A 120,863-nucleotide genomic window follows, 5' to 3' on the forward strand; every position below is an offset into this window, starting at 1 on the left:
ATACATGCCTTAATATATGTCCTCTTTGTAATGGTCAAGGAGTTAATGATTTCTTTGGAGTCTTCCAGCACGATAGATAACATCATCCAAGGAGTGACTGGGAGGGGTCATCATGTAGGCTTTCCAAGACCCGACTCCAGATACCTTGATGCCAAGATCCCTGTCTCCAGGGCATAAGTGACTTAACAGGACACCTGAGCCTTTGTCCTCATTTTGATTGACGGGTGCTGGGATGCCTAAGACAGGTACACCAGACCATGATCCTCAATAAAAACCCCAACCCCAAGCAAAGGGGGGGGGGGTCTCTTCTTTCCTTTCTGAGTCTCCCAGACACTCTGTCTGATATGCTTTATCACTTACACTATTTAATAAACTTTGGTCTTACTTCCTCTCAGTTCACATTTGATCTCTGTCCTGCACAAAACCATGGACCCTCTTGGCTGGTCCCGCGGGACTCCCTCCGGGTCCTCGGACAGGCCAGCCTGCATCACTATGACAGGACACAGAATACAAGAGTATATACTTTGACTTGATAGAAGGAAGAACTTTCAGTCACAGCTATCTGCAAAAGTAACTTACTGTTCCGTTAGGCAATACATTTCCCTTCCTTGGAAAAGTTCCAACCCTGGGTTTATCTGAGTCCACCTCCTTGCAAACTTCCAACTTCCCCTGAGGGCATCTAATCAAACAGGTTGAAAGAGCATTCCTAGCTTCTTTTTTATATATATATAGATAGATTTTATTGATTTATTTGACAGAGTCACAGCAAGAGAGGGAACACAGCAGGGGGAGTGGGAGAGGGAGAAGCAGGCTTCCCGTGGAGCAGGGAGCCCGATGCGAGGCTCGATCCCAGGACCCCGAGATCATGACCTGAGGCGAAGGTGGACGCTTGACGACTGAGCCACCGAGGCGCCCCAAAAGAGCATTCCTAGCTTCTAAAAGCAGAAAAGCACTGCCAAAGGCTTTTCCGGAGCTCCCCCGGGGAAGCTGCTCTCCCCCCCGTTGCTCAGCACGGATTCTTTATCTCTAGCCCCATTGTACAGATGAGCAAGCCCGGTTTTGGAGAAAGGACTCGACCAAGGTCACCGAGCTAGGAAGGAGCGGGCTGAATCAGGCTTGCAACCAGGGTAAACCTGTTTTCCTTGCATTGCGCCACCGAACCTCAGGGGACAATTTTCCAGCGGCTCCACACCCTCGACAGTAAAAGAGGCACCTTTCTCCACGAGTTCGAACCCTTCTGTAATGTCAGCCACAGGGCGGGCCGCAGCCCGGGGCCCCGCTAGGAAAAGTCCCGCGGCTTTTCTGGTCTGTATTCACCAGTTCGGACTGAGCCTCACGACAACTGCTCTCTCTGACCTGATCCCCAAACAGGTACTTTAAAAAGAAAACCAATTTTCGAGCGATGAGAGCTTCCCACCCAGGGCTCGGCTTTAGCTTAATGCAAAAAAAAAAAAAAAAAAAAAAAGATGGGGTGGGCACTTGCGAAAAGCGGGTGCCCGGGGGGTGGCGGGTAGGTCCCTTCCCCTCACGTTTCCTACTCTGCCACCTGGAGGCACTGGTTCTGTGCCCTCACGAGGACGGGGTGAGAAGACCTCGGCCAAGCAAGCAGTCCGTCGGTCCAAGTGGCGATCGACCAGTCCAAGTGGTGGCGGGTCCCACGGCCGAGCGCGCAGGAGCCAAGCCTACCCAACCTCAGCTTCAGCCCTCCACAGCCCCGATCGAATCTCCGGACACTACGGGAAGAAGGAACGCGAGGCTTCTGCGCACGCGCGGGCAGCGCCAGGGCGGGGCTCGAGCGGGCGGAGCCAGCCGTGCAGCTGAGCGAGGGCCGCGAGAAGAGAGGGGCGCGTGAGTTCCGGTTGTGGGCGGGTCCGGGGCGGGTCCGGGAGGGGCGGGGCCTGGCCGCCGCGCGCAGCCCCGCCCCCTCGGCCGCCGTCTCTCTCCGGGAGGCGGCAACCGCTCCTGTTCCGACTTTCCCGGTTGGCCGGGCCGGCTGCGCCTCGTTTCTCTGGTGGCCATGGGGGACCCCAGCAAGCAGGACATCCTGACCATCTTCAAGCGTCTCCGCTCGGTGCCCACCAACAAGGTAACGGCCTTCGGGCGTGTTCAGCCTTGCTGGGCATCCGTGCCGAACCCCGCGGGCGGCCCCCGCTGCGGCAGTGGCCGCGGCCGCGGGAGGAGGAGCCGGCCCAGCCTGTGACACGTCGCACTTGCGGCCGCGGCGCCTGGGCCTCGTCTGGGTCTGGGCCGCGCGCCGCCCCCAGCCTCAGCAAGGAGGAGGGGAGGGGGCGCACACCGGGGTCCTGGGCGGGGCGGGCACCTGGGGGTCCCGGGGGCGGGAGGCGGCAGCCTCGGGGGGTCCCGGGGGCCGGGGGCACACACTTGTGGTTCCTGACACCGGGCGGGGGAGCACACACGGGGGCTGCTTTTGGGGGTGGCGGCGTGGACCCCGTGAGTTCCTCAGACAGCTGGAGGCGAGCTCGGGGACCCCCCCCCGAGAGAGGACTGGGGTGCACCCACAGGGGCTCCTGTGAGCGGGGCCGACACCGCAGGCCACCTGTGACCCAGCTGGGAAGCACGCACCGGCCCAGAGACTCCGGCTGGCAGCGCTGGGCGCTTGGGAAAGCTCGACTGGCCCCCTCGACACCCTGGAGCTGACCTCCGAAGTTCCCGTGGGGTGCCTGTGGGAGCCTGGTTGGTCCCCTGTGCCCTTTGATGGTAGCCTCAGTTTCCCTGTCTGATAAAGCGACTAAGTGGTCTCTGCAGTGGCTTCCAGCTCTTTTCTCTTGCTAAGAAGGCCCACCACAGACCCTTTCTCCGTTTTCCCTTTGGGTCTCTTCTGGAGGTTGGGGTTTTCCTTTTTTTTGGTCTCCAGAGGTGGTTCTCCTCTGTGACTTTTACAACTTTCGCAACTGGCTGGAGATGTTGTGATGACACATCGGGCTAAAGTGACACCCCACTGAGGATCACAGGTCAGGCTGGAACCTGGAGAGTGCAAAGGGCTGTCAGTGTGTCAGCGTGGACTCTCCCTTCCCTTCTTGTGACAGGAGTTTGTCTGGTCCCCGCCGTCACCTCCAAAGTGAACAGCTGTTAATGGTCATGGTCATGAGTCATGATGTCATGGCATAGAAAGATCCTGAGTTTTATAAAATTAGATGCCTTTAAGTCTTGGTGGAAGGGAGCCCATATTTTTACAGACTATAAGAGGAGTGAGAAAGGAAAGAGTTTATTGGAGGTGATGTCTGATGAGTGGAGGAAAGTCAGGAGGAGAAAGGCTTCAGAAATTCTCTAATGCTAATTTCTTTGCTGTTTTCTTGATTTTCAAGTTAAGATTAACCTGCTTGTAGGGAGTGGTTGCTGCATAGCTAGACAAGATTAGGATCTGCAGTTAGCAGTGTAGAAGTTGTACTTTTTTGTCTGCTTTATCTCAAAACCAGTGTGTATTCTCTTTGAATTCATCAAAGGAAAGGTGCCCTCTTTTAAATAAGAAGTCATTGTCTTTATGACACTTCTGAGGGACTTGTGTGGGCTTGCTGGTGACTCTGTTACCTTGGGCAGTTCACTTGACCACTTTGTACGTTCTTTCCTCCTCTGCAAATGGAGGCTTGAGCAGGCTCTAACTCAGAGTGTTATTGGGAGGATTAAATGAAAAATCCAAGAGAAGCACTTCAGAGCAGTTCCTGCACGTGCTAGCCGTCAATGACGTCAGCCATTTTTTGTTACGATCTTTACTACGAACAACGCCCCTGTGGAAAATTTTATACTCTGTAAAAGCATGTGGCAAAAATACTTTTCCAGTAATGTTCCACAGTCTCGTGCTACATTTCTTGATTAAGAATTTTCATTTGATTGTTAGTAAGAAACCATTACCTAAGTAGAGATGAATCTAGTTTTAATAATATGGAAGAGTTTGGGAAACTCTTGGGGAACAGGAAGCATTTTTCAGAAGGGGCTATAAAAAGAGCTGTAAGATACACAGGGAAGGTACTTCAAGAGGAACAACTGGGTTTACTTTTAGACTATGTTATCTGGTTTCTTCATCTCAAAGGTGATGAATATTTACTTGGATCAAGGTTTTAACCCAGAAGCGTCAGTGTTCTAGTTTCAGAAATCCTCCCTTCTCTCTATATGTTCCTTAGTTTTATCGCTTGATTGCTTGAGTTACTCTGTCAACAAGTATCCGTTGAGCAGCTGTAGTCAGCTGGGCACTCAGAGCAGTGGGGCACTCCGATGGAGAGGGAGACCTCAGGGAGCTGCGAGTCTAGTGGGCGGAAGACGGATGACGGCCAACTCGGCCAGCCAAGCCATGTGAGAGGCAGTGTGGCGAGAGGTGAAGAGTGAGCTCTGGGGCATACTGCCTGGGGTCCAGTCCCCAAGATACCACTCCTCACCGGTGATGCTTAACTTCGTAAGGCCTTAGTTTTCTCTAAAATAGAGATGAGAGGGACGCCTGGGTGGCTCAGTCAGTTGAGCGTCTGCCTTCTGCTCAGGTCGTGATCCCAGGGTGCTGGGATCGGGTCCCGCATCGGGCTCCTTGCTCTGTGGGGAGCCTGCTTTTCCCTTAGACTGCCGCTCCCCCTGCTCGTGCTCGCTCGCTCGCTCTCTGACAAATAAATAAGATCTTTAAAAAATTGTTTAAATATAAAATGGGGATGAGAACTGCACTACATAATTTGCAGAGAATACAAAATGTGTGAGATGAAAATGCGGGGGCCCTTGTTTAAAAAGTGTCGAGAATGTCAAGATGAGACAGCAGAGCATTAAGCAACCAGGGGCTTTTCCAAGTGTGGGGCCCCGGGCAGCCGCACAGTTGGCACACATGCCCAGCAGCTGGCCTAGATGGGGGCAATAAGAATACCTCCTTATAGGGGTGTTCTGATGGTCCAGTTGGTCAGTAGCAATGCCTGACAGGGAATAAACACTCAACATGAGCTGTTGTTTCTCTAGTACTTACTCTCATCATTAGGCAAAGCAAATTGTTAAGCAGAGGCATTTCCTTTTCTTTTCTTTCCTTTTTTTTTTTTTTTTTTGGCGGGGGGAGGGGCAGAGGGAGAGAGAGAATCTTAAGCAGCGTGGAACCCGCCGGTGGGGCTTGATCCCAGGACCCTGAGACCATGACCTGGAGCCAAAATCAACAGTCAGGCGCTCAACTGACTGAGCCACCCAGGTGCCCAAAGGCATTTATTTTTCATCACCATAGGAAGTGATATTCTGCTTAGAACACCATATCTCAGCTTCAGTTTGGGGTTGTATATCAAAACAAAGTGCAGTCCCCACTCTTAAAGCACAGTGTCCTACTCCAGCATTCGTGAGAGCCAGACTTGTATTTCCTATTGCCTCCTGAGCTCAGGCCCCACAGTTGCCGATTTCCGCCACCCCTGCGGACTGCCCCAGTACCTGTACTTGGGTGTAGTGGGTGCTTTGCTTGGGCCGGGCTCAGTGCTCAGCGCTCAGCGCTCAGCTCAGGCGCACAGGAGAGGGCCCCTGGCCTTGTGGAGCTGCATTCTGGCAATCCCTCACCTTAGCTGTGGATCAGGAGGGTGCTGAGGCCAGCAGGTTTAGAAGGCTCTCTGCTCTCTTCTCACCCTTGCCACCAGACCACCTCAGGAGGGATGCTCAAGTCTTGCCTGTTCTGGGCTGTGCACCATCTCTGTTGTCACCCCTCTCCACAGGGCCGTTTCCTACACGGCCTTTTGCCACTAATTGCCATTGAAGATGCAGTTCCTGGGCACCTGGGTGGCTCAGTTGGTTAAGCGTCCGCCTTCAGCTCAGGTCATGATCCCGGGGTCCCGGGATCGAGCCCCGCATCGGGCTCCCTGCTCCGCGGGGAGCCTGCTTCTCCCTCTGCCTCTCTCTCTCTCTCTCTGTCTCTCATGAATAAATAAATAAAATCTTTAAGATGCAGTTCCTGAGATTTCAGTTGCCTCTTGGACCCTTTTTTTGGGAAAACCTTTTGTATCCTGTCAACTTACAACGAATTGTCTTGCCTGCTAGACTGTGGGCTCCATACATGGGCTCTACGCGGGCTGACCCTTCCCGAGCCACTTTTGTGCATGCCAGATACTTACTTGGTAGTAAGTGCACAACTATTAGTTGACAGAGTGGGGGGTTACAGATGGCTTCTTGCCGAGGGACAGCACATGGGCAGGGTTGGTCACACTGTCTGGTGTCCCTTGGAAGGGGATTCCTTGCTTTACGTGCATAGGGCATCTTCATTTCTCTGTCCTTCTCTCCCACTGCTCAGTGAGCTCCAGAAAAGCCAGCACATGGCCTGGCAGGGGGTAGGGACTCAGCAAGTGTTTGTGGAATCTGTGAGGCCAGATAGTTCTGAATAGCTCAGTGCCTGCCATAGTGTCTGGTATACAGCAGGCAATCAAAAAACACTGAATTGAATTGGATGGAAGTGAATGGACTGGCACCTTCCATGTCAGTTGTCTCTCCAACCCCACTGTTCATGCATGCTTAATGTGAGCCTGTCACAGTGAGGGGCTTTGGACAATCTGCTCATGTTTTCACTTTGGTGTTGCCCTCAAAAGGCCAGAAGCCAGATCTTTCTCGATGACTAGAGTTGGAACAGCCTTCACATAGGTGGCTCTGTCTATAAAGTGTATCTAAAATAAGGGGCTCTTTTTCTGGAAAAAAATGAAATGTTCTCTTATTAGTGGAATTTTCTGACTTTATTAATTATAAATGGTGATTTCCATGACAAACTCTGTATATCTTAAAGTCATTTTATGCTCCTGTTGCCAGATGCTATCAGATGAAGAACGTTTGGCTTCAGTCAGTGTTGAGGGAGGAAGGCCCTGGGTCTCACGAGGTTGCTGTCAACGCTGTCAGCTGGGGCTGCCCTCTCTGAAGCCTGGGGCTCCCGCTCCCAAGCTCGCTTATGTGGAGCTCAGCCGGCCTCCACTCCCCTTCACTCGGCTGTTGGACCCCTGGCCTCAATTCCTCACCACTTGAGGCTCTCTACTGGGCTGCTTGTGAGTCCTCCAGACATGGCGGCTAGCTTCCCCCAGAGCCGGTGATCCAAGGGAGAGAGAGAGCAAGAGACAGAAAGGATGCCACAGCGTCTTTTGTAACCTAATCTCGGAAATGACCTACTGGCACTTCTGTCTCATTATTGGTCACAGACCACCCCGCACAAGCGAGGGTGGCTCCCGCACCAGCTGTCGCGTCTGGCTGGGGGCAGGAGGAGTATGTGTGAGGGCTGCCACTGGTCAGAGGGCCGCAAGGCCTTGAGTGTTCCCAGCAGGGGGACATCCTGGCTGGTGTGCGCGGGCCTGGTAAGAGCCCTGTTGATGCTTAATGAATATGATACAATTATGCATAATATAATAATAAAAGAAAGTTAAGGTTTAAAAAAAATCTAGCTGAGTTTTTTTTTTTTAAGATTCTATTTGAGAGAGAGAAAGAGAGCATGGGCAGGGGGGAGGGGCAGACGGAGAGGGAGAAGCAGACTCCCCACTGAGCAGGGAGCCTGATGTGGGGCTCAGTCCCAGGACCCTGAGATCATGACCTGAGCCGAAGGCAGACGCTTAACCACCTGAGCCACCCAGGCGCCCCTAGGTGAGCGATTTTGTAATAACCAGTTTAAAAGTGTAAAGGTGAAGTCACTTTCAAGCTAAACTCTATAGTGTATCCTGTGAAATGCCCCTTTCGGCTAATATGAATTAATTAATAACTGAATTTTGACATTTTCTTTCAGGTGTGTTTCGATTGTGGTGCCAAGAATCCCAGCTGGGCAAGTGTAACCTATGGGGTGTTTCTTTGCATCGACTGCTCAGGGTCACACCGGTCACTCGGCGTTCACTTGAGTTTTATTCGGTAAGTGTGTCTTCTCTTACCGCGGGTGGGAGTGATCCTGTTGTTTCACAGGTCTTTTCCCCCTTTTTCCTTCATGTTTGCTTTGACATCAAGTAGAAGGAGAGGCTGGCTATGAGTTGTAGAGATTTAAATCTTTATAATTAGGTGAACAGGGAAAATGAATTATTTTCTCTTCAGTTACTATTCTGTAGAGCTCGGTGTCAGGGACCTGAGGCCACAGTGCTGACGACGGAGTCTAGAATGGAGGATTTGAGACATTCTTCTTCTCCCTTTATCACCTTCTAATAACCAGCAGCTCAGAGGAATCTTACTGTGACATGCTCGTGATAGAAGGGGATTGGGGTGCTGTGGGTCCGTCACACGCCCCATCAGGAGGAGAGCTGATGTAAAGAGCGAGATGCCCTCATTATAGCAGGGGGATGCGTCCAGCACATTCCTGCAGCCCTGGCTCCCGGGGTCACTGATCTCACAAAGCCTGAGTGGGTGACTTTTGTATGAATTTTAGTGGCAATTTCAAATGCTTGTAGAAAGAAAGTCTTTCTTTTTTTATCTGCAGACGTGGGCTGCATTGGCTTCTTCTGGCAAGTACATATCTTCTACTCAAACAGTCTGGTAGTAGCCTTGATGGGGCTTTGGTGTGTACCCCCTTGAACACACCCTACCGTCCAGTCGGGGGGCCGAAGTGCCCTTGTGTAAAGTAAAATAAATGGAAATAATAAAAGGTTCCCTAGGAAGGCTCAGGACCTGGAAGCTGAGCAAGGCCTGCACTTGAGCCCCCATGGGCCTTGGCCAGACCATGTTCTGCAGGGCACCCCTGAGCAGCCCTGGCTCAGGTCTCCATTACTGCTCACCCCTCTAACCAGTTCATCTGTTCCCCTGCCGCTTCTTTTTCCAGGGAAGGAACCAACAGAGGCAGGCAGGCTCTTTGGAATTGTGGCGAGCAGTTTTATTTTGTATTATGACTTAAGGAATATTGATACAATGTGGTTACTCTGAAGAGCATTAGTTCCGGGGATGCCTGGGTGGCTCAGCTCAGGTCATCATCCTAGGGTCCTGGGATCAAGCCCCCACATCGGGCTCCCTGCTCAATGGGGAGTCTGCTTCTCCCTCTGCCTGCCACTCCCCTTGCTTGTGCTTTCTCTCTCTCTCTCTGTCAAATAAATAAATAAAATCTTTAAAAAAAGGCATTAATTCCTCTAAGATAAAATCAGTTATAATTTTTTTTTTAAAGATTTTTATTTATTTATTGAGAGCGAGAATGGTAGAGTGAGAGCACGAGAGGGAAGAGGGTCAGAGGGAGAAGCAGACTCCCTGCCGAGCAGGGAGCCCGATGCGGGACTCGATCCCGGGACTCCAGGATCATGACCTGAGCCGAAGGCAGTCGCTTAACCAACTGAGCCACCCAGGCGCCCTAAAATCAATTATAATTTTGATGAGATATTTCAGATGATGGCATAAAAACTGTAGTAAAAGTAATAGCTTAATTTTCTTTTTTAATATATTAACTTAAAAAAACCTTTCCTGTTGTACTTTCATGAGTTCTTTTTTCAGAAATCAGTCCATAGAGGCATGATGGGCTAAATATTTATAGCTGTATAACTGCGTAAGTAAGTAATTAGAAAAGGGAGTTCTTTTGCATGTTCTTCCTGGTTTCAGAGTATCTATCCATTTCTTGTCTTTTCTTTTTTCTTTTTTAAAGATTTTTAGATTTTTTTATTTATTTGACAGAGAGAGAGACAGCGAGAGAGGGACCACAAGCAGGGGGAGGGGGAGGGGGAGCGGGAGAAGCAGGCTGCCCGCGGAGCAGGGAGCCCGAGGCGGGGCTCGATCCCGGGGCCCCGGGACCATGACCTGAGCGGAAGGCAGACGCTTGATTGAGCCACACAGGCGCCCCGTCTTTCCTTTTCTCGTAGAGACTGGTCCCAGAACATTTTGAATACACTCTCCTGTTCTTGTCTTTTTTTTTTAAATGTTGAGGTATTGACTTGCCAAGGCAAGTTTCTTTTTAATGTCCTCGGCCCCTGACCAGCCCCCGATCGGTTGTTACCAGTGAACATATGACAGTTTATAACTGGCTGCCTTCCTGTGTTCTTCCTCTCTTCCTCTCAGCTGAATCCCGCCCATTATAGTCTGGCCTTCCCTTTGCCTCACCACCAAAGCACACCTCCAGTTTAAACCATTCCAGGAAATCTGACGTGTTCCCGGGTGAGGGAAGGACCGACCGGAAGCCTAATGAGGCTAGACAGCAGAGTCTGCTTGGGCTGCTGTAGTTTTAATGACTAGCCTTTAAAAAGTCAGATAAATATAACCATGAATCACAATGTTTATAAGTGATTCAGAAATGGTTGTTAAAAAATCCTGTGTAACTGGAGGGCAGCAGTCTAGGAGTTGGGCAAGAGTAGGTCAAGGATGATAAGGGTAGGATTTTTGTTTTTTAAGAGGTGGAGGTTTGCTGTTGAGACATTTCTTATTGGTTAAAACAATTACAAACATTAGCTCAGTGGGAAAAAAAATCCAAGCAGTCCCAAAGCTCATAAAGTAAGAAGTGAAAAGTCCTTCCTCTCAAATCCCTTTCTCTTCTTCTTCCTCTCTCCCCGCGACCAGACACACACATACACACCCACACACACCCCCACGCTCACTGTTGTGCTCCCCAGGCATGAACAGATGAACATTTTGGCTTGGGTGGAATGTTTATTTAAATGGAGATTTCGGTTTTTTCAAGTCAACGGTTTTACAAAGGAAAAAATTTATGAACTGTTGCTTTTGCCAACTAACAAGGGAAAGGTGGGTTAGGCATCCACAGAAATGGCCAACCACCACTTGGAGCAGAGTGGACGTAACCAGACTGGCCCCAGCCCACCGCTGCCTGGGGCTTGCCCTCTGCACCGTGCTCCTCTCCCTCCAGCTCTGTTTCTTCTCAAGTTCACTTTCATGAGCTTAATGAAAGGTGAATGGAATCTAGTCCTCCCTGCAGTGGGCTGGGGGGGGGGGTGGGCAGGGACAGGCTTAAATAGAGCATGAACAAGAGGACAGACTGTCAAGTGCCACCCAGGACATGGAAACAGTACTGCATCTACTTCTGAGGAAGGTTAGTCCAAATTGAAGGAGGAGGTAACACTTGGAATCAACTTCAAAATTTCGGTGAGATTTTGATAATGAAAACAAGGCAGGGGAAAGGAGGTCAGCACTCACACTTTAAGGAAAGGTATAGAGACTGGAAAAAGGGACATGTGTAGTAGCTAATTTTTATATGCATAGGAAAATGAGGTGATAAAGGATTCCAAGGGCGAAGATTTGGCTGACATTTGAAGGGTCTTGACTGCCAGGCCGGAGCCTATCCTTAACTCCCGAGGCATTGAAGGGTGAACACGGGCAGTCTGGGCTGGGCCCCAGGCGCAGCAGGTGCCCACAGACACTGGCCTGGCTGTGCTCCTTCCCTCTGCTTGTCACCGTTTCCTTCCCTTGAAGGAAGGGCCAAGTCGTCTGGGTGCCTGCCCAGTGGATGCGCGAGGAGAAGGTCTTGTGATGTGAGTGTAGGAAGGCGACATCTCCCATGGCCTTCTATTGAGCAGTCAGGACAGTTAAACAGCTGCCTGCCTGGAAGCTGTTCTCGGGTTTGTCTGCGAGGAAACATCTAGATTAACTGTGATAACAGGGTAAAATTCCATTTAAAACTTTTCTTTTCTTTTTTAATTTTTTTATTAGATTTTATTTATTTATTTGAGAGAGAGAGACAGAGGTAGTGCGAGAGAGCATGAGTGGGGAGGAGAGGGAGAAGCAGGCTCCCCACAGAGCAAGGAGCCCGATGCGGGACTCGATTGCAGGACCCCGGGATCATGACCTGAGCTGAAGGCAGATGCTTAACCAACTGAGCCACCCAGGTGCCCCTAAAACTTTTCATTACATGATAACTTTGTCGTGATTATTTGGTGAGATTCCTTCTGATTTCTAAAATCTAAATGTTCTACTTAACGAAAAAATACTGACTTTGGCAGCCACTAGTGAAGCTAATTCATACAGGGTTTTTGTTTTTGTTTTTTTAAGATTTATTTATTTATTTATTTATTTGAGACAGCAAGTGAGCACGAGGTGGGGAGGGGCAGAGGGAGAAGCAGAGTGAGAGCAGGGAGCCCCATGTGGGGCTCGATCCTAGGACCCTGAGATCGTGCCCTGAGCCACGCAGGTGTCCCTAATTCACGCAGCGTTAAGGAGGTCCTGTCTTGACTCGTAAGGATTGTAGAGGTCGGGTGAAACCTGTTTTCTCATTTACCACGTTGGTTAACTAGAGCTACTTTGTTAAAAGGGCACGAATTCTTCAACTTTTCTTACTTCCTCTGCCTTACGTTTTTCTTAGCATTGTCACAGACTATTTATTACCTTTCACACATGTCTTAGTCTAAATTAAAGGTAAGAAATAACCTGCAGTAAGTCACCTCCTCGTATCGGGCACTCATGAGTAATGAAGCTTCCTCTTAAGACTGACTGTTGTCACAGTCCACCAGCATCAAAACCTTTTCTTTTGAAAGTCCAATGTAATGAGAGAGAATCCCTGGAAGGCCAGGTCAGGAACAGTTAGTTGTAATCTTCATTTCTAAGGAGAATGTAGAGAAATATTTGGCTTTTTTTTTTTTTTTTTTAAAGATTGTTTAAGACCAAAAGTTTTAAGGCTGAATAGCCAACCTGAGGACTTGCAGCCCCAATTTTAGGACATAATTAAGGCAGCCCAAATTCAGATACCCGTTATATGCTTGTGGTAGGAGTGTGGCAAAAAAAAATACGGGACATCCCTGTCCTCTGGAGCTTGCTGCTTCTGACACAGTGTGATGGGGTTAACATGGTCATGGTGATCGTGATGCGGAGAATTTTAGCCATATGGGATTTCCCGTGAGCCAGGCACTTTCTAAATATTAGCTCATTTGATTCCTACAAGAATGAAATAGATCATATTATAATGATCACTGCTTTGCACATGAGGAAAGTAGGCACAGAGAAGTTCAGTAAGTTCTCCAAAGTCATACAGCGAGTCATGGCAGAGGTAAGATTTGTTCTCTCTCAGTTGGTCTCCAGAGACTGTGCTGGTAACTGCCACCCTATGACAGAGTGGGATGGGGCTGGTGTCTGACTTGGACTGAGGGAGAGCCATGGAAACGGGACTGAGCAAGATATATCAGAAAAAGGATTTCAGAACAGGGTATATAGTTTAGTCACATTGCTTGGTCCTCAAGTTCTTCAAGATTTTATTCTTGTCTTTGGGAAATCTGTTGCTTATGAAGGGTGGATTAAATTTTACTTTTTATGTATTGCTGTGAAGTGGATGTGTCCTATGGATGTGTGATAATAATATGTATTAGTATTATTATTAACCTTAAGGTAGCTATTGGCTTCAAAATAACATTGTAACATTTACAAAGGTTAAGCAATACAAAGAAGCATAGAAATTAGTACTCGGAGGCGCAGCATAAAAGGAGAACTTTCGTGAATCTGAAACCTCTTTCTACCTTCCTATTTTGTACAGGGTACTCTACCTATACCCATTAAAAAATGTCCACATTCTGGGCGCCTGGGTGGCTCAGTTGGTTAAGCAACTGCCTTCGGCTCAGGTTATGATCCCAGGGTCCTGGGATCGAGTCCCACATCAGGCTCCCCCTGCTCTGCGGGGAGCCTGCTTCTCCCTCTGCCTCTGCCTGCCATTCCCCCTGCTTGTTCTCTCTCTCTCTCTCTCTCTCTCTCTCTCTGTCAAATAAATAAATAAAATCTTAAAAAAAAATGTCCACACTCTTTTACAGTTAGTGTGGGACAAGCTGTTGTTGAATACGGGACAGCCTTGCTTTTTGCTTATACTATGGATTTGATATAAAGACTTCTAACGCAGTTGTACTATCATTTCTTGCTTTACAGTGATCACTCGGAGAACTTTCATTGTTGAGAAATACAGTTATTGCCTTTCCCTTGCCCTGATCTGGTCTCAGATTACAGATAAGTAGGGCATAAGGTGTGGTCGGGGAGAAGACACTTGGAGTTTTCCCTTTAAGAGTACTAAATCCTGAGTTTTCTCCCCTCCCTGATGGTGGTGACGTTGGGAGGTCCCTTCCACCCGATGATAAGGCTGTGATCATCCCGAAGGCTCCCGTTAGGGGTCACGCTGGACAAATGGATAGCTGATGTGAAAAATTCAAGCAGAGACACGTTACCGATGTTTAGATCGGAAGCCACTGAGGATGCGAGGCCAGGAGTCAGAGTGGTTCTGGCAGCCCCAGGGAGCTTGTCATGTCCCTGCGCCCTAGAAGAGAAGCTGTCTGGGCAGCACAAGGGGCAGCCCCAGGGAGCTTGTCATGTCCCTGCGCCCTAGAAGAGAAGCTGTCTGGGCAGCACAAGGTGCTGCTGGCCTGGCCTGACCCACCTGTGGTCAGGTGTGGAGGGTTGCGGGCAGCCGGCCCACTGGACACTTGGCCACTAGGAAGGACGAGGGGGGCTGGAGCTGCAGGCCCAGCATCCCATGTCGCTGTTAACACGAACCTAGAAGTCTTCAGGATCCGTAAAATCACGGAACTCTTGTCTTCCAAAGTGTAGTGGCTTGATTCTGGGGGAGAGATGTGTTAACGTTTGCGAATATTCTTTCCATTTAGATCTACAGAGCTAGACTCTAACTGGTCTTGGTTTCAGCTGCGATGCATGCAGATTGGAGGAAATGCTAACGCAGTAAGTTCATCTCAGATGTGCTGTTTCCCTTCTTGAATAAGTGTGTGTTAGGCTAGGAAAGAAGCTCGGTGTGTGCATGTATGAGCTTGTGGGGGGGGAGCCCTATCCGATAGCAAAGGCTGGAAGGGGTTGGCAGTGGATGGCCCTGGTGACTTGTTTATCCTCAAATCTGTGAAATACCCTGTCCACACAAAGCTCTGGGCTAGGTGTGGGGATATAGTGACGAACAAGACAAACGAGATCCCCATCCTTAACTTAGTAATTTCTGGGTAAAAAAATAACTTTTTAAGTGTCCAATTAGCTTAGTTTTACAAGAGCAGATTTCCTTAACCCCTCTTACAAACCTAAATAAGGATCCTCAAATGTGTAAAACTTCATTTACAAATTTCAGTATATCTGATTAATCAAATTGGGTTGCTCATACAGGTTTTTAGAACACCTAGCTGAATTAAAATATGAGTTCTGTAATTGATGTCTGTGTATATGGACCCTTAAGAGGTGCTTGAACAGTTTCCTCTAATTGTTTAAGCATTTGTTTTCCTGCCTTGCTTATGCTGCAGTCTCTGTTCATGAAGAGATAGTTCTGGGCAAGGTGAGGGTCAGCATAGCTCCACTAATTGGAATAACGAATTCCAATTAGTGGAATTCCAATTGAAATGAATTTCTCATGAACTAAAAGTAGTCCAGAGTGGAAAGTGTCCCCTAAAGTAACAAAATAAACCGGAATGACAGAGGTGCTTTAATGGAGGAATGAAGGGCCAACAATTTTATTTTGTAACGCTAGTCTCATGCCCAGTTTTACCGAAATACTAATGTTGCATGTGTGGAAGGCATTCCTTTTACAAGAAGAGGTTTATATTGAATTGTGTGGTTATATTTTATTTTATTTTTTTTTAAGATTTTACTTATTTATTTGACAGAGAGAGACACAGTGAGAGAGGGAACACCAGCAGGGGGAGTGGGAGAGGGAGAAGCAGGCTCTCTGCTGAGCAGGGAGCCCGATGTGGGACTCGATCTCAGGACCCTGGGATCATGACCTGAGCTGAAGGCAGACGCTTAACGACTGAGCCACCAGGCATCCCTAAATTGTGTGGTTTAAATTATTTTTGTAAAATAATGTAGTTTAATTTTGTTTTCACTAGTATTTTCTAGCATATTTCTAGCATATTGATATAATAGTATTTTCCTTCACAACATGAAGCAGTGTTTTCGGTCGTGTTAGATTTAATGCGGTATTGCTATTAATTCGTGTGTTTTCCTCTGTAGTCTTCTTTTTTCCATCAACACGGCTGTGCCACCAATGACACCAAGGCCAAGTACAACAGTCGTGCTGCTCAGCTCTATCGGGAGAGAATCAGGTCGCTGGCCTCCCAGGCAACACGGAAGCACGGCACTGACGTAAGGCACTGGCGGGTTGGATTGTCTCCTTCAGATGAACAGATGAACATTTGTTTCAGTAGAAAAAGTGGTTTGAACCATTTCGGACAGTAAAACCTTCTAACAGGATTCTCTTGCAAGGAAACAACCTGTAGCTGCTTCTCATTGTTCGTGGAAGTTACGCTCTGTGAGGTTGCTGTGAGCCCTGAATTTGGAAATGCTGAAGCGTCACTCCTAGGGGAAATAGAGGGCTAGGTTCCTACGAGCTTCTGGTCACGACATTTCCATCAACACAGCAATACATAACCTTATTTTACATGTGCTTCTGCTTAAGGACACCTTATTGAATATATTATATGATTAAGTATATAATACTTAATAGCATATTGATATGATAATATTTAATAGATAACAGACACCGTTTAATATGTTACTTTTTTTTAAGATTTTATTTATTTATTTGACAGAGAGAGACACAGCGAGAGAGGGAACACAAGCAGGGGGAGTGGGAGAGGGAGAAGCAGGCTCCCCGCAGAGCAGGGAGCCCGATGTGGGGCTTGATCCCAGGACCCTGAGACCACGACCCGAGCCGAAGGCAGACGCTTAACGACTGAGCCACCCAGGCGCCCCAATTTAATATATTATTAATATATAATTATTGACTCATTGACATTGAACTCACTGCCCACAGCACTATATATGACTCATACCTGAATGAAGCTTACCTAACACTGTATTTTTTCTATAAGGCACATCATAGCCTCTGTGTGCTTAGGAGCCCTAGGTAGGACTTCAGCACTAGGCTTACGGCCCCTTTTAAACAGTGAAAACACCAACAAAGCACAAAAATGTGAAAAATGTGGCACTAAATAGGCCACGAAAAGGACACTTGTTTACAGTGTGAGAGCTAATGTGAGAAGGCAGAGCATCACCTTGTTCGATCTCAGCTGGGAACGTGTACCTTGGGTGGCTCAAATTCTTTGCTGATCTGCATACATCTGTGAAGGACCGCAGACGTGTCTCAAGTACTGATTTGGGGGTCACGAGTAAATTGGGGCAATAGGTGGATTTGCAAATATGGAAACCACTGTTAATGAGGATTGAGCGTACTTTGGAACCTGCTCTTAGAAATTAAGTCCTCGATCTTTCCTTTTCAGAAACAGCTTGTGAATCTGGTACTTGACATCCTTAAGGTTTGGACGCAAAAGTGACTGGATTGATACATTACTAAAATGTGCTCAGGGGCCCTGCATAGGCCTGTTACTGACTGTATAATAGTGGAAAGAACCGATCTTTAGCAAACAGATCTCTAGAAAGGGAGTGAGACTATTAAATAAAACCTGTTAAAGCCAGGTGAAGGGCTAAGCAGAGCTTTATGTTTTTGTTCTAGCTCTGGCTGGATAGCTGTGTGGTTCCACCTTTGACCCCTCCACCGAAAGAGGAAGATTTTTTTGCCTCTCATGCTTCTCCTGAGGTATGTATTATGCTTTATACAATTTTAAAGTATGCTTACTCTTACATTCCTAAAGGGCGTATATTTAAATGTTTCACTTAGGAGACAGGCTAAGCTTCTGTAACAAACAACCCTGAAATACAGTCTCTTAATCAAGATAGAAATGAATTTCCATCAGCGGTTCTGAAGTTGGCTTTAACGTCCAGGGTTGAACGAGGGAGGGATTTATTTAGCTCTTCTCCACATGTCGGCTTCCATCTCATGGTCCAAAGTGTCTGCTCCAGCTCATGACCTTTCACCACAATGGAAAGGGGACAAGCATCTAGGAAAGCAAGTGCCCCATCCTTTTACTAAAAAAAAATGTAGAGGTAGTGCACATCACTTGTGCTCACATCCTAGTAGCCAGAATTTAGTTGTACATAGAAACCTAGCTGCCAGGGAGGCTGAGAAGTTATTATTCGTAGTCTGCCACAGTTTATCTGAGAACTCTGGAACTGACAAAGAATGAAGACTTTTTTTTTTTTAATATTTAATTAAGAGCATGCCAGCAGAGGTGGGGGGCAGAGGGAGAGAGAGAATCTCAACCAGACTCCCCACTGAGCGTGGAGCTGGATGCAGGGCTCAATCCCACACCACTAGGATCATGACCTGAGCCAAAATCAAGAGTCGGACGCTTAACTGACTGAGCCAGCCAGGTGCCCCTAAACCTAAATTTTAATAGGGGTTTGAATCTCATTGTCCCAGTTTAGCTGTGTACATAGAAGGTATCTCAAGGCTATTGTAAGAATGAAGTCAGGGGGTGCCTGAGCGGCTCGGTCAGTTAAGTATCTGAGTCCTGATCTCAGCTCAGGTCTTGGTCTCAGGGTTGTGAGTTCAATCCCTGCGTTGGGCTCCCTACTTAAATAAAAGAATGAAGTCAGTACTGATGCAAGGAATTAGGAGCTGGCACTGAGTGAGCCTCCAGTAAAAGCGGCCAGAACCATTGTCTTCATTATTGTGGTCTGATAGGAGCAACAATAATCATCCCAAAATCACTAAGACTGGGAAACATAAGCCCTCCACAGCCTAAAATATTTCCTGAGTGGTCCTTTAGGGAAATGTGTGCAGACCCCTGGCTTAGAGCCTCAGGTGTCTGTTCACTGCCCTCCCTCCTCCCAGTCCCACTGGGGAGGGGCACGTTTGCTTAACTGCTGTACAACCCATTCTTTAACCAATTTTCAAGTACAGACATGAAATTGCTGTCCCTTGATTTTTTTTGTTATTATAATGTGCACATACATGTTCATTTACATAGTACTTATTAGAAGTAGTTATCAACAAAGAAGGGAACAGAAAAGAAAAGATGAGGTATTCTGTCACAGTCTGCACATCTTGTTTGATAAGGAACAAGGTATAGAATATCCACAGGTAGTAGCTGGGAAGTATTCGGAATACAAACAACAGGCTAAAAGGAGGAGAGAGAGAGACACTTTGGTGTGGACGAGTGTTAGAATTAGCATTAACATGAACTCAGGTTGTTTTAGCGAGGCAGAGCTGGAACAATGTCAACAGCAAAATAATGACCATTTGGATTATAATCCAAAGAATAAAATACAAGTCTACACTAATATAAATAGATGATTGAATAAATAAATGAAGAGAAGGGACGATCTTCCTTAGAGAGAAATTCAGTCATGTATATATAGAGATAACTGCCCTTCAGGAGGTGGAGCTTCACCCCCTCCCCTTGAGGGCAACCAAACTTGGCGACTCATTTCCCAAGACTAGGGGATGGGAAGGGGAAAATGGTAATTTTACTGGAGAAAAGCCTGGTAGGCACTACCTGATTTATTAATGATTTGGTGACCGTAATTGAAGTATAATTAACACACAGTGTTATATTAGTTTCAGGTATACAATATAAAGATTCAACAACTCTGTACAATACCCAGTGCTCATCAAGATAAGTGTGCTCCTGGGGCACCTGGGTGATTCAGTCAATTAAGTGTCCGACTCTTAATTTCGGCTCGGGTCATGATCTCATGTGTCGGGAGACTGAGCCCTGCATCAGGCTCCGCACTCAGCAGGGAGGCTGCTTGAGGTCTGTCTGTCTGTCTCTCCCCCTCTGCCCCTCCCTCCGCATGTGCACTCTCTCTCTCTCTCTCTCTCTCTCTCTCTCTAAAATAAATACATAAATCTTAAAAAAAAAGGCATGTTTTAATATTATCTTTTGTTTCCGTTAATCCAGGTACTTAGAAGGTGACTATTAAATTATTAGCTTTTCCCCTGCTTTGAACTTTTTTGTGACTTTTCTTGCTTTGCTTACTGATGACTTTTTTCACCTTGCTGCAGGTGAGCGGCACAGGATGGGCATCAGCACAACCAGAAGCATCTTCTTTGTCACCAAGGAATGTGGAAACCACTCCAGCTAATAATGAAGGTAGTCTTCAGAACTGTCCTGTAATGCTCTCCTTTCATTCAGTGGCACACTACGAAACTATTAGAAAGTAAGATCCTTCAGGCTCCTGGGTGGTGCAGTCAGTTGAGCGTTAAAAAGAGTCAGTTGACTCTTTTTTTTTTTTTTAAAGATTTTATTTATTTATTTGAGAGAGAGAGCACAAGAGGGGAGAGCGGGAGAGGGAGAAGCAGACTCCCCGCTGAGCAGAGAGCCCGATGTGGGACTCAATCCCGGGACTCCAGGATCATGACCTGAGCCGAAGGCAGTCGCCTAACCAACTGAGCCACCCAGGCGCCTGAGCATCTGACTCTTGATTGCAGCTTAGGTCATGATCTCAGGGTTGTGAGATCGAGCCCCATGGTGGGCTCCATGTTCGGTGTGGAATCTGCTTAAGAATCTCTCTCCCTCTCCCTCTGCCCTTCCCACTCATGTTCTTTCTCTCTCTAAAATAAATAAGTCTAAGAAAGAAAATAAGATCCTTGTATTTAAAAGGAAACATGCCCCTTATAGATTATATAGTAGGGAAAAGATATTACTGAACAGGGAATATGATCTCATTTTTATAAAAAACGAACAAAAACATATACACACAGAAAACATCTGGTGGGGTGCATGGGTTGCTCAGTTGGTTAAGCGTCTGCCTTCGGCTCAGGTCATGATCTCAGGGTCCTGGGATCGAGTCCCACATCGGGCTCCCTGCTCAGCGCGGAGTCTGCTTCTCCCCGTCCCTCTGCCTCTCCTCCAGCTCGCTCTCTCTTTCTCTCAAATAAATAAAATCTTAAAAAAAATACATATAAGACATAAGAATGATTCCTATGTAAGACACAGAAAATTCCTGTTTATATTAAAAAAAAAAACATTCTGGAAGGTACATATCAAATTGTTAACTGGAGAATGAAATTACTGAATGAATTACTTTTACCTTCAACTTGATATAGTTGTGAAGTGAGTGAACTTTTGTAATGAATATATGTGACTTCCATACTCAGAAAGCAGGATTTCAATTTTAAAAGTGATCCTGTAGGGGCGCCTGGGTGTCTCAGTCGGTTAAGCGTCTGCCTTCGGCTCAGGTCATGATCCCAGGGTCCTGGGATCGAGCCCCGCATCGGGCTCCCTGCTCAGCGGGAAGCCTGCTTCTCCCTCTCCCTCTGCTGCTCCCCCTGCTTGTGCTCTCTCTCTCTCTCTGTCTCTCTCTCTCTCTCTCTCTGTATCTGTCTGTCTCAAATGAATAAATAAAATCTTAAAAATAAATAAATAAAAATAAAAATGATCCCCTAAATAGTTGATATCTAATGATTTGCATTCGGTGATTTTATTATAGGACTTTATTTATTTATTTATTTAGTTAAAAGATTTTTATTTATTATTTGAGAGAGAGAGAGAGAGAGCATGAGCAGGAGGAGTAGAGGGAGAAGGGGAGAGAGAATCTCAAGCAGAGCCGGATGCAGGGCTTGATCCCAGGACCCTGAGATCATGACCTGAGCCAAAACCAAGAGTTGAACGCTTAACCGACTGAGCCAAGCACATGCCCCAGGATTATATTTATTGTAAATATACTTATATAAGTTGCTTGGATTCTATTTTATTTTATTTTATTTTATTTTATTTATTTTATTTTTTTTAAGATTTTTTATTTATTTGAGAGAGAGACACAGCAAGAGAGGGAACACAAGCAGGGGGAGTGGGAGAGGGAGAAGCAGGCTCCCCGCAGAGCAGGGAGCCCGACACGGGGCTCGATCCCAGGACCCTGGGACCATGACCAGAGCCGAAGGCAGACGCTTAACGACTGAGCCACCCAGGCGCCCCAATTGCTTGCATTTTAAAAAGTCGCTTATGTGATATAAGGATTAGACCTCAACATTTTTTTGTTTTAGGATTGATTTTTTTTAATTTTTTTTAAAGGTTTTATTTATTTATTAGAGAGAGAGAGAGAGCACAAGCAGGGTGAGCAGCAGGCAGAGGGACAGGGAGAAGCAGACGCCCCACTGAGCAGGGAGCCCAATGCGGGGCTCGATCCCAGGACCCTGGGACCATGACCTGAGCCGAAGGCAGTCGCTTAACTGCCTGAGCCACCCAGGCGCCCCAAGATTGAAGATTTTTTGTCAGCCAGAAAGGTCGTGTAAATTAACAGCACCGTTTGACACGTGTGCAGGGAACCCCTGGGGTGTGGTGCCGGAGGTGTGGGCTAGTATAAACTGAGCCTGGAACTACTTTTGGGAACTTCGTGTAATAGGAAGGACCAAACACTCAACCAACTTTATAACTAAGATTCTTACTTGAGAAACTTTCTTGCAAGGGTTTTGCTTGAAGGTTGGGGAGTGACTGGTATTTATTGAGAAGACAGTCCTAGGAAAGTGATCATTCTGGTCTCTGTGAGAGTAGTGGGGTCAGGGAGCATGCTGGAAGGAAAAGTCACTTCATTTGTACTGAATTCTAGGTATAAGGGTAGGAATGTCTGAGATTCCATCAAACAGCAGATTTTAGGATGCCTGTTTTTAATATTACTGGTCTTAGGAGTTGACCTATCAGCAAACCAGGATGGGAACATTTTGCATCCTGGGGAATAGTGAATGGAGTTGGGACAAGTGTCTAGCATTTTGGAAAAAATAAAATAAAGCAGAATTCCTTCTTTACTCTTTACATCAACCTAAATTCAGTTAGATCAAAGATCTAAATATATATCATGAAAATGTGAGGTTACTAGAAGAAACATGGATGAAGCTTTTCTGTCATCCTGGAACGGGGAAGCCCTTCTATGCATATTCAAGCCTCATGAGAAGAAGAGATTAATGAATCTATTACAAATATAGCATTTCAGTTCTGAAGAAATGCTTTAAAGACGAGTGATAAACGCTTGCAATTCATATATAGGCAAAAAACTTGTTTCCTCAATATGCAAAGGACTCTGGCATGGCTGGGTTTTGTATGATTTGCAACCTGTGGTTGCATTTCATTTTTTGTGCATATCACCCTAAATGTTTGCTAAGAACACACCTCAAAGTGGCGTTTTGCTTTTCAGCTTCCTAGACCTGCACCACACTGCGGCCACACTGGTCCTTTGGTTCTTTCCTCTGTTTGCTTTGTTTTGCTTGCACTGTCTCCCCTCGTTGCCACGTGGCTACCTCTGTCCTGCTCGAGGGCCTCTCCTCAGAGAGACCACATCCATCCTATGGGCACTCCAGGTCCCTACCACATTCATGTGTCTGGTCTCCCTCGTAGTGCAGCACACCTTGGTTCTGGGAATGACTGTGCCCCATTAGCTCATTGGGCTGTGAGCAACTCCACGGAGAGGTGGTTTCTTAAGATAAGGAATCTGCCTGCACCATTGATCGGTTTGTCATTATCCGTAAGGACAGAAGAAATAAAATAATCCCAACACTCTCCTGACTAACAGAGAAAAGGTGGCCTTTGTACCTTCCAACAGTACAGATGACAATTAGAATATTGTTATTATTACAACTAATTAGCCTAAAAGGCCTTTTGAGGTTGAAGCTCACATGCCACGGAGGCCCATGCGCCCTCTGGAGTCCAGGTGTCTCGTTTGTTTTACTGAAAGGAAACTAAGGTAACTAAATACAGAACAAGATTTTGTTCTTGTACATATTTTATTTTTTTAAGATTTATTTATTTATTAGAGAACACGCGCGCACTTGCATGCATGTGGGAGGAGGGGCGGGGAGAGGGAGGATCCTCAAGCAGGCTCCCCACCGAGTGTGGAGCCCGATGCGGTGTGGCGTGCCATCTCACAACCCTGAGATCATGATCTGAGCCCAAGCCAAGAGCTGGATGCTCAGCCAACTGAGCCCCCATTATTCCTAGCTGGAGAGTTCCTCCTGAAGGTTTTATTGTTTAGAAATTCCACGTCTGCTTGCCCCTGCAGTGGAACTTCTCCTTCCCTCCCCACCAGAGTCTCTCAGCAGCAGCTCTCAGCCCTCCGGGGGGGACAGGGAGCAGTCTTGAGTCAACTTAAGGATTACATCATGAAAAGGAAAAGCAAAAGAATTTTGACCAATGGAATGTGGGTCCTGACATCCTCTGCTTACGTGTCCTTATTCCCTGGCGTTCCTCCAGTGCCCAGCAGTTCCTGGCCCGTGGTAGGTAATCAAGAAATGTGTAGTCAGTCCTTTTTCCACAAAATGCCATTGTTCCCACTCATCCTGCTTTGCCTTCTTAAGTGCCTTAACTAGAGTCTGCCTTTTTTATAGGGGCTCCTGGGTGGCTGAGTCAGTTAAGTGGCCGACTCTTGATTTTGGCTCAGGTTGTGATCTCGGGGTCCTGGGATTGAGCCGCACGTCCAGCTCCTTGCTCAGCAGGACGTCTGCTTGAGGATTCTCTCTTTCCGCCCCGCCCCCTGCTCGCGTGCGCTCACTCTCAAATAAATCTTTTTTTGAGAGAAAGAGAGAGAGAGCACGCAAGTGGGGAGGGGCAGAGGGAGAAGGTGAGAAAGAATCTTAAGCAGGCTCCACACTCAGCATGGAGCCCAACATGGGGCTTGATCTCACGACCCTGAGATCATGACCTGAGCCAAAATCGAGAGTCGGACACTTAACCCACTGAGCCACCCAGGTGCCCCAAATAAATAAATCTTTAAAAATAAATAAATAAATACATACACACACACACACACACACACACACACACACACACACACACACACACACACACATATATCTAAAAAGTAAGACCGATATGTTTTCTTCAAAACTCTGTGAGGCCTGCCCTGTTTTATTATTTATTTATTTATTTTTAAAAATATTTTCTTTATTTATTTGACACATAAGAGAGAGAGCACAAGCAGGCAGAGCGGCAGGCAGAGGGAGGGGGAGAAGCAGGCTCTCCGGCGAGCAGGGAGCCGGACGTGGGGCTCAGTCCCAGAACCCCTGGATCATGACCTGAGTCGAAGGCAGCGCTTAACCAACTGAGCCACCCAGGCGCCCCAGTTCTGCCCTGTTTTAAATAACAGCTTTTTGACATAATTCACACATCATAAAATTTACCCTTTTTTAAACTGTTGAATTCAGGGCACCTGGGTGGCTCAGTATGTTGGGCGACTGCCTTTGGCTCAGGTCATGATCCTGGAGTCCCGGGATTGAGTCCCGCGTGGGGCTCCCTGCTCAGCGGGGAGTCTGCTTCTCCCTCTTGACCCTCTTCCCTCACATGCTCTCTCTTACCATTCTCTCTCTCTCTCTCTCTCAATAAATAAATAAAAATCTTTAAAAAAAACTATTAAAAAAATAAAAAAAATTAACTGTTGAATTCAGTGGTTTTTGTATATTCACGAGGTTGTGCCGCCATCACTGTTTACTTCAGAACATTTTCAGCAGCCCCCAGAGAAAGCCTGGTACCCATGAACAGCCCCCATTCTGCCCTGCCTCCAGCCTCTGGCAACCGCCAGTCTGCTTCTGTCTCTTAAGGATTTGCCTGTTCTAGACATTTCATATCAGTGGAATCCTACGATATAGGGTCTTCTGTGACCAGCTTCTTGAGCTTAGCATCATGTTTTCCAGGTCCATCCATGTCGTAGCAGGTGTCAGCACATCATTCTGTTTTCTGACCAAGTAATATCCCATTGCCTGGATAGACTACATTTTGTTTATTCATTTTTTGTTAAAGATTGTATTTATTTACTTGACGAGAGAGAGAGAGAGAGAGCACAAGTAGGCAGAGCGTCAGGGAGAGGGAGAAGCAGGCTCCCTGCTCAGTGGGACTCGATCCCAGGACCCCGGGATCCTGACCTAAGCTGAAGGCAGATGCTCAACCGACGGAGCCACCCAGATGCCCCTTGTTTATTCATTTTTAAAGTAATAAAAATAAGGAATAAAATTAAGATAACAAATGATTTTTTTAATGAAGACATAATAGAGTTTCCTAACCAGAATCGTTTTTTAGGCAAACTAGAAAACAGGGCAGATTTTTCTGGCACCTGCAAATTTAGGTTTCTATCACTGATATGATTGGTATTAGAATTTACAAATGTTAACATATATTGGGTGTTTAATCCACATACGTACTAGGTATCTCAGAATAGTTCATTTTAAAACAACAGATCATAAGGTAGACTTTTGAATGATATTAATTAGAGAGACCACGAACATTTTTATCCTATAAAGCAACTGGATAAAAAGTCTACTATTTCAATGGACTTTTAAATCAAAATTCTTACAATGATAAAATAGAATATGGAGCTAGACAGAAAAACAGTCTTTGGCAAAATTGGGTAAGATAATGTGGACCAAGAAAGTAGAATTTATTACATATTCAAAAGCACATTTAATGAGTATATTTTCTGCATTAATATCATATATTTAACTTGCAGGTGGACCAGAACAAGGACCGAGCGTGGAAGGTCTTAATGCACCAACGAAGGGGGCTTTAGGTAATACGCCTACGACTCTATATTCTGATTTAAAGAGTGAGATTCATTAAGACAAAAAATGAATCCCATCTTTACATTCTGCCTAGATTTTGTGGACTAATACGGCATCATGACTGGTAATCTGTTAATAAGATTTTATTGAGCAAAAAAATGTTTTCCATTTTAGCCAGCTTGAGGCCCGTGAATTGCAGCAGCTGGTGTACCTGGTTTAGGTTGCTGCTAAGGCTGTTGGTTTGCTCATTTGCGTTGTGCTGGTTTATGTTCCCAGCATGAGCAGAGGGCAGAGCAGCCCTGTCATTTCCATTGACTCAAGAACTCCTAGTATTTTCTTCTCTTTCTGATTTTACAGTGATCTTTAATGTTTCATTATTAGGGAATTACATTCTGAAATTAGTGCATATTACATGGCATTAGTTGGAAAGCAAGTACTTTGGTGAAAAACAGTTAAGATATTAGAAATGTTCTGGATATTTTCATCCTGTGTTAATAGCCTTGTAGGAGGTTGGGGGCCAATTATGTGACTACTGCCACACGGGTCCAAAAGGAGGTGATGGAAAGAAAAACTTGCCTAGATATCTTTTTCATACTTGAAATGTAATGATGTTATATTCTCATTAGGGCTAAATTTGAATCGTCTGTTGTTTGTGGTTTTATGCTGCCTTTTCCTATTAAAGCACATTCTCATCTTTGTAAGAAAAAAGTTAAAATTTTATTCTTACTGAGTCTCTTAAACATAGACTATATAATCTATGATTAAAGTTTACCCAGAAAACAATGTTTAAGGAGCTCTGTCTTAAAGCATCATATATTTGTACAATTTATAAAGTACTGCTACTAAAATAATGGAATGCTTTATAATTCTTATTGATTAATATGATAAAATCTGTAAGTCAAGGTGAAAAAGCACATCACTGCTTTAGTTGTATACATAATACCTGGCTAACTTAATATTTTAAAGTAATTCTAAAAGTTTTTGACGAGCAGATCTTAATAAGAGAGTGTGTTCTAATATACATAAAAAGTGCTCCTGAAGAAAGCAGTGTATGGGTTCAGGCCAGGCTCTTTATTTCTCTTCACTGTGGTATGCAGAAGACGTTTTCTCTGAGTTTGGATACTACTTGGAAATACCAGGAAACTCCATTTAACCAAGGTCTTAATGTAAAATACACTCATATGCCTGAGTCTTCTGGGTGACAAACCTATGTGGAAAATGTTACAGTCTCTTAAATAATGATATGTGTATCTTAAGATTTTTTAAAAGATACACTAAAAATAGAAAAATTATGTATTTCTATTGGTCTGACTTTCTATTTTTTATTTTTTGGCAGAGGTGTCCTCTATCATAAAAAAGAAACCAAATCAAGCTAAAAGAGGAGTGAGTATCGTGTGTAAATACCTGGTGGCTCGGCTCTAAAACAGCTCACGCTCTCAAGAAAGCCACCTTTGTCACTTCCCATATTGTGTATAATACATGTGGCTTTGATAAAGAACCTGTGCTTTGTGCAATGAGGTGAATGTTAGACGTAGTGAAGATTTTCTAGAACGAGTATTCGACATTTTTCTGTTAACAGAATTAAAAAAAAAAAAATCAGTGGAGGCTCCATGGAAATTCCTGACGTGTGTGCATTTCTGTAAGCTATGCCTTCACTCGAGGCTTGGAGGGTTGTCGTCCGCTGAGCTTACGGAGAACACGATTCCCTGTAGAGCCCCTGTTCTGGAGGCAGGCACCAAGGCAGCCACTTTGTCACCTCGTGGCTGTGTGATCTTGGTCAAGTCACTTAACTTGCCTCAGCTTGAGCAGCTCCCCTGTGAACTGGGGCTAATAGCAATGCCAGCTTGACAGGGTCATGAGGACTAAGTGAGAGAATGAATGTAAAGTGCAGGTCACAGTGCCTGGCAGGTAACAAACCTTAGTCATGTTAGCTGTTGCTGCAAAAGCTTTCAAACAGTTTGGGTAGAATCTAATTTTATATATCTTCTAGCTTGGGGCCAAAAAAGGAAGTTTGGGGGCCCAGAAAGTGGCGAATACATGCTTTAACGAAATTGAAAAACAAGCCCAAGCTGTAGATAAGATGAAGGAACAGGAAGACCTTCTGGCCAGGGCGGCACCTAAGGAAGAATCAATGTAAGTTTAACTTAGTTCTAGTAGCATGTTTTTAGTGAATAAAACTGTTAATCAAACAATTCTGAGGTTTGCTTTCCAGATGCCATTTAATTTTTTGTTTTATTTATTTATTTATTTATTTTTGGTGCTGGGGAGGGGGGCTGCCTGGATTGGAGAAATTGGAATGATAATGTGGAGTCCCTTTAAGTCAGGCCAGTCATTTACACTTTATCTGAGAGGAGCACTGGAATGAGGGGGGTATATTTTGGAAAGTGAGTTTGGTAGTGAGATCAGACACAGAATGGGGCGGAAACTAGAAGCCAGGAGGCCAGTCAAGAGAATGGCTGTAAGTATACACTGAAGGCTCTTGAGAGGCTTTGTTTGTGCTGGAAACAGAAGAGCAGTATGGCTGTCTGGAGAGTGCATGTGCTGGGTATAAAAGATTGCCGGGAGAGAAGAAAGCAGGGTGAGCACAAGACAGGAGAGGCGGCTTGGGTTCCTAGTTCTTATGTGGGTTTATTTTACTTCTATGGTATTTTCTCACCTTTCCATGTGTATTCTATCAGTTTTGACTTGAATTACTATAGACTGCATCATGAAGAAAATAATGCTTATTTTATGAAGTTTAATGCTTTGAAGATTAACTTAGTTAATGCTATCAAAGTGCATCAGACAGTGCCTGGTGCAGAGTAAGTGCTCAATCAGTGTGCTTTCTTACTATTCATACTAACAGTTTGCCAAGGGGCTTTCTAGTTGCTAAGCCCCGAGAATTTGAAATTATTTCTCCTTGTCATTTAATTCAAAGAACATAGGGGGCAGCACTAAATTGTAGTTAGGCTAGATATGGTTTGAAACGCTTTCTGTAAAATGTACTTCCAGCGGTCACAGACCTCACTTTTAATTTCTCTAAGCTAGGTTCTTGACCCTGGGAAATGGGGCGGAAGGTCAAATCTGAGGCTCTAGACTTCCTCCAAAAAGTATACTCAAAGCTGTTATGTATTTTCTGAGTGATAAAATTGAGTACATTGCTAGAATCTGTTCTGTAGGAATAATAGTAAAGAGAGCAAACTGCCAGATCAAAACAAAACAAATCCTGCTTATGAAGGAAGAAAACAGCAGACAAGCATTTTTTTTTTCTATTTTCTATTGGCTATGTTTTTCTAGTTAGAAATATCATTGTCATTCCCTGTTAATACAGAGAAATGTATTTATATTATTATGGAATTTACACTGTGCCTTACGAGGAATTCATGACATTTTACACAATTTTATAAATTGGATAATAGCTTACAGTTCCTGATAAAATAGGTACAGCACTTTTCAGGACCCTGACATTTTGTTGCTATCTTCTTACTAATATAAAATACTCTTGTTATTGCTGATACAGGCACAGTTTTCTTTATAAAAAATTATAACATTGCTAGAAATCTGGGAGTCAGGGACAGTGTTGTATACCTCTTTTTACCCCTTTGGTGCATCATTTGTAACAGGCGTTTGATAAACAGATCATTAGGGTCTGACTTGTAGCACAGTTTTAAATGCTCTCAGAAGCCTCATATAGAGATCCTCTGAAGAATCCTTTTGCAATTAAGTAACTCCTTAATTTATCTATTTGTAAAGTCAAATATATTTAAGTGTGTGTGTGTGTGCGCGCGCGCGCGCGCGTGTGCATGCATATACTTAAACCAAGCAAACCAGTGAGACTAACCTTATACTTTTGCTTTGTAATGTGGAAGTATAAATAAAATATTAATCCAGGTAAGGAATTCTGCTTTTTACTATCCTGTATAACATAATTTCCATATATATTATGTTATTATGTAGCAGGTGGTATAAACCATTATCATATGATGATAGCCTGATATGAACTAGAACAGTAAGGTAGGATCAGCAGCAACAAGAAGTGGCTGTAAATTCATTCAAATTTTCTTGAGCATCTACTCAAAAAAGACCTTTGGGGGGGAAAAAAGCGAATTTGCCTTCCTAATTATCAGTTACGGAAAGAAGCATGAAGCTCACATTATAAGCGACATGTTTAATTTTGCTTAGTGTTTTAACTTGAGAACACAGAATTAAAGCTAAATTAAGGAGCATTTGGTTTTTCTGGCAGCGTTTCATCACTGCGATTAGCCTATAAGGATCTTGAAATTCAAATGAAAAAGGACGAGAAGGTGAACATGAGTGGCAAAAAAAAGATAGAATCAGAGAGACTTGGCATGGGATTTGGAAACTGCAGAAGGTATGTGGCTTCCAGGATTTAAACCGGGTTGCTGATCGTGAATGGCTTTTCCTTACTAACATCAGCTTGAAAAGTATTTTTTCTTGATTCCTTCCTTTCTTCAATTTTTTCCTTTCATAATCAACATAACATGAGAAATTCCAAATTTGAGTCTCAAAAAAAAAAGGAAATAGGCCTGACTTGTCGCTAAGCAGATGCCACAGACAGAACTGATATGTGTGACTGTATTTTGTGTAATTCGTTCCAGTGTTCACTAAGGCTTTTCAATGCTGATGCCAAAAAATATATGTACTGTTTTTATTGCTCATGTTTTTAACCCCACTAATACATTTTTGTTGTTGCTGAGAGTATAGATTAAAATGTTCAAGGGCATCTGGGTGGTTCAGTCGTTAAGCGTCTGCCTTCAGCTCAGGTCATGATCCCAGGGTCCTGGGGTCGAGCCCCACATCGGGCTCCCTGCTCAGTGGGGAGCCTGCTTCTCCCTCTCCCACTCCCTCTGCCACGCCCCCTGCTTGTGCTCTCTCTCTCTCTCTGTCAAATAAATAAATAAAATCTTTAAAAAAAATAAAAAATAGGAGTGCCTGGGTGGCTCAGTCTTTTAAGCGTCTGCCTTTGGCTCAGGTCATGATCCCAGGGTCTTGGGATCAAGCCCCATGTCGGGCTCCCTGCTCAGCGGGAAGTCTGCTTCTCCCTCTCCCACTCCCCCTGCTTGTGTGCCCTCTCTCGCTGTGTCTCTCTCTCTCTCAAATGAATAAAATCTTTTAAGTAAATAAATAAATGGTTCATTCTTCGGTGAACACAGGTGTCTTCATAAACGAATGTAATTTTTTCCCATTTTATTCTCTGTTTCCTCAAGTGGTATTTCACATTCCGTGACTTCAGATATGCAGACCATTGAACAGGAAACACCAATCATAGCAAAACCCAGAAAGAAGTACAGCGATGACAATGATGATTCCTATTTTACTTCCAGCTCAAGGTAATCTGCTAAAAATCTACCTTAAAGTGTTGTCTTGAAAGCAGTGATTAGTGTGGACTTACTCACTTATTTGCATTAGGAGCAAATACAAATGCATTTATTTCATTGCTTTTAAAAGCTTTAGCTGGAGTCAAGGGTGTCCTTTGGAAAAAAATTGGGTCACAAGTGGACCATGCTTGCTAATACTAAGATGTTTGAGAATAAAAATCATCAACCAAGAGTTAAAATGAGAGGTAGGAATTTATGTTTAACCAAATGTGAAATTGGAGAAATAAAGCAAGATCCCAGAGGTCCAGATCCTTTTGTTTCAGAATACCCGCTTCTGGAGTCTCCAGCTGGCAGGACGGAATATTAAGTAAACACTACTGTGTGTGCGTATCGATTCATGGAAAACGCTAGTGTGCTCTGAAGGCTCCCAGGGCAAGCTGACTTCCGGCGCGGCAGTGTTCACCATCAGGTGGGGACGAGTTGCCTGACTCCAGTGTGAAGCCAACCATGGTTGAGTGCCGTGGTTCAGGTTCAGGGGCCTGAGGGGCAGGGAGAACAAGTTTAAACCTGAACCGACTCCCTTTGTGAGGTTCTTCTGAGAACCTGACCAGCACAGGGAGAGACTGCTAAAAAGGCACCACGTAACACCTTGGTTGTTAAGTGGAGGTGGGCGCCAGCCGAGAGCACAGTGGTAAGAGTGTAGGCCCCAGTGCAGACGGCCTGGGTTCGAATCCTGACTGGGCCGCTTAATGACTGTGTGACCTTGGCCAAGTTACTCAGCCTCTCTGTGCTGCAGCTTCCTCATCTGTACGTTAGGGATCCTAGTATCTACCTCACAGTGTTGTGGGGTGGGTCCAAGAGTTCATGCGAATGGAGTGTTTGGAATAGGGCCTGACTATTATTCGTGTTATGTTTAGCTGCTATTATGATATAGAAATTCAGTTCAAGAGACATGTGACCCAGGCAAAATGTTTAATTACTGTTGTTAGATACTTAACCACATTGAGGGCCACCTTCAGGTTTGCAGTTTGGGAAAACCGAATGTGTGCCTATCAGTAACGGGCTCCATCGCTCACGTCTAGAAGGGCATTACTGTTGTCTGGCAGTTACATAGCCTTCAAGTGTTTTCATATATATAAAGTGGACATACACATCACATATATAGCCAGTACAAAAACATGTTAATATTAACTAGAAGCCGGTTGTGAGATATATTCTTCAAAGTTAATAGGTTAGTACTATCCTTAAAAAATTCTTCTCGCGGGCGCCTGGGTGGCTCAGTTGGTTAAGCGACTGCCTTCGGCTCAGGTCATGATCCTGGAGTCCCGGGATCAAGTCCCGCATCGGGCTCCCTGCTCAGCGGGGAGTCTGCTTCTCCCTCTGACCCTCTTCCCTCTCGTGCTCTCTGTCTCTCATTCTCTCTCTCTCAAATAAACAAATAAAATCTTTAAAAAAGAAAATTCTTCTCGCATAGCTTCCCATTATTTCAAGTCCAGATATTTTACCAAAAAAAGTGAGTAGTGTAGTGATGTTCCCTGTCAGTGCTATCAGAGACAGAGGGGGGTTTCTCTTTGCCTGCTGTCAGTAACCTGTATAACACCCCAGGTTTCGGTGTCCTTAGAGGTCACTACCAAAGCATGCCTTTTAAACGTATTTAAATACATTTTCTATGGGATAAAATTAAATTTCTAACTTGATTTGAGAGCTGCATGCACGTCAGATCATTTCAGATTCACTCTTCAATGAGCAAGTGGGTCTTGGTCAGAGGAGACTCTAGGTGATGCGGGTTCCACCCTGGCCCATTTGGCTTCTCCACACCTCTTTTATCATTTCACTGCTCATTAGCACCTCCTGCACATGAAAGCGTAGAAAAGTAAAGAAATTTCAAGTTAAATCAGCACTGCTGCTTGGCAGCCAAGTTGCAAAGATACGGATTCAAGTGAAGTGATCCATGGGATGGGCCCTGAGAAACTTCTGGAGAACATCACTGGCTCCAGGTCCCTGATCAGCTCCCGGGGGGCTTTATCTGCCTTTGTCAGGAGCCTCAGGATTCCTGTAGGTTCTCTTTCTCCAGAAGCTTAGTCAGAAGAGTTAGTCCTAAGGCCTTTCTTGCTATGAAACAATTATTTATGGTTTGAAACATGGGAGCAGGTGCTTTTATACAGACCACACACACTCAGTGGGCTCCCGCCAGAGACCGTGGCATGTCCTTGTCTCCTGCAGGTTGTGAATCAGGAGCACGAGTGCCTTTTCTAGCCCTGCTCGGGTTGTAACCACTGCTAGTACAACAAGGACACTGTTAGTTCTCTGGCAGCTGAGGGAAAGGAAACACAGCCTCTGGGAGAGCCAGCGTATTAGCTCCATGAAGAGCTTGCACTGCTTCCAAATTATTCATTAGCCCATTAGAACTTGAACATCATGAATTATGAAAGAGTGCTATTTCTATTACAAATAAGATCCACCATGTCTTTGGGCTTTTTTTTTAATTGAATTCCATTATATTCAGGATATAAACACTGTAATTATATACAGAGTACAGAATAATGACACTAGAACAATTTGCTCAGCCTCATGCAGCCAGCATGGCCTTCACTGGGATAGACAGTTGTCTACAGCTATAAATCACATTCATACATGCTGTTAGGGTACTTTTATTAAGGGGTTGTAAGGAACACCTTCAGAGTTGGATGCACAGAGTACGAGAGCAAAAATACAAGTGACAAGCACTTAGAACCAGGATCTAGAAATGAGAGCATTAGAAAGTCAGTAAAGGGACGCCTGGGTGGCTCAGTTGTTAAAGTGTCTGCCTTCGGCTCAGGTCATAATTCCAGAATCCTGGGATCGAGCCCTGCATCGGGCTCCCTGCTCCACGGGAAACCTGCTTCTCCCTCTCCCACTCCCCCTGCTTGTGTTCCCTCTCTTGCTGTGTCTCTGTCAAATAAATAAATAAAATCTTAAAAAAAAAAAAAAAAAACCTCCAATGCCCTTATATTCCAAGATAAGCATTTTGGCTTATACGGATGAAGACTATTTCCTTGGAGTGACAACTAAATCTGTAAAATCCTAAATCCCAACAGCTCAGAGTTGTGAGGAGTCTGGATGTTCCAACCACCTCCTGTCCAGTGCTTCCTGCCCTGCCCCCAGCATCCTCCAGGGGACAGTGTGGCCCCCCACCCACACTCCACTCCCTCTCCTCCTCAAGATGGCCATTCTGTCCAGGGGCAGCTCCATGAGGAATGATGCCTCTACTTACACACCTCACTGGGTTTCTGAACTCAAATCAGCCAGCCCCATGACCGCAAGGACTGAATATGTCTCCTTGCCCTGTGTCCTCATCTAGCAGAGTACCACCTCCTCATAGATGCTTACTAAGTATTTTTTTAAATTTCTCATTGACCTGGTCTTAATTCTTTTGCTTGGGCCCTTACAAATAAGTCTCTCAAATAATTAAAGGTAACTTTCCAGGCCAGTGGGCCTCCCACATTTTGGAAGCCCTCTTTCTCTGAACCACTTGAAGTCTCTTGTCCAAGTCTCCTCTCAAGAGGGGAGAGCCCAGGGCTCCAGGCTCACTCCCCCATCAGCCACGGAGAGAGCCTGGCCCATTCCTCACTGACACACAGATGCACTCTGAACCTGCGTCTTTCCTTCCTGAGGAGAGAGGACCAGGTGACAAGATTTGCTCTTAATAACGACCTTGCCAGAGAAGGCAGAAGCCACTTTTGGCAATTCTGCTTTCTTTTATTATCTGTGTAAAGTCACACCATCTGCTTCAAATAGCAAGTTTATCCCGTCTCACTTTCTTTTTTAAAACCAGGAAAAAGAATATGTTTATTATTAACATTTCCACCCCCCACGTCTTAGTTCATCTGGGCCCTTGGCCTATTTGTTCTCGAAGGTTCCTGCTGCCCCCTTGTATTTGTCTTTGATTACAGGCCCCTCTGACTGCCCAAGCTTTCCATCTTTGTAGGACTTCTTACGACATGGGAGCTTGGTGCTCACCACGTATCCCATGTGCTGCTTTTCTTACTCTGCAGAAAGCCTGGGTGACTTTTTTTGAAAGCCTCTACGTCCTCTTGCATCATCCTTCCTTTCTCAGGACCAAGCCTTGGAGTCTGCCGCTTCTGAACGTCTTGAACCCCACCTTTAAAAGGAGTGCATATCTGGCAGGGCTGTTTTCCATCCTAGGCTGTTGTGAATTCTGAGAAGCCATGGCACACCCCCTCACCCATCAGTCTCTGTCGTGTTTCAGAAAAACCCTGCTGCTCGTGGTCAAAGATTGCTCTGTCACCACACAGGACCAAAAGCTGCCATTGAGTTTTGCTCTCTGAGCAAGGCTCTGCTCGGTGATGCTTGGCTAATGAAAAGGTAAACCGATCTAGAAGGCCAGCATCTCCTCAGAGATGCTTACAGATCAAGTTCACTCCAAGCTTCAGGCTGCAAGATCATCTGCAGAGTGGTCCAGTGATCAGCCATCCATAGCTGTGCATCTGACTCAAGGAGGAGGCTAATTAGCATCATTTACATGAAGTGGGAATTGGGATTTATTGTTAGGGTTGATGGCTTATGCTGGGGCTAACATGGCAGGGACTGCCAACAAGGTGATGGTGTTTTGGATGGGGTTTTTGTTGTGACTACCTAATTAGGCAGAACTAGACGCAAAGAAAGGAAAATATGTAAGTAAAGACACTCAAAGATATCATGTGCTACCAGATGGGCTAGCTTATGCTGCAATGACAACTTTCCCCCCATCCTGAAGCTTAACACAATGATGGTATACTTGTTCAGCTGGGGCTACAGGTGATTGTCCAGATTAGATTACCTGGCCTTTGGGTGGCACCTTGATTTTCCTGATGGATGGAGTCTTCTGCCTGACGCCATAGCACCTGGAAAACACCACCTTGTCTTCCATGTGGCGTGGGAAGGGGGGATTGGGCGAGTTGAGCACGGGCACTTTGGAGGCCTTGGAAATGACCCCCTTCATGCCTGCTCCTGTCTCATTGGTCAGCTGTAGTCACATGGCTGCTCCCACCCTCAGGGGCCAGGGAGTACGGTGTGGAGGACATCAGTAAGGTCTCCCAAGTCACTGTCACTCTTTTTCGTACAGGTACTTGGACGAGCCGATGGAGTTCAGGAGCAGCTCTTTTTCCAGCTGGGATGACAGTTCGGATTCCTACTGGAAAAAAGAGGCCATCAAAGATACTGACGCTATCCTGAAAACCGCGGGCTGTTCAGACAGGTGTGAACACAAAGCGGTGAGGTTGTAAATAGTGAGGCCACGCGTCTCTAGGGAGTTCTCTTAGGACTAGAAAATGATTTTATTCAACTATTTCAAGAATATTCTTTGCATCCTTGTCTGTTTTCTGACCTTGCAATCTTACCTTTCCCAGATTCATACAGTAACTGGCCTTTTAGACTGGCTTTTTTGACTTTTCATGGTGCATTTGAGACTCATCATGACATTGTGTTCCTTCCTCTTTATTGTTGAGTCGTTTGTCCGTTCACCTGTCGAAGGACTACCTCCAGTTGTTGGTGATTATGAATGAAAGGCTTGATAGTCTCCTGTCCAAACCAGGGAGCTGTTGAGAGCGCAGGGGGACATGGCGAATACGTGGAGACGAGGTGCAGCCTGGGACTGTGCTAGGTGGCGGGAGTACTCTCATTCTGGGTCCCACATGATGTGAAGCGGCTTCTTACGTGCATTACACGTAAGAAGTGTAACTTCTTACACTGAGTGTAAGTAAGTGAGTAACTTACTCACTATTTACTGATGGGTCTGTGGCACTGAAGAGCGAAATGACTGGTCTGTTTAAATAAGAAAATTCCTTCGAGTGTTGGCTGGTTTAGATATTTACTCATGTTTGTATTCGAATTTTCAGGCTTTTTAATGTGGCCTGAAATCCTTTTACAAAATTACCACTGTCAGCTTTTTAAAGAGTAAAATGGCACTGGTATACATTATAAATGAGAAATGCATTTGCCTCACCTCAAATTAGTTTAACCTATTTGGTCTGGATTTTTTTGTTTGTTTTCATTTTGTGTGCTGAGAACACTTAAGATCCATACTTGTAGCAAATTTCAAGTATACGGCGCAGTATTATTTACCATAACCACCGTACTGTACTTCCATCCCCAGAACTTACTCATCTGGTAAGTGGAAGTTTGTGCCCTTTGAATATCTGCCCATTTCCCCTACCTCCAAGCCCATGGGAAACACTATTCTACTCTCTGTTTCTGTGAGTTTGACTTTTTTGTTTTTAAAGATTTTATTTGAGAGAGAGAGCACAAGCCTGGGGGGCAGAGGGAGAAGCAGACTCCCCACTGAGTAGGGAGCCCAGTGCAGGACTCAGTCCCAGGACCCCAAGGTCATGACCTGAGCCGAAGGCAGACATTTAACCAACTGAGCCATCCAGGTGCCCCAACTTTTTCTTTTAAATTCTGGATTCCACATATAAATGAAATTGTACAGTATTTTTCTTTCTCTGTCTGGTTTATTCCACTTAGCATAGTGTCCTCCAGGTTCATCCATGTTGCCACAAATGGCAGGATTTCCTTTTTTTTTTTTTTTATGGCTGAGTAATGTTCCATCGTATGTATGTTTTCTTTATCCATTCATCCGTCAGTAGACACTTAGATTGTTTCTGTGTCTTCGCTACTGTGACTAATGCTGCAGCGAGCATAGGAGTGCAGAGGTCTCAAGATACTGCTGTTGTTTGCTTCACACACATACCCGGAAGTGGGATTGCTGGATTAAGTGGCCGTTCTATTTTTAATGTTCTGAAGGACCTCCATGCTGTTTTCTCTGCGGCCGTGCTAACTTACATTCCCACCAACAGTGTACGGGGCTTCCCTTTTCTCCAGGTCCCGTCAGTATGCATCTTTTTGGGGAACTGCCATCCGAACAACTGTGAGGGGGTGTCTCATTGTGGTTTTGATTTGCATTCCCTGATGATGAGTGATGTGGAACATTTTCTCAGATACTCATTGACCATAAACTTCCTTCTTAGAACTGCTTTTCCTGTAGTTCATAAGTTTTGGTATGTTGTGTTTCCATTGTCATTTGTTTCAAGGTATTTTCTTACTGCCCTTTTGATTTCTTCTTTGATCCATTGGTTGTTCAGGAGTGTGTTGTGAATTTGTGAATTTTCCAGTTTCTTCCTCTGGTTGTTGATTTCTACTTTCAACCATTATGGTTGCAAAAGACACTTAATATGATTTGTCTTCTTAACTTATTAAGATCTAAGGTATGATTTAAATGTGTTTTGTGGGGCGCCTGGGTGGCTCAGTTGGTTAGGCGACTGCCTTCGGCTCAGGTCATGATCCTGGAGTCCCGGGATCGAGTCCCGCATCGGGCTCCCTGCTCAGCGGGGAGCCTGCTTCTCCCTCTGACCCTCCACCCTCTCAGGCTCTCTATCATTCTCTCTCTCAATAAATAAATAAAAATCTTTAAATGTGTTTTGTGACTTAACATATGATTTGTCCTGCAGAATGTTCTGTGTGTGCTTGAGAATGTGTGTCCTACTGCTATTGGATGGAATGTCCTGAATGTGTCTGTTTGTCCTTTTGGTCTAAGGTATTGTTCAAGTCCAATTTTTCTTGATTTTCTGTCTGGGTGAACTGTCCATTATTGAAAATGGGGGACTGAAGTCTTCTCTTGTGCTTTCAGTACTGTCTCATTCTCCCTTCAGATCTGTTACTACTTGCTTCATATGTTCAGGTGCTCCACTGTTGGGTGCATGTATATTTACAATTGTTATATCCTCCTGAAGAATTGACCTCTTTTTTGTTACATGATAACCTTTGTCTCTTGTTACAGTTTTTATTTATTTTGAATTTTATTTATTTATTTAGAGGCGGGGAGGAGCAGAGGGAGGGAATCTCCAGCAGACACCCCGCTGAGTGTGGAGCCTGACTTGGGGCTTGACCCCAGGATCCCAAGATCATGACCTGAACTGAAATCATGAGTCAGACACTCAACCCACTGCGCCACCCAGGCGCCCCTACGTTCGTGTTTTTATGTTATTAATTACCATTCATCAATTCAGCTTGCACAGCTCCTTTTAGCATTTCTGTGGCACCAGTCTGGTGGTTGGCAGGGCTTCTGTTTTTGTTTGTTTTTGTTTCAGCACTTGGGCTATGTCGTCCCCCTATCTCCTGGCCTGCTCGGTTTCTGCAGAGAAGTCTGCGGATGGCCTTACAGGGATTCCATTTTATGTGAAGAGTTTCTTTTCTCTCGCAACTTTCAAAATTCTTTGTTTTTTTCCTTATGCTCTGCTTTTTATCCCCATGACTTACTCATTTCGAAACTGGAGGCCTGCATCGCCCTCTCCCTTTCACCCATTTTGCTCATCCCTCTTACCACTCCGGTAACCATTGTTTGTTCTCGGTGGTTCTGGTTCTTTTTTTTTTTTTTTTCTTCATAGTTTTGGTTCTGATTCTGCTTTTTGTTTATTCTTTTTGTTTTTAGATTCCCTTTATGAGTGGAATCATATGATCTTTCTCTCTTCTTTGATTTTTGACAGTTTTATTATAATGTGTCTTGGTGAAGATCTCTTTGGGTTGAATCTCTTTGGGGACTTTTGAGCTTCATGTACCTGAATGTCCACATCTGTGGATTTGGAAAGTATTTAGTCATTCTTTAAATAAGCTTTTTGCCCCTTTCTCCCTCTCTTCTCTTGATGGAGTTGATTCTCCTGTATTGTATTATCTCTTTTCCCATAATGCATAAATTTTTTTCTTATGGCATCCCATAATTCACCTAGGCTTTCTTCCCTTTTTCGTTCTTGGTTTCTTTTTCTCTTCTGACTGGATAATTTTAAATGACTTGTCTTCAAGTTCACAGATTGATTACGTCTGCCGCTGATGTCCTCTGTTGTATTCCTCAGCTCCAGAGTTTCTGTTTAGTTCTTTTTTATGATTTCTATCTCCACGTTGAACTGCTAGTGTTGTTTGTGTATTGTTTCCCTGATTTCATTGAGTCGTGTGTGTACTTGTAGGTTGCTGAGCTTCCTTAAAATAATTATTTTGAAATGTGTCGGGCAATTCCTTGGGGTCATTTCTTAGAGAACTATTGCGTTCCCTTAGTGGCATCATGTTTCCTTGATTTTTCATGTTCCTTGGGGTCTTGGGTTGCTGTCTTTGCACTTGAAGAAGCAGTCACCTCTTTCTGTCTCTACGGACTGGCTTGAGGTGAGAAATGCCTTCAGCAGCAGACCTGCTAGGGATTCTGAAGCTTCCTCAGACTTCCTTGTGTGCCCACTCCACACTACTTACTCCTTTTGGGGGCTGAATTCTTAAGATGGTATGCCTTTTCTCGATCCTACAAGGCCAGGCCAGGTGCTTGAGCCTCCTGTTTGCTTTCCCTTGGTACTCTGAAATGCTCAAGTTTGTATACTTTGTCCCAGTCCCACAGAGTTGGGCTGACTTTCTGCACATGCCCAAAAGGCTTGTACTGCCGTCTCTGGGGGCCTATGCAGGGAGCCGGCAATGGGGGGTGGGGGTGTGTGCGGGGGTGAGGTGCACAGAGCACCGGAAGGCACCCATGGGCCAGTTGGGGGCCCCACAGGCAAAGCGTACCCGGCAGCTTGTGAGTGTGCTTCCTCATGGCGTCCACAAAGTGGTTAGCAGGACCTGCAAGCCTTTGATAAGTTCTGAGCCCTGGCTGCTGAGCTTCCAGCATCTCCCAGCCCCTAAGCCATGCGGATCACCTCAGTATTCCAGATGGGGTGGGAAAGAAGAGGCATCCTCTGCAGTGTTCCACACAGCTGGGAAATCAGGCACCCACTCACCACCCTCTCACCTTCCCCTGTGGGAGATATCACGGGCCAAGGCTGAGCTATGCCACTTTGGGGGAGAGGTGGCCCAGGCAAAGTGAAACTGTTCCTCTTACCCTCTTCAATGTGTCCGGTCTTGGATTGTTTGCTCCGACAGTGTGCTGGAACCTCTCTGCTGCACTTCTACGCTCCCATAAAGGCATTTTTGCCTGTAGACGATTGTCAGAATCGGTGCTCTGTAGGGGGATGATGGTAGGAAGCTTCTATTCCACTGTCTTGCTGATGTCATTCCTGTTTGGGGCTGTTTTTAATTGTAGATCTACTGCTCGCCGTAAGCCAGACTATGAGCCGGTTGAAAACACAGATGAGGCCCAGAAGAAGTTTGGGAACGTAAAAGCCATTTCATCAGACATGTACTTTGGAAGACAAACCCAAGCTGATGTAAGTGTCCAGAGAGTTTGTGTGTGGGCCCCGTAGAGCAGGAAGCGAGCGGGGACATGAGCGCCACAGGAGGATGTGATAGGCACAGAGCGAGATGGACTCAGGCTGCGAGAGGCCTCTGCCCTGGGGTGCTGGCGTCAGGACTCGAATCCGGGTCTTCCTTCCCGCTCCCCCTCGCGGCTCCAGCTGGACGAGCAGCTGGAAGGTAGGCACCAGGTCTCATGTTTCTCTGATTCCTTTCACGGTATTTTGAACAGACATCCATTTCATATCTTTGGAATAAACTTCAGGCAATTTTCAATACAGATGTAATTTACTTAATTTTTAAATTATTATTAATGAAATTAAATGAAGTAGACATGTTTTTGGAGGGTAGGTATATTTATCTTCAGGTTGTTGCCTCTTAGTGGAGTCTTGCTAAGCAGAAGGGTCTTATGGCAATGAGGGGGCCTAAGGTTTTGTTCTGCCGTCGGAGCGCTGCCAGGCTGGCGCAAAGCCTTGGAGGTCCGCGTCACGGACTGACGGGTCATTCTCTCCGCCTTCCCTTGCGCTCAGCAGCAGTCACGTGTCAGCTCCGGGCTGATGCTTTTTGCACAATTGCTCACGGTATTTGGAGCCTAATGTTTCCTCTTCCTTGTCTTCTCTAGTATGAAGCCAGGGCTCGGCTGGAGAGGCTCTCGGCAAGTTCCTCCATTAGCTCAGCCGATCTGTTTGATGAGCAGAGGAAGCAGACAGCAGGTACTGGGGGCAGGGGCGGGGCGGCTGACAAGCTTGCTGTCCTCTGTGTCTGCAGCACGAATTCATTTTCTCTGCACGGAACTTTGTACTTTTCCAAGATTATCAGCAACCATTATGTGATGCTCTTCCTCCTCCGTGAGTCAGAGCAGAAATTACTATTATTCCAGGCTTTGCATGTCAGGACACCAGGTCATGACATTTCACCAGCGTCCTGGGTCCTAGGTTGCCCGGCAAGTCATCTTCCCGAAACAGTATCTCCTAGTCCAGTGGGAACATGGTATGTGATCTCTGTGGTACCGGCAGCCTTGCAGGGGTCAGCCCTGGGCTCCTAGCGTCACTGCCCACTCCGTGCCTGAGACCTTGAGCATTTCATGGCACTTTTAGCCTCAGCTTCTCCTCTCCAAAGTGGGTGGATAGTACGTCCCTAACAAGGTTGCACTGAGGCTTCAGTGAGGTGCTGTGTGTAAAGTGTCACCTGGGTGTCTGGCATAGACCCCAGGGGAGGCAGAAACAGATAGAACAGGAGAATCCACCAGGCTCCGTCTTCCAGGGAAGGCAGAATGTGGCCTTGGGAACAGGCAGGTGGAGAGGAATTCCCTGTCTCCCCCATACCTCTTTGGGTCCAGACCCCATTGTAGAGAGTCTGGGAGCCCCGGGGAGTGCACCTCAGAGCCTGGGCCCATCATGGATATCCAGAGCCATGCCACTCTCCGCTTGTACCTCTGGGTCCCTGAGCCGTGTTGGATCCCACCCAGGCCTCCGCCAGGCCACAGGGCTAAGGGAAGGCTATGTGTCCCTCCTATGTCACAGCTAACATTCAAGGAGCAGTGTCCTCTGAGGTCATTTCAGGAACTCACTCAGCAGGGGAACCCAAAGGGAGGGGATCTCCAGAGCCAAGTGTTCCAGGCCCAGGACCACCTCCACGCCCTCATTGCCGGCCCTGGAGGAGCTGGGCGTGGGCATAGTTGACCAGCATGGATAGCCACCAAGAACAGCTGTTTCCTGTGTCCAGCGAGAAGTAGCCTCAAGAGAGATGGTCATAGGGCAGACCCGAGTGCCTGGAACCTTCCGTGATGGGATGTGGGGATGCTAGAAGATCCACCGTGGCCCTTGGGGTGTAGTGAGCAGCCAGGCTGCTGGTTGCTGTGGGAGGGAGCGTCCCAGCCCAGGGGGGTCCACTGACCCCAGAGACAGGTAGGGGTGCTTGGTGCTGTGCCCCAGCCTCACACAGTGGGGCCGTGAGGCTGGGGCTCTTTGTCAGGCCACTCTCCGAGCTGTTTTCTGCACTGAGTCCGGGTGGGGCAGGGTGGCTCCTGGACTTGTGTTCTCACTTCAAGGCTCTAAGTGTCCTGGCCTCTTGTTAGGGCAGCTTCCTCTTGGGCCTGCCCTGGCAGAGGGGTGCTGGCCCTGCACCCTTCGGAGGGGAGGGTCTCCGCAGCCCTGCCTCCACCGCCATGGGCCAGTGCTGGGTCACCTCACAGCCCTGGCAGGGGTCAGGTCAGCCCAGAGAACCCGACTATTGAAAATCGCCCCCACCCAGCTGTGTGTGTTTTTGTAATTCAAGTTGTTGGAAGTTTCACTCTGAAAACATTGTTAAAAAAAAAAATATTTGGAGATCAAATGAAAGCAGCCTTTCCAATTGTTGAAGGAAAATTGTGGCCAGCCTATGTTTACTTTTCTGTCCCCTTTCAGAGAACAAAAGTCCTTTAATTGTTTGGGCCTTGTGTGGGTCCCAGACAAACTCTGTCCGTGGGAGCTCACGGTCACGGTCAGGGTGCCCCCTCGTCTCCCCGACCTCCCGCCCTCTCTCCTCCGTCCAAGCCCATGGCTCAGACGCTGGTCACCCTCACTCTGCTTCTTCCATCAAGCCCATCATAAAAGTTGCTTTCAGTAACTGCCCTAAATGCAAGTGCATTGAACAACTCTTATTAAATATTTACTTTTTGTTTAGAGTGCATTTCAGCAAACAGCAAAAGCTGGTTTAAGAGACTCTTCTGTGTTCCTTATGTTAGGAGCTTTCCCATCTGTGAAATATCAGTGTCGTTGAATAGATCACGGTATACCTTTATAATTTCTTTGTTGGGGGCGGGGGTTAGTTCCAGATTTGAAAGACCTCCTGGTGAAGTAAAATGCTTCCTGAGGGTGTGGTTAACCCAGGAGCGCCAACATTTGTCGAGGGCGCTTCCCTTCCAGGGTATTGAAAGGGCCAGATGAGAAACGCGTGAGCGCCCACCTCCAGCCTGGCACAGCGTCGGTCCCCGTGGTCAGAGCAGGGTCAGCTGGGGGACGTGGGACTGCCATCAACGGCACCAGCTTGCAAGGCAGCCACTCGGGACGTGGAACGACAGAGCAGAGGCAGCCTTGGGGGCAGCATGGAGCAGAAGAAGCTCCAAACCTCGCCTGCCCCCTTGGGGTATTTCTTTCAAGAAAACGATGCTGATGACTTGCCTCTGAGCCTGTCTACCTGCGAGAGCCAGGGACGCTGTAGACCCCTCTCCCCTCGGCTCCGTGCGCCCTTCGGGTTCCCGCGCGTTTGCTTCTGTCCCCTCGGGGTGCCTTGGCCACCCTCCGCTTTCTTCCTCACTCAGGCCCGGGGCCCGGGCACGCGGCCTCTTCGGGGCCTGCAGCTCTCCGAGCACTGGTGGTTCTGTCCGGTCCACGGGCGGCCGTGTTTGTCCTGTGTCGCGGCCGTGCGGTGGCCTTGCCGACCCAGATTCGCTCGCGGACTGGAGTGTCCTTGACATCAGTGCGGGGCTGCTGTGCTGGTCACGAGAGGCGCCCCTGCGGCACTTCTGGTCCTTCTGAAACTGGGCACTCGCGTCCTCGGGGGCCTCCTTTTCCTCTCCGTTCGTCTCCATTCCGGGGAAATGGGTACATGATATTCTACTCCAACTTCATTGTTTGAGGAGACCGAGAACTGCCCTGCGCCCCCCCCCACCCCTCCTCTCCCGCCTCCGGCTGAGTTTGAGTGCACCCTGGTTGCCCGGGTTCCCGGTCCCGTCCGTGGTTGGAGTGCAGCCCTGCTACCCAGCCTTTGCCGGGCGGTGCTTGGCTCCCGCGCTCCTTTCCCGCTTCGGCCCCCGCTGCCCTGTGCTCTCGCCGGGCCCTCTGAGGACCATCTCCCCCGACGGGACCAGGAGCCCTCCCGGGACAGGACCTGTCCATTCTCATCTCGGCACGCCTGGCACAGAGAAAGCCCTCGGTGTCTGTGGAGTGAGTGGTCGGCAGTGAGGGAGCTCTGGGGTGGGGGGGAGCAATCAGTGGGTCCCTTGGGCCACGGGGCGCAGGAACCAGGGCCCCCACTGTGCTAGCGCCCCTTCCAGCACAGCTAGGAACATACGGTGTGCTGAGTGTGACGTTGCGCGGCCGGTGTTGGGGGGCAGCAGCGATGTGGCGCTCTTCCCGCCGAGCTGGGAGAGCCGGTGTGCGGCGCGTACTCTGCAGGGGCTCTGGGAGCTTGCGTTGAGGGGCAGCCCCGTGGGCCTGCGTCTCGAGCGGCTGTGTGGAGCAGACCCCCTGCCGACCCGCAGTGGGCGCGGGGAGGAGGTGTTTGCTCCGTGTCCCCTGGCCTTCCTGACCGATGCGGGGCATCCACACTGATCACTTAACCTGGCCCAGTTCAGCTGGCCCTCTGCCCCGGCCTGGACCCTGCAGGGCCTCTGCCTCTGGCTTGCCATCTTCCCAGCTGCTCGAGCCAGAAACCTGGGAGTCATCCTTCATTTCTCTCTTTCCCAGCAACACCCCCCCGCCCCCCCCGCCAAGCCAGTTGGTCCATAAGCCTCCTTGGGACACTCAGACGCATCCCCGCCACTTCCACCAGCTCAGGCTCAGCCACAGCCCCCGGTGCCAGGACTGCCTCTCACTGTGGCCGAGCTCTCTTCCTATTGTTGTCGGCTGATTGCCCTCCAGGAGGCAGCGAGCTCTGGAAAAGCGGGTCTGTGTTGACATCCTTAGCAAGAAGCCACCTGGGGGCGTTATGGGAACAGATAGCAGGGAAATGGGGCACCTGACCTAGACCCCGGGTTGGAACCTCTTCCTGAGGAAGCAGCTTGAGTTGTCGTTTCATGGAGCCCGTTGTGCGGCCGAGTGCACCCAGGTACTGTTGTCCTGGGCAGCCCTCCGAGGGGACGCAGCAGCCGGACCCTGCGGAGCAGGGAGACCTCACAGCCACAGGAGACCGCCAGTCTGTTCTCAGCAGTCTGGAGCCCGTCGGGCACACGGCCGCAGACCTGCAGGCGGAAGGTGGGAAGGGGCCTCCTTGCCGGAAACCTGACCCCTGCTCCGGGAGTTAGGCTGCTTACACTCCTGGGAGCTTAGATCGTTAGTGAGGATTAAGTAAGGAAGATGCATGTTAGCAGAGGCTAAATCAGACCTGAGTTTGTTCTCTCTCACATGTGATTCTGGGGGGCAGTTTGGGACATGCACTGTGTTCCCAGATGCCAAGGAGCCAGGCCCTTTTCCTCCTTATTGCTTATGACCTCTACTTTGTACTTCACCTCACGCCAATTATGGCTGCTCGAGCCCTAGGCATCACACCTGCATCCCAGCCAGCCAGAAGGAGGAAGAGGGCTGGAAAAGGGCAGGCCCCAGCCCTGGAAGGCACACACCCATTGACCAGAATGTCACCTGGACACACCTTGTTGCAAGGGTTAGAACTGGGGAGTTGTGTACAGAGGAAGGGGAGGAGGGGAAGATGCTGGGAAACTGGCTGTCATGTCAGGGCACCTGCGGACTGAACGTAGTCAGTGAGGGACCACGGTCGCACAGCTGTCCTGCCTTTGCGGTGCTCACCTCTTTACACATTTCTCCAGTTAGAAACTCATAGGTGGAGGTGCTTCTGCTGCCCCCCTGCCGACCTCTGGTCTGGACCCACCCAGCCCCTGTGGGGCCTTGCCAGGTGATGGCGCCGCTGGGACCCGGGCTCTGTGCGCTCAGGACCTGACACTGGCTCCTTGTTTGCTGTAAAGACCCATCTTTTAGGCTGGTAGCACCGCCTGGGGAGTGGCTATGCTGGGATTTGAACCCAACTGGGCTGGGCTGGGCTTCCGCTCTGTTATTGGCAAAGGCCCACAAACCTTTAAAACCTCAGCTGGAGCCAGGGAGGGGAAGAACCTGCACCTCAGGCCCCCTCCCTGCATGGTGGACATGGGAACAGTGCTGTGGGTAAACACAGTGCCCCTTCTGGGCAGCGTCTATGCGGAAGGATAAACACGTCCATTCTGTGTGTTCTTGGGAAGGGAACTGGCTTCCGTTGCTGAAGGGGCAGGTGGGTACACGTGGATTGTGTGGGAGGAGCTGGGGTTGGCTCCCCAGAGGATCTGCAGGGTTTGGGCCCACTCAAGGTCCCCGAGCCCCTCCAACCACTAGAGCCTGGTTGTCAGCTCTGGGGTTATCACCCCTTATTGTGATAACACTGATGCTCTTCACCCGTGTTGGTGGAAATACACTACTGTTTGGATTGGACAACCAACGTGGAAGCAGGGAAACCCAACCAAGGCTGGCCTCAGGAAGGAAGGTGGGGGGTCTGGCTCTACCCAGTGAGGGGCTCCAGCTCAGAGTCTGAAAACAGCCTCAGAGAGACACCTAGCGTCCGACTCACCTCCTTGGGGAACCTACCTTTTTCTCGAACTGCAGCAGGCGTCCTCTGCCTTCCCTGCAAGGCAGTGAGGGGGCCGGCCAGCCGCAGCGGTGCCTTAGCCCCAGCAGTAAGCCTGGAGCAAGCCGTCGGCTCCTCTCTCTTGAAGATACACGAGTCCAGGAAGGCTCTGATCGGCCAGGCCTGGGTCCTGTGCCCGCCCCTCTGGCTGGAGTCCAGGGGGCTCCCCAGAGGAAGGGAGGAGGGCTTGTACCAAAAGAGGGGGGGATGGATGCTGAGCACAGAAGTAGAGATGTCTGCCAGTCTGCCGTTCACCGGGTACTTACCTGTCAGATCTCGTGTTGAGCACCTGGGGGGGAGCCAGCAGCCCAGGGAGGGTGAGGAAGCTCTCCAAAGACACACAACTTAAAAGTGGCAGTGCCAGTATTTGAACCCCTGCTGGTCCCAACACCTGATACTACATCTTCTCTCATGTGGGGACTTGCAGCTGGTTCATGGTAGGGCCGGCCCTGAAACTGAGTCCTGACCCCACTGCAAGGTTCTTTTCCCTTAACCACGGCTGCTGCTTGTGGGCAGTGGGAGGGGAGGGCACCGCATGTCCCCTGAGGTCATCGAGGGCTCTGGGCCCTGGCTGTGCCGTCTTTCGGAGCTGTGGAGTGACAGTGGGGGTCTGCTCTGTGTGCAGGAAGCTACAACCTCACCAGCGTGCTGCCCACGGCGCCCGACATGGCCCAGTTTAAGCAGGGCGTGAGATCCGTTGCTGGAAAGCTCTCAGTCTTTGCTAATGGAGTCATGACTTCCATTCAGGTCAGTGATACTGGGGATGACGGGAACGGAGCGGGGTGGTGGCTCAAAGCTTTGAAAATGAAATTTGGACCACTCTTCAGCTGCTGACAAATTCGATTTCATGGTACTGATATGTTCACTACAGTGTAACCCAGGACGTCGTGAACACCAGAAATTGTGATTTTATTTTTGCTTACATTTTCTAGTTGATGACTCTAGGGGAACTGTTACAGGGATTGTCATGATCCTGATCTACTTCTTTCCTATATCGGGACAGAGAAATAGGAAGAAGGAAATAAAAATGACCCATTATCCCCTGTCATGAGGAAAACTTCTGTTAATGCTTTGGTATATTTTTAATTCTAGATTCCTATGCATATCTTTTTTTTTTAAAAGATTTTATTTATTTATTTGAGAGGGAGAGAATGAGAGACAGAGAGCACGAGAGGGAAGAGGGTCAGAGGGAGAAGCAGACTCCCCACTGAGCAGGGAGCCCGATGCGGGGCTCGATCCCGGGTCTCCGGGATCATGACCTGAGCCGAAGGTGGTCACTTAACCGACTGAGCCACCCAGGCGCCCCAGGATGCCATTATTAATGTAAAAACATGGCCACAGGCAGTGGCACCTAATGGATGTTGGCTCTGGTGCCTCCGGAGGGGCTTCCCAGGCTGGGGAGGCGGTGGGGTTGCCCCCACCACGGAGCGTCCCCTCAGCCCTGAGGCTCCTGCTCTTCTCACTGCCACTTAACCTTTGGTTAGAATTCAAAGGAGCTTTGGTGTGCCCGAGCTCAGCTGAGCCCTCATCAGTCCTTCTGAGCAGGTGACGTCCATAGCTTGTGGAAGGTGATCCCCATTTTATAGGTTCTCCCCCCTTTTATAGCTTCATTTTCTGGCTGCAGAGGCCAAGTTGCTTCAACACGAGATGGCTCAGCAGAGCCAGAATTTCAGGGTTCAGACTCCACAAGTGCGCCCCACCTTCCCATGACACCTGCCTCCCAGGGGCCCACCACTGGCTCTCACCCTGATAGTTTGCCCCCCTTCTCCCGACCCCCGGAGCTGCAGACGCACCGCAGAGGCCTGGGAGGCAGGATGCTCTGTGTCCGAGGTGCACGCAGGCCTCGGTGGCAGCTCAAGAAGCCGTGGTCGCGCCCCTTCCAGTTACTGTGTCTGGGGGGGGGGGGGGGGCGGCATGTCAGCCAGCCAGGCGGTGTTGTATGCTCGCTGCGAGGTCAGTTTTGGTAACGGCCAGCATTCCGTGTGCACGAGAAGGAGGAACCGACACCGAGTGTGAGTAAGCTCTCCTCTCGGTCCCCCCTCGGCAGGATCGCTACGGCTCCTAATACCCGCGGGCTGATACCTGTTTCTGGGAGAACCTCCTGTCTCCGCGAACCAGTGACCACATCACAGACTGCCGCTGAGACCAGCAGATTGGTTTTGCTGCTTTGTCACATGGTATATATGCATTACTGATTTTTAGCATTTCTTTGGAGAAATTCTCATTTTTGATGTAGTAGAAGCTTTATTGTAATTTCTGTTGTGCATTCCTTCCTGCACACGCCCCCCCCCCCCCCACTTTAGGCAGAGCCGTGCATATCCTTGCTTGATTTTCGTGGAATCTAGTTCCAGCAGCTGGGGGCCTGGAGACCAGGGCTTCTCCCCGCTCTGAGGACTGAGAGCCTTCCTTTGCGGGGAAGGGGGGGTCCCCGTGCTGTGTGACCTAGGGGCCAAGGGCTCCACGAGCAGCCAATGCTACAGGGACCTGGAGAAACAAAATCCACAGCACACATTTCATTCAAAAGGGAGCACAGAATAAAAACAAAAGACCAAAAATGTCTAATTTGACAGATTGCTTCATTTATATTTCCACATATTAAGGGGATTTCAAAATAATGTTGAAAGTCGTCTGTCCCTTTGTAAATGCTTATTTTATATGATCTATAAATTAAAAAATAATTTTCAGTGAGTACTTTTAACAAACCTAAGCTTCTGCATTGCCAAGGGAATTAATCTTTCCACAAGGTGTTTGAATTGGTGGGAAATGTGAGGTGAGAACCCCCTGAGTGTGTTTACAAACAGAGCGTACAGAATTTAAAATGGAGGGAAGAAGATAGACCCATGGAAAAGATTTCAGTGTATGGGAGGAGAGTAGTGTAACTGGGTAGTTTTGTCGATACTTTTTATCTTAATCTTGGTTTTCAAAAAATTACAGAATGTGTATAAATGAATAAAGACAAATAATTTGGCTGTGTTTTAGACAGCATTAGAATATATTGTTCAGCACGGTAAAATATATTTGAAATTTGGTGAACCAGAAATGTGGTTTCAACTGAATATTTTGTGAATTTTTCTTAAAAGATCAAATTTGTAGACTAAACATAATAAACCCTTGCAGCAGATTGTGTCGGCTGTTTTTTTGTTTTGCTTTGTTTTGTTTTTTTACAAAAACTTTTGTGATGAATCTGGTAAATCAGGGCTCTGGTGTAACGTGGGTGCACATATGAATCGGGATGTAAGTACAGATGGATCTTTTTGGGGGGTTTTTTGGTGTTTTTTTTTAAGATTTTATTTATTCATTTATTTGAGAGAGAGAGAAAGAGAGAGAGCACAAAAGGGAAGAGGGTCAGAGGGAGAAGCAGACTCCCTGCTGAGCAGGGAGCCCGATGCGGGACTCGATCCCGGGACAGGATCATGACCTGAGCCGGAGGCAGTCGCTTAACCGACTGAGCCACCCAGGCGCCCAAGATGGATCTGTTTTTAATGGATGTTGGGGCCTGCTCTGCAGCTGTCATTGACTGAGGTGTTGTCCCCAGGGCAGTGGCAGGCGGGGTATCCTTATTGAAGGGAGGGCATGCACAGTGGTGTCTTGCACACCCACGTGCTGCTCTGGTGAGATGCCACGGGGCGCGGCTGGAGGCCAGAAGTCCCAAGATCAAGGTGCCGGCAGGGATGGGTTCTGGAGAGGACCCGCCCCCTGTGGCTTGTGGAAGGCCACGCCCTCTTGTGCTCACGCAGCCTTTCCTCTCCTTGGAAGGGCACCAGTCCTCTGGGATCTGGGCCCCACCTCACTTAACCCTAATGACCTCCTTAGGGCCCATCTCCAGATACAGTCACGTTGGGAATTAAGGCTCGGACATAGGAGTCTTAAGGGGACACGGTTCAGTCCCTAACAGTGTCTGTAAGAAATCCCCACACTGGGTTAGCCCTGCTCCAGGCGGGAGCCCAGGTCATTCCATCTCCAGGGAACCCTCCCAGTAGGTGACACTCCCGTTTTACAGAGGGCGGGGTGAGTGCCCTGCGCAAGTGGCCGAGCTGTTCCCCCACCCCGGAACGTCCCCACAAGGAAGGGCCCGAGTCCCCCCCCCCCCTCCAGCCTGGCTCGTGCACCCTTTCCGAGCTTTCCTTACCCGGTTTGACGGCCCAACTGTCAAGGGTATTCAGAGGAGGCATCTCAGTGCCTTTGGCTGTGGGGCTCACCCCCCCACCCCCAGCATATGTGGGTGTGCAAGTGAGGTGCGTGTGCGCACACACGTGTGACTAGGATTTGTGTTCCTGGCCCATTTGTCCTTGGGCCTTGGTGTTTGTTTGCTTTCAGTATCCGTGTGAATGCTTCATATATAGTAAGGATATTAGTTAATAATTGTTCTAACAAAACATGTTTTGGATCTATGGATTGAAGGAAACGGTGCTACCCTGCTCGGCGCATCTGGTGGAAACCGGCCCAGACTGGGCTGAAGGGTGAAGCGGGGACTGCCTTGAGAAAGGTGTTTATTGTGCTGTAGTTCTTGGGAGCGCGGCCAGGAAGGACCAGATGATATTTCTGAGAAATTGAGAAAGCCAGGGGGCGGGGCTTGTTTTCACAGCCTTTAGCAGAACAAGTTCTCCTTGGAAATGCAGAATTTTTTGATCACCTTGAAGAGCGGTTGGGAAGTAGGTACACAGAGGTGAACAGAGCTCGAGAGAGGGCTTCCTCCCCGGGATGAGGCATCTACCTCCCCGGTGGAGTGGAGACCCAGGCCCCCAGCTGAGCTCGAGGCCTCCCCCCAAACCCCCACTGGCTCACACAAGTGAGCCCTGCACCCCTGCCCTGCCTACCATGCCCTTCTTGACCTTCTTGGTGCTCAGCCTGAAAACCCCGCCGTCAGATGTGACCCCTGCCCCCCCAAGAGTCCGGCGGCACCACCCCCAAGCCGCACCCGGAGTCTGACGCACCGCAGCCTGGGGTCCCGGCAGCCTGTCCCAGAGCACAAGCCGAGGTCCTCGCGCCTGCTCCCCCTTCCCAAGACCCCCTGCGCACCCCCTACTAACTCACTGTGCCCCTTTCTCCTGCCCCAGGGCCTTATCCTCCAGTCTCCTTCCCCAAGGGCAGTCTTTGCTCTAAAGTCACCTTCTCCATGACCCTGATCTCCCATTTTAAAAACTGCCGCCCAACCTGGGGCGCTTCTGATCCCCGTCCTGCACTATTTCTGCCCTTTGCCAGACCTCGCTCCCTCCTGTGCGGTTCCAGCGCATTGGCCTTGTCTTCCTAGCTCCCTTAGAACATAAGCATCCTGAGGGCAGGTTGCTGCACCCTCCGGGTCACTGGTTTCCCGGTGCCTAGAACAGAGCCTGGCACGTATTTTGAATGGAGGAATTTTGTTCTGCCAACTGCCCCCCACCCCCAGAGGATGATGTGCAGGATGACAGAAGACAGGCTGCCCGTGTTAACTCCTGTTGGTACTGTTTGAGGCCATTTCTGCCACCACCTCCCATTCTGGTGTGTTCCCAGCCCTTTCCCTGCCCCCACGCAGCTCGCAAGGCCCAGGACACATGGTGGGCCATGGCATTGGGGCAACATGAAGACACGGGCACCTTGGCATCGGGTGTGGGACCCGGGGTGACTATGACCTCCCAGCGTCAGATGAGAACCCACCCCAGCTGCTCCAGCACTTGGGACGTGGACGTGAGGCCGCTGGCCCCGCTCTCCCAGCCGCACTTCTGCTCTGTGGTCGCCGGCCCAGCTGCCCGTGTTAGCCTGTCCTGTGGCTAAGGAAGGCACAAGCGCTGCAGCCCCTGGGTGGCTCAGTCGTTAAGCGTCTGCCTTCGGCTCAGGTCATGATCCCAGGGTCCTGGGATCGAGCCCCGCATCGGGCTCCCTGCTCAGCGGGAAGCCTGCTTCTCCCTCCGCCACTCGCCCTGCTTGTGTTCCCTCTCTCGCTGTGTCTCTGTCAAATAAATAAATAAAATCTTAAAAAAAAAAAAAAAAAGGAAGGCACACGCGCTTTCTCCCTTCCTTCCAATCTCAGTCCTTTGTCCTCTGTAGCTCCTATCATTCTACTTGCCCAGCTCATTCGTCTCACCTAAAATAAGAGCAGCCTGGCGTAGACGGATGGATGGACAGGCGGGTGGAGACAGGGATGACGCGGGAGCAGACAGGAGGGCACTCCGGCCACACAGGCTGGTTTTGCAAACAGGCTTCCGGCCACTGATCTCCCTCCCTCCCGCTGTGCTGGTCCCTTGCCTGGACCTGACCACACGTCCCCGCAGCCTGGATTTTCTGGGGCGGCCCAGGTGAATATCCCAGCTGTGCCCTGAAGCCCTGATTCTCTCTGCCCCACCGCCTGCACCAGACATGACCTCAGTGTCCTACAGCCCAGTTCCTCCCTGGCACCCCCGACTCTCCTGTGGCCTGGTTAGCTGCACCCTCGTCTGTACCACACACCACAGGTGGGGGGAGCAGTGTCCCTCGGGGCTGTGCCCCCAGCAGATGCACACAGCCCAGGGCTCTGCTTAGGGAAGCCGTGGGTTTGCTCGGCACCCGGGGCTCCGCCTGAGTTTAGGCCAGTACTGCCAGGCATTCAAGTTTGGCTCTGGATGTTCTTGTGGAAGCCCCGGACACCCCTCCCTGGAACCCTTTGAATGCAGGCAGCCTCCACCAGCACCCGCCAGCACCCGCCAGCACCCACCGGCTGCTCAGGCCTCCTGTCGCTGCTCCCAGCTGCTTCCAGCTGCTCCGTGCAAACAGCCAGTGGGTCTGTAGAGCCTCCTTCCGGAGCGTCCCCAGCCCCAGGGCCCCCAGCTGGCCCGGAGGCCTCTGCAGCGCGGGCCCTTCCTCCAGCCCGGCCCCAGCCACCCAGGCCCCTGAGAGAGGCCTTGGAACCTCACATGGCTCCTGTCTTGCCAGCCGAGACCCTCCTGGCTCCTTTCGGCTCAGAGTCCCCTACTCCTCAGCGTGGCCCAAGGACCAAGGGTCTCAGACCCTGCGCCCCTCACGGCCCTGGGGTGGCAGGCTCTGGCTCTCCTCCAGGCCTTTCCCCAGGGGCCACCTGTGCGAGGAAGGAGCCCAAAGAGCGTGTGCCCCAGAGCCGGTCCTGGAGGTGCGGAGGCTGTGACAGGTGATGATGATCTCATCACTTCGTTTTTCAAACGCGGAGGAGAGCGGCGCCCACCACGTCGTTGGTGTCCCCAGGAACCACGGGAAATGCATGCACTCCCCTCGCGGGGTCCCCGGGGCACAGGAGGCCCTCGGGGGTGCGGGAGGCCCCTGCAGGCAGGGAAGGCATCAGCACCCCCTCCGGAGGAAGCGGCTGAGGCACAGAGGGGCCCACAGCATGCTCAGCTCATGAGTGGGGCTGAGGGGCGGCGGCCTGGGGCCTCCCGTTACAGGGGCTCCGGCAGCCTCACTCCCTGAGTGCCTCCTGCGTGCCCTCGTGCACACCCCAGGTCACTGTCACGCAGCGCCCAGCGGGCTCCCCGTGCCCGGTCCTGCCCCCCCGAATGCGTGCGCCGTGCGGACGTCTGTCCTGCTCACCCCTGGTGTCCCTCAGGCTTTGGAGGGGAGGGTCTGAGAGGCCCAAGCACGGCCCGGCGGCCCCCTCTCTGGCATCAGAGTAATAAGTGTAGGGAAGGAAGTTCTTTTTCCTTCTACTCTCCTAGGCTCTCTGGCTGGGACGCTGTAAAAGTAGACGGAAGTCAGACCACCAGGAGGAAACCAAACAGAAGTGTATTCGCGTGTGCGTGATGTGCACGTGGCAGGCATCGCAGATGAGCAGCTCCGAGGAGCGGGTGGGCCTTGGGCTCCCCAAGCACTTTAACCAGAGATTAGCACATCCCTGGAGAAGTGGCAAGACAAAGGAACAGGGATTTGGGCTTTCAAGGGCCACAGACCGTGGAACGGTGAATGTCTAGGGGAAGCTCCTGGAGGAAGGTCTGTTTGTGCAGGTGCATCTGGGAGCTGACTTTCTGTCTCCTTCATGGCTGTAAAACGTCCCCTGGGAGGGGACTCATGGCAGTCCCTGTTTCCGAAGTTTCTGCTTTTAGGCAGATAAGGGAAGCTCCAGGGAGGCATCTTCCTGCATCTGTCGATTCTCATGTGCCTCGGGCTCAAAATAATCCTTATGCCCAAGTGGTATCTTCTGGTCCCCTGCAGAAAAGTCGGAGGGAGGTGGGAGGGGGCCTGACACGTGGGGCTGCGTTCCTGGCTGCAGGCTGGGGGGCAGGGGGGAGTCCCCTTCCTGAAGCTCATTGCAGCTAGGGGACCAAAGTCCCTGCTTTCCTGCGGGCTCCTGCTGGAAGGCTGCCCTCCTCAGCCAGAGCCTTCCCATCTCCAGCAGCAGTGCAGAATCCTCGTGCTTGGAATCTCTCTGACTCCCCCTCCAAAGAAAGTTCTGTGCTGTGAAGGGCCCCTAAGCCTACCTGGATAATGTAGAAAAATTGCCCTCCCTATTTTCAGGCTCATAACCTTAATTACACCTGCAAAGTTCCTTTTGTTTTTACTACATATTCACAAATTCTGGGGACGCCTGGGTGGCTCAGTCAGTTAAGCATCTGCCTTTGGCTAGGGTCAGGATCACGGGGTCCTGGGATCGAGCCCTGCATCGGGCTCCCTGCTCAGCAGGGAGTCTGCTTCTCCCTCTGCCTCCCCCTCCCCAACTCATGTGTGCCCGCATGCTCTCTCTCTCGCTCTCTCTCAAATAAAATCTAAAACAAAACAAAACAAAACAGATTTACAAATTCCAGGGATTTGGGCATGGACATCTGCGAGATCCATTTTACCTTGCATAAAACCCCTGGTCCTCCCCCTTGGCTCCAGGATTGCTGCCCTCTAGGCAAGACATTATAACATCCTTCTCTGGTAATCTGAGCCACCCAAGAGAAAAGACTCCCAAATACTGGCATCAGCAGTTCTCCCAAAATAACAGTCCAGCTGGTCTACCTTACAGTGACTCCCACAACTCATGTGCCCCAGGCACGGGCCCAGAGTGCGAAAGCAATGTTCTGGTGCCCCTTCCTTAAATACGAGCAGACAGCTAGGGATCACCAGACACTTCAGGAAAGTATGTAATGTGAAGAATGAACACCAATTATAAACAGGGCAATGTGGAGGGAGGTGATCCTGCAGGAGACAAAAAAATTTTAACTATAATTAGAATCCTCAGAGAGATAGGAAATGATACTGCATCTCTTAAGCACTGGATTCTATCAAGCAAAACAATTGGAGAACAAGAAGGAGCTAAGCCTGGTGACATTCAGGGGCTGCTTGGGGCTTTTTAACTCCTGAGCAGGACTCAACTGGATCTTGGATTAAATCAAGCCCCTTGGCAGTGAGCCGGAAGCAGACCCTTCCTGTGACATTAGACAAGATGGATGGAGACCCCACCTGACCCAGGAGGGCCCCCACGCCCCCTGGTATCCCTAAGGAAGCCATGGCGACTACTCCAGCCTGGGAGTGTCCCTGCCAGAGGGGGGACAGCCTGACAGTAAATGGACTATCTGGATGTCTCTTTCTGAGAAAAAAAGATACAAAACTGTGAATACCAAATTAGGTATTGAAGTGAATATTAAGAGTAAAGAAATAAGAGTAAGAGCCAAAAACTTAACATAGTTTTATTAGAGGAGCTTAATGTGCCTCTATAATACTTTTTTCCTTTTTTTAAAAGATTTTATTTATTTATTTGACAGAGATACAGCGAGAGAGGGAACACAAGCAGGGGGAGTGGGAGAGGGAGAAGCAGGCTTCCCGCCGAGCAGGGAGCCCGATGCGGGGCTCGATCCCAGGACCCCGGGACCATGACCTGAGCCGAAGGTGGACACTTAACGACTGAGCCACCCAGGCCCCCACCCTTTTTTTTCCCCCAACCTATATACTCTCTGATTGCCTCTTTGTAAAATGACTATTTTGTAATATCCCTTGTTATTGAGAGAACAGAACGCTAATTTGGCCTAATCCCAGCATGGTTGAAGTTTTTTTTGTTTTTGTTTTTTTGTTTTTTCATTATTATAGATAGTTTTGATCAGGCATTGGTGACACTTTAGTTCTCTGCAAACACTTTGACCTGCCTGGTGTTTGGAAGAATATTCTGCCAACTAGGCTTGTGGCTCTGTACATTTCAAGCTTTGTTGAACGTTGTACATTGCACACTATTGAGAGTTGTACATTTCTCCCCCATTACCCACATATCCTCTGGGCCTGGCCTGGGGGACACCATTTTATCACCATAGGACACTATTTGGGTGGTTGTATTTGGGGGGGACAGAGTGGTCAGTACAAACCACAAAAATGCATCCCACTCAACCCAAACCACAGACACCCCGGACTCAACTTCTCTGTAGCTGCATTATCAAAACGCTCGCCCACACCAAAGCTCGCCCGATGCCCACACCCAGGGAGAGCTGCAGAGGCAGGTGTGGTCGGCGTGGAAAAAGATGGTGGTCTTCACCGATTGCAGTGGGAACTTCTCACTTCCTCAAATTTTACAGAAGAACATGCCCGTGTGCGTGCACTCTCAGGACACCCCCAACAGTGTGTTGCAAGGTTCGAGTTTTGTGGCTTTCGCATAAATGCCCCTCTGGCTCAGTGCTGTGTGAAGTCACTTGGTCAAGGAAGTTCAAGAAACTTTCCTGTAAAGTCGTGGGCTGGGGACTGGAAGCCAGCCCAACACCGCGTCTGAAGTCAGACTCTAGCAGATTGTAGGTAGGTGGGCAGCAGCCATGCTTGGGTCCACGATTCAGGCCCTCGTCAAGCTGCCTGCAGAGTCAGCCCCACTGGCCGAGCCTTGGAGCCTCTGTTGGCCCTCGGGCGGGTCTCAGAGGCAGAACAGGGTGCAGGGAGTTGAGGGCCAGGAGGGGAGGCTGTGGTCACCTTTAGAACTAAGTCACCGAAATGTCCCCACAGGACAGGGCTCAGAGGTTACACTAGTGACAGACCACCAGGAAGGACTGGGGACTCAGAGTCACAAAGTCATGAAGTCGTGTCCCAGGGGCCCAATACCCAACAGCTCTTGACAGGGACGTGCTAGTGTTGGGACGGTTGCTGAGATTCCTGAATTTCTCTCAGACCAGAGAAACCTACGGCTAGCCCCGAAGTGTGATGGGGAGCCTGCCTGGCAGGAGGCGGCCAGGGGACAGCCGTTTAGAGAGACATGTCCATAGGAACCTGGGGACTTTATCAGAGACCCAGAGGCCACCCAACTCCCAACTTCCCCTGTCAATGAGGTTCATTTAGGAAAAAAAGCAAGAGGCAAGGGGCTGTTGTGTGAGAACAAAGCCACGTTTCAGGGCTGAGGCGTTCGTGGTCCCTGGCGGCCCCGGGGCGGGCGCTGCGGCCTAGTCCCCGCCTGTCACACATCTCAACCCGAGTCTCTTCCCGCCGAGCGGGCTTGGCCACGGGCCGCCCAGGCACCGCCTGTCAAGTCCTCCAAGGCCCTGGCAGGCAGAAGACAAATTCAGGGACAAAGAGAGCTTCCCAGGGGTGGAGAAGGGCACACCACCTTGTTCCATTCATTGTGCAAGGCTGGGCATTACCCAAGAGGCCTCACCCTGTGACTTGCTTTCAGGAGCCAAGGGAGGGCCCAAGCCACCAGGGCATGGGGTCCAAGACTCCGGTGAGACTGGCCCCAACAAAAACAAATGCCACAGTCCCGAGGGGCTCCCTGGAGACTGGGCTGTCAGGCCGCGCTTCTTCCTGCCACAACCACCTGCCCCGCCAGGCACAGCGGAGAGCCCAGCCCCAGCTATGGGGGGTGGGGAGGCTGGGCCACAGATCAGAGAAGCTTCTGGTGCCCGTGGGAACACGGCCCGGCCTCTCTGGGTGGAGAATCCCAAATTCCTTCAGGGTTGGGCGTCAGGTGAATAGAGGAGCCAGGTTCCTGTTTGCAGAACCACAGGCCGTCGGGTGGGGGACTGAGGCTTGCTTCAGTGCTTCGTGCAGCAGGCTGAGACGCACAGAGCAGGGTCTGGGGGCTGGTGGGGGGCACAGCCTGGCACGCGGGTGTGCGCTGGCCGGGGCGGGCTGGGAGAGGTGAGGGAGCGACAGGGAAGACGACATGGGAGTCCCTGCACAGTGGCGTGTCACCTGGTGAATCTCCTGGAAAGCCGGCCTTATCCACCAAAGCTCTGGGGAGGGAGACTGTGGCAGAGGCCGAGGGTGGCCTCCCGGGCCGGATGAATGAGAACGGAGGCTGCGGGGCGGGGGAGTGAATCCAACACTGGGACACGACGGATGGGGATACGGGATGCGGGCCTCAGGAACAGCCGGAGGCAGGCGCTGCCGCGTGGGCGGCACATTCACCCCGAGTCTTCCCTCCCCCCAATCCCTTCACCGCACACCGGCTCCTGGAGCCGCAGGAGCCCGCGGCCAGCAGCTCCCCGCACACGCCGCCGAGCACCACCCTCTGCGCCGCCATGCTGGCTCTGGGCTGGCGCCGCCTCCCCGGAAACAGCTCTGATTGGCTTTGCTCTGGTCGGGACCCGCCCCCTGACCAATCAAGAGTGGCCTGAAGGTGGGGCCCTATAAGAACCGCGCTCCCGGAGCGCCTGGGTGGCTCAGTCAGTTAGGCGTCTGACTTCGGCTCAGTTTGTGATCTTGGGGTCCTGGGATGGAGCCTGCGTAGGGCTCTGCGCTCAGCGGGGAGTCTGCTCCTCCTTCTCCCTCTGCCTCTTCCTCCCCCCCGCCCCCCCTCATGCTCTCTTTCTCTCTCTGTCATATAAATAAATAAAATCTCAAAAAAGAAGAAGAAGGGGAAGAGGAAGTGGAAGAGGAAGAAGAAAAGAAGAAGAGGGAAGAAGAGTAAAGAAGAAGAGGGAAAAAGAATAAAGAAGTAGAAGGAGGAGCAGGACTGGGGCTCTAATGGGAACCACACAGCTGGCTAAGTGTGCTCTGGGAAGAAGGGAGAGGGTCAGGGCCGCAGAGTGGCTGGTGCCCTCCAGAGGGTGGGGGCACATTGCCTGAGCATCTACTCTGTGCAGGAACTTTGAACTCCCATAAGATATTCTCACCCTCGAGTCACAGATGAAGGAACCAAGGCTTTCGGACAGAGTGGGATGGGGTGTCAAGGCCTGGCCAACCCCGATGCACTACTGCTTGATCCTCACAAACCCCTTTTTTTTTTTTGCAGAACGCATGCCTTCTTGAAAGACTGCAAGGCCCCAAAGGAGAGAGATCACAGTGGATCTCTTCTCCCATCCCCAGAGCCAGGCGTTTCTCCAAGTTAGGCAGATCCCTGGTTGTCTATCCAGGGGTCCTCCAGGGAATCTGCACTGGTAGAGAAAAGAGCAACAAACATATTGTGACATAAATTCACCGATGCGTGATGCAAGGTTGAGAATGATGAGTCTTGGAAATCTCCCCGTGCTCTTAATAATCATTGTCCTAAAGGTTGCACGTGAGCCACAAGGACTGTCCTGGCCGGTTCACCTCAGCCGGATGCATTTGCATATTATTTGCCTGTTAGAGTTTACATGTGTTAAATTTGCATTTTCTTTATCACTATAGTATTGCATTATATCCCTCCAACTCAGAGCTGGAGTCCACGGCTCAAAGTGGCTCCCTCAGGCATAAATGTGAGGGTGCAATGAGACATATGAATTCTAGAACTCCTAATGAGTGAACATGAACACGGTAGCAGAAGGATGCGAACGCAGGCAAAACTGATTAATTTTGATGCCAAAGGCAGAGGAGATGTCCAAACTATAGAGACACCATGCAACGCTCCCTTCCTTCTAGCAAGAAAAGAGAAACTGATCTGAGAAGGTAGAAAAATTTTGGGGCTCAATTGTGACCCCACCCAAATTCGGAAGTTGAACTCCTAACCACTGGTACCTCCGAGCGTGCTTGTATTTGGATAGAGGGTCTTCAGAGAGGCAGTCGACTTAAACCAAGGTTGCTGGGGTGTGCCTTAATCCAGAAGAGGTTAGGACACAGACACACCCAAAGGTCAAGGAGAAGACAGCCGTCTACAAGCCAAGGAGAGAGGAGGCCTCAGAAGAAGCCAACCTTGGTTTTGGACTTCTGGCCTCCAGAACTGAGGGAGCATAAATTTCTGTTGCTTCAGTGCCCAGCCCATGGTATTTTGTCACGGTGGCCCCAAGACACGAGTACACTGCCCGAGACGGACGGCCAGAAATCACATTCAGAAAGCATGACACGCTGCAGGCAAAATTCCTTAACCCAAAGACATGGTTGGAGGTCACAGAGTGTCAGCTACGCCCTGCGTGGAAAGGCAAGGAAGACCACATGAGGGACTAGTAGACATTTTTATCTTTTGGATGAAACCACTGGCGTCTCGGCCTCTTGGCCTCTGACAGTTTGTGGATGAGCGCAAAGTGCTCGCTGGCTTCCGTGTGTCACCGAGAACCCAGGCTCCGGAGAAGAGATGGTGTGTGTGTGTGTGTGTGTGTGTGTGCGCGCGCGTGTGCGCACGTGGGTATTAACCACCCCTTTTGTTTCAACAACAGACAAGCCACATTGACCTCAGTCTTGAGGGAGCACCAAATACAATTGGAATGAGAGGTTGTGCACGAAGGTCTTTCCATTTCTCCGTTACTCACAGAGACCTGTGGGGGCTCCGCAGAGCCCTCCTTGCCTTGCTTTGGTGGGGAGGAGATGGGGAAAGATAAGAAGCAAACCAAATTGCAGCCAGCAACGATGTGTCTTTTTAGCAGGCTGAAATGCGCCCCCCCCCCACGCAGGACTGGGTTTCCACATGCACGTGGAAGCCTTGCGAGGGAACTCTGGAAACACCGGATGTGATCGTTTTTTTTTTTCCTTCCTGACACTGTTAATTCCAGTAAAAGCCATTTCCCTGATTTCAAATGATTTGCAAGCATGACATTTCTTAGAAGTATCTTGTTTTGCCTGAATGTGTTCCGTGGCCAAATATCACAATTTTCACGGAGATAAGCTGTGGGAACTTCTAGAAGATAGGAGGGTGGTGCAAACAGCTCAGTCGCTGACAGTTTCGCTCTTTCCCAGTCCGCTCCAGTAAAACCAAAATAATAGTAATTCTAGCTAGCATTTAGCAAAGACGCCCTTCCTGCGTGTCACGCACGGTTTGAAGCACCTCATATTTCCACACTCATATAATCCGTGAATGAGTGTTGGAGGTAGGTACTTTTACCCAGATTCCCAGATGAGGCAAAGTCGTTTTCCAAATTATTGCTGTGACTCTTTTCAAGGAAGTTTTTGAACTGAAGAATTCCACGACTACGGACATAACCATAGGATGAATTTTCACAAACGACGCCCTCTATGAGCAGCAGCAGAAACCCCCCTGAGTTCCCCCCCCAGTCACCCCCATGGGGTCTTCTCGAACCCCCATCAGCATTGTCTGCTTTGCACTTTCTGCGTGCCTGGCTTTACTCACTCACTCTGATGTCGGCAAACTCTGTCCTTGCTGGTGCTGGGTCACTGTGACTTGCTCCTTCCCAGTGTTGTCTGTGGTTCCAAGGTGTGAATACACCACATTCTTTCGTGGTAGAGACCCATTCTCTCGTTGATAGACTTTTGGGTGCTTCTGATTTGGGGTTATTATGAATGAAGCTGCCATGAACTATGGTCCCAGATCTGGGGGGAACATGGGTGTGATTTCTGTTGCACGTACCCGGGGGTGGGATGTGCTAGGTCAGTGGGCGTGTGTCTTTGGTGAATGTTGCCAAAATGTGTTCCAAAGCAGCCAATGCACACTCATGGGTGGTGCATGGTGGCTGTCTCTTCCCCAGAACCCTGCTGGTGGGTGTGCGGTGCTATGACCTAGCCGTGTGCTTTTAATTCTCACTTCCTTGCCGACTAACACATTTGTGCATCCCTGCGCTGTTTACTGGCCACATCTGGATCCCCTTCTGTGAGGTCATTGGTTCATCCCCACGCCCCCCACCCCCCACCTCCGCTTCATCACATTGCTTTGTAGGACTTCCCTATAGATTCGGGATGCAGACCTTTGCCATACATTTCTGCTGCAGACGTCCTTTCTCACTCTGTGGGTGACCTTTTTCTCTCTCTTCTCGAACAGAATTTCTTAAATTTAACGCAGCCCAATTTATCAATCATTTCCTTTGCATGAATGCTTTTTGTGTCCTTTTAAGATGCCTTTGTATAACCCAAGTAGTGAAGATATTCACTTACGTTCTCTCCTAGAAGGTTGTTTTACGTTTCTTGTTGTTTGGTTCTCAATCCACTGGGAAGTAGGTTTTTTGTTTTTTTTTTTAAGGTATTATTTATTTATTTGACAGATAGAGATACAGTGAGAGACGGAACACAAGCAGGGGGAGTGGGAGAGGGAGAAGCAGGCTTCCCACCGAGCGGGGAGCCCGATACGGGTCTCGATCCCAGGGCCCTGGGATCATGACCTGAGCCTAAGGCAGACGCTTAATGACTGAGCCACCCAGGCGTCCCGAGTCAACACCATTCATTAAAGGTGTGTGTTTCTGTTGCTATTGTTAGTTTTTGAACTCCTACATTTTCTTACTCTTACCTCAACACTCAACACAAGAGACACTCTTGTGTCTCTTAAAAATTTACTTAAAACTGAAGGCGCCCAGTGACAAGCAGGGGCTGGGCAGCTGGTACCACGGAGACCAGCCCCCTTTGCTGAGCCTGCGCTGTGTGGCTGGTACTGCCCGGGACCATACAGCTGCCTCCCGGGTAACAGCTCACCCTGCCCGCTGCATCCCCATTCTGCAGAGGAGAAGACTGAGGCTCAAGAGCCAGGGGACGTGCCCAAGGCACACGGCTTGTGCCCAGCAGCTCCAAGGCGGTCGTGAAGGAGAATGGTGGTGATAAGCCTGGGCACCTGGGGTGAGGTTCCAGTTCTCAGAGCACTGTGGATCAAGAAAGGGGCTGGTGACCCCAGGGCACTGGCCCTGGCTAAGAGAATGGAGCTCAGAGCCCATGGCGGGAGGCAGAGCCAGCAGAACAGGGCACATACCCCCGGGGGTTGAAGCGGAGACATTCCCGGGGTTTCCTGGAGGAGGCGTGGACAGGGCTTGTGGGATGAGTCTTCCTGGGACGTGATCCCCCGCACACTGAAGGCACTTTGGAAATGACAGGAGTCTGCCTCTTTGATTTCTTCCTCTCACTTGGAAAAACCCCACCTCAGGCCAGGAAAACCCAGCCCTGGGTCACAGAGACATAATTGGTATTTAATCTGCTGGTCTTATCCATCTGGAAAGGGGTGGAGCAGCGAGGGAATCTGCCAGATTTGGAGCCAGATGCCCAGATGATTTGGTTAGGGCCAAAGCTGTGCAGACAGAGAGCCCGACAAGTCCTGGGAGGGCCGATGGAGGGAGGCTGTGGGCTGCAGAACCACAAGCCCTTGTGGCTGGCGGGGTGGCCCCGTCCGCCCCCATGGTGCCTCCCTGGACAGGCCCCCAGGTAACCAGCGCTGCACCCTGAGTCCAGGAGGGAAGGATGAGCATTCTTCCTAGTTTCCCCATGAGGAGGTGGAGGCTCTGAGTGGCCCGTAGTCTCCTGGAGGATGAAGAGCTGGGGCATGCCCAAGGCGGGGAGACCAGGGGGTGGGTGGTGGGGAGTCCGCACTGGCCGCCAGCCCCTGTCCCGCCCTCCTTCCCCGGCCTAGCGGGACCGGAGGGCCCTGGCATTTCTGCCCCTCTTCTCTCCCACTGCCCCCCAGAGGGAGACCCAGGGATAGATTCAAGTCCAGGGAGTTGGCCTCTCAAAGCTGCCTGAGGGAGTATATGGGGGGCGCCTGTCACCCCCTCCCACGTATGTCCATGACTCAGGGGACAACTTAAAGTCTTCCCTTGGTTCCCGAATGACTGATGCACCCTTGGCTGTGCTGTCCTTTGTCCTGCTTTGCTGAGGAACAATTTTTTAAGTTGATTAGGGGACATTCCTATCTCCTGATTGTTTTGTTTTGTTCGGAAAGAAGGTCAAAGCAGCTTGGACTGGGGCAGTCAGGGAGAAAGACACGCCCCAGGGGCCTCTTCATTCTGCCCTTTGGTGGGAGACAGCAATAGCCCTGCTGAGGCCTCCCATGGACACTGATGGGGTCCCCAGACAGCAGGAATGGGGCAGTTGGTGGGTGTGGCTGGCAGGCCCCCCACTCTCCACTCACTCTGCCCTTGCCCTATTGTTTTGGGGGTGGGGGGTTCTACTTCATCGGAGGAATTTCTTAAAGTAAAATGTTGGACATTGGGGGGTTGGTCTCGCTCCTTCCTGCTGGGTCTGGGCGCAGCTGCACAAACCCAGACGAGCCTGGCCCTCGGCTTTCTCACTAAGCCCTGGGGTCCTGGGGACCCTCTTTGGCTGCAGCCTGGGTCTCTGTCCGTCATCTGCAAAACACGCTATTCAGTCCCGCTTTCAAGGCTGCGGCAAGAGGCAAAGCGAGCTGGCTGTCAGGCTCCCTCCCTGTGTGTGCTCATGGTTTCCCCTCCTGGAGACTCATCTGTTTGATGAACAGATGCCCAGAAGGCGTTGGAGCCACGCCAGCCTCCTGTGGATGCTCTGTGGCCAAGAGCCATAGATGAATGGCAGGAACTCTGGCCGGTGGGAGAGCAGAACTCATGAGATTACAGTTCACAGTGATGATGCACCGGCTCTCCGGGCGCCAGGCTGAGGCCATCGGTCCCTGGCCGGCTGCGGGCTTTCCCCCGCCAGCCCACAAGAGGCCCAGCTGGGTCTGTGTCCAGCCCTCGGCAGAGGCAGCCGGGCACCTGGAGAGACCACCCAGCATGACAGGACATGCTGGGGACACTGTCATCCCAAAGAGAGAGGACAGGCTGGGTGGTGCACGGGCAGGAATGGGGGTACCCAGGACTCATTGCTCTCGGCCTCATACCAGCCTCCTCTTGGGGGACCCCGAGACCATGACTGTGCGGACATGTGCTATCTATGACAGCACCTGAGCTTTACAAGGAGCTCCCATTCGATCTTGAGAGCAGCCCTAGGAGGCGCCCAGTAAGGAACCAGAGGAACAATATGAGCTTTGCCAGGTACCCGATTGCTAGCCCAAGCCAGGAGCTTCCCGCACACCCAGAACATGCCGTGGGGCAGCCCCCAAGCTGATTTCCGCTTCGAGATGTGAAGTGATAGCCGAGGTCCCGCAGAGGAGCTCAGGAAGAACCAGCGAACATTCCTCTCGCTGCGCCCCGCCCCAGCTGACCTGAGACCTGTTGGCTGGAAAGAGCCACTTTATTTATTTATTTTTTAAAAAATACTTTACTTATTTATTTGACAGAGAGAGAGAGAGAGAGACACAGCGAGAGAGGGAACACAAGCAGGGGGAGTGGGAGAGGGAGAAGCAGGCTTCCCGCTGAGCAGGGAGCCCGATGCGGGGCTCGCTCGATGTGGGGCTCGATCCCAGGGCCTGAGCCGAAGGCAGACGCTTAATGACTAAGCCACCCAGGCGCCCGTGGAAGGAGCCACTTTAAACTCCATGGGAAGGCTCAGGGTCAGAGTCAGCGCTCCCCACCCCTCCCTCCTCCCCCCCACCAAAGAATTCAATTGTCTGGGGCAGTTGGCACCCCACAGCTGCCCTGGCTTGTTCTCCCCACAGCCTTTCCAACAGGCAGGGCAAGGAACCAAATTCCATCTTCAAGAGGAGAAAACTCAGGTCCAGAGAGGGCAATGGGCTTGGCCAGAACCACACAGCGTCAGCGGCAGGACTTGGACCCAAGCCTCCTGAGGTTGAGGACAGAGTGGGCCCAGCCAGGCCAGAGACTGGGCAGTGATGCAGGGGTCTCCCTCCCTGGTCCAGGGCACAGTAAGAGCCAGCCCCTGGGCCCATGAGGCTGGCGAGGGTGTCTGGGCAGCTCTCAGGATAGCCCCAGAGCGGCCCCTGCACGTCCCTGCCCCTGCACGTCCCTGCCCCTGCAAGTCCCTGCCCCTGCACGCTGCCAGTCTCTGAAGCCAGGGGAGCTGGCTGTGACCGAGGGAGCTGCATGGGGGTGCATGGGCCATGGGAGCCCAGAGCAGGGGTCCGACCTTCACAGCTTTGTGAAAACATATCTAGGTTTAGATTATTTTTAGTTACTCTGCTCAGTATATGTTGTGAATCCTCTATTTGTAGATTCATGACTTGCACCGTTTCTGGAAAATTCCCAGCCATGATCTCCTCATTTGCCACCTGCCCTCCAAGCCTGCCTTCTGGGACTCCTTCTTATTCTCTGTGGTGTTCCTTAGCCTCCTTCACACGTTTGATCTCCTTGCCTCTCTGAGCTGCCCAACGAGCAGTGTTTCTTCATCCCTGTCTCCCAGCCATTTCTTCATCTTGTCCCAGTGGTTGACGAAGCCCCTTTCTGCTGAGGATTTAATTTTTAAGATTGTTTTTAATATCTTCACGTTCCATTTGGTTTAATTTTAAATCTCCCTGACCACTGCAGATAGTCTCTTGTCCCCCGATCACTATTTAATTTCATCTTTTATATATATATATTTTAAAGATTTTATTTACTCCTTTGACAGAGACCGAGACAGCGAGAGAGGGAACACAAGCAGGGGGAGTGGGAGAGGGAGAAGCAGGCTTCCCGCGGAGCAGGGAGCCCGATGTGGGGCTCGATGCCAGGACCCTGGGACCATGACCTGAGCCGAAGGCAGACGCTTAACGACTGAGCCACCCAGGCGCCCCTCATCTTTTATATTTTTAAATATTCGGAACTTGGTTGTTTTATGTTCTGTATCTGATGTCTGCTCTCTGTAGTCCTCGGTGGGGGCAGGGAGTTATGTCTATATTTCCAGCATGTTTTACTTCAGCTGACTCTCATTCATAATGGCTCATTTCCATGTGCACGTGTGTGTGTGTTTTGTAAACTCATATGTTGTTGAACTTAACCTGGAAATCCAGAGGGCCCAAACCAGGGATGCCTTCCCCCTAAGAGGCTTTGCACTTGCTTCTGCCAGGAGCCAGGATCCTGGGTCATTACTAACCTGGGGCTGTTAGGAGTTAGTTGGACAGTTAGGTAGTCAGGGTCAGGGTCCCCAACAAGAAAAGATGGAGTCAGGACAGCTAAGGTAAAACAGCACGGCCATCCCGTTCTGCAGCTTAGACAGGACCCGCCCTCACATTCTGCTTTGCAGCCTCTGCAGAAGTGACTTCTGCAAAATGTCCTAAAATAAGATAGTTAACCACAAGGCCTTTGTCAATATCACAGGCAAGGGGCAGTTAGGAACTAAGTCCCCAGATACCAGCCACAAAAAACCATCAGCGCATAGACATGAACCTAATAGATAGATACGTGACCAAAGCCCTGTTTGGCATGACTCAGCACAGCCTGGTTGCTTAAGATAGTTCCGCAAGAGAGCTCATAAAACCCCTCAACTTAGAAACTCTGCGGGCAACTGTCTTGGGTCCCCCTCCCTCTCCAGGAGTTTTATACTATTGCCCAATGAACTTTGCCTTGCTGCCCACCACTCTTCATCCGGCCCACCTCTTCATTCTTCGAAGCGGCGTTGACCAAGGACCGCGGGCACTAAAGGCAGAAAAGTCCTGCAACAGGACCCTGGTGCCTTTCGAGGATCCTAGCTTCCTGTGGGGGGAACGGGTTTCCTTGCCCCTTGCACGCCACGTGGCCCAAGGCTGCTTCTCCAGGGTGTCCTCAGGCCCCCGCCACTCTCGCTCTCCACCGCACCCCTGCTCCGGGGCTGGTTCCGGCCTTGGCTCTTCTCCTGATTTGAGAATTCCAACTGGCAGGTGCTTCCCACATATACTTTGCTCTTTCCCACCTCTGGGCTTTTGCTCAGGCTGTTCTTTCTGCCTGGAACACATTTTCTTTCTTTTTTAAGATTTTATTTATTTATTTGAAAGAGAGAGAGTGAACTTGCAGGGGGGGAGCAGGGGGAGGACAAGCAGACTCCATGCTCTGTGCGGAGCCCGATGCGGGAGTCGATCCCACGACCCTGAGATCATGACCTGAGCTGAAATCAAGAGTCAGACGCTTAACCGACTGAGCCACCCAGGCGCCCCCTGGAACACATTTTCTAGCTGCTTTTCCTCTTCTTTCTCATCAGAAAGCTTTCCCCACAGGCCTTGCTGGGACAGACACCTCCTCTGGTCTTCTGTGGCCCCTGGACCCGCCCCCTACCCCTGTCCGCTGCTTCCCCCGTGCCCCTCCCTAAACAGTGAGCCTCAGGCAGCACAGAGCCTGCTTGCAGGGTGCTCAGCAAGGGTTTGCTGAGGGAGTGCATGAGTCGGCCTATGGTAGTACCCCAAGCTGCTGCTGACTGAAATGTCTGAGTGTCCGGCCACACTAAGGGAGCCCTGGAGTCCGTAGTCAATGCCCGGGAGTGGGGCGGAGGGGTGGGTCACGACCCACGTGGTGGGAGGCCTGGCTCCGTCCAGTAGTAGGTGCTCCTGCTTGGAGCTCATGCACTCCCATCAGGTGGCCGTGCCCTGGGAGCATGGCTCCCACGTGTGTCCATCCCAGCAGGCCTGAGGCCCAAGCTACGGCTGTCACCCCCCCTTCCCTCTGGTCTCTGGGCACCAGAGGAGGCACCTGGGGATTGACAGTGTCTGGCCCCAACAGCAAAAGGCCTCAGCCTGTCCGTACCTGGGGACAGACTAGGAGCCAGAGTCAGTCTCTGGGGCTACCTCCTCCCGAGGCCACCGTCTGACCCTGTCCCTCACTTACTCCTCTGTCACACTCTCCGGTCCCCTGTGCCCCTCCTGGCTACCCTGTGCTCTCCAGACCGGGCCAGGGCTCCCCCTCCCCTCCAGCCTCGGGGGACACTCCCAGGCCCCAGGCTGCTAGGCCTGAGGGAGGCACACGGCTGCAAGTGCTGTCCTCTTGGCTCAGCTGAGACCAGCTGAAATCTCCCCCAAAGCAAATTTCCTAGGAAACTGGGGGCAAACAAAGGCCAAACAACAGAAAGAACAGAGGTCCCAAGAGGGGGAGGCCAGGCGAGCCCCCTGCCAGGGCGTCCCCAGGGCTGAGCCTGAGCCCGGCTCCAAATGCCTGGCCCCCTCCCACCAGCAGGGGCCTCCTGCCCAGGCTCCAGGGAGTATCTCAGTTGGGGCCCCAGAGGCCCTCTCTGTTCCCCTGGGGATCCTGGCAGGGGAGGTGAGGAGAGTAAACCCCCCGGAAGAATAAAGTGTCCTCTGAGAGGTCAGCAGGGAGGCCCGGGACAGAGGGCACTCTGACCGCCCCCCCCAGTCTGAGGGTCCCCCCTGCCCCAGACCCTCACAGTTGTTCAATCTCCTGCCACACTCCTGGGTCTACGGGGCCCTCCCAGGGCGAGAGGGTGCTCCGAGCAGCCCCCAAGAGTGTCCAGACCATGGGTGCGCTGGCCTGGAGGTGCAAACGGGGAACCAGCCCCAGGGCCCCCCGAAGCACCCCGGGCCTGCGGGAACCTCTGGCCGTACCGCAGCTGAAAGCCAGTCAAGAGCCCAGACCCGGGGCTTGGCACAGTGGAGCTGCACATAAGATGTCAATGTTTGCCAGGGACCGAGAAGGTCAGGCGGAACCCAGAAGCCTTGGGCAGGGTCTTTCTGACTACACAGAAGAAGCTGGACCCCAGGGGAGATCATGGCACCTGGTGAGAGAAAAGCCCCGGGAGCTCTCTTTTCTCCTGCCCGGGGGGCATTTGAGGCCCCACGCTTGGGGTGTTTCTGCCTCCCCGGCGATTTGGTCTTGAAGGAGTTCAGAACATGCCACCCCCAGCTATGCGTATCGATTCTGCCGATCTGAGGGGGCAGCCAGGGCGCAGGGGTGCGGGAGAACTTGGCTCCGGGGCCCCAGATCAGGTGCGGCCGACGCCGGGAAGACAGCGCACTGACACCTCAAACACTCTCCCCAGAGAACTGAAAAGTCATCCAGGTTCATATAGGGCAAATGTGGGACAAAGGTTGGTGGGCACATGCGGGTGGACCGGAGGGGTGAGGTCGGTCATTGTTGTGGGCTCAGTCACCTGGGGAACTTGCTGGCTCAGGGGGAGGCGGGGAGCCCTATGGCTTGAGGGAGTGGTTTCGGTCCTGTCACTGGCTGCTTTGCCTGCCGGTCTTCTGCCTGAGTTAAGAGATACTCCGGAAAGAAGAACTTTATCAGTTAGAAAGTTCAAGGTCAGAATGGCAGCAGCTGAAGAGATCACACTTTCAAAGGCCCTCGAGAAGCAGGGGTGCAGCAAGGGCTCTCCGCCCTCCCCCTTTCTACCTAAAAGCCGGTCATCACATTTCCCAAGAAAAAAGGTGCCCTCCCTGCACCAAGAAGAGAACATTCTTATCACCAGAGCCCAGGGGTCGATGCCAAATCGGATGTGTGCCAACAAACCTGCTAAAACAAGCCTCGAGTTTCTCTGGACGCTTCCTGGTCACTGCCCCACAATCTACTGGCCCAGCCAAGCCCCTTGGTCTGGTCACATCCCTACAAGGTGTCGTTCTTTGTTTTGGAAAGCATATAAGCTTTGGGGCCTAAGGCCTCTTAGATCTTTCTTTTTTCTTTTGAAGACTGCTGTGTACACCTAGAAACATTATAGAAACCTGTACGCTTCTCTCCTGCTAATCTCTCATGTCGGCTAAATCTCAGGCCAGCCGCAGAACCTGAGGGGAGCAGGAAGTTTTCCCTCCCCTGCTGTTTGGAATCTCCCATAGATGCTACCAGCCAATGAATCCCATTTGTGTCTAAGTGAGTGAGATGGGTTGCTGATTCAAGGCCTCCCAACCCTAAAACAAAACAAGCGAACACAAAAGCCTTGCTGGGACTACATCAGAATAAAAACTTCTGCCCAATGAAGGAATCAATCGACAAAACTAAGGGCAACCTATTGAATGGGAGAAGATATTTGCAGATGACATATCTGACAAAGGGTTAGTCTGCACAGTATATAAAGAACTGATACAACTCAACATCCAAAACGCAAATAATCCAATTTAAAATGGGCACAAGGTATGAAGAGACCTTTCTCCAAAGAACACATCCAGATGGCCAACAGACACATGAGAAAATGCTCCACACCACTCATCATTGGGAAATACAAATCAAAACTACAATGAGATATCACCTCACACCTGCCACAGTGGCTAAAATAAAAAACACAAGAAACAAGAGGTCGGCGAGGATGTGGGAAAAAGGAACCCTTGTGGGGCGCCCGGGTGGCTCAGTCGTTGGGCGTCTGCCTTCGGCTCAGGTCATGATCCTGGAGTCCCTGGATCGAGTCCCACATCGGGCTCCCTGCTCGGCAGGGAGTCTGCTTCTCCCTCTGACCCTCTTCCCTCTCGTGCTCTCTATCTCTCATTCTCTCTCTCAAATAAATAAATAAAATCTTTAATAAAAAAAAAAGAAACAAAACAAATGAGCAAAGGAAAAAAAAGAGAGAGAGAGAGACAAACCCAGAAACAGACTCTTAGCTATAGAGAGCACCCTGCTGGGCACCAGAGGGCAGGTTGGGGAGGGGGGAAGCGGGCGATGGGGATGAAGAATACACTTCTCATGATGAGCACTGCATAATGTATAGAATTGTTGAAGCACTAAAAAAAGAAAAACTAAAACAAAAGCCTTCCTCCTTGCCCTCTGGCTTCTGACTACCCCTTGCCTCCCTTCTGCATTCGAACTGCCCACAGGAGGGGTGTACACCCCTGTCTCCCCCGCGTCCCTCTGGCCTCTCCTCCCCGAGTCCCACATCGGAGGACCACCTTCCTGGCCCCCTGCAGGGTCTGGTGCCGCGACACCCTCCCTCCCCGAGGCCTCTCCCCTGGCCCCACTCCAGTCACCCGAGGGCATTCTCCCCCCTGCTCTGGGCCACTCCTGGACTCTTGCTGGGCTCTGGGGCTCTTTCTGGGCCTTTCATTTCTTCTGGTCACTATCACCACTTCCGGGACAATCACAGCCATCAAATCCCTGCCACCAGCTGGCTCTGCTGACCTCCCGTTCACAGGTGCCCCGTGGACGTCCCTCAGAGGAGTCACACCTCAGGCGCGACACGTCAAAACTTAACTCACGGTCCTTCGGGGAGCAGCCCCTCCTGCCTCTGTGTCCTTGTATGGGCTGTCGCCTCTGCCAGGCACTCCCTTGCCACGCGGAGCTGCTATGGACGAAAGGCCTTTCATGCTTCAGGACTCAGCTCTGGAGCAGAGATGGTCAGTGTCCCCTGGAGGTGATGGAGTCCAGCATCGCTAACATCAGTCATCCCTGGCGACGCCTCCCTCCAGGCTGGAAGAGCCAGGTGCCGGGAGGGGCGCTGCCAGGAGCCCTGCAGGCCAGTGTCTTCATCTGTACAATGGGGACTGTAACCTCCAACTCACCCGCTTCCCCGGGCTGACCTGAAGGCTGTCATTTCAAGTGGGGAGTGTGGTTAGGGTTCTCTTTCTTAGACACGAGCAAGGGGATTGAAATTAAACCACTTACAGGGAGAAAGGTACTTTGGGCTGACTTTTGGGGGGAAACCTCACTTCATTCATTCATTCATTCAACACTGCTGGGCTTGAATCAAACCCAGGCCCTCCCTCCAGAAGCCCTTGTTCGGGGGGGCGCCGAGAGAGGAGAAAGCCGACCGACCGTGTCTCTGTTGTGCCACCAGAGCCGGGATGGGGGCAGGGAGAGGTGAGGTAAGGCAGAGAGCAAAGCTGCTGGGCCCCGAGAAGGATGTGGAGGCTGACCCACTGCTGTCCCCACGTTGGGAGGCAAAGCTGGAACACAAACCCAATTTCCTCTAAGACCTGCCAAGGCTGGGTGGGCGCCTCCCCAGAACAGTCCACAATTGCCATTCATCTCCCGGGGTCAGGAGCCTGCAGGACCTTGTGGGATTTCGTTTCTCAGAGTGGGGCTCCTGGACCAGCAGCAGCCCCTGGGAACTGGTGAGAATGCAGATTCTCAGGCCCTGCCCCAGACCTACTGCATCTGAAACTCCAGGGGTGGGGCCCCAGCCATCTGTGTTTTAACAAGCCCACTGGAGGGTTCTGGTGCACTCCCCTGGTTCGAAAGCCACTGTCGTTGAGTCCAGAGGACCACCGGAGGGGATAGGAGCAGATGTGCAGTATGTATGTGCTGGGGGTTCTGACCATGTGAGCTCGGGCAGTAGCTCCGACAATGCACGGGGCATTACCAGCATTGCCCTCCGACGCTCGACAGGGTCACATGGTTAGCCCACGGCAGAATCAGCCCTCAAATCAGATGGCTGTGACCAGGAAGCCTGGCCTCAGACCAAGCCTTAACCATCAGACCGAACTGTGCAGGAACACGCACACAGCCCCGGCCGGGCTGCAAACAGCTTCCTCATGCCTGCTTGTTCTGTCTCCTCCAAGTGCTCCGGCCAGGAAGGCAGCTCTCCTGGGTGGGTCAACCAATGATTCACAGCGCTGATGAGCGACCTAGAAAGAGGGGGGAGGGCAGACAGACTTGGGGCCACATTCCACGTCTGGTGCACTGAACTTGGGCGGGTCAGGTGACCTCTCCGGGATTCAGTTTCTTCATCTGTAAACCAGGATGGTAATCCCACAGAAGCTGGCGGGGAGATGGAGATCATATAGGAAAGAACCACTGCTGGGGCGCCTGGGTGGCTCAGTCGGTTAAGCACCTGCCTTTGGCTCAGGTCATGATCCCAGGATTGTGGGATCGAGCCCTGCATTGGGCTCCCTGCTCGGTGGGGAGTCTGCTTCTCCCTTTGTCTCTTCCCCCTCCCCCCACTCATTTTCTCTCTCTTTCTCAAAAATAAGTAAATAAAATCTTAAAAAAACAAAAAAAGAAAGAACCATTTCCACTTTCTTCCGAAGTTCAACCAAAGTGACACAAAAGCCATGGCTCCTCAGGGACAGAACTCCCAGGAAAGAAGGGGGTGGTACCACTCGGGAAGCCAAGAGGCAGAGAATGAGACTAACTCCTCAACAGACCCCCAGAAAGATGAACGCCAAGCTGATGTGGGCCAAGTCCCGGGGCTGCAGAATCCCGCTAGACTCGGCTCAGAAAATAGGGGTGCTTGAAAAGGGGGTAGATGGGGATTTCTGCTTCTAGCTCTGTTGGAGAAGTTTGCAACAGACTGATGATGCCGCCGAGATCTGGGATCTGGGAAAGCCAGGTACAGTGCGTGGCCAACCCCAACCACAGCACTGAAAACATTCTGAAGGCATTCAAAGCTACCAAAGGAACCACAGCTGAGGGGACCCAATCCTGGAGAAGGGGAACGACCTTCTAGAGCAGATGTTCCCTCTGGCCATCTGCTCACTTGGGAGTGGGGCAGGAAGCTGGGTAAACGGTCTGGGCAGAGCGCGGCAGCGAAGGCCGCTTTTGACCATCTTGTGAACCTCGACAGCAAAATTCAGAGCCTCGAGAGCCAGGATCCCAGAGAGAAGGGAAGGGCAGAGAATGGAGCCCCACGTCCTCCCTGTTTCCCCCAGAGAGTTGTAGATCTCTGAAGGCGTACAGGACAGTAGGTGAAGAAGGCAAGCAGAAGCCTCTGACCAGCAGAGCGGAGGCGGGGTAGGTGCGGGGAGGGAAGCCGGGGTCTCCACACTGGCCGCCATATTGGGGAACGGAGGAGCTCAGCCCTTTGCCAGAGCAAGGACACTTGTCCCTCCTGCCCCACAGGAGCTGGCCTAGGATCCTAGGCCGTTCTCATTCCTTTCCTCTCTGAACGAGGGTTTTCCTTTGCAGTGATCTTGTTCACTTCATACCCTCATGCCCCGGAAGTTTTGAAGTCAGATGCTTGTCTCTTAGCCTTTGGACTAATTACTTCCCATGACAGGTGGAGTAGAAAAATAAGAAATAAAAATAATGAATAACCATTTGGAAGACAGAAAGGACATAAACAAGAAGGTGATTTTAATAGAGATTATTGAGGGGTCCCTGGCTGGCTCAGTCAGAGGAGTACATGACTCTTGGTCTCAGGGTGTTGAGTTCAAACCCCACATTGGGTGTAGAGATTACTTAAATAAATAAACTTAAAAAATTGAGATTATTGAATTCTATTCTCTGAAAACAGAACACACCTTTCTCGCAGGCACCAATGGGACATTCGCAAAAAATCTATTCATACTAGCAGATGACAAAAGAAGACTTGACAAATGCCCTCAAGGAGATGGAGGACAGATGATATTTCTCTGAGCGTGATGTGGAAAGACGCAATAATACGGTATATTAGTCTGCTAGGGCCACCATACAAAGCACCATAGACTAGGGGGGCTTAACCAACAGAAATTTATTTTCTCACAATCCTGGAGGCCAGAAGTCCAAGAACAAGGTGTTGGCAGGGTTGGTTTCTTCTGAGGCCTCTCTCCTTGGCTTGTGGATGGTCATTCTCTCCCTGTGTCCCACATGATCATCCCTCTATGTCTGTCTTAATCTCTTTATACAAGGATGCCAGTCGTGTGGGATCAGGGCCCACCCACATGAGCTCGTTTTACCTTACTCACCTCGATAAAGGGCCTGCCTCCAAACGCAGTCACATTCTGAGCTCCTGGGGGTTAAGACCTCAACACGTGAATTTTGAGGGGAGGGGCACAATTCAGCCTGTACCGTAAAATAAACAACCCCGCCTCCTGGCAAAGGCCCTCCATCCAGAAAATTCTAAAGCCTCTTAAACAATACTTGGGGGGAAAAGGAAATCAAAATCCAAACTGCAGTCAATGGGAGAAAGACAATTATCATATAAGCTCATTCATGTGTGGAATTTAAGAAATGAAACAGAGGATCATGGGGAGAGGGAGGGGAAAATAAAACAAGACAGAGTCAGAGAGGGAGACAAACTGTAAGAGACTCTTAATCATAGGAGACACACTGAGGGCTGCTGGAGGGGAGGGGGTAACTGGGTGATGGACGTTAAGGAGGGCACGCGACATTATATAAGCACTGGGTGTTATATAAGACTGATGAATCACTGAACTCTACCTCTGAAACTAATAATACACTATATGTTATTAACTGAATTTAAATTAAAAAGAAAAATCCAAACTGCAGAACATTTAGAAAAGACTAATAGAAGCACATGTCAGAAACTTCGGGAAAAGGGGTAAAGCAGTACTCTCTCTATTTTAAAGGACGAGAACCTATTTACGTTAACAAACAAGAGAGAAAGAATGAACATTTAATCACGGCACAGAGAGGTTATGGAACATGCCCAAGAACATGGATATTTAAATTGCAGCACTGTTTGTAATAGCCACCCCATTCCTGCACACACACACACACACACACACACACACACACAGATTAAAAAAGCCTGCAGCAACAGGCGACCACCTAAATAACCATAAAATAGTTAAGCCAGGAGACACTACACAGCAACATATAGGAACAAACAGGCAGCCACCTTGCCCAGTTCCAGGGGAGAAATAAAATCATGAATTAGCTTTTTTCCTATGCATCTAGAAAGGTGTCAGCTGCGTCCCATCACTGGGACAATCGAGAAGAGAGACCTCCAAATCATTTCCCGTAGATCTCTCAGTGAACCTGGTGGAGAGAGACTTTGCTGGTTGTTTTGCCATGAAAAACCTCCAAGGTACGTTGGTAAGGGAACAAGCAAGATACACAACCGTGCATCCAAACCACTACCGAGTACCTGGGTGTGTTTTGAGGATAGATATGCCTCTATATACAAAGAATATCTCGAGAAGAGCACAGAGAATCAGCTGAGGGAAATGGGTGAATGAGCATGAATGAGCTTATATGATAATTGTCTTTCTCCCATGCAGAGGGAAATTAGGGAACTGCGGATTGGGGTGAGAAGGGGGCTCACTTCTCCCCCCACACCCTTTTTTGTAGTTTGGACCATATGCAAATATTACCTACCCTGATAAATTTTGGGTTTTTTTTTTTTTAAGATTGATTGATTGATTTGGGAGAGAGAGAGCACGAGGGGAGGGAGGGGCAGAGGGAGAGAGTCCTGAAGCAGACTCTCCACTGAACATAGAGCCCAGCAGGGGCTTGATCCCACGACCCAGGAGATCATGACCAGAGCCCAAACCAAGAGTCGGACACTCAACTGACTGAGCCACCCAGGCGCCCCTGGTTTTGTTTTTTATAGGACTTTTTTTTTTAAGATTAAAAAACATTTTTTTAAGTGATATCTGCATCCAACATGGGGCCTGAACCCACAACCCCAAGATCAAGAGTCACATGCTCTACTGACTGAGCCAGCCAGGTGCCCCTTGTTTTTTGTAGTACTTTTTTAAAAATTTTTATTGTTATGTTAATCACCATACATCATTAGTTTTTGATGTAGTGCTCCATGATTCACCGCCTGTGCACAACACCCAGTGCTCCACGCAGAACACGCCCTCTCCAATACCCATCACCAGCGTAACCCATCCCCCCAAACCCCTCCCCTCTAGAAACCTCAGAGAGTCCATCGTCTCTCATGGTTCGTCTCCCCCTCCGATTTCCCCCCTTCATTCTTCCCCTCCTGCTATCTTCTTTTTTTTTTTTAACATATATTGCATTATTTGTTTCAGAAGTACTGATCTGTGATTCAACAGTCTTGCACAATTCACAGCACTCACCATAGCACATACCCTCCCCAATGTCTGTCACCCAGCCACCCCATCCCTCCCACCCCCCTGTAGTACTTTTTAAATTAACAGACTTTATGTTGTAAGGCAGTTTCCATTTACGGAAGATTGAGCAGACAGTAATGTTCTTAATCAAGTTGAGGAAGTTGCCCGTTATGCTAGTTTGCTGAGTGGGTGTGGGGTTTTGTCAAATGCTTTTCTCTGCAACTAGTGATATGGTTTATATGATTTTTCTCCTTTAGCCTTTGATGTAATTGATTGCATTAATTGACTCTTGGATGTTGAACCAGCCTTGCATACCTGGAATAAATTCCGCTTGGTCCTGGTATATAATTCTTTTCATGCATAATGTTGCATTTAATTTGCCAATATTCTGTTGAGGGTTTTTGCATCTATGTTCATGAGAGATATTGATCTTCTGTTCCCCTTCCTTGTAAGGTCTTTGTCAGGTTTGGGTATTAGGGTAATGCTGGGGTCATAGGATATTAGGAAGTGTTTCCTTTGTTTCTGTTCTCTCGAAGGGATTATAGATCATTGGTGGAATTTCTTTTTCAAACGTTTGGTAGAATTCACCAGTGAAACCATCTGGGCCTGGTGCTTTCTGTTTGGGAAGGTTACGGAGGAGAAATGTTCTATAATCTTATAATTAAATCTTCCTGAGGCCTGTTGTTTTTGGTAGGCCACAGTCCATGGGCTATGACCTTCAGAGGAGTTTCTTAGCCATTTTTTTCCCTTCTCTTATGTAAGACCAGAAAGCCAGAGCACGTGGAGTTGGTTAATTTCCCTTTCCCTGGAGGGATAAGGTTCTGGTACAGTCCTATCTTTAAGGGTTGGCTTTGCTACCAAAGGAGTTCAAAATACCCCTCTCCCTCTTCCCAAATACACTGCTTTGGCATATTGATTATGCTGGATTAAAGGCACTTGAAAAGTGGATGCCAACTGGGTACACTCTGATCTTCCCCTTTTCCTTCTTTTTTTTTTTTTTTAAAGATTTTATTTATTTATTTGACAGAGAGAGACACAGCGAGAGAGGGAACACAAGCAGGGGGAGTGGGAGAGGGAGAAGCAGGTCTCCCGCCGAGCGGGGGAGCCCGATGCGGGGCTCGATCCCAGGACCCCGGGAACGTGACCTGAGCCGAAGGCAGACGCTTAACGACTGAGCCACCCAGGCGCCTCCCCTTTCCCTTCTGAAAACAGGAAATAAAATGCCCATGTCAAAGGTGCCTTCTCTGTACCAGGAGGAAGTAACAGAAAGTTAAGGCCAAGAGAAATTTGCACAGACCTTGTTAGAATAACTCTTACCTTCCTTTAGTCTTCCCACAGATTTTAGTTACTTTTCCACAATTGCTACTCTGTATTCAACCTTGTATCTTGGGCCTCATCATTCTTGGGGTCTTCATTTGTCTTGTGAGAGCACCCAAGTACTTGTAAATAAAATTTGCATGCTTTTCTGCTGTTAATCTGTTTTTGTTTTTGCTCCTGATTTTTAAAAAGATTTATGTATTTATTTTAGAAGGGGGGAGGGGCAGAGGGTGAGGGAGAGAGAGTCTGAAGCAGATCCTGAGCTGAACATGAAGCCCGATGTGGGGCTCGAGCTCATGGCACTAAGATCACGACCCGAGCCAAAACCAAGAGTCCAACGCTTAACTGACGGAGCCACCCAGGTGTCCCTGTTTTTGTTTTTGTTTTTTAAGCAGGCTCCATGCCCAGCATGGAGCCCAGTGTGGGGTTTGAACTCACGATCCTGAGATCAAGACCTGAGCTGAGATCAAGAGTTGGACGTTTGACCGACTAAGGAGCCACCCAGGTGCCCCAGTCTGTCTTACGTTAGTCCCAGCTGGAAACCCTGAGAGGGTAGAGGAAAATGTGTACTACTTCGGCATTACAGAGAATAGAAAGAATAACAGAATGCCTGTGATGTGTGTCAAAATAGTTGGTTTTCCCCTTTCCCTGCCCAAAGCTCAGCATGAAAGTGTGGGGGTTTCCTTGAGCTTTTATCTCTCGAGCTGGTCTATCCTGAGCCTCTAGCAACTGTCAAGTACAGCTCAAGTGTTCCTGCCAGAACCAGCTCCAGCTTCAGGCTTTTGCTCCTCGGCAGCTGTGATTCTCTGTATCTGCCTCTCTCCAGTCTTTGGGCCACCGGTTTGCCCTGTGACCCCAATTCTCTAATGGATCTGAGAAAAGTTGTTGATTTTCAGTTTGCTCAGCTTCTTTTGTTGTTATTGTGAGGATGGGAATGATGACCTCCAAGCTCTTTACGTGTTGCCCTGGAAATTGAACATTCTCATTTTTTTTTTAAGAGGGGAAAAAAAAACAACAACCCTACCACTCTGATGGTAAATACTTGGTGACTCTCTTGATGTGCCTTTGAACCCTGGTGCTGCTCGGGGCTCTGTCCAGATATCCATCACTACACTCCAGCCCAGATCTGTCCTTGGAGCTCAAGCTCCAAAGCCCATCTGCCTTTGACCTCCCACCTGGACAGCACAGGTGCCTCAATGCATCTCAAACACACGCCCGACTTGAATTCACCATGATTCTCCCCCAAACCAGCCACACCCAGGTTCCCTATCTCAAGTGACAGGTATCCAGGGACCCAAGCCACAAACCTAGCTTCCTTCCAGAGGCCTGCCTCTCCTTGACCCACAGCCCTTGGGCCCTGTGGCGTCTGCAGCTGTGGCCCGTTTGCCCACAGCCATCCCAGGCACCTGCTGTACAGTGGTCTCAGCATCCTTTCTCTGGGTTCTCTGAGTGGCCTCCTCGTTGGCCCCTGTCAGCACCCTCTATGCCTTCCCACTGCTACCAGGGACATCTTCCCCTAAAACATCCACTCATGCCCCGCCCCGGCATGCAAATGACCATGGACCCCCAGGTGTGTGCAGGATAAACTCTAACCCATTTCTCCTGGGTCACAACACTGGGTTAGATGACCCTGGTACCTGCTCTGTTCTCTGACTAGAAGCCCTTCCCTGTCCCCAGCATCTTCCTCTTCCAAAACTGCCTGCTTCCTTTCCAGAACAGACCATGTGCTCTTTGCTCACCCATGTGTTAGACTTAAACAGGCAGGTAGAATATTCCAGGTAAGGAAGGCAACACCTGCCCCTCCATCCGCCTCCCATCCTGGTAGGCTCAGCTCAGACATCATCTCCTCCAGAAGCCTCCCAGACTTGAGTGAGCATCATTGGTATGCCAGCAAACGAACCACTCGCTCTCCAGGAAGGAAGCCCTGATTTATAGTGTTTGCCAATGTTCGGAGTGTAAATACTCCTGCCACGGCCAACTTCACACTACCAGTGTGACATCTGTGAACGCGAGTTGGGAAGAGATGCTCACCATTGGCTGTCTCCAGCCGATGGGAGTTGGCTCTAGCACATAACTGGTGGATGAGCCTCTCTGGGCTCACACCCCACCTGTATTCTCCTCCATCCAAGTACTGATCACAAGGCAATGCTAAAAAACAAACAAACGTCTGGTGGCCCAACAGCACAGAGTAGCTCTATTCCCCTCCCGATGCCTCCCTGGCTGTATGACCTGAGCTCAATGACCCAGCCTTGTTAAGCCTCTGGTTTGTCATCTATGAAATGGTCAAAATCATATGTTCTCCCTAAGCTTGCACAGAAATTAAATAGATGTAGGGGTGCCTAGGTGGCTCAATCGGTTAAGCGTCAGGCTCTTGGTTTCTGATCCCGTGGTGATCTCCGGGTGATGGAATTGAGCCTCGTGTTGGGCTCCATGCTCAGCTCAAAGTCTGCTTGAGTTTCTCTCTCCCTCCCCCTTTACCCTTACCCCTGCATGCACACATGCATGTTGCACATGCTCTCTTTCTCTCTCAAATAAACAATCTTAAAAAAAAAAAAAAAGAAAGAAATTAAAGAGAAGTAAAAACTGTAAAACCCTGTTAAGAAGCTAGGGGGTCGGTCAAGGAGAGGGGAAGGCCATTGTAAGGCTGAGGGCCAACAAGAGCACAGAGAGAACAGCATGAAGGAAAGGCTGTGTCCCCTTTGTTGGAGTAGCCTGTGACTCCAGGGCAGGAAGGCAGAGGGCAGATCCGGAAAGGTAGGCTTTGGAGGGCAGTCTAAAGGGGCAGGACCTCATCCTCAGCCCTGGGAAGTTCAAAAAGAAAAACTGGATCAAGTATCCTAGAAGCAGAACAGCAGTCAGGGGCTGCTGGGAGTGGACACGGAGCTGGCCGGGAAACACCCTTCTGGAGTCTGGGGCTGGATGTAGGGACAGAGGAGAGGGGTGGAGGTAGGGGTGTTTGTTTTCAGCCCCAGAGATGGGTTGACAGCCTTGGGTATCTTAGTTATCAAGCTCAGGAGGCAAGAAGCTCGTTAAGCATCCTGGGAAATTTCCTGATATAGCCAAGGATGGGGAAGAGCCCCATCCTGGGGGAGAGGCTTTGGTGAAAGAAACCAAGGTCCATTGCATTTGCCTGGAAAAAAGACAACTTCAACTTCATCAAAGGACCCTGCTTCCGGGCCTCCATGGCTCTCTGCTAATTCTGTTTGGCAAGACTCAAAAGCCCTGTGTGAGCTGGGGTCTTGCTGCTCAAAGAGTGGGTCTGGGACCACCAGTAGCTGTAGCGGGGAGCCTCTCAGAGTCTGCCTTGCAACCTGTCCCCCGGGATCCGCATGCATGGTGAGTACTGGCTTCAGTCCCAGGCCCCTGTCCATCTTGCATTTCCAGGACCTCAAACATTGCGGACACCTCAGAAAGGCCTGAGTGTGGGACTGATGATGGGCTGAGGGCTGCCGTAGGGGGTGAAGGGAGCAGGCGTGTTTGAGGGAGCGAGGAGGTGAGATCGTCCAGACTGGGCAGTTGGCTGCTTCACGCAGGGGTGGTGGGGTGGCGGAGAGGGGAGAGAGGAGAGGGGGCCCAAGAGGGTTGATGCTGCCATTTCCAGAGGCTGAGCAGATGGTGGCTCTGCGTCCTGCAGCTCCTCTGTGGGCTGGACAAGGGCTCAGCTTTGGAAGGAGGCCAGGGTAGGATGGAGGCCAGCCCACAAGTGCGTGAGACGCCTGAAGGGGCCCGGAAAAGGGCCAGGGACTCCAGAATGGAAGGAATGGGTGGAGAACGAAGAGTCGTCCGGAGGATGGCCCGTCGGAGGGCAGGAGGCTAAGAGCACGGACAGTTTATGGTAAACAGCCTGATGCCACCAGGAAGTCAGAAACTCAGCCCGTAACCCCCCCCCCCCCCGCCCCGGTTCATTTGCGGATGGAGCTATTACAGTCAGGAGACCTTGGTCCCCAGAGGGGACAGCCACAGCTATGTGGACTTCCTTCCCCGAAGCTCTTCTATGTCATAAACGAAACTTCGAAATCCAATTCATCTGGAGGATTCCAACCTTGATTACAAACTTGATGAAGTAAATCTCTGGCAACAGTATAAACCACGATTGCAGATTTCTCATGGCGAGGTCCGAGAACAGCTCTGTCACAACCTTTATACTTAAAAACTCTTCTGAAATGTCAAGGCCATAGGCACCATTTCCACCCTTGCTTTTGTTTCTTCTTAGGGATTTTGCTGTACTTGTTTGCTTTCTCCCTAGAGCTTTGGTGATGACATTTGGATACCAGCTCATGTTTACAATAATCTCCCAGGACAAGCTGAGGTCATTGGATCTGGATGTTTGATTTGGGTCCTCCGGCGCTGGGACACAGGACTTAGCTGCCTCTCCTGGGAGGAGACTTGGCTCATTAGCCACTGTGGACCTCCGCTGTGAAGCCTCATTCTCCTGGACAACCGACGGTGACCCCCACGCTATGCACCTGAGGAAGTCTTGTCCACCCCAGAGTTTCCTGGGGTCCCCAGAACGTGCAAGTCCATTCTCCTTTCTTTGGTGTATTCTAGGCCTCCAGCCCAGAGCTCCAAGTTTATTCTTTTCTGATTACACAGGTAAAGCAAACACATCTCTCTAATTTGTTAACAGCAATAAAATTTTAAAAAACAACAAGATACACAGACCAATGCATCCCAACTTAAGCTCAATAGAAATTCAAACAAGTCATATGACAGTCATCTTTCTTACATTACAACTCTCTTGGGATGCCTTATATGAACCTTTCTCCTCTGAGGATCATTATAACCATGACCGTTCACAGAGTGAATATATTCCAGTTAACCGTAATTATTTCAACCGATAGTTTTTGATGCTCGTATTATTACAGCTTGGTTCATGTTGGGGGAGACTTTTGATGGTTCCATTGTCTCTCCTCTGCTCCCCTAATATTTCCGAGGGTGACTTTACTTTCTGGCCACACCAGGGTATCCTGGACCATTCTCATTTTCTCTTTATGTTCCAAAGAATCCTGGTTTCCTTTAGGGGAGAAGGTCTTAGAGGCAAAAGTCTGGGCACTGGGGTGTCCCTGAGACGTGGGGATGGTTCAGAAACTCCTGTGACTTTTAGGACACTCTGGTCAGAAACGGAGCCAGAAATGCTTCTGTGCTTTTAAGGTCATACGTGTACGTAAATTCTTGCAGTCTGTGGGTCTGTTAACAAAGGTTAACAATATTGTTGTGGTTAATCCGATATTGACAGGATTGACAGGCAGGTCAGTGTGACACTGGCAAGAGCCCTCAACCCCAAGGGGGACAGGAAGCAGACGAGAACGGGCTCCGGGGACCAGAAAGGGAAGGATCGCAACAGAGCAGAGATGAGTCTTTTGAGAAACCTGGCTGAAGGCAGGAGAGACTTGGGAGGTCACGAGGTAAGGGAGGGGGTTGTTTTGCTTTTTGATTTCTGGTCCTTTTTATTAAGATGGGTGAGGCTGCAGCCTGCTTAATGGGTGGAGCAAAAAGTGTCAGAAGTGAAAGGCTGAATCAAATAGGATTCTTCTATGTACAAGGAAAAAAGATCTAGCTCATCTGGTTAAACCAAACTGTAAAATGGGGAGGCCTGTGGGCCACGCAGGGCAGGCCATGGGCACACACAGGCTCCAGTGATGGCCCATTCCCCTGCCTGTGTCTCATGGCTCAGCCTCCCAAGGAGGCAGGCTCTATTCAGAGATGGGCCCTCCCCTCACGTGGTGGCCAGACACCACCAAGCTCTAGTCTACACTCCTCGTCCAGAAGCAAAACGTACTCAGAGCCCATGCAGAAGAAAGGGGACACATCTTTCTCCCAGACTTCTACAAAAGACTCAGGGTGGCCAGACTGGGCGTCTCTGGCAGCACTTTACACATGGGTAAACTGAGGCCAGAGCAGGGCTGACATGTGGGCTCCTCCATCCCCACCCACTTCCCCCATGCGCTCCCTTCAGTTTCCCCCAGTAGCCAGGCTGGAGCAGACCAAGGGGGGTTTGACTTCGGAGTCTGCCAAGGGCTTGGGGCCTGGCAAACTGAGCCACCCAGGCGCCCCTGAATCTCACATTTGAGTAAGGAGAGGGTAGGAGGGGGGAGCCTGGGTGGCTCAGTCGTTAAGCATCTGCCTTCAGCTCAGGTCATGATCCCAGGGTCCCGGGATCGAGCCCCGGATCGGGCTCCCTGCTCCTTGGGAAGCCTGCTTCTCCCTCTCCCACCCCCCACCCTTATGTTCCCTCTCTCGCTGTCTCTCTCTATCAAAATAAATAAATAAAATCTTTTTAAAAAGGGGGGGAGGGTAGGAGGGCAAAGGGGTCCCCAGGGCTGTAGAACATTGTTTGTTGTTTTTTAAAGATTTTATTTATTTAGGGGCACCTGGGTGGCTCAGTCGGTTAAGCGACTGCCTTCGGCTCAGGTCATGATCTCGGGAATCCCAGGATGGAGTCCTACATCGGGCTCCCTGCTCAGCGGGGAGTCTGCTTCTCCCTCTGCCCCTCCCCCCTCTTGTGCGCGCTCTCTCTCTCTCTCTCTCTCTCTCTCAAATAATAAAATCTCTTTTAAAAAAGATTTTATTTATTTGTTCATGAGAGAGAGAGAGAGGGAGGCAGCAGGCAGAGAGAGAAGCAGACTCTCCACTGAGCAGGGAGCCCGACACAGGGCTCAATCCCAAGACCCTGAGATCATGACCTGAGCTGAAGGCAGATGCTTAACCAACTGAGCCACCCAGGCGCCCCCCGCAGAACACTGTCATTTTTACTGTTGTCTTCTATTCTAGGCCAGTAATAGTGGTATCCTATCTAGGACAGTAATATAAAGTTTCCTTTTAAAATACATTTATTGAAATGAAAAAGCCAATACAAAGAAAAAGGGTTGTGAATATTACCGGTGGTGAAATCCTACGGGTTCATTCATTCTACACGTGTGCTGAGTGTCCAGTCACTCTGTTCCAGACACTGTTCCAGGAGGGAGACATAGCAGTGAACAAGTCAGCAGGAACCCCCGCTCTGTGGAACTCACAATCCCGTGCAGAGGACAGGCATTAAAATACACGTATAAGTGAAAAACATAAAGCATGTCACATGGTGGTAAGTGTATGGGGGAAAACCGAGGTGAGAAAGCAGTGAGTGGGGAGTGCAGGGTGCACATGCCAGATCTGAGACAGGGAGGTCAGGGAATACTCACTCAGAAGCCGACACTGAAGCTCGAACCTGAAGGAGGTGAGGGAGAGAACCACATAGGTGTCTGGGCAAGACTGTTCCAGGCGGAGAGCCTGTTCGAGCGAGAGGAAAGGCCCTGGAGGGGGCGAGCACCAGCAAGGAGGCCGGCGTGGCTGGGCGGGGGCCCCATCCAAGAAAGGGGTGAGGCCAGGGTGAGGCAGGGGCTTTTCTTCTGAGCTCAGTGAGAAGCCACTGGAAGGGTTTGGGCAGAGGAGGGATGTAGCCTGACCTTCTCCCATCATCCCTCGGGCTGCTGTTTGGACCAGGGAGTGGGGGAGGCAGAACTACAGGCCAGACCAGGTCCCTGGGGAGAGGCTAGTGGCTTGGACAGGGGGAGGGGTGAGAAGTGTCAGATTCTGGACATATTTTTATCTTTTTCAAGGCGGATCTGATAGCATTTGCCATTGGAGTGGGTGTGGGGAAGGTGTGGGGTGGGCGGAGAGGAGTCAGGGCTTGGGGCCCAAGCGGCAGGAAAGGGAGCTGTCCTTAACGGAGATGGGGGAGATGCAGGATGCGTGGGGGAGACCGGGCCGCTGGCTGGAGCCCTGTGAGGGAGCACAGTTAGAAATGTGCCTTCAGGGAGAGGTCCGGGCTGCGGGCCACATCTGGGCGTCACACGCAGATCGATGCCTCCCAAGCCACGGTTTGGATGACAGCATCAAGGGTAAAGAGTGGGGTAAGGAGCAGAAGATCAAGAGCGGAGCACAGCCTGTGGAAACTTCTAGAAGCTGGGAAGAGAAGTGGGTCGGTGGAGGGTGGGGGTGGCCACCGAGGAGAAGTGGTCAGGCGTGGCACCTGGGAAACCGGAAGAGTAAAGTGCTTCAGAGAACAGGGAGTGGGCAGCAGTGGCAGGTGCTGCTGGAGGGACCGGTGAGCCAAGGACCAGGCTCCATGTGGACCTAGGAACATGGGCATAGCTGGGGACCAAAAATGACAGATTTAGTGGGCTAGTGGGGGGAGGGGTTTGAGGGACAAAGGAGGGGAGAAACCAGAGAGACAGGACTTCTGCTACAAAGGGAAGGACAAAGGTAAGGCAGTAGGGAAGGGGAGCAGGTTAGGGGATCCTAAAGGGGTTTTGGTTTTAAGATTGGAGAAGTACCTAAAGGGGTTTTGGTTTCCTTCTTTTGGTTTTTAAGATAGGAGAAGTGTGTGGGTTGATGATGAGCAGGGCAGGGGAGAGAGGGCAGAGTTGCTGAGTCAGTGTGGGCTTGAAGGGTGGCAGCTTGTGGACAAGGGGAGGGTTCCTGCGGTCCCTTGGGTCCTGGGAGGGAAGGCAGCGCCTAAGTACCAGGTTGGGAGGCTGCAGATGGGTGGTGGGAGCCCATGGGAATTTTCTTCTGATTCATTCATTCCAAGGCACCTACTAAGTGCCAGGCTGTTCCAGGACTGGGATGGAGAGTTTTCATGTTCTCAAAGGTGGCCTGGGGACCAGTCATTGGCTGAGGGGGAGGAGGAGCCCCGAGGAGTGAGGACAACACAGCCGGCGGCCAGTGGACCCGCAGGAGAGTGAGCGGGGCCAGGACGCAAAAGCAACAAGGGCCCTCGGAAGTTGTGAAGGTTCAAGCAAATAAGTGAAATTCGGTAAAACACTGAGCCACGCCGCAGGCCCAGCGTTTAGCACCAGTCACAGCTGGGGCATGGGGTGGGGAGGTTCAGGAGTATATTCTAGGCTGTGGCATCAGGCAGGCCCGGGTTCCAATACTGACACTGCCCCTTCTCAGTTGCATGACCTTCAAGTGACTTAACCGGCCGAGCCTCGGTTTTCTCATCTGTTAAATGGGGAAATCGGATTATAGGCCCACACAGTAGGCGACAGGGAGGCCAGGGGAGTGCTCCGTACCTGTTGACGGCGGTCCAGCCCCGGCGCCGGGAGCAGCGGGGACGCGGGGGGCCGAGGAGCCGGGACCCAGCGGGGGCGGCGGGCGGGGCGGCGCTGACCACGCCCGGGCCGGAGGGGCGGCGCTCCCGCCGCCGGACTCGGGGCACTGCCTCCCGCCGCCGCGCCGCCCGCCGGCCCCGGGGGCCAGCTCGTCCGCCGCCGCCGCCGGAGCCGGAGGTACCGGGGACCGCGCGCAGGGGGCGGCGGGTGGGGGCTCCCGGGTGCGGCCCTGGGGGCGTCTCGGGAGCGAGTAGGGGCGCCGCGAGAAGGCGGGGGCGGGGGTGGGCTGCGGAGGGGGCGGGGAGGGCTGGGCCGCCGCCCGGGCCACCTGTTCCGGAGGGACATCTGCGTGCGCACCGACTGGGCGCGGCGGTCCGCGGCCAGCTGCGCCCCGAAGTTGAGCGCGGCGGCTGCACCGGCGCCTGGCCGGCGAGGGGAGGAGCAGCCCCGCCCGGGCCCGGGTCCCGCGCCGGCGGAGAGGGTCGTGGGGGCGGGAGGCCCGGGGGCGAGGCGCGCCCCTCCGGTCCGGGGCGCGGAATGGTCTCGGGAGGCCTGGCCGCCCCGCCGCGCTCGCTCCTGGCCCCCGAGGGGGTGCGGCTGGGAGAGCGCCGGGGAGCGGCCGGCTGGAGGGGAGACTGCCGGGGGCGGGAGGCGTTGGCCCCGGTCGAGGGGGGCGGGAGGGTGCCTTGGCTTCGGAAGTGCCGAGGCGGGGGGAGGGCCCTGCAGGTGGAGGGAAGGGCCTGTGTCGGAGCGCCCCTTCCCCTTCTCAGGGATCCCGACCCGCCGACGACCCGTCCTTCCGGCTCGCTTCGCTCCCTCCCTCCTAGCCAGATGGGAACCCCTGAGTGGGAGCTGTGATGTGCTTGGGAGGGGCTCTGGCAGGAGTCCCTGAGTCCACTGCCCTTCGCTGCTGGGGGGCGGGGGCGCTTGCCTCAGTTTCCTCATCTGACACCCTGGAATAGACGGTCCCACCTCCTGGGCAGACTCAGCTGAGCCTCTGGCTCTGAGAGGGTTAAAAGCCGTCTCCCCTGCATCCACCCCTCCCTCAGAAGGACACCCTTTGCGTCTCGTCTCCCCGAGATGCTGAGTGATTGCCTGCCCCTCGCAGGCCCCTTGGGGGCCGGCAGAAGCAGGGCTCAGGTTCGCCAGGACTCTACCCTCCACACCTACGTCTGCGCTCTGTGTTCCCGCACAGAGATCCCCTAAGGGGGACTCCCCCAGGTGGGCCCAAATACAAAAGAAAGGGAGAGGCGAGATGGAATCTTCTGACAGCTCGCTACCAGAGGACAGACTCCCAAACAAATTCTGAAAAATGTCTAGAGGACAAACTCCCAAATAGAAATTCTGAAAAATGTCTCCTTTCCTTGTTCCGACAGAAGCTCTTCTAGCTGCCTAGGTTAAAGGTCCAAACTGGGACAGGGGGCAGACTAAGAGAAGGTGGCTGCCCGGGACATTTGCGACAGGACTGGAAGTAGGGACAGATGAGAAAGGGAAACTTGAAATGTGGAAACAGCTCTTTCCTCCCCACCGCCTCCCTCCCCACCGGCCGCTGCCCCTCCTGGCCCTCCGTCCAGGCAGGTGGGCTGTAGGGCTCTACCAGCCACCTGCTCACCCAAGCTCTGCACCTGCTGTGCCTCTGGAATGCACTTCTCCCAACCTTCGGATCTCCTAGGTGAGCTCACAACTTCTGCTAAATGCCCTGTGTTTTCATTGTGCCACTCCTCTCCAGACTGGAAACTTCTAGAGGAAAGGAACCTTACCTGAAACCTCAGTGCTCAGCCCAGCACATAATCAGTGCTCCCTGAATGTTGCTTGGAATGAATTAACTGTAGGAAGTAGGGGGGAGATGCCATATTTGCACCACTCGGAGAATCCTATTGTTAAATTTCGCCATTTTTGCTGAACTTTTTAAAAAATACTTTTTAACATATTTGAATATATCTTGTCTATAGAAATTTTCAAATTCCTCACCTCTCTCAAACCTTTTTTTATATTTTTTCAATGTTTACCTGTGTTTTATCATGTTAGTTAAGGGAACACATTGGAAATTTAGGCTCTTTGGGATAACGTTACGTTGAACTTTTGCACGTATACATTGCCCGATTTTTCCTGGAAAGAGCATCACCTGGTTGTCACTGCATTTGAACCTCTAGAAGGGCTCTACCTACAGCCAGCTGGCTCTCCAGAGGGCCTGTACCGTTTTGTACTTCCTCAGGCTGCGAGTGTGCATTTCTTGTTATTTCCTAGAAATGAAATTGGTGAATCAAAGAGTATGAACGGGGGCGCCTGGGTGGCTCAGTCGTTAAGCGTCTGCCTTAGGCTCAGGTCGTGGTCCCAGGGTCCTGGGATTGAGCCCCGCGTCGGGTTCCCCGCTCTGCGGGAGGCCTGCTTCTCCCTCTCCCACTCCCCCTGCTTGTGTTCCTGCTCTCACTGTCTCTCTCTCTCTGTGTCAAATAAATAAAATCTTTAAAAAGAAAAAACAAAATCGCTTCTCGGCCTTTTGGCTAAGATCAAGTGTAAAAAAAAAAACAACAAAAAACAAAGAGTATGCACGTCTAGGATCTTTGTGTGGTTCCCACCCCCGGTTTTATTGAGCTATGACTGACACGCAGCACGGTGTAAGCTGAAGGTGCACAGAGTGATTTGGCGTATATATGTACCTTGTGAAATGACCACAAAATGTGAGTTTCTGATTCATTTGTTTGAGCTCATCAGCGAGGTATTTGCCTCTTGTCTGGTCTCTTGGTGGCAAAGACCTTCCAGATTATCGTTTGGCTTTTATTTTTGCTGCTGCTGGTGTGTGTTTTGGAAAGAGCCCATTTTTTCTTTTTACTTTACTTTGTGTGGGTGCTTTTCGATAAAGGAGACTTGGCTGCATTTATGAGCTGACAGGAAGGAGCCAGAAGACGGAGCGGCTGAGTCCCAGAGGAGAGGCAGGTCCCTAGGTTGAGGTCCCAGAGGATGCAGGAGGTGGGGGTGTCTGGCACTGGTCGAGGGAACTTCTGAGCTGGTGAGGACAGGAGGGAAAAGGGAAGGGCCCGGCTGACCCCTTATGAACTGGCTTTGATCTTCATGTAGAGGGAGGTGGAAAAGCTCAGTGGAGAGAAAAGGTTCTGGTCCTCAGGCCCCCAGCTCCCAGTGCTGTTTGCAAGCCTCATCCCCTGGAGTCCTCCCTGCTTCCCTGGGAGGTAGCAGGTGTTACCAGCCCCTCCCTCCCCCAACGGACAGACTCCCGAGGGAGGGGAAAGTGCCTTGTTCAGGTTCAGTCAGCTGATGAGTGGCAGGGATGCACGCAAAGTTGGCTCTTCTGGCATCAACCGCATGCCCTTGCGGATCTCCCTCCTCTTGGTGCCCCCATTTCTAGTAGACCTCAGGAAGCTGCACCCATCTTACTCAGTGAGTGAGAGTCCCTTCCTCTCCTGTCTTGTTTTCCCTCTGGACAGACCTCAGTGGATCCAGAAGCTTCCAGTGGAAGCTGCGTTGGCCACAGGACTAGAAGAGCCCCTTCCCTTCTGGCTGGTGCCCGCACACTCTGCCCTGTGCCCGCACTCTCCAGCAGGAACCCACCGCACTTTCTGGAAGTCAGACCTGTGCAAAGTCTGAATTGGCAGACGGGGAGCTAGGTGAACAGGCGCATGAGAGTGAAGCAGGAGAAGTGGTCTTCGCATTCACCCAACAGACTTGATTTGAAAGAGCAGAAACCCTCGTCCCAGATGCAGACACAGAGCCCAGAAAGGTCCCTGCCCCCACCAACTCTCCAGTTGTCTGAGGTCTTCATTTGCACCTTCCCATCGGGTCTCCAAGGCAGCCTCCTGAGTTGGGGGGTGGGCCATGGATTGAGCCCTTACTAGGTGCCAGACACTTTATTATTTAACCCCCTCTGCAGGGGCGCCTGGGTGGCACGCTCGGTTGAGCATCTGTCTGCCTTGGCTCAGGTCATGATCCTGCCAGCCTGGGATCGAGCCCCACATCCGGCTCTCCACTCGGCAAGGAGTCTGCCTCTCCTTCCCCCTCTGTCCCCCCACCCCCCACCCCCGCTCGTGCTCTCTCTCAAAATAAATAAATAAAATATTTAAAAATAATAAGAACCCCCTCTACCATCCAGTGCTATTCTTCGCATTTTACAGATGAGGAAACTGAGGCTCAGGGTTAAGTGCCTTTTCTTTATTGCGGTGAGTTTGAGCCTCCGGCTCCAGAGCAGTCCCAGGTGAACGTGGCTGGGCTACAGGGAGACTCCTTCCACTTGACAAGGAGCGTTGGAATCCCAGCTGTGCCTCGGTTCCCTCAACTCTTAAACTGTAGTTTATAAGAGCAGGGCTTATCGGGAGGATTAAATGAGTTACTCCACGAAAACCACTTTGACCAGTGTCTGTGCAGAGTAAGCCCTCAGGAAATGTATACTATTGTTACTATTAAGCAGGAGCTCCATGCCTGACGGGGAGCCTTTCAGAAATGTCAGCTCAAGCAGCTCACCCTTCCCCTCCCCATGCCTAGGGTAATGGGAAGGTGGGCGAGTCCTGACACTGGAAAGAATATGGACTTTTTTTTTTTTTTAAAGATTTTATTTATTTATTTGACAGAGAGAGACACAGCGAGAGAGGGAACACAAGCAGGGGGAGCGGGAGAGGGAGAAGCAGGCTTCTCTCAGAGCAGGGAGCCCGACGTGGGGCTCCATCCCAGGACCCTGGGATCATGACCTGAGCCAAAGGCAGATGCTTAACGACTGAGCCACCCAGGCGCCCCAAGAATATGAACTTTTTATTTTTATTTCATTTTTTTTAAGATTTTATTTATTTATTTGACAGAGAGACACAGCGAGAGAGGGAACACAAGCAGGGGGAGTGGGAGAGGGGGAAGCAGGCTTCCCGCGGAGCAGGGAGCCCGATGTGGGGCTCCATCCCAGGTCCTTGGGATCATGACCTGAGCCGAAGGCAGACGGTTAACAACTGAACCACCCAGGCACCCCCTTTATTTTTTTTAAGATTACTTATTTATTAGAGAGAGAGAGTGCACGTACTTCAGCGGGGGGAGGAGCAGAGGGAGGGAGAGAAGCAGGGTTCGATCCTAGGACCCTGAGACCATGACCTGAGCCAAAGTCAGATGCTTAACTGACTGAGCCACCCAGGTGCCCAGAGAACGTGGAGTTTTAAAAACCTTTCAGGAGACAAGATAATGATCCGTACCTACAACTTTAAATTCCGTTTCCTTTGACCCAAGAGGCTCATTTCTAAGAACCAGTCCTACAGAAGTAATTAAGGATGTGCTCAAAGATGTGAGTGCTAAGATATTCACCACGGTGTTGTCCGTAAAAGCAGAAAGATGGAAACCACAGTTCCAGGAGTCAGGACAGGAAATAGGCAAAGTGAAGGATGGAACTGCCATATGAGATTCACTGTTGCCCTGAAAAATTAGGGTACAGAGCTGTATTTATGGACATGAAATGAGGGCATAGTGTATGCTTTCAAGCAGGTTTATCCCGGTACAATTTACACATCGTCACACGCATACAGTTTGATGAGTTTTAGGAAATGTGTATGGTAGGGGCCTAGCATGTTTTTAAGTGAAAAATAAAGCAAGGTGTAGAACAGTACGTGTAATAGGATCTCCCTCTGTGCGCATGCGGCTCTGGGTAAACATCGCTCCGTGTCTGCAACCGCCCCGTCTGGCAGGTCCCCGGCAACATGGAAGCATGGGGAAGGGACCGAGAAGAATATATGTCACGTGCTTTAGTGACCTCACACCATCTTCGGGGCAGAGTAAAGCAGGTGTCCCTGCAGGGTGGTGACTGGACACACACACAACCCCTCGATTGTGGAAATATGGAGACAATATGCAAAGGCATGAAGCCAGGACTCTAATCACCCATCACCCACGCAGCAGGGAACAGCATTTTGGTGGACTCCGTAGCAAATGGCAGCTCTTCTCAACTCTTCTGGTTAGGAGGCTGCTGGGCAGGGGAGGGGATGCGGGACGTCTTGGGAAGTGGGAAGCACGTACTGCAGAAACATGGAAATCCCAGAGCCTGGTGGGTTTGAGCGATGGAGTTGGTTTTCCTTTCACGTTTTTACCATCATGTTCAAGGGCACCTGGAGCATCAGGATGGTTTTCCTTCGTGCCTCGGTCCTCACACACTGATGGTGCCCTCCCTAAGTTACTGTCATTTACACCTCGGGAGAGTGGGTGGCGTGTGGCTAAGTGCCCACGTTCCTCTGCTTCCAGTATCCTCCATGGCCAAATGCACCCTGGGCATTCCCAGTGGGACTCACCCGGGGCCCTGAGGGTCTGCCCATAGTCTAGGCTGTGGACGAGGCCCGGGGTTTGGGGTAAGTGCTGCTCACATGCCCACTCGTTTGGAAGGTAGCCACGAGTGACAATGTGTGTAGTGGGGATCCAGGCCACAGCCCACAGTGGGAGTTGTGTTGAAATCCAGGCAGCTTCCTGGAGGTGGCCTGCTCTGCTCACCTAGGTCAGGAGAGACTCAGGGAGGAAGGACCGTCCAAGGACTCGGAGCAGACATCCCTGGGTGCAAATCCTGCCTTCCATGCTTATTAGCCCTGCTGCAGTGGGAAGGTCGCCTTTCCTCTCTGGACCTTCATTTTCTCAAGTGTGAAATGGGGCTGTAGTGGTAGACGTGAAGACGTAAGAGTGATCAGTGCTTGGCAGGGTGCCTGACGTGTGGTGTGTTCTTGGCAAGGGGCAGCTCTTCCCACATATTATGGTTAAGAGGTTGCTGGGGAGGGGAGGCTGGAGGGATGTTTTAAGGGAAAGGAAAGAGCATATTGCAGAAATCTGGAATTCCCAGAGCCCGATGGCTTGAGCAATCTGGCAGAGGTCAGCCTCTGGAAGTTGTGGGCCTGGGGAGGGGCAGGAGCTGCAGGGGAAGGCCTGGGTGGCTGGGGGTGTGGAGACCTGCTTGGGGCCGAGGCAGGAAGCCAGGGAAGAGGTGGGGGGTGGTAGGCCTGAGGCAGAGGACAGAGTCTGAGCTGGGCTGTGGTCATGGGGGCTGACATGGGAAGGAGAGAGGTGTCAGAAAGATGTTCCAAGAGGGGCTCTCCCCCTAATTTCCCAGCCCTCCACCCCCCTCTCCTCTGGACTGTTCCAAGAGCCGCATAACTGCTTTCTTGTTGCCACACATGCCCCGTGGTTTAGTCTCAAAGGCAGCCAGATCCCCAAGATCTCTTTAAGACATACGGCACACTGGAGCCCTTTCCTCCTCAAAAGCTCCCAATGGCAGCCCTCCCAGTCAGAGAGACAAATTCTGCCAGGGCCCTTAAGGCTCCCTATGACCTGGTCTCCTCATTATCTCTCTGACTTCCTCTCCTGGTACCTTCTTCCTCCCACTTTACTTACTCGGCTATTCCAGCAACACCTCAGGCACACATGCCCCAGGACCTTTGCACTCACCGATTTCCCTCCTGGGACACACTTCCCCCAGCTAGCCCTAGGACTGGTCCTCTCACTTTCTTCAGCTCTCTGCACAAATGTCAACTTTTCAGAGAGGCCATCCTTACTGGTCTGTGTGAAGTAGCACCCCCACCCCTGGGCCTCCCAGTCCAAGCTCCTGGCTGCATTTTTCCACATAGCACATTGTCATCCACCTGATGTATTTCTTTACGTATTAATTTTCTCCCACTAGAATTTCAGCTCCAGGAAGCAAAAGAAGATCGGCTTTGTTCACTGCTGTCTATTTCCAGATCTTGGAGGGGGGCATGGCACATAATGGGTGTTCAAGCATTTGTTGAATGAACGATCAGGGGACTGTGTGTGATGCCTAGGACTTGATGGGTTTCTCTCCAAGATTTTTGTAATCAGGTTGTAATCAGGAACTCTCTTATCTGTGAATTGTCATCCTTCTGGCCTTATTATCTGACTGTGGCTCTTGGCCTGGCACCAAGGGGCAGGTAGCCCTGAAATACCCTGTCTGGAGAGGTCAGCGAGGGCCACCTCTGATGGAATGAACAGAACTAGTGCCGGAGAAACTAGATTTGGAAGGTCTTTCTAGAACGGTCCTTAGAGATTGTCTTTTCCAAGCTCTTTATTTTACAGATGAAGAGATTGAGGCTCAGAACTGACGAGAGAGAGGTCAGACACCAAGATCACAGAGCAGGTGTGTAGGAGGTGGCGGCCAGGTCCCTTGCTCAGGCCATATGCAGTTAGCAAGGACCGTTCAGACTAAGCATTCCCAGTATGGTCAGTGCCGTGTGTGCCTATCGTGCAGGGCAGGGTTGGTGCTCTCGTGTGTTGCCAATTAATCTGTAATCTGTAATACAGTAAAAAAGGAAAAAGTGAAGCAAGCTGGGAACTTTTGTTGCAAAGAGAGTGAACTCAGGACTCTTTAACTCAGGCTGGACCTTATAAAAACCTTTTCTGTGGGCATTTCATTTGCCAGCCATGATCTTATCTGATGAAGATTTCTCGCTGCTACCTGTGCCTGTGTGATTGCTGGGCACAGCAAATGACCAGCACAGAAATCTCCTCCATACCCAACCATCCCGGTAAGCGTGTGTGTGCACATGCCAAAGACAGCAAATGTGTAGGAGTCCGGATTCATGGTAGCTTGTGCTGCCTGAACTGCACATAAAGCTCAGGGGGGTTGACTACACCCTGCTCCTGAGAAGCCAACCCCAGGCAGCCTGGTCCTCAGTCCCTCCTCCAGTGCAGAGCTGGAGTGACCCTGGCAGGGAGCGATGGCCTCAGGGAAAGAGGAGAGGTCTGCGACTTGGGGGCAGATTTACCTGCGTGCAAATCCTGTCTCCTGTGCTTACTAGTCCTGCAGCTTGGGGAAGGTCACCTTTCCTCTCAGGGGGCCAGGAAAGAGTCGGGTATTTCAATATGAAAAGTCAAAGGTATGTGACCTTGTTTTGTACCCTCAGATGGTGAGGCGGGACATGTCAATTACACTTCCTAACCGTTGTAATCAGCACCCGCCTGTGGTTTGCAGTTTGCAAATGGCATTCTCCTGGGTTAGTTACCCTATCTGATCTTGGCTTTGTGGGCAGTTTAGGGATAATTTACTCATTTGTTCAGAAAATATACATTGGGCCTCTGCTATGTGCAAGGGCCTGTGCTGGCCGCAAGGGATGCAACAATGAGTAAAACAGCCTTCATCCCTGCCCACTGAGAGCCGATGTTTACACGGTATCAGTGTGTTTTTGTGTATTTAATCAGTCCCTTCAAAAAAGACCTTGGGTTGTTTTCATTCGGTGGCAATTGAAAACAACCTGTGACCTGTACGAATGACACTTATCTACAGATAAATTCACAGTGGTGTTACATGGTGAGAGGGTAAGCGGTTGTGTAATTTTGATAGACGTTCACTTGCCCTCCACCACTGGAGTCGAACCATTTAGCATGCCTAGCAGCCCTGCGCAGGGTGCCTGTCCCCTCACAGCCTGGCCAGGAGAATGTGCTGTCCAAGTTTTGGATTTTTGCCAATCGGACAGATGGGGGGTGCCATACTGAGTGTTTCGATGTGCATTTCTCTTACTGACAAAAAGATCCTCACTCTTGCTTACATATTAAGGGGCATGTTTTGCATGTGTATGAACTGGCTTTGGCCCCTTTTCTTTTGTGTCATTGGTTGTCTTCTTGATTCCTGGGAGCCCTTTAGAGGTTCGGAAAAATCGGACCTTTGGGATCCGAGCCGGACAAAACTTGCCCCAAGTTGTCCCTTCCATTTTGGCTTTGCTGTTGGGATTTTGGGGGAGGACATTGGAGCAGTCAGGCTTTTTCAAGGAGTCAAAAGTACTCTTCTTTTATGGCTTCTGGACGGATTTCGTACATAATTAAGAAAACTTTCCCAACTCTGAGGTTATAAAGGAATCCGCCGTGTTTTGTTCTAAATGTTTATGGGGTTTATTATTTTACATTTGGAGTTTATCCTGGGGCATGTTCTGACATGTGAACCCAGCCTCTATTCCAGTTGCCCAACACCTTAGAAGACTGATTTTACTGGGGCGCCTGGGTGGCTCAGGCGTTCAGCGTCTGCCTTCAGCTCAGGTCATGGTCCCAGGGTCCTGGGATCGAGCCCCGCATCGGGCTCCCTGCTTGGCGGGAAGCCTGCTTCTCCCTCTCCCACTCCCCCTGCTTGTGTTCCTGCTCTCGCTGTCCCTCTCTCTGTCAAATAAATAAATAAAATCTTTAAAAACAACAAAAAAAGAAGACCAATTTTACTTTACTAACTGGGGATCCTGCCTTCATTGGCCATGCAGGGACTTTATGATCGCTGTGATACTTTTAGTCCCATTGCCCTGTTTGTTCAGCCGCTAGGACTGCATTGTTTTTGTTTTCTGGTTTTTGTGTTTTCCAAAGGCTGCATTGTTTTAAGTATCAACTTCATAGGATGTTTTAATATCTGAAGAACTTCCAGTCCTTCCTCTTTTTTCCCTCCTTGTCGGAGTTTTCCTATAGGTCTTCGCTTGTTTATTTTGGCATATGAACTTCAGAATCAATTTGTCAAATTCCAAAATCACATATGTATTTTTGCTTTTGTTTCCTTTGCCAGAGAAGACGTATCGAGAAATAATGTTTCTACAGCTGAGGTCAAAGAAAGGACTGCCTGTGCTCTGTCCTAGGAATTTTATGGCTCCATGTCTAACAGCTCGGTCTTTAATCCATTTTGAGTTTATTTTTGCGTATGGTGTAAGAAAGTGGTCCAGTTTCATTCTTTTGCATGTAGCTGTCCAGGTTTCCCTAGACAAGAAAAGAGATTCTTTTCCCCATTGCATACTCTTGCCTCCTTTGTTGGAGATTAATCGACGGTATAAGCATGGGTTTGTTTCTGGACTGGTCTGCTCCATTGATTTATGTGTCTGTTTCATGTCAGTTTCCATAATGTTTTGATGACAACAGCTTTGTTGTATTTCTTGAAATCTGGGATTGTGGTACCGCCAAATTTGTTCTTCTTTCTCAAGATTGCTTTGGCTATTCGGGGTCTTTGGTGGTTCCATGCACATTTTTAAAAACATTTTATTTATTTATTTGTCAGGGAGAGAGGGAGAGAAGGCACAAGCAAGGGAGAGCGACGGGCAGAAGGAGAAGCAGGCGCCCCGCTGAGCAGGAACCCCGATGCGGGACTCGATCCCAGGACCCTGAGATCAAGACCGGAGCCGAAGGCAGACGCTTAACTGACTGAGCCACCCAGGCATCCCGGTTCCATACTCCTTTTAATACTGTTTGTTCTAGGTCTGTGAAAAATGCTATTGGTATTTTGATAAGGATTGCATTAAATATGTAAGTTGCTTTGGGTAGTATGGATGTTTGAACAGTATTGGTCCTTCCAGTCCATGAGCATGGAATATCTTTCCATTTGTGTCATCTTTCATTTTTTTCATCAATATTTTATAATCTTCAGAGTACCAGTCTTTTACCTCCTTGGTTAAGTTTACTCCTAGGTATTTTATTCCTTTTGGTGCAATTGTAAATGAGATTGTTTTAATGCCTCTTTCTGCTACTTCATTATTAGTGTGTACAAATGCAACAGATTTCTGTATATTAATTTCTGTATAGCCTGTGACTTTACTGAATTCATTTATTAGTTCTAGTAGTTTTTTGGTGGAATCTTTAGGGTTTTCTATATATAGTCTCATGTCATCTGCAAATAGAGTTTTGCTTCGTTCCTTACCCGTTTGGATGCCTTTTATTTCTTTTTCTTTTCTGATTGTTGTGGCTACGACTTCCAGTACCATGTTGAATGAAGGTGGTGAGAGTGGACATCCTTATCTTGTTCCTGATTGTAGAAGAAAAGCTGTCAGTTTTCCCCATTGAGTATGATGTCAGCTGTGGGTTTTTCATAATGGACTTTATTATGTTGAGATCTATTCCCTCTAAACCTATTTTGTTGAGAGTTTTTATCATGAATGGATGTTGTACTTTGTCAAATGCTTTTTCTGCATCTATTGAGATGATCATATGGTTTTTGTCCTTTCTCTTGTTAGTATGATGTCTCATGTTGATTAATTTGTGAATACTGACCACCCTTGCATCCTGGGAATAAATCCCACTTGATTGTGGTGAATTATTTTTTCCCTGTCACACCCCCCACAATGATTTTTTTAAATAGATTGTTAGATTTGGTTTGCTAATATTCTGTTGAGAATTATTGCACCTATGTTCATCACACACATGTTGTGGCATCTTTATCTGCTTTTGGTATCAGGGTAACGCTGACCTCATAGAATCAATTTGGAAGCTTTCCTTCTTCTGTTTTTTGGAATAGTTTAAGAAGAATGGGTATTGGGGTGCCTGGGTGGCTCAGTTGGTTAGGCGTCTGTCTTTGGCTCGGGTCATGATCCCAGAGTCCTGGGATCAAGCCCCACACTGGGCTCCCTGTTCAGGGGGGTCTGCTTCTCCCTCCCCCTCTGTGCTCTCTCTTTCTCTCTGAAGTAAATACATTTTTTTAAATCTTAAAGAAGAAGAAGAATAGATATTAACTCTTCTTTAAATATTTGGTAGAATTTGCCTGTGAAGCCATCTGGTCCTAGACTTCTGTTTTTTGAGGGTTTTTTGATTACTGATTCAATTTCATTACTGGTAATCTGTCTTTTCAAATTTTCTATTTCTTCCTGATTCAATTTTGGAAGGTTATATGTTTCTAGGAATTTGTCCATTTCTTCTAGGTTGTCCAATTTGTTGGCATATAATTTTCCATGGTGTTCTCATATAATCCTTTGTATTTCTGTGGTATCAATCATTTTCTCCCCCTTCATTTCTGATTTTATTTATTTGAGTCCTCTCTCTTTTTTTCTTGATGAATCTAGCTAAAAGTTTGTCAATTTTGTTTTCAATGTTTCATCAGCTCTTAAGAAGAAAGTCTAGGGGCGCCTGGGTGGCTCAGTCATTAAGTGTCTGCCTTTGGCTCTGGTCATGATCCCAAGGTCCTGGGATCGAGCCCCGCATCGGGCTCCCTGCTCGGCGGGAAGCCTGCTTCTCCCTCTCCCACTCCCCGTTCTTGTGTTCCCTCCCTCGCTCTCTCTCTCTCTGTCAAATAAAATAAATAAAAATCTAAAAAAAGTAAAAAATAGGGTAGAGTTGGGTTTTGCTTGGGATCTAAATCAAAAATCTTTTACTTCGTAAAGATAAGTGACTTAAGCCTATTTGTATATATTGATATCACAGGTGTCTTTGGTCTTTCCGTCGTATTGTGTGTATGTACCGAGATGTGTCTTCGCACACGTGGGAGGGCTATATTCTTTATTCTTTCACTGTGTTTAAGAAAAAAAAGAAAGTCCCTCTGATATTTGGGAAAGCTTGTATTTTTGTTCTGGTGGCTACATTTATATTTACACCTTTATATAATACTCTTAGTTTCTTCTTTCTTTAGACAGTATTGTTTCTCTTCTATGAACAATAAACTTAACTTGTTTCCCTTTCTCTTGCCACTGCCCCATTTCAGCTGACACTGTACTGAGTGATAAGTCATATCTTCTTTCTGCCCTAATCGCCCCAGCAGGTCTTGGTCAGGTGGTCCTCACGACAGTTGCCATTGCCTAGTTAGGCACGCGAAAACCTGAAGCAGTATCAGCAGCTTGGGAGAGCATTCTGGAGACAAGTGAAGCACTTTTGAGAAATGCTGCGTGGCCCACACGTGATGCTACAGGAGGTGACCCTGTGTGGGAAAACCCTTGAGATTGAGAGGCGCATGCTCTTCCGACCAGGTGCCCCTTGGTTAGGTGATTTTAAAAATCTGACTAAACCATTTTTTTTCCAAGACAAAAATTCTGCGTGATAAGAAAGCAGAGTGACATTGTTTCATTGGCAGCACTTTAAGTTTTTTTAGTGGGCACATCACATAGTGATGCATCTTACTAGATTCAGTAAAATAGGGCAGTGTTATCCTTCTTATTGCTGCCTTTGTACTTTAAATATGCTTAAACTTCTACTGTTGGATTTTTAGCTCTTACCTCTTGCCATTAAAGATGAGGTAAGCACAGAGCTCGTTCCACTTTCAACCTCCTTTCCCCTTGCCTACCAAGTTTTGGGTAGTTGTATCGTTTCCATGTTGTCTGGCTAGATAACATTTTCATTCCATCTGTCATCTTTATTCCTACCCTTTCATGGGGGAATATATTCAGCCCTCTTATTACAGTTGAATATATTCAGCTGAATATATTCAGTCCTCTTATTACAGTTCTTTCAAGCACCACTTGGTTGAATGAAGTTGATTCCTCGGTTTTCCTCAGAGGAGCAATCTTGCCGAAGTCATACTTCAAAGCTGTTGGCGTGTAATCTTTATATGTATTTCTTTTTTTAAAAAGATTCTGTGTATTCATTTGAGAGAGAACAAGCCAGAGAGAGGGGCAGAATAAGAGGGAGAAGCAGACTCCCCGAGCCCGATGCAGTGCTCGATCCCAGGACCCCAGGATCATGACCTGAGCTGAAGGCAGAAGCTTAACCAGTTGAGCCACCCAGGTGCCCTATAATCTTTATATTTAAAGAACAACATGGCTCTAGGTTAATCTTTGGCTCCAACTTTCTTTCCCTGATGACCCTGTAGGTGTTGCCCCACTATCTTCTCTCTTTAAATGCTGCTGTGGAGAAATCAGATAGCAGCCTGATTCTCCGTCCTTCGTTGATGGCTTGGGCTTTGCATGTAGCTATCCAAAGATTTATCATGGTACCTTTAAAGCCCAGTGATTTTACCGTCCTGTGTCTTGGGACTTACCATTCTGGGTCACTGTTCTCTAGTACATGGTGTGCCTTTTCAATTCATGAAATCGGGTCTTCCCCTATTTTGGGAAGGTTTTCCTAAATTATAACTGCAGAGCTTTATTCTATTCATTCGTTTCCGTTTCTTCTTTAGGAGGCCGGTTGTACATGTGTTGGGCCTCCTCTGCAATCTGTTCCATTTTGGTTTTTTGGTTCTTTGAATATCTCTTTGAGTATTTCTGCTGGATTTTGTTGACTTTTTCTTACTTTAATTTTTATATCTCTTCCTGTACTTTGTCTGGAGTCTGTTCTCCTGTGTATTGCTTGTCGTTCAGTCTTTGTTTCTGAAGTAGCCTTGTATTTTCCTTCTAGTTCTTTCCTGAGGTCTGTCAGTTCTCACATCACGTGTCACCCTCATGTCTTGCTGTCACTTTGCCTGACCATTTCTTCTTCTGCTCTTGTATTTTTGCTTTTTGGTCCGCCTTCATAACTGGAATTACTTTTTAAAGTTGTTTTTTTTTTTAATTCATGCTGTAATTTTGTATTAGGATTTTTATCTGTTTTATGGAAATTTTTTTTTTTAAAGATTTTATTTATTTGACTGAGAGAGACACAGCAAGAGAGGGAACACAAGCAGGGGGAGTGGGAGAGGGAGAAGCAGGCTCCCCGCTGATCAGGGAGCCTGATGTGGGGCTCGATCCCAAGACCCTGGGATCCTGACCTGAGCCGAAGGCAGACGCCTAACGAGTGAGGCACCCAGGCGCCCCTGTTTTATGGGAATATTTTTTGTGGTGAATTTTCCTTATACATAAGAGGACATTAGTATTCCTTTTCCTTTTCATTCTTGGAGCATCTTTGTATGGACACTATTTTTTTTATTCCTTTAACTGTTTTTTTTTTTTAAATATTCAAATTGGTTGAATTTTCCTGGATCAGCACTTAATAGGAGGTTTTGGTGGAAATTGGGAGAGAGGCCAGGGTAGTTCTCTCTGTTTCTCTGTTTTTATGGAAAAGGATTATTCCTTTAAAATACAACCTTTCTTGGGGTGCCTGGATGGCACAGTTGGTTAAGTGTCTGACTCTTGGTTTCAGGTCAGGTCCTGAGCTTGAGCCCTGTGTTGGGCTCTGGACTTAGCATGGAGTTGACTTGGGATTTTCTCTCCCTCTCCCTGCCCCTCCTGCTGTGCGTTTTCTTTATCTCTCTCTCAAATAAATAAATCTTTTAAAAAATAATAAAAAATAAAATAAAATATGACCCTTCTCTGGATCCACTGCCCTTTTGCCTCACAGAACTCAGCTGGCTTAAAGGGGCCACCTGCCTCTAAACTTGAACTCTCCTGGTTCATTCAGGCTACAGCTCACTCTCTGACTTACTCATCTTCCTTTTAGAAGCAGTGATTTCTGCAGTCTTCCACTTCTGGGCCCCTCTGCACCCTGTTCCTCCCCAGCTCACTGCTGTATCTGCTGGACTCAGGTGCTTTGGGCCTCACTTACATGTGAGTTGGGGTTTATGGGTTTCTCATGCCCCTAGTTTCACTAAAGCTGTAGCTTGTGGTTTATTTTCTCTTTCCCCTGTTGCTCTATATGACATCAGCAGAGGAGGAAAGATTCAGAACCAAGAATCTGCCCTATTCCTATTGGAAAAACAAGTCTCTAGCTCCCTTATTTTGTTGGTAATATCTCCCAAAGAGCAAGCCACTGCCTTCCTGGTTTCTGGCTTTAGAACATCTTACAGACTTTGGAGAAGAAACATTTTATAACCTCTGCTCTGAAAACATCCATTTTTACAAGGATCACCTTCTAGTAACTGTAACTCCTACTTCTTGAATAGAAATATTTATTTATTCCCTGAAAGATGGGAGGGGGTGCGGGGGCAGGACAGCAGACCCTTCAGGAAGGATTTTCAAGCTCTAGGTATTGATTCTTCCCACCAAGGAGGGTCTGAGTTCCTGATCCTGTTCTGTCTCCAGAAGTATCCCTGCTTTCAACTTGGTAGACTCTTCCCTCATCTCTGTCTCTCTTTTCGTGTGTGTGTGTGTGTGTGTGTGTGTGTGTGTGTGTGTGTGTGTGTTGGTTGGTTGACATGACAAGAAGTCCAGGATGGACCAGCTTCAGGCATAGCAGAATCCAGGTGTAAAGTTGATGTCATCATGCATCTCTTTCTCTCCATCTCTTGGTTTTGCTTGCCTCTGGGCCAGCTTCATTCTCAGGCAGGCTCTCCCCTCCTGGCTCCTGGCTCAATGTTAGCACCTCCCTTGGAAAGCACATGACCCTGCTTGGCTTGGATTTGGGGTACGTGCCCTCCCTGAGCTACTCACTGTGGCCAGGAGAACGTGGCACAGTCATTATTAGGCAGACTAGAATCGTGTGTGTACCCCAAGAACTAGAGTGGGGGGTCTGTGGGGCAGAGGTGGTTCCTCAAAGGAAATCAGGGTACTGTTATCAGAAGAAGGGGGAATGGATGCTGGGCAGGCAAAGCCAGCAGAGAGCCACCCCATCTCCACTGGTAAACCCCACTGCAAATGACATCTAACCATTTTCTCTTGCCATGCAGAGGCCCACCGAGGCACATTCTCCATGGAGCTGCCATTTCAGTGATATTCCAGGCAGTGTGTGTGACCCGAGGGTGGCTCTGAGATTTCAGGACGGGGGGACAAAGAAAGGGGGTGTTGTGGAATAAATGGTGGCCTCAAAGGAGATATGTCGTGTCCTACCCCCTGCAACATGTGACTGTGATCTCCTTTGGAAAAAGGGTCTTTGCAGGTGTTACTACATTAAGGGTCTTGAGATGAGGAAATGATCCTGGATTAGCCAGGTGTGGGCCATAGTCCAGTGACAAGTGTCCTTACAAGAGACAGAGGAGGAGAACACGCACAGAAGAAGGCCACATGAGCCCAGAGGCAGAGACTGGAGGAAGAGGCCACAAGCCCAGGAGGGCCTGGAGCCACCAGAAACTGGAAGGAGCAAGAAACGATTCTCCCCTAGAGCCCGAGAGGGAGTCAGGTCCTGCCAACACCCTGGTTTTAGACTTCTACTCTCCAGAGCTGTGAAAAAATAGGTGCCTCTTATGGTCATTGGTTTCAGTCGCTACAGGAAACCAATATGGGGAAGCTGATCAGAGTCGAGAGTCGGGTCCCTCTTCTGTTTCCTTGGTTTTGTGGTTTGCAACTTCTGCTGGGCTGTCTGCCTCCTGAAGCATCTCAAGGAAGACCTGGAGGTGGGGCACTCCTCGCATGGGGGCGGGGGCAGGAAGAGCTCCCTGAGGGCGTCAGCTCCAGCTTCCATGGCTGTGTGACCCTGGCCGAATCCCTTTCCCTCTCTGGGCCTCTGGGAGCCAGGCAGCACCAATCCCGGCAACAAGCGGTTCGGCATGGGCTGTGTCTGACCATCACCATGACTCTGCTCTGTTTGGCAGTCACAGTCCGCCAGCACCGGGCTGAGCTGGATGGACACAGGAGCCAAGGGAAGGTCAGAGGTGGAGTGCCCCTACTGTGGGCCATCAAGGAGTGACAGTCTTCGGGCAGAGGAGCCATTTCTAGGCACTTGGGCCCATACCGATGCTCCTGACGGCAGAGGGGGGCGGGGCCACAAAGTGGCGAGGGCCCAGCCAACGGGGGGTGGTCGGGCCTTTGGCCCTTTGACCCACCAGCTGTGTGCATCTCACCCTCACTTCCTGCCTGGGGGGGTGGGGGTCCTGAGGAGCTCCGAGGAGCTCAGAGCAGGGAAGTGGCCACAGTCAATAAGCTAACTGGAAACACCTCCCTGTTGCAGAGGGTGGGGGCAGTGGCAACATGCCAGCCACTGCTGACAAGGTCCAGGACTTGGGCCGCAGCTGCGAGGCCCATCCCGGGGGGCCAGGAGCATGCTTTGGACCTGAGGTCACACGGGTACTGGGCTGTGGCCAACTTGGCCCTGCGCACAGTTTCTATTCCTGGGTTTTGGGCTCCAGGACCAAATACGGCACTGCTTGGGACTGGCACTCTCCACTGGGGCAGGCGCGGGCTCAGGTGGCACATCCTGCCACCCCAACAGGCCCAGACCCCACCCCATCCCACGGAAGAGCCAGATCATCCCAACACTGTGGGGGCCCCTGGGCGGCTGGGACCTCGATCTGTCCAACTCTCTGTCCACTCCTCAGTGTGGTTCACATTGGGTTAAAAATACCCAGGACCAAAATAGCCTCTCCTTGCAGGGGAAAACCAGGGCAGGGGAACACAAGGTTCTTGATTTCTATTGGCTCTGCCGCTCACGACCCAGCTGGGGGATCCCAGGCTGCTCACCTGACCTCTGGCCCCGATGCTCATGGCTCCTTCGGTCACTCGCCGATTTGCTAACTCACTGACTTGCCCACTCTTTAATTCGCTCCTTCGTTAATCCACTCGCTAATCATTCATCGATTCGCGCGCTCATCGATTCGCTCCTTCATTGACTCGTTTGCTCCTTCACTTACTCACCCACACGCTGAGTCACTCGCTCACTCGATATTCACTGACTGCACACCCAGCGCCATCTATTTAGATGCTGAGCAAAACACAAAAAATACCCATCTTCGTGGAGTGATGTTCCACATAAATAACCCGCACAAATGAGTACAAGATGTCCTGTATGCTAGATGAAGCACCGGGGACAGTGAACTCCACAGGAGGCCATGAAGTGACGGGAGGTGGGACTTTCGGGGCTGGGAGGCCCCCCAGGAAGATGATTTCCGAGTGAGGACCAGAGGGAGGTGAGGGAGGGAGCCAGGTGAACAGCTGTGGGAAGAGCGTTCCAAGCAGAGGGAACAGCATACACACAGGACCCGGGAAGGCAATATGGGGGGGGGGGGGGGGGGGACGGGTTTGAGAAAGAGCGAGCCGGCGGGGCGTGGTTGGGTAGAGCAGATGATGAGGAGAGACGCGGGCTGTGAGGCCAGGGGTGGGGGACACACGCAGGGCCTAGTGAACCTGGGCCTCCCACATCACTGAGGGTCTCACAGACAAGTGACATGTCCTGGCTTGTGTCTTCGGGGTGTCCCTCTGGCCGCCGGGGGAGTGGGTCCGTGAGGGAGCAGATCAGGGAGAGGGCGAGTCAGTTTGTGTGGGCCCACTGTGTGCCAGGCACTGAGCTGGGCTCCGGCAGGGGGAAGGTGCGCAGGCCCGCGTGGTGCTTACAGCGGCCCGTCTGGCTAAGGCCCTCCGTCAGTGTCAGCTGGCCAGGAAGCCACCTTCACCTGGCTCTGTTGGACCCTTTGCCCCGTTTCAGCTGTCACCAGCGTCGTCCTTGTCTGTTTCCAGATGGTTCCCCCCCACGCGCTGAGAGCTCCCCCAGGGCAGAGCTGCAGCCTAGCTCTTCTCTTCTCCCAAGCACCCTCCCTGTGGGGCCGAGAGAGCCAGTGAATCGGTGAACAGGTGACCCTGTGTGGCTGGGGGACGAGGCCTCCGTGAGCCCGCCACCCTCCTCACTCTGTGTCTCCCCGTGTTTTGCAGATGGATTTGTGGGTGCGGAGAGTGTGTGGAAGGGCCGTGTTCCTGTTGGCAGAGAAGTCTGGCTGCTGAGCCAGGGCGTGTCTCCCAGAGGGCTGCCGGGCTGCCGGACCCCCACCTCGCCGCCATGGGCCGCCCAGGCTGGTCAGTTACCAGCCAGTGACGTCAGCGCGGTTCCCAGCCCTCCACTGGGAGGGCACGCCAAAGTCTCGAGTCCCAGCCTCCTGGCACCACTCTCAGGCCGTGAGACCTGTCTGTCCTGGGGAGCGGTTGACTCCGGCCCCCGTTAGCCCCCAGGCTGCGCGGTCCCTCCACCCCACTGTGTGTCCACATTCCCTGGCCTCTAAAGTAGAAATGATCCAACCACCCCTGGGGTTACGGAGAGCCAGAGGGGGTGTGCATGGGGGCACCGAGAATTTAGAAGACGCTGAGTAAACGCTGGCTGGGATTCTGTGACTAGTGAGAACAGACAGGTGAATGTGCACCGAGTCCCCAAAGTGCCAGGCACGTTCCCACATCCCCTGCACCGTTTCTGTCCCAGGCAGGATGGTACAGTGTTGAGAGAGTAGACTCTGGAGCCAGGTGGCCTGGCTTCAAGCCCGCACCCCGCCACTTGCCTGCCACGGGACCGTGTGTGAGTTACCAGACTTCTTGGTGCCTCGAGGTCCTCACCTGTGAGATGGGGGTGATGATCACCACTGCACAGGGCGGCCGTGGGGGTTCAGCGAGTTAAATGTGTATGACGTCCCAGTCAGGCCACCTGGCACATGTGTGGTGATGGTCAACCCTTTAGTGGGTTCCAGTGTTCTTGCCCTGGAGGTGTGAGCTGAGTGAGTTGCCCCAGGTCTTAGCTGGTTCAGGCAGACTTGAGGTCCCATGTCTCCCAGGTGCTCCCATAGCCCTGCCCTTGGGGACAGAGCCCAAGCCTATTTCCTCTCCCCAGCCACCTGCCGGGCCCCCAGGATGTTCTTGGTTGCTGGCCAGGTGGACATCACCAGGAGAAGGTGAGGGTCGAAGGAAAATAGTCCTAGGCTCCAGACCTGTGTCTATAAGAAGCACGGTCCAGGGCAGGGGCTGGGGAAGCCAGCCGCCCAGGAGAGAGACTCCATTGTGTCTGAGACAAGGGCTTTAGGACCCAGCATGCATCCCCATGTGCCTGGAGCCCACTCACCCTGCAGGCTTGCCTGCCAGGCCCTTAGCACGCCAGTGCCCAGGCCTGCCCAAGCCCCAGGCTTTTCTGCTGAAAGGTCCCAAGGCTACTTGGCAGTCTGCCCTCTTGGAGCAGCTCCAGGCCTGGCACAACTGTGGAACTGAATGGGGCTAAGGGGTCCGTGGGCTAGGCCTCGAATCACGGGCTGCCAGTGGCCTGAGGGGCCCAGGTGTCACGGGACAGAGAGGCCCGTGGGCCACGTGGTAGAGGCATCACTTCTGACAACCTCGCTTGTGCCAGACCCTGGCCTGGGCCCGCGATGGCCATATGTGGCAGGTAGCACTGGCTCAGGTGTCGGGAAGCGCCCAGGTGTGTCACAGAGAGCAAAAGGAACTCTGCCCAGACCGTGGCCCCTGGCCTGCCGTTGCCCTTTTGCAGGTGAGGAAGGAGGTGGGACTCAGAGCCAGCAGACCCGTGGGCTTTTGGAAGCCCGCATTGGCCGTAGCTGGTGCTTGTGGGAAGTGTTTTTCAGGCCAGAGATACCAGCAGTCTGCCCGAATGTGATGCTCGTCTCTTGCAGACCAGCCAGTTCGTGCTGTGGCCTCCTGGTGTCATCTGGGGAGAACATGTCCAGGCCCCCTGAGTGCCTGCTGCGGCTGCGCCGGGGAGCCCCGAGGCAGCGCATCTGCACCCTGTTCATCATCAGCTTCAAGTTCACGTTTTTCGTCTCCATCATGATCTACTGGCACATTGCGGGAGAGCCCAGGGGCCAAAGAGAGTTCTCTAACTTGCCTGCCGACGTCCCCTGCCCCCGACTGGGGTCCCCTACGCTGCTTTCCAGCACCCCGCCTCCAGGCAACATCTTCTTCCTGGAGACATCAGACCGGACCAACCCCAACTTCCTATTCATGTGCTCGGTGGAGTCGGCCGCCAGGGCCCACCCGGAGTCCCGGGTGGTGGTCCTGATGAAGGGGCTGCCCGGCGGGAACGCCTCCCTGCCTCGGCACCTGGGCCTCTCGCTCCTGGGCTGCTTCCCCAACGTCCACCTGCTCCCGCTTGACCTGGACGAGCTGTTCCGGGACACGCCACTGGCGGCCTGGTACGCGGCCCGGCAGCGCCGCTGGGAGCCCTACCTGCTGCCCGTGCTCTCCGACGCCTCCCGGATCGCGCTCCTGTGGAAGTTTGGTGGCATCTACCTGGACACGGACTTCATCGTCCTCAAGAACCTGCAGAATCTGACCAACACGCTGGGCACTCAGTCCCGCTATGTCCTCAACGGTGCCTTCCTGGCCTTCGAGCGCCACCACGAGTTCATGGCGCTGTGCATGCACGACTTCGTGGCCCACTACAACGGCTGGATCTGGGGCCACCAGGGCCCGCAGCTGCTCACGCGGGTCTTCAAGAAGTGGTGCTCCATCCGCAGCCTGGACGAGAGTCACGCCTGCCGCGGCGTCACCGCCCTGCCCTGCGAGGCCTTCTACCCTATCCCCTGGCAGGACTGGAAGAAGTACTTCCAGGAGGTCAGCCCCGAGGAGCTGCACCGGCTGCTCAAGGCCACCTACGCTGTCCACGTGTGGAACAAGAAGAGCCAGGGCACGCGCCTTGAAGCCACGTCCCGGGCGCTGCTGGCCCAGCTCCATGCCCGCTACTGCCCCACGACGCATGAGGCCATGAAGATGTACTTGTGAGGGGCCCGCTGGGCCACCCTCCCTGCACCACCAGGCGCCCTGACGGAGAAGGGCTCCTGGCCACCTTTCCTGGTGGGGGCGAGACGGGAGGGCCCGGGAGAGGGAGGCTGGAGTTGCCGCAGCCTAGGATTCGGGCAGGCTCGGGGGAGGGTGGGGAGCTGTTGGTCCCAGAGGTGTGCCTGGAGGATGCGCTGCAGGCCCCCGGATCCGCTCCCTTCAGGGTGAGGCTGGTGGGACACCCCCGGGCCAGTGTGCTTTCTCAGGGTGAAGGCAACAAGTGGGGGGGTTGGGGGGCCCCAGCCAGAATCGGCTGGAGTAAGCCAGGGGAGCCTCTGGGTCTTCTGGACAACACACCAGAGCCGTGCACGTCAAAGCGGCTTCCGGGATGTCACAGGGAGGCCAGGCTGGTGGGGGCCCGAGGTGCCCACAAAGAGAACATGGATGGAGAAGCCCCAGAACAGGGGTAGGAAGGAGAGGGGAGCTCCTGAGGAAAGGGGGGAGGCAGCAGGGGTGCACACCCAGCCTCGTGAGCCTGGGTTGGGGGGGCAGAGTGCTTTGCTCTTCTCTGCCTTTGGTTTCTTCTTCGGAGGAGCCGGCCTGGGGAGCCCTTTGGGGGAGGCTTGCCTGCTCACCCCATTCTCTCTCCTTTCCAGAGATGTTGCAGGGGTGCCATGCGCCAGCCGGCCACTCCAGGGCATGGCAGCATGGAGTTCTTTTGGCTCAGGAAAAGCATTTTAAGAAAACCACCCCCCACGCTGCCCACAATAAACACGGGATAATAAACATAATAAAAACAACTCCCTGACACCAAGTGCTTGGTGGTTGATAAAAGGAATCCACTCCCACAAGCCCGCATTAGTCCCATTCTGGAGACAGGGAAGCAGCTGGGGGGCCGTGTCCTGACATGCTTGAGGTCACTCAGCCCTGCCCGGAGAGCAGTCCAGGGACCCGGGGGGTGGGGGTGGGTTGGGGGGCCCAGCCGGACACCCCAGGAGCCCATTACCAGAGTAGGGGCATGCTGCCCCCAGGCCTAGAGGGGTAGGTGTCAGGGTCTGTGGGGTCCCTCCTGGCCCAGATCCTGGGAGAGACCGGAAGTGCCTTCCAGGCAGCCGCAGGGCTGGGTAGGAGGAAAATGCTCTCTGCCAGGTGTGGCCCCGGCTGGTTCGTGCTGAGGAAGCCCTCTCTGGGAGCTGGGCATTCTAGCCAGGCTGGAGAAGCACTTCCCTGAGGGACCAGGGGTGCTGCCAGGCACTCTGGGAGTCGGCAGGCTGCTCTTTGGCAGCCGAGGGGGAGATGTTCAGAGACCTCTGGATTCTGACCTTCTTGGGCAGCCTAGTTAGGAAGTGAGCTCCCCGGCTCTAGGGGTATTCAAGAACAGGTGATACTTTGATGACAGCAATGGATTCCATGTCAGTTATTTCTCCAACCACAACATCATTCACGCTTTTTAAAAAAATATTTATTTGAGAGAGGTTGTGAATGAGAGAGAGAGAGAGCGCACGGGCCGGGGGGAGGGGCCGAGGGAGAGGGAGAAGCAGGCTTCTCGCGGAGCAGGGAGCCCAACCCAGGCCTCCATCCCAGGACGCTGGGATCATGACCTGAGCCGAAGGCAGATGCTTAACCGACTTTGCCACCCAGGCGCCCTAACCATATATACTTAAGCAAGTAAGACAGATGCCCTCATAGGTTCAAGCCTTGTGTAATCGGTCACTTGGCCATGGCATGTGAGTGCCTACTAGGCACGAGCGTGCAGAGAGGACAGTGTCACCCGCTCGCCCTCAGCGCCGCTATGGTTCCCCATTGCCTGACTCGGGCTGGATTACAGGTCCGCCATGGTCCTGCCCTCTCCAGCCTTGGGCATTGCCCTCCACTCACGCTTAACTGCATAATTTTTTTTTCTTCCCCGGAGAGAGAGAGCCTGTACTTGCTTGGGGGCAGGCGGGGGGGTGCAGAGAGAGAATCTTAAGAATCTGAAGCAGACTCCATGCCCAGAGCAGAGCCTGACGCAGGGCTCAACCTCACGACCCTGAGATCATGACCTGAACCAAAACCAAGAGTTGGATGCTTCCCCAACTGAGCCACCCAGGCGCCTCTAAACTGCACATTCTTGACTCTTCTCCCTCTGCTAATGGCCACAAGTTGATACTCGTACACTGCTGTGCAATGCCCTTCCCAGCCATCTTCACCAACAGACTCCTGTTCCTTCCCATAAGGCTGACGTCCCCTCCCGGAAGCCTTCTCTGACTGCCCTTCCTCCAGCCCCACAGCTCCCAAGCATCTTGCTTGACTGTTGGGTTCTTGGCCTGTTCCCCCAAAGATCTTGTGGGGAGAGCCATGGCAAAGCCTTCTCAGGGCTATTCCTGGGTTTGGTCTCAGGCTCCCAGCGGGGCACATCCATGTCACTTTGGGGGGGGGGGGGGACTTCAAGGAGTTCCCAGCAGTCCATGCAGAGCTGAGGGACCAACTCTGGGAGCATCAGAAAGATCGCTGGGCCCTTGGCCACCCCTGACACCTTCTAACCCAGGGGCCCTGGCCAGGCTGGAGTAGCTGAAGCCCGTTCTGTCAGAATACAGCTTGGCCAAATGTTTACAGACCTTCTCAGAGGACCTCATTCTGGAAATGGGGCCCAGAAGGGAGCCTTGGCCCCAGACGCTCCTCACATCATGCCAGTCGGGGCCAAGAATGGGAAAAGTCTCAGATGTTCCTGGCATCCTTTCTCTGAGGAAGTGGGCAGGCAGGGGAACGTAGTGGGGCACAGAGGTGACTTTTCCTCTCTCATGTTCCACGAAGGACCCTCCATCCATCAACCTGACAGTTGGGAGGGGGAGGGCTGAGCCTCGCTGAGCCTGCCCCAAACCCAGCCTCTTAATGCAGCAGATAGAAACCAGTTAGGATCCCCCTGGCCGGAAATAATGGCAGCATCCTGGAGAAGAGAAGCTGAGGGGATGGGTGTGGGCCGGCAGAGGGAAGGTGGAAAGGCTGATTCATCTCCCAGCTCTGAGGCCACAAGGTGCCACCCTCACCACCCAGCCCTGCGGACCCCAGCCTCTGTCCATCCTGGTGGAGTGTTCTTGGCCCTCTTTTGGTCTGGGAGGAATCGTCCCAATGCCCAGGACAGAGCAGGGGAGCGTGAGGATCCCCCTTGCTGCCTCCTGGCCTCTGTGCCCTGGCCAGGACCGTGCCTTGTTGCCTCTTGTGCAGAAATGGATGGGACCAGCCTCCTCACGTGGTTGTGGCGATTGAATGGGCGAGCAGGGCACCTGGCACGGAGTACAGTATATATAACACCCCCCCAAATGCTATGTGGGGAAACTGAGGCTTAGCCAGTAACGGCCAGCACTGAGATTAGAACCCAGCCCTGGGCGGTCCTGAGGCCTGAGCTCCAGGCAGGAAGGAGGCAGGCTCCAGGAGCTGGAGAGGGTTCTTCCCTTTCTTTGAGAGGGTTTTTCCTGACCTCCCTGTGCAACATCCACAGACCAGAGCACCATCCCCCCACCCCACCCCACCCACACACCCCTTCCCGGTTCCTCTGCCTCTCCCCCATTCCGTTGAGACCCTGTGCTTGGTGCTGTCCCATCCCAAGCTCGCAGTTGCCTGATGCCCTGGCAACCTTGGGCTGCCCCCCTTCATGGTAGGAGCCGGAACATTTGCCAGGCAACTGAGTTCTCCAGTTCTCGGAAAAGAGAAAGGAAGGGCCGGCTCTGTGGAAACCTGCCCTGGGGACAGTAATCAGATCCTAGGAACCCTGTGGTTTGTTTCTGGCGGCTGCGTTTGCAGATGTTTTTGTCTGGGAGTTGGGGAAGAAGATGAGGGCCCATCCCTTCATGGGGGTTCAGCAAGCGGCCCAGCAGGGCCTGAGGCAGGTGTGTTGTCAATAACTGAATGAACCTTCCCAGCTGACCAAGCACAGGCAAGGAGGGCGGTAGCCTGCCCAGCAGTGCTGGGGTGAGGGGATGATCTCCTCTGCCTCTGTATCAATACCCAGCTTCTTGTTCAACTATTACATTGGAATGTCCTCCATCTGAGTGCCTAACAGAGACAAAGGATGAGTGAGTAACTAAGAAGTGTGTTCCTGGAAGTCTGGCTTCAAGGTTCACTTGTTCCTAAATCTCTGCTAGTCCTGATAGGGGCAGCCCAGTGCAAGGCACGCTGGGAATTCAGCTGTGAGCTCCGGGCTTGAGACGACACAGCTTTCGGGACCTGACAACCGGCAGTGGACTCAAGGGTGATCTGGGCTATGGGGGAGGGAACACCCGCTTTCCTGGGCAAGGGGCCATAGTAGGAGGGAACCAAGGTGGTGGGTGAGACTGGACTGTGGGGGGGAGGTCCCCAAACAGGAAAACATTCGTCACAGCCGTGGTCCACCACCAACACAAATCAGAACCCAGCCCCCAGCCCCACCAAGTTCCAAGGAGAGAAACAAGATCTGAGAGGGAGCCTCTGGCTGCTAGAAACAACGCAGGGTGATTGAAACCACAAAGGCATTTAGCGTCCACACGATGTATCGGTTAAGGTACCCAGGGAGCTGCTGTAATGAAAAGACTCCAAAAGAGAGTTGCCTAAAGAAGGCAGAAGTTTGTTCCTCTCTCACGTCACAGCCCCCAGGTGAGTACTCCGAGGCCCATGGGGCTGCTCTGCCATCCCCAAGATGGGGCATCTAAAAGGCTCCAGCTGCTGCCATTTTCCAACTAGTGGGAAGGGGGGGAGAGAGTGCCCAGGGCAACCTGCTTTAATCCAGAAGTTTGCATACACTCCTGCTCACATCCCATTGGCCTAGACTTAAATCACTTGGCCACACCCAGCTGCCAAAGCTGGTCTGAAGCTGAGGGTCAAGCAGCCCGCTAAAACTCATCCTGTTCTATTCCTAAACAGATGGCAGGAAAAATGGACCCAAGAGAACAGTTAGCAGCGTCTGTCACATAACCAGGAGTCTGGTGATAGAGTGCCTCCAGGGTTGGTTAAGTCAGTAGCTCATCGACATCTTCATATCTTCAAGGATCTCATGAGTTGATTTTTGGTCTGAAGTTCGTCCCCTCGGGGCTTCAAGATTGTTGCCACTGCTCCAGGCATCATACCCTCATGCACTAATCAAAAAGGCAGAGTAGAGAATGTTCCTCCCTTGTGTCTGGGAAAACTTTCTCAGAAGCCCCCTTCTCCAGCTGACTTCCCCAACTTTCATTGGCCAAATAAGTAGCATATGCCCATTCCTACCCCGATTACTAGCAAAGGGGGTCCAAATGCTCAGGGCAGAGCAGGGAAGCCCAAGGATCTGTCTTCCCTGCCTCCTGGCCTCTGTGCCCTGGCCCAGGTTATGCCTTGTTGCCTCTTTTGAAGAAATGGATGGGACCAAGGACTGGCTTAGACCAATTGAGATTTATCCCCAAGGTCTGGGAAGGGTGCCCCACTTCCTTCCCAATACAGGGCCACCTGAGGGCGGAACAAAATCAGGGTTCCCTTAGCAAGAAAGAAGAGGGGGAGGTATGTCTGTGGGTAAGGAGCCTCCACGGGAACCGTACTTCCTGCCCACCTGCTCTGCCCTAAGCCCCACAGTAGACACTTTCCTGCACCCGATTTCATTCACCTCACTCCTGTGAGGAGGACACCAGCTGTGATTTATATATGAGGGGTGGAGACTCAGAGAGGTTAGGGGACCTGCCTCAGGCCACACAGCCAATATGTGGCAGAGCTCAGTTCCAGCCCCAATGGGCGGATGAGCAGAACGGTAGCTCAGAGGAGACGTGAACGTGTAGGACTCTAGAGCCAGGCCCCTCCCACCGCAGGATGGCCCAGCAGAAGTCCCGTGACAGGGCCTTCTTAGTTCCGTGACCAGCAAAATAAGATCTTAGGAAGTATTTCGTGATGATGTAAATGGCGGAGTATTTTTGCAGACTCGGGGTTTAATTCTACATTGTAATTGAATGAATGCACACTTTACCCTAAGGCTCTTTGCAGAATCGGTTTTTTGTATCTGTTTTATTAGATGCCGTACACAATTTTACTCTTCTGGCCTCTCACTCATTCCATGACTGGTTGGTGTTGAGACCATTGGAAGATCCATTAATCATGAAGGAAATTAATCTGTTAGGGTTCATTTCGATTGTAAACAGCGACAACAAAGTAAACGTGACTTAAACGAGTTAGAGGTTACCTTCTCACTTGCGAAGAAGCCCAAGGCGGGCAGCCCAGGGCTGGTGTGGCCGCGCCGCAGAGTCCATGAGCCAGGTTCCCATCAGCTTGAGGTTCCACCACCCTCAACACGTGGGTTCTGCCTTCCAGTCCAAGATGGCTGCTCAAGTGTCAGCATCACATATGCATTCCAGCCGGAAGGAATAAGAAAGGATTGAAGTGGGACACTCTCTGCCCATTAGAGGGAGTCCCCCACAGTGGCATATGGTATTTACACCTCATCGCATTTGTAAGAACTTAGGCGTAGGACAACGTAGCTGCAAACGAGGAGTTGCCCTGTGATACCATCTCTTTACAGCCTTGGCACCCACGGGGCTGGGACAGCCCTGCGGGGTTGTTCTGAGTTGGGGCGAGGGGCTGGGTCTTTACAGCCCATGCTGATTAGTCATTGGGTGCAGGTTGACCTCAGAAGACATGATCTTAGGCAAGGCAGCCCTTTTTAGCCCCCCAAAAAGGCCAAGAACTGAGGACCATGTTCCAGGCGCTCTCCTAGCAGCTAGGGAATGAGTTCTTCATTCCAGCAGGGGAACCTGGAGAGCTCCTCACAGCATCCATCCCAATCCTGTAAGATTCCACTTAAGTGATGCTCAGAGACAGGCCAAATAATCCATGGTGTTAGAAGTCAGGATCGCGGCGGCCCTTGGAGGGGGCTTCGGGCTCTGGTTACCGTGTTTCTTCATCGGGTGCTGGCTGCATGGAGGTGTCACTTTGTGAACCCCCACTGACCGTACACTTACGGTTTGTGTGCTTCCCTGAAATAGCAAAACAGAGGCTGGGGGGTCGGGGGAGAGGGTTACAGAGGCTGTCATGCCTCTGTGCAGGACAACGTCAGGGGCTGGGGTACAGCCTGGCTGCCGGCTTGGGAATGGGAGGACGAGCCAACAAGAACGAGGTGAAACTTGAATGTGAGGGGCCCCCGGAGAGGTGGCTCCAGATCCACGATCACCCAGACTGAGCTGACGCAAGGCCATGGCCAGGGATGCCTTAGAAAGGATGAGCTGGCCCCAGGCCAGGGTGCCAAATAAGGAGCCTGGGGGCCAAAAACCCATTTTAGGGGCATGCCTACCCCCAGAGATGGGTCCTGAAGAAGCAGCTAGAGGAGGTGGAGAGAGGACCAGAAGCCAGAAGTGTCCGAGGAGTGAGCCCGGGGTGGGGAAGGGGGAGGCCTTCTGGAGCTCACAGAGGCCCCCGGTGTTAACAGCTGGGGCCCTCGGAGCCCCCGAGCTGGCAGTGCCAGGCACTCTCTCTTTGGGCACAGGCATCGAGCAGGCCACACCTGCCCATTTAGGAAGAGGGTTGGCAGCAATCAGGGAGGCCTTGCAGGGATCCCAGGCAGAGGAGGCCCTGGCAGAGCTGCTGGAGACTTGGCTGGGTCCCTGCTGTCAGAGCAAGGACAGGCAGGGAGCCAAGGCAGCCCGGGCCGGATGCAGCCCCGCCTGCATGGTATGGAGGACGGAGCTGGGCCGAGGGGCAGTGGTGGGATAGGCCTCCAGATCGGCCACGAGGGGAAGGGCTAGGCTGGGCCCTGGGATTCGAGGCCTTTGGGATATTCACCCCAAATATTACCTTAGGAAGTCGAAAGAGTTAGTCAGGGGTGTGCAAATCATACTTGATAGAGACCCCTCGGAAGTCTGCTTTGCAGGGCAGTGGGAAGAATTGTGTTCCTGGGCTACAAACTTTCTGTGGGACTTGAGAAACTCACATCTTCTCCGAGGCTCAGCTTCTTCATCTGCAAAGTGGGGGCAGGAGATCAAGGAGCCTTTAAGCAGCTTCTGGCTCTAAAATCCCCAAACAGATGAGAAACTTCAAGGGGCCTCAGGGGCTAGAGCTGGAATGTGGCCACAGTTCCCTCTTGAGGCCTCGATGTGGGCTCTGACCCAGCTGCCGGGG

The 120,863-nt window shown here is 50.7% G+C and overlaps 2 protein-coding genes across 2 annotated transcripts; both read left to right on the forward strand.

The window, feature by feature from the left end:
* The first annotated feature begins 1,904 nt into the window (after positions 1-1,904).
* ARFGAP3 (ARF GTPase activating protein 3) lies at positions 1,905-51,205 on the forward strand. Its single transcript, XM_025881924.2, has 16 exons — positions 1,905-2,086; positions 7,706-7,824; positions 14,454-14,526; positions 15,793-15,924; positions 17,294-17,377; positions 19,688-19,775; positions 26,110-26,169; positions 27,498-27,544; positions 28,152-28,294; positions 30,384-30,512; positions 31,369-31,491; positions 36,584-36,715; positions 41,567-41,690; positions 42,338-42,428; positions 48,710-48,831; positions 50,132-51,205. The coding sequence occupies exons 1-16, from the start codon at positions 2,018-2,020 to the stop codon at positions 50,147-50,149; spliced, it is 1,554 nt and encodes a 517-aa protein (XP_025737709.1). The 5' UTR covers positions 1,905-2,017; the 3' UTR covers positions 50,150-51,205.
* A 39,341-nt stretch (positions 51,206-90,546) lies between these two features.
* A4GALT (alpha 1,4-galactosyltransferase (P1PK blood group)) lies at positions 90,547-118,923 on the forward strand. The gene is made up of 6 exons (XM_025881929.2): positions 90,547-91,062; positions 91,218-91,513; positions 103,292-103,511; positions 109,953-110,093; positions 110,893-110,953; positions 111,680-118,923. Exons 3-6 carry the CDS (start codon positions 103,409-103,411, stop codon positions 112,785-112,787), a joined length of 1,413 nt encoding a protein of 470 aa, XP_025737714.2. The 5' UTR covers positions 90,547-91,062; positions 91,218-91,513; positions 103,292-103,408; the 3' UTR covers positions 112,788-118,923.
* Positions 118,924-120,863: the final 1,940 nt, after the last annotated feature.

This window comes from Callorhinus ursinus, unplaced genomic scaffold, assembly GCF_003265705.2.
Source record: "Callorhinus ursinus isolate GAN/ISIS: 27379988/994484 unplaced genomic scaffold, GSC_fseal_2.0 scaffold48, whole genome shotgun sequence".
Classification (NCBI taxonomy): domain Eukaryota; kingdom Metazoa; phylum Chordata; class Mammalia; order Carnivora; family Otariidae; genus Callorhinus; species Callorhinus ursinus.

Excerpts from the sequence above, each read along its gene's own strand:
- A4GALT (XM_025881929.2), top strand. The coding sequence starts at position 103,409 with ATGCTGCGTGGCCCACACGTGATGCTACAGGAGGTGACCCTGTGTGGG. Across the intron at positions 103,512-109,952 it reads ACCAGGTGCCCCTTGGTTAG|ATGGATTTGTGGGTGCGGAG; the intron begins GTGATTTTAAAA and ends CGTGTTTTGCAG. Across the intron at positions 110,094-110,892 it reads GCCATGGGCCGCCCAGGCTG|CCACCTGCCGGGCCCCCAGG; the intron begins GTCAGTTACCAG and ends TCCTCTCCCCAG.
- ARFGAP3 (XM_025881924.2), top strand. The coding sequence starts at position 2,018 with ATGGGGGACCCCAGCAAGCAGGACATCCTGACCATCTTCAAGCGTCTC. Across the intron at positions 7,825-14,453 it reads GTTCACTTGAGTTTTATTCG|ATCTACAGAGCTAGACTCTA; the intron begins GTAAGTGTGTCT and ends CTTTCCATTTAG. Across the intron at positions 28,295-30,383 it reads GCACCTAAGGAAGAATCAAT|CGTTTCATCACTGCGATTAG; the intron begins GTAAGTTTAACT and ends TTTTTCTGGCAG.